Below are 144179 nucleotides of genomic sequence, written 5' to 3' on the forward strand. Positions count from 1 at the left end.
AAATTAGATTTTGCTAAAAAATTTTCTGAGACTATTTCATGACCCCCTGAGTACGAAAATACCATTTTCTAACCGAGGACGTCCTCGGTTGGCACGAGGTCCTCGTTCGACGGTGAAATTGCCTATGTGTGTCCTCGTTTGCCGGCCCTTGCCAACACACACACACACACACACACACACACACACACACACACACACACACACACACACACACACACACACACACACACACACACACACACACACACACACACACACACACACACACACACACACACACACACACACACACACACACACACACACACACACACACACACACACACACACACACACACACACACACACACACACACACACACACACACACACACACACACACACACACACACACACACACACACACACACACACACACACACACACACACACACACACACACACACACACACACACACACACACACACACACACACACACACACACACACACACACACACACACACACACACACACACACACACACACACACACACACACACACACACACACACACACACACACACACACACACACACACACACACACACACACACACACACACACACACACACACACACACACACACACACACACACACACACACACACACACACACACACACACACACACACACACACACACACACACACACACACACACACACACACACACACACACACACACACACACACACACACACACACACACACACACACACACACACACACACACACACACACACACACACACACACACACACACACACACACACACACACACACACACACACACACACACACACACACACACACACACACACACACACACACACACACACACACACACACACACACACACACACACACACACACACACACACACACACACACACACACACACACACACACACACACACACACACACACACACACACACACACACACACACACACACACACACACACACACACACACACACACACACACACACACACACACACACACACACACACACACACACACACACACACACACACACACACACACACACACACACACACACACGTCACAGCCCGTTTTATAGGGCGGATCCATTCACACATCCATTCATTCATTCACAGATCGTAATTTTGACCTGATTGAACGAACGATCTCCAATCCAGTACCTCCAGAGATATTGATTTGATAACTGGCTATAGGATATATAACCTTTAGGATATAAAATGAAAGGCTATAGGATATAAAAGGGACATAAATAGGGCATAATTTAAAAAAAGTTTAAAAAAATTTCTGAACTTGGCAAAAAAGTGAAGAGAGAAAAAAAATTGTACCTTAACTATATTAACAAGTTTTGAAATTTCGGCCGCCTTAATTTTTAGCTGCCCTGGGTGGTCACTCAGTTCGCCTACCCCTGAGTACGGCCTTGGTCTCCATGGTTATTTTTTATGACTTATGTCACTTGGTAATCACAAATATACGTTACTGCGGAACTAAAGTCTCTGAGAAACTTTGTTACAACTTTGATAGTTTGAAAGTCACATGTCACGATGTTATAGGGGTATTTTTTGCAACTAGTCTCACTAAAGTTAGACCAGTTACTTGAAAGTTTTGCACGCAGTTTTTAGCTGTCTCTTAAAATTAAATATACGAATCACAACAGAACCATGAATAGTCACAGCAATTACATTCATGTGCGATCTTTTTATAAATTGTTCGAAGAACCTCACAATATGAATTTGAAGGGGGGGGGGGGAAACGTGTTTGTTAATTTTTTTCCCCCGTACATGCTCAATTCTTTAACGCTTACAGTGTCAGGAAAAGATTTCTAATGTAAATATATCGCTTGCCCAAACTACAGAACAATATTTAAATAAATCTATTTTAATATCATCTTTTCTTTCTGTTTTTAAAATCGATGAATGTACTTACATTTTCTTTAAGTTTCAAGTTGTCATAGCCCCAAGCTTTGATAACATTTATTTAAGTGAAAAATATCATTCCACAGGGAAAAAAATAAAGTTTCTGAGCGAACAAACACATGAACTTTATTCTATTTTATTCTATTTCTATTTTGCGTACATTTGGGTTAATATTGATAATGTTTGTACTTCAGGAAAAATGAAGATGAATAGAATATAAAGCGCTTCTCATCGAAGTATATATTGCGTTCAGACACATTTAGGTTTCTTAAATAATCCGTAATTAAAAAGGTTAATAATAACTTGTGTAAAATTTTAAATTTAATTTTACAAGTTACAAACATTTTAATGAAGAGATTGGCAATAGGTGAAAATCATTCAAAAGAATGAACATTTCACTGATATTTGTTCCAAAAAGCAAACGATTTTAAATCATGTGGGAATTACAGCTGCCGTCATTTTTTAATCGTCTGTATGTTTCTCCTTAATTTTTTTCCAATGAGTGGCTCAAATTAAGAATATCGATGATTGATGTTATCTCTTAAAATTGAACCTATAATCGTCCGTAAGGGATGTTTTACAAGACTAAAGTTCATTGATTTGAGTTGAATCCGTTTAAAAAGTTTATTAGTGCTTTTGCTTTATAAAAGCTTGTTTAGTTACTCAGTTGTAATGTATTAGTTGGTGAAGAAGAGCGAACAACTGGATGCTCTATGCCAAATTCTTAAAAATGGTAGCCCATTTTGTTTGTTTGAATATATAAACGAAGAACTCATGTTGTAATTGTTGCAATGATGATGTTGTTGTAATTGTTGCAATGATGATGTCACCAAAATTTGAATATTTCAAAAATGTGATCACCTTAGTTGAATGTTGTATTTAAACTCAGAGAAGTATTGGTTCTTTTATGATTTGGTTATTAGCCATTGTATTCCAAGCCTGTTATTTTTAGAAGTTTTGAGCTTTCGCAGTGGTTATTTCAAAAATAGAAAGTGCTTTCTCAACTTCGTCTGTTCCGTTTTGTTTGACCACTCAACAAAAAGAGAAAAATCATATGAAAGAGGTGAGTCCAACTTATTTTGAAAATTGTTTACAATTATTACAGAAAAATTATAACAATTATGATCAAGCAGACTGATAACTAGTTATGTCTGTGATAGAACTTCTATAAATCCAAGTTGTTACAGCAGAATTTAAGTTCATTTGACAGTATTCAGTATAACAATGTTGGATATTAATAAAATATTCACTTGTAACAAAGAAAAATAAATAACTCTAATTTAATATAAGCCGCCATCTTTGCCGATGAATGGTAGTTAAGTTCATTGGGTAAAATAATTCAAACAGCAAAGTAAATTAAATAAATTAATTAAATGTACGTAGCAAAGGTTGCGTTTATCCATTTCAGCAAAGTTGGAGTATGTAACTTAGAAAACACTAAATTTTTTTTATTCCATTTTTAAAAAAAAAAATTCTTTTTGCAACACGTATATTGAACAAACATCTGACATTTGGAAATCAGTTAAAAATTTTTGGCTATTTTTGGTTTTTTACTAGTATAATATAGGCCTTTTCTAAATAATTCGCGAATATACTGCTGCGAATTAGTTTAAACTTAAATTGAAAGCGTTGCTCAAATTTTTTTCGTGCATTTTTATGGCGGTGAAACTTAAATCTAGAAAACAAGCCATTATTTTACAAGCACCAACCAGGTTACAACCAGAGCCCTGAGCTACAATAGTTACAATGGGAGTGATAATTTAGCACAGAAGATTATTAAAATTTTAAAACTTTTTAAGCGTTAAACATTTGGGGAGCAAAAAATGTACTGTAGTAGTTGTACTTTATGTATGACACATTAGAGTTGCACAGTGAGCTATTGGCGACTGTCTGGGGAATATCTTTAAAGATGATACGGAGACACGCCAAGACAGTTTTGTTTCTCTGCAGAGCGGATGACGATCCCGCTTTTGTAGCTTGGAGACTTGTGCGAGAAGTCGAGCACTTTCCGGTGGAACAGTTTAACAAAGACAGATGCCGCACACCCTCGCTACCTCCGGTGATTGATCAAAGTGGCTATTCTCTTGCTCACTGACCGCTACCAGTACTACACTTCGGTGATCTTCAAAATCGTTCTCAAATCTCCCTTCTAAGCACTGTTTTGAAATGAAATAGCTTGGGGAAAACTGGTTTTTCGACGCTATCAAAAAAACATACGTCAGTTTTTTTTGTTGCAATAATTAAATAAATAAATAAAAATATACAAATATACGCGTATTCTTGATGAGAAGGTGATTGAAGAAAAATATTCATAAAATTTATTTGGTAAGTGACTTTAAAGTGACCATTGTGAGTACAAATTAGTTCGGTCTGTTTTCAAAAGATAGCCCTGCTGTTATGAATGTTTCATAGTGACAGCTGGTTTCGGTGGTTTCAGTTAGGTTATACATCTGTCAATAATATGCAGTTCATATCGCTTTGAGTTTCATATAAAAACCCTGTTTTTTACTTTGTTGAATATTTCAAATTTTGTGGTAACTAAGCACCATTTGCGGGAGGTTTTAATGTTTCTGCTTTAATTGCAAGAAAAGTGCAGCTGAAGCGCATCGGATGATTGTAGTAGTTAATGGTGACAATGCTCCAACTGATAAATCCTGTTGAGAATGGTTTCGACGTTTCGTGAATGGTGAAAGAAGAATGGCGAATGGTGTTGTATACTATAAGCTGCTACAATCTGGTGATTCCATTGAAGACGATAGGTATAGGCTACAATTGATTCGTTTGAGTCGCTCATTAAGAGAATAACGACCGGAAAACGAGCAAAGACATGACGAAGTTATTCTTCTGTATGATAACGGTCGATCTCGTGTCGCAAAAGTCGTAAAAAATTACTCGGAAACGCTCAAGTGGGATATTTTACCACACCCGCTGTATTCGCTGGAGATTGCTCCTTCTGATTACTGGTTGTTCCGACGGATGCGGCACGATTTGGCAGGTCACCAGTTCACTTCCTTCGCAGAAATCGAAAACTGGCTTCTAACTTGGATCGCCTCAAAAGACGAGAAATTTTTTCGAGATGGAATTCGAAAATTGCCGAAGAGGTGGGAAAAAGTAGTAGCCGGCGATAGACAATGCTTTGATTAATCTGTTAATTCATTTTGTTCAAAAATAAATGCATTTTTGACCACAAAAAAACGGACCGAACTAATTAGAACACCCAAAAGAATATGACTACATTTGGGGGATTCAAGTGTAGTAAATTATCACGAAATCCCCTTTTTACAATGTATTTGTTGATAGTATTGACTAAAATGTGATATAGCCTAATATACTGAGCTTTATAGCCACTTAACGGTGATTTCGATATCTGTTTCGAGTTTATCTATAAAAGAATCATTATTGTTTTGAACGGATTATCTTCTATAAATACTGTGTACATAAACAAAAAGGCAGTTATGAAAAACTTAATAACTAATATTTTTTTAAGACAATTTGTTTCAGAAATATTTGGTTTTAGTCGATTAAAAACAGCTTAATTTTATCTATAGATATTGCATGCTCTAAAAGCTAAAAAGATGAAATTTATTGTGGCTTGGAAGTATTTCCCGGTTACGGTCATTAATTGAATCTCCTGTTTGATGGATACAAAACTCTAGAATAATGAAAGTCATTATTTTCATATTTGAGACGAAAATTAGTTTTCAAATGCATTTCTGTTACACCTTAATGTGTGCTATTATTTACAAAGAACAAAGATAACGATTTCTTTTATTCAAGTATATCGCTGTAAAATGAGTACCTGTTTGGTTATAGTATTGAACAGGGTAAAGTGAGACAAAGTTCACTGAGAATCGAAATCTAGGCGATAAGTGATAAATTTGATTTTTCCTATTCGATAAATGCAAACCTAATTTCATACAAAATATCCGTAAAGAGTAGATAAATATTTTCGGTATTTTATAAAGGGTAATAAATATCTAAAACTCATGTTTGTGAAAATTGCAATTCCATGAAGGACTTATGCGAGTGAGCTGAAATTTTCAGGAAATGCAAAGTAGAGCATAATATGCAAATGATTAGAATTTCAGACGCGTAGCGCATGCGTATGCTGAGCAGCGCCCTCTGAACGGCGGATGGATCTGAATAAATAGACGGCTGTAGCGAGGCGTGTATGGTTATCGGTGGTTATCTGCTAGTGGTAAACGTTAGCTCAGACGTTACTTATGCCTCTTCGACGAAAGAGAGCGAGATTTCAACAACTTACGGAGTTTGAAAGGGGGAGAATCATCAGCCTTCGTGAAGCTGGATTGTCAGCGTAACAGCAGCACAGTGATGCGTGTTTGAAAGCAGTTGACGGACGAGTGTCAGGCAACTCGGAAATCCGGGAGTGGACCCCGAAATGTCACGTCAGCTCGCGATGATAGACACCTGGTCCGCATGGCGCTGACAGGCCGTACGGCTCCCTCTAGACAACTGGCAGCACAGTGGTCAATAGCTACAGGCGTTTCATTGTGTGCTTCACTAATTCGTAGACGTCAACTGTAGCGTGGACTGCGCGCAAGGACTCCTTTATGACAGGATCACCATCACGCTAAACCATAGCCGCCTGCGGCTACAATGGGCCAATCAGCATAAGGACTGGCGTGCTGATTGACAGCATGTGGTGTTTTCTGACGAATCCCAGTTTAATTTGTGGTACCATGATGGCCGCATTCGTGTCAGACGCTATGCCGGTGAACGCCACCTTCCGGAGTGCGTCATCGAACGCCACAGTGGACGAACACCCGAAGTTATGGTCTGGGGTGCCATAGCATATCATGGACGATCTCAATTGCTACGAGTTGTGGGTAATCTGAACAACAACCGGTACATCAGTGAAGTTTTACAGCCCCAAGCTGTTCCCTTCCTTCAAGCCTTGCCAGGCGCTGTATTTCAACAAGACAATGCCCGCCCTCATATTGCTAGGACTGTTTAATCCTTCCTTGAATTGCGGCAGGTACAGTTTCTTCCTTGGCCTGCGTATTCCCCAGATACGTCACCGATTGAACATGTGTGTCATTTCGTTGGTCGGTGCCTCACTCGTGATCCTCGTCCTGTTGCTTCTACAGACGAACTTTGGGTGCGCATACAAACTATATGGAATGCTCTTCCTCAGACAGACATTCAAAATTTGCTTGACTCCATGCCACGTCGTGTAGCAGCGCTTATTGCGGTGCGTGGTGGCTACACAAAATACTGATTTCGATCACTTGTTATTGTTTGTTTGCTTTGAAAGTTTAATCATTTATTTGTACCTCTACAACTCAACTGTGTAGTAAATTTCATTCAATTATGACGATTCCTTCATGGTGTTGCAATTTTCACAAACAGGAGTTAATAATGATATGAAGGTGGATGTTATTGTGTTGAAGGTATAAATTGGATATTTGTAAGTCACGTCATCGTAGGTAAATCTTGGCATTTGTCAATTCAAAAACCAATCAGGTTCGAGAAAAGCGAGTGACGTCACTGACAGGCACCCAATTAAATCTGATTTAAATCAAATGGTTTGGCAGGTCATAATCATTTCACTTCTTCTCAAGCTGCAAGTACCCAATTATATCAGTTACTTACCAACGTTAGGGATTTTGGTTCTATAAAAAGAAAATCAAACATCAACTGTTATGCTTCCATATTATTCATATTAACACTTAAAAACTTTACTCTGCAAAAATGAAAGATTAGTAAAATAAAATGAGCCACGACGCATTTAAATTTTGATTTATTTATTGGCCGAAATATCGCATAAACATGAAAATAACATTAGCATTATAAATATTTTTTTTTTTTGCGGTTTTACAATACATAGGCGAAGTGCAAAACATTTTCTTGTTATATAACTTTTTAGGGGTGTTTTTCTCATTTTCTTTTTGCTTTTTTTGTTAGAGACAATTGGAGACAGCACGCCGACAATTTTAGATTTTTAAAAATTTTTTTGGTTACTTTTTCAGTTAACTTTTTTGTTTTTTTTGTTAGAGACGAGGGGTGGACACCACGCAGACATTTTTTAAAACTTTAATCTCTTTTTTGGTTGGTTTCTTTTCTTTTATTATTTTTTCAGAAATTTTGTAAGTGCACCGAGCAATGGCTTCTCTTCTAAAGTTTTCGCTTTGAAAAGAAAACCTGAATGATCTAATTCCTTAACTTCCTTGTTTCTAGGTAAAATACTATATTATATTATTTTCACAATCTTCTGATACTGCTTGCTTTTTCAAAATCTGGTGTCTTGTTGAGGCGAGTTAGAGAGCTTAATTTGGTTGAGATGGTCAATACTGAGATAATAGGTAGATGTTATGATTCCTCGTTCTTTGTGAGAAATTCCTCATCTTTGAACACTTCATTGATTTACAGAGTGATAAATGTGTTATATCTAGAACAGCAAAAATCGAAAGATATTTTTTAAAAAAAATTTTTAGCCAAAGAAAAAATCCGAAATAAAAATATTGGAAGTAAATTAATTTACTTTATGATTTTTTTAAACATTTAAACTATTTTAATCAAAAATTTATTAAACGAAATCGGTAAAAAGGTAAGAAAATACCTTTTTGGCATAGGTAAAAAAATACCTACATTTTTTTGAAATACCTAAATTTGTTTTATTACGTCTGTTAAAATACAATTTTTCATTGTAATAGTTTTTAAATGGCTATATGTTTTCGTAAAAACATATATATTAAATTAAATTCCAGAAAATGTTGGATGGTACTGCTCTAAATTTAACACATTTATTCAATCTGCATCCCAAGAAACATTCGCAGATATAGAATAGTGATGGATAATTTTTATTTATTTAACCATATTATACTCAGTTTAAACTATTGTGTGCAGGGATTGATTAATTTGTTGATTGGCTTTGTTTTGATCTTGCTATGAGATTGCTCGTGCACATATACATCAATATCGAAATGAATGTTAAGAAAAAAGGAACACATAAATTACAAAAATTTCTGACATCTTCGTTTTAGATTTGGATCTTTTGAATCTTTGGATCTTTGAAGTTGAAAAATTTTTTTGATGTTTTTCCATTTTCTCTTGAGGTAACTCTTTTTTGCAGGTGTGGGTGGTGGTTCCGAGGAGCTCTTAAAATCTGGGTTCAAACTTAATTCTTCCAAAATAAAGGGATCTTCTGGGTCAATTTCTACGTAGTTTCTTCTATTGTATGCTGCTATACTTTCTGGTGTTCTGGTTATGTCAAACAAATAGCTCTGTACTAATAATTCACTTGAAAACAAAACAGAATAGTCATTTTCTATATCCATATTCCTCACTTCTTGTTGGTAGGATGTTTTACTTTGGTGTTCTTGTGGCAGGTGGAGCTGAGAAATGTCGTCGGTGTTCTGTGCACTTGTTTCTAACTTCCTTTCCTTCACCTCTTCATCATGGATCTTGTTATTCTGAATCATTTGATTTTCACATGTTCTTCCCACGCTCGGATCTTGTTGAAGCGGGGTGAACTGAGGTGCGGAACAGATGAACTCTTCACTTGTTTCAAAATCTCCACCATTATTGGAAGTGTTGCAGATGTCTTCTTTACTTGTTTCAGTATTTCTCTCTTTTAATTCCTCATCAGGGATCTCGTTTTTGTTAATATCTTGATTTTTATAAGGTCGTCCCACGATCGGATTAAGTTGAGGCAGGATAAGCTGAGGCTCATAGTACATGATCTTAATATTTGTTTCATTATTTCTTTCCTTCAATTCTCCATCTTGGGTCCTGTTTTCCGTTTTTTTCTTCTTAAAAGTAAGTGCAACATAAAAAGCCTAAACAAGAATTTTAAATTGATTAAAATAAAAAATAATTAAACAAACAATTAATAAGATTCTGAGATCACTGAAGTTTAAAAGATAATTCGCTCTAGAAAGGATGTCCTTCCCTTAATTATTTTAAAGAACACAATCAAAAAATTTTATATTTTAATAAAATACGACTGAGATTGGATACTTTGTTACAAATTCAGATATTCAGAACGCTGTGAAATTAGGGGGATTCCATTTTTAAAATTAAAATTTTTCAGTTACCTAAATCGGCAATTTTTTTAAAAAAATAGTTAAGATCATGACAAATTTTGTTCAATAATGATAGCCATGACTTTCTAGGTGTGCAGATACCCCATATGTAGCCTAATAAATAAAAATACATATATGTACCCAAAGAATAGTATCAGGAGAGATACCCTATTCTTTGGCACGAGTACATGGGAGAAACATTGAACAAGTTCGTCATCTCTCAAGTCATTCAGACATTTTTTTAGTCCGAGAAGAGCAGACAAATTGTTATAGTGCACAGAACCAATAAAAGTAAACAAACAATAAAAGTAAACAAGATCTTTGGGAATATCAGAATTGATTAATGTGATATAATATAATAGTTAACAAACTTCAGTTTATGTAAGTTAAAACCCCTTCTGAAATTATGAATCACTTGATTAATGAGCTACTCGGTTTGGTAAGTAAGATGTAGATACATAAAATTTTCATGATTCAATTATTTTTTTTGTAATTTAAACATTATATATTAATTAGATACATTAAGCATAATATTAAATAATAATTAAACACACACATATATGTATGTATATATATATATATCTTTACTGCAAACTTGCACGGTTGAAAAGAAAACTTCTTACTAGCAGCAACATTGGATATCTTATTAAATCTTCAGTAGACATATTAAATCAATCTAGTAGACATACTAAATCTTCAATTTAAAATTTCGAAAAAAAAACATTTCAATCTACCATGACAAATTAATAATTAAAAAATATGCAAATATGATCTATTTGTTAGCTCACTTAGCTTTTAAATTTTTAATTAGTTCAAGTATTAAAAAATATTTTTCATCGAACATACAAGTTGGCAGGTGTGAAAAAATATAAACATAAGCATGCCAGAAGGCTTAACACCTCCAAACATGTTATAAAATTTCGCCACTGTTTATAAATATGAGAAGTGAATAACGTGATATAATTAAATAGTTAAGCAGCCTGGACAAGAAAAAGGAGGAAATCAATGTAATTCTTGCAATATATATTAATAAACAGAACATACCTGCCAAGATCAGAGAATTCGCTCACTTCAACAAGGTGCATTAATTCCCCTTCATCTTCAGCTGGTTTGAGTTTTCGTGCTCGCTAAATCGAAATAATTTTTATTCCATTTACATTATGCGCAAAGGTATAAATCTTATGAGACGGAATTAGATTTAAATATAAGTAGAGAAAAGATAAATAGACCGCAGGTGTAGCGGAAAATGATAAACAGCATCTTAACGGGTTATAGTTACGGTTCCGAGTGGAATAGATCGTAGATTTCAGTATTTAGAGAAAACGATCGATGTCGTGACAAAAACACGATTGCAATATTGATATCAAATATTGTCCGGGTGTGGTTCGGATATCTCTAAATTTATATTTTAAACTTATTTTTTGGAATTATAACAATTTGACGTCATTTTTTATCTTTCAAATGATTAATTTTGATTTAAGAAGTTTTAAATGATAAGTTTTACAAACAGATCTTTAATGTGAAATCGACGGGAATCGTACAATATCGTACACACAATTTCGATTTTCGCCAATATTGACAATGTCGGTCGATGTAGACTAAAGCTGTTACAATATCCCTGTGCTACTTGGGACTCGGATCTAGTTGAAGCGGGGTGAGCTTAGGCGAGTAGCGGATGTTCTCATCACTTGTTCTAACATTTATTTCTTCCAATTCTTCGACATGGATCTTAGTTTCCTGAATGATTTGATCTTTACAAGCTCCTCCTACGCTCGGATCTAGTTGAAGCGGGGTGAGCTGATTCGAGTGGCAGATGGTCTCATCACTTACATCACTTATTTCAATATTTTTTTCTTTCAATTCTTCATCATTGGTCTGGTTTTTCTTAATGTTTTGATCACTACAAGCTCTTTCCAAGCTTAGATCTTGTTGAAGCTGGTTAAGCTGAGGAGTGAAGCAGATGTTCGTATCACTTGTTTCAATATTTCCTTGTTTAAATTCATCATAATGGGTCTTGTTCTCCTTATTGATTTGATCTTTAAAACCTCCTCCCACGCTCGGATCTTGTTGAAACGGGGTGAGTTGAGAAGTACAGTAGATGTCAGCAGCACTTCCTTCCACATGGGTTTCTTTGAATTCTTCATCATAGGTCTTGTTCTCCTTGTTGATTTGATCTTTAAAACCTCCTCCCACGCTCGGATCTTGTTGAAACGGGGTGAGTTGAGAAGTACAGTAGATGTCAGCAGCACTTCCTTCCACTTGGGTTTCTTTGAATTCTTCATCATAGGTCTTGTTCTCCTTATTGATTTGATCTTTAAAACCTCCTCCCACGCTCGGATCTTGTTGAAACGGGGTGAGTTGAGAAGTACAGTAGATGTCAGCAGCACTTCCTTCCACTTGGGTTTCTTTGAATTCTTCATCATAGGTCTTGTTCTCCTCAATGATTTGATCTTTAAAACCTCCTCCCACGCTCGGATCTTGTTGAAACGGGGTGAGTTGAGAAGTACAGTAGATGTCAGCAGCACTTCCTTCCACTTGGGTTTCTTTGAATTCTTCATCATAGGTCTTGTTCTCCTTGTTGATTTGATCTTTAAAACCTCCTCCCACGCTCGGATCTTGTTGAAACGGGGTGAGTTGAGAAGTACAGTAGATGTCAGCAGCACTTCCTTCCACTTGGGTTTCTTTGAATTCTTCATCATAGGTCTTGTTCTCCTTATTGATTTGATCTTTAAAACCTCCTCCCACGCTCGGATCTTGTTGAAACGGGGTGAGTTGAGAAGTACAGTAGATGTCAGCAGCACTTCCTTCCACATGGGTTTCTTTGAATTCTTCATCATAGGTCTTGTTCTCCTTGTTGATTTGATCTTTAAAACCTCCTCCCACGCTCGGATCTTGTTGAAACGAGGTGAGTTGAGAAGTACAGTAGATGTTAGCAGCACTTCCTTCCACATGGGTTTCTTTGAATTCTTCATCATAGGTCTTGTTCTCCTCAATGATTTGATCTTCACAAGCTCGTCCCACGCTTGGATCTTCTTGAAGCGGAGTAAGCTTAGACGTGTACCAGATGTTTTGGGCATTTTTACAGGATTTTTTTTCCTTTGAATTATCAATATCATTTGGGGAGTTAGTCTTTTTTGGTTTCTTTCTTTTTGTGCTGAAAAGATAATTTTAAGTACTTAATGCAGAGAGCGCCTATTTAAAATATTTTTAACAGAACCTTTTTTCTAAGTATAATATTTTAACACTCTTTCATCGAATTCAATTTCGCATTTTCTTACAATTTTTGCTTGATTAGGCGTAAAACTCATTTTAATGTATAAGCTTATTTTGGTGAAGATATGATATTTCAAAATTTTCACCATCGATTAGATTTGAATGTACTTTTAAACCAGACAAATTAGATATTATCTAGTCTTTTCAAACCAATCAAATGCTGAAATAATCTTCAAATTCATCAATAAATTTTAGTCCCTATGAATAATTTTTAATTTAACAAAATTGCTAAAAACGTTATAAATATCTTTATTTTGTTATTTAATAAACATAATTTATTAGAAATGCAAAAACCTTTTTTTTTGACAAACTAATATCTTTTATTTGAAATATATCATTTTTTAATTGTTCAATTTTAGATAATTCTGCAACTATTGTGATAAATAATATTATTATTTTTACTCGTTCATAATTTTATCGATATGATATATAACAGGAAGCAGTTATACTTTTTTTTGAAAGAAAAAAACAACCTAAACCTGAAACAGTATTAACTGTTGTTTAGATTATTGCAATCCTGTAAATTAGAAAAGTAGATTGTTATTACGATTTTATAATCATAGATATACTTAATACTTGAATTTTCTGGAAAAAAAGCAGTACTTTTTCTTTATTTAGGTGACGGCAAGTTTTTATCAAAAATAAAAAAAATGAATAAATAAAATATCTTTATTTACTTATTCTGGCAAAATGGAGAAGTGGATTTAATTTTTAAAAAAAAATTATTGCTAATAAAGATTTAAACAGTATCGATTATTTATTTTAGCTTTTTTTTACCCCCCACAACTAGTGCAGAATATTGAGTCTCATCAGCTTGTCTCAGTAATTCTATATTGTGGAGAACTTAAGCCTTGGCATTGAAAAAAATGCCCTTTAAAATCAAAAAATTGCGCAAAAAATGCCTTAAATAAAGTAAAAATATTGAATTAAAAAAATGTTTTGCTCTTTAAAATTATTATGAGTCATTTAAAAAATATAAAGCAATGCAATACTTGTTCTACGTTCATTAAAGTTTGAAAAATTTGTTTTATATCCTAAAATAACAAAAAAAGGAAAATATATTGACACCAAAATATTTTTATTTTGTATAGAAGCTTTAATGGATATAACAACTTCCATCTCATAATATTACTAAATATCAGAATTACATTGGATTATTAAATGTTTTTTGATAATTTGAAATGTAAACGAGCGTCTCTTGTCTAAAGGAAATTTTCATTCCTGCAGAAGCTTCTTTCAACGTCTACTGATGTTATAGGTGCGTACTTGAAAAAAACGGTCTCACTGACAATTCTTCTTCAATTTGAAAAGATTTTGCTTCACCTGTTAATATTCTGTGGATTTTCTTCATTGTTTGAGAGCCAGTGTAATAATGAAAATTGATAAAAAAAAAAATAAAAATTGGAAAAAATTAACAAAAAACTTTAAAAAATGCATTAAAATGCAAAATACACCCCAAAATTTAAAGAAAAATGCCCTATAAATCTAAAAAAATGCTCTAAAAGACAAAAAAAAAATAATCCAAAAATGCAAAAAATGCAAAAAAAATGCAAATGTCATCAAAATCCGGGCCTTACTTATTATTATTTTGTTTTGTCTTTAACATACGCATTTTAGAAAGCTTTTTTACATTTAAAGATACTGTGTATGTAAATGTAAAGAAGCTTTAAACAAGAGACAAGAGTTTTAAAACAATTTCTTTTCATTTCTTAGTTCCTTGAGATGAAATAATTGTTGTAAGAGTGGCAGAAGTAAGTTCTCTTAAATTGACAGCTGTCTGAAATTTAAAGGTGACCAAAATTGTTTACGGGGGAAAGTCAATTAAAAAACCTTCCACCATCGAAGAACGTCATTTCTAAGCAGGCTTTGTAACGGACAGCAGGCGTATAGTGCAATAGTTGGAACAGTCAACAGTGTTCTCCATATCCAGATAGCTGGGGCTGGATTTTAAAAGTCTGTATGATGGCTTCCCTATTATCTAAATTTAATTTAACGGAACGTCTTAGTTGTAGTAGAATGCTTTAGTTAATTTGGGGGAGGGGAACTGACTAATTTTCACTACATAAAATAACGCTTTCAATTTCGACTGGGAAAAGCAATTTCTCTGTAGTTTGAAGTTGATACTTGCACTGAGAACAAAACTTTTTGCATGCTATATTTCCTTTATAAACTAGCTTTAAAAGACAAACCCTTAAACTACAACGACTGAACGGAACAGGCAAATGTTGTATACGTAGGGGGTTGCAAATTACTTCAGACAGTCAAACTTGTTTTACGGTAGATTCTAGGTTACTAGAAAAGTGTGTGACTGATCTTGCTCAACCTTAGTTTCTTAATCTGGCGATCAGAATCAGGTTCATGAAGACATTTTAAAGAAACTATGAAAGCTGTTCTATAGGTAGGGGAAAATGGAGGGTTAATCTGAAGTTATAACCAACTAACATAAGCATATGTCGCTTTTTCATTGTTTTAATCAGTGAATATTTTGTAAATAGTATAAAACTGTGGATACTGCATCAGAATTGCGATTGTATGAATATGTTATTTTTCAAAACGAATTCATAGATAGTTCCTTATTGATACTTATATTTGTAAATAAATATAGATTTTAATGTTTTTAAAAAGTAAGCAGGTCTTGATCCAGATCCTAAATTATAAACTTTCAGGCACTTGAGGAAATACATGAGTGGAACACATGTTAGGCATATGTGCTAAATTTGATTGCAGGTTGAACCTTGAAAGTGTTTCTCATATTTTTCTTTTAACACTGCTTTGTTTCTTGTTGCAAGGAAAAGTCTCCTTGTGTGTCATACATCTAACTTCTTTAATTGTGATTTCTATTGCGGTCTTGTTTTTTCCCTGATTGAGCGGTCAGTAGTAGGTAACTAAAAAATTAAATTATGATAAAATTGCTAGCTATATGGACCTATTTTAGTCAAAGTTTTGAAATTTACTGCTAGAAAAATTAAGATTAAGTGGAGTTAAAATGCGCACGAAAAGTCAGTTCAAAACGAGGGGGCACTCCAAGCAGCGTATGATTGATTGCATTTCAGAAATGGGTTGCTATACAATTCTTTGTCCTTTTTGATATGGCTGATCTCTCTTCAAAGTTTTTGATCACAGTGCTGAATCATCCAGTATAAGAATTGTTACGTTTATTTCATGAAGTTGCTATTCATACATTGCATTTAACTCATTAGTGGCAACGACCTGAATCTTTCAGCAAAAAATAATTGTTATTACTTTTATTTTAAAAGCTGCTATTCATACATTGCATTTAACTCATTAGTGGCAACGACCTGAATCTTTCAGCAAAAAATAATTGTTATTAGTCTTATTTTAAAAGCTGCTATTCATGCATTATTATTATCTTCTTATAGTGCCAACGGCCTGAATCTCCCTGTATAGGATTTGTTATTACGTATACTTTAAAAAGCTACTATTCATACATTGCATTTAGCTTCTTAGTAGCAGCGGTCTGAACCCCCAGTATAAGACTTGTTATTATTAGGGTTTTTTAAGAAGCTGATATTCATATATTGCTATTAGCTCATTAGTGCCAGTAGTTTTAATTTTTCAGAGTAAAATTCGTTACTACGTATATTTTATGAAGCAGCTGTTCATACAATACATTGTATTTAGTTCATTAATGCCAGTGGCCTGAATCTTCTTGTATATTATCATTTTGTATTTTTTTAAAATGCCGTTATTCATGCATTGCAATTAACTCATGAGTGTGAATGGCCTGAATCTCCTGGTAGAAGAGATGTCTTGTCATTGCGCATTTTTTAAGAAGCCACTATTCATATAATGCATTTAAGTCTTTAAGTGCCAGTGGTTTGAATCTCCCAGTGCAAGAGTTGTTAATAAGTATTTAAGAAGTCGCTATTCACATATTGCATTTAACTCATTAGTCTCAATGACCTGCATTTCTCAGCATAAGAGTTGCCATTACATATATTTTAAGAAACTGGTATTCATACATTGCATTTAACTCATTCGTGTCAACAGCCTGGATTTCCCAGTTTAAGAGTTGTCATCACGTATATTTAAAAAATCCACTTTTCGTACATTGCATTTTTCAACTCCTCAATGCCAAAAGCCTTTTTAGGGACATTCTGTGATGCCCTGTATTAGTTTATTGTAACAAATTTTTAATGATATTTTTTTTAATGTAACGAATTTTTTAATTTTTTTTTTAAATAATATAAAATTTACGAAAAAACTTAGCTTTCGCATTATTTTCATGATATTAGGTATTAAGTATTATTGATAGATTTCAAATTTCTCCCCGTTGATTAATTTACAAAGTAAGCGTACATGACTTTCATAAGTTTTTCAGAAAATGACAAATATATTTATTCTTATTTCTAGCAATACGAATAAATGCTACAATTAGAACATAGTATACAATATAAAAAATATTACTTACATTTTAATCCAGAAATAACGAAATATGTCACACATAATTGCAGATTAATATTTGATGCCGGGAACTGAAAAGAAGGAACTTTTAAAAAGAAGGGATAAGCTGTATTGTTACTTTGATTAAATATTTGTTTCATTGTTAAAAACTATTTGACTATTCCATAACAATACAGTAAATTTTGTCCATAATTAGATATTTTGCATTATTTATATTTCAACAATATCTTTCTTACCTTAACCGAAGGGAGGGGGTAAGGAAATAAGGAATGTCCGTTTACGGAATATAAAGGGGGTGCCAACATCATGCTATTAATAAATCCAGTACTAAATGGTCACCTAGTACAATATTAATCTAGATAAAGATATAGAAATACATGTTCTAAATTAGTTTGATTTTGTAGAGTAATTGGTATTGATAATTTTTTTCGTCATTTTATACTTTTTATTAAATTAGATTTATTTTTGTAAAGGGAGAAATTGAGGGAAAATTAATGCTAACTAATTGAGGGAAACTAATTGAGGGAAAAGTAATAGGTTAATTTTTTTTAATTTAAAATTACGATTATCTTTTCTATTTATTTATTTTTCATCGCAATAGTAAAATATGTCCTTTATAAATCCAAGCAGCACCAAGTCTTTGTTCTCATAAAAGATATGTTTCACAGTTTCGATTTAATTTTGATTTGTCTAGCTGCTTTATAAATTAAAAGCTAAATTCCGTTTAATTAAGTAAGTCGCCTGAAGTCCTTGTTCTTACACTGTTAAAATTTTCTTGAAAAAAAATGATTAAATCGTAATTAATTGTTATTTTTCCAAATTCTAACAAAACAGTCAAATAACCGTAAATAATATGGCATTCAAATTGCTAACTGTTAGAAAAATTATTTATTAACTGCTTTTACAAGAATACGGTAAAACAACAAGAATTATATCACACACACTAGGGCCACTTATTGAAGCCACTTACTTAATTTCAGCTGGGTACATATTATAGCCGAAAGGGCTAATCTATCAATCTCATTACCGACCGAACAAGCGTTCATGTTCCAACGTTGACACCACAATGTTTTCTTCATTCCCTTCAACACATGAAGAATTTCCAGTATCTTGCACTTTCCAGTTAGTGACCCTTGGCTATTAAAATAAGATACCCTCATTTACGTATAGATTGCACCACCAGTAAGTTGCCTAATGCACAAAAAAATCCAGTATTTCCTATTTCTTACGATAGGCGAAACAACCAGATAAACTAATTTAACCACATTCCGCAGTTCATTTGATGAAACACAAGTGAACCACGACCCTATGTCCAATGCCCATTACCAAACGAAAAGCCTGGACTAAAACAATAAATTTTTTTATGGTTTTACAAACCATGCAAGTTGTAAATGGTAAAAAAAATATAGTTTTGTATTTATGTTTTTTTTTTAACCGTACTAGTCGTAAACGGTTTCAAAACAGCAAAGGTAAGAAATGTTCTTTACTTTAAACTTTACGGTACATTCGAGGGACAGACTGCTGTTGGCAATTTTATTGTAATTTTAGAATGAAAATTCTAACAGTGTGTAATAAAAGTGATGTGTCTTCCAATTTACGCTTAATTTTGATTTGTCTAACTACTTTATAAAATAAAATCTAAATTTCACTAAATTAATGCTGTTTTTACAAATTAAAATTTAGAAATAGAAACCTACTGTGTAGGTCGTCTTCCAAACAGTTAGATTACCGTTTAGTTTATAATTGTAGATCAATATTTATGTTGCCGAATATTAAATAAAAACGTTTTCAATAATATTTTTGTAGCACTTTAGTCCCAATGCCAATTTAATTAAATTTGAGAAATCTTCAATATTTCCTATTCACTTCATTCAAGTCTTTTTCAACTCTACAAGTTCGCCTCAGCTTATACGCTGAAGTGTCAAAACAAAACTGGTAATGTGCAAATAATGGAAGAATGCAATCATTTGGATTACCACAATACTGTCGACAGCATCTATATAACACAAAATAGATTTTGCAACCTTGCTAAAGGTATGCTAACACGATAAATTCCTCCTTACACCAAATTCATGTGCTGACTCTTACCGTGGGTACGAAGATTAGTCACTTCGAATAGGAGTGAGGGATTGTTTATGGTTGAGAAAGTCTTGTCGTTTTTCCAACATTCCCTTATAAGAAATGGTTTTACTATAGTTTTCATAACAGACTACCTCAAACTTTTAGTCGTTCGGAGTTATTCAATTGATCAGTTCCTGCTGCTACAGTGCGAGGTTTTTAAGATTAAAATGAGTTTGATCGTATTGATGGCAAGAGGTTGGAGAGCGCGAGAGGTTTTGGAATAGTTTTTCCATAGTAGGGAGGAAATTTGGAATTTTGAAGTTCATTTAACGAGTGTACCGAGAATATCGGTAGTACATCGAATCGCCGGTATCGCAAAGGATCGTGAAAGAAAGAGACTAACGAAGACCACGAAATGTGAGAGATGTACCTTACTCTTAGGAAAATTTGCTTGTACAAACCTATGGTAACCTTTGGAAATAATAGGAATTTTTTTAGTTTTTATATGGCAATACCCCCTGAGCCTATGCTTAGCTTATGTAAAAGTACCATGCACATATGATAAACGTTCACCATGCACTAATTTTGAGCGTATAGAATTATACCATATTCAATTGATCAGTTCAATTGATCGGTTCCTGCTGCTACAGTGAGAGGTTTTTAAGATTTAAATGAGTTTGATCGTATTGATGGCAAGAGGTTGGAGAGCGCGAGAGGTTTTGGAATAGTTTTTCCATAGTAGTGATGGAATTTGGAATTTTGAAGATCATTTAACGAGTGCACCGAGAATATCGGTAGTACATCGAATCGCCGTTATCGTAAAGGATCGTGAAAGAAAGAGACTAACGAAGACCACGAAATGTGAGAGATGTACCTTACTCTTAGGAAAATTTGCTTGTACAAACCTATGGTAACCTTTGGAAATAATAGGAATTTTTTTAGTTTTTATATGGCAATACCCCCTGAGCCTATGCTTAGCTTATGTAAAAGTACCATGCACATATGATAAACGTTCACCATGCACTAATTTTGAGCGTATAGAATTATACCATATTCAATTGATCAGTTCAATTGATCGGTTCCTGCTGCTACAGTGAGAGGTTTTTAAGATTTAAATGAGTTTGATCGTATTGATGGCAAGAGGTTGGAGAGCGCGAGAGGTTTTGGAATAGTTTTTCCATAGTAGTGATGGAATTTGGAATTTTGAAGATCATTTAACGAGTGCACCGAGAATATCGGTAGTACATCGAATCGCCGTTATCGTAAAGGATCGTGAAAGAAAGAGACTAACGAAGACCACGAAATGTGAGAGATGTACCTTACTCTTAGGAAAATTTGCTTGTACAAACCTATGGTAACCTTTGGAAATAATAGGAATTTTTTTAGTTTTTATATGGCAATACCCCCTGAGCCTATGCTTAGCTCATGTAAAAGTACCATGCACATATGATAAACGTTCACCATGCACTAATTTTGAGCGTATAGAATTATACCATATTCAATTGATCAGTTCAATTGATCGGTTCCTGCTGCTACAGTGAGAGGTTTTTAAGATTTAAATGAGTTTGATCGTATTGATGGCAAGAGGTTGGGGAGCGCGAGAGGTTTTGGAATAGTTTTTCCATAGTAGTGATGGAATTTGGAATTTTGAAGATCATTTAACAAGTGCACCGAGAATATCGGTAGTACATCGAATCGCCGTTATCGTAAAGGATCGTGAAAGAAAGAGACTAACGAAGACCACGAAATGTGAGAGATGTACCTTACTCTTAGGAAAATTTGCTTGTACAAACCTATGGTAACCTTTGGAAATAATAGGAATTTTTTTAGTTTTTATATGGCAATACCCCCTGAGCCTATGCTTAGCTTATGTAAAAGTACCATGCACATATGATAAACGTTCACCATGCACTAATTTTGAGCGTATAGAATTATACCATATTCAATTGATCAGTTCAATTGATCGGTTCCTGCTGCTACAGTGAGAGGTTTTTAAGATTTAAATGAGTTTGATCGTATTGATGGCAAGAGGTTGGGGAGCGCGAGAGGTTTTGGAATAGTTTTTCCATAGTAGTGATGGAATTTGGAATTTTGAAGATCATTTAACAAGTGCACCGAGAATATCGGTAGTACATCGAATCGCCGTTATCGTAAAGGATCGTGAAAGAAAGAGACTAACGAAGACCACGAAATGTGAGAGATGTACCTTACTCTTAGGAAAATTTGCTTGTACAAACCTATGGTAACCTTTGGAAATAATAGGAATTTTTTTAGTTTTTATATGGCAATACCCCCTGAGCCTATGCTTAGCTTATGTAAAAGTACCATGCACATATGATAAACGTTCACCATGCACTAATTTTGAGCGTATAGAATTATACCATATTCAATTGATCAGTTCAATTGATCGGTTCCTGCTGCTACAGTGAGAGGTTTTTAAGATTTAAATGAGTTTGATCGTATTGATGGCAAGAGGTTGGAGAGCGCGAGAGGTTTTGGAATAGTTTTTCCATAGTAGGGATGGAATTTGGAATTTTGAAGATCATTTAACAAGTGCACCGAGAATATCGGTAGTACATCGAATCGCCGTTATCGTAAAGGATCGTGAAAGAAAGAGACTAACGAAGACCACGAAATGTGAGAGATGTACCTTACTCTTAGGAAAATTTGCTTGTACAAACCTATGGTAACCTTTGGAAATAATAGGAATTTTTTTAGTTTTTATATGGCAATACCCCCTGAGCCTATGCTTAGCTTATGTAAAAGTACCATGCACATATGATAAACGTTCACCATGCACTAATTTTGAGCGTATAGAATTATACCATATTCAATTGATCAGTTCAATTGATCGGTTCCTGCTGCTACAGTGAGAGGTTTTTAAGATTTAAATGAGTTTGATCGTATTGATGGCAAGAGGTTGGAGAGCGCGAGAGGTTTTGGAATAGTTTTTCCATAGTAGTGATGGAATTTGGAATTTTGAAGATCATTTAACGAGTGCACCGAGAATATCGGTAGTACATCGAATCGCCGTTATCGTAAAGGATCGTGAAAGAAAGAGACTAACGAAGACCACGAAATGTGAGAGATGTACCTTACTCTTAGGAAAATTTGCTTGTACAAACCTATGGTAACCTTTGGAAATAATAGGAATTTTTTTAGTTTTTATATGGCAATACCCCCTGAGCCTATGCTTAGCTTATGTAAAAGTACCATGCACATATGATAAACGTTCACCATGCACTAATTTTGAGCGTATAGAATTATACCATATTCAATTGATCAGTTCAATTGATCGTTTCCTGCTGCTACAGTGAGAGGTTTTTAAGATTTAAATGAGTTTGATCGTATTGATGGCAAGAGGTTGGAGAGCGCGAGAGGTTTTGGAATAGTTTTTCCATAGTAGTGATGGAATTTGGAATTTTGAAGATCATTTAACGAGTGCACCGAGAATATCGGTAGTACATCGAATCGCCGTTATCGTAAAGGATCGTGAAAGAAAGAGACTAACGAAGACCACGAAATGTGAGAGATGTACCTTACTCTTAGGAAAATTTGCTTGTACAAACCTATGGTAACCTTTGGAAATAATAGGAATTTTTTTAGTTTTTATATGGCAATACCCCCTGAGCCTATGCTTAGCTTATGTAAAAGTACCATGCACATATGATAAACGTTCACCATGCACTAATTTTGAGCGTATAGAATTATACCATATTCAATTGATCAGTTCAATTGATCGTTTCCTGCTGCTACAGTGAGAGGTTTTTAAGATTTAAATGAGTTTGATCGTATTGATGGCAAGAGGTTGGAGAGCGCGAGAGGTTTTGGAATAGTTTTTCCATAGTAGTGATGGAATTTGGAATTTTGAAGATCATTTAACGAGTGCACCGAGAATATCGGTAGTACATCGAATCGCCGTTATCGTAAAGGATCGTGAAAGAAAGAGACTAACGAAGACCACGAAATGTGAGAGATGTACCTTACTCTTAGGAAAATTTGCTTGTACAAACCTATGGTAACCTTTGGAAATAATAGGAATTTTTTTAGTTTTTATATGGCAATACCCCCTGAGCCTATGCTTAGCTTATGTAAAAGTACCATGCACATATGATAAACGTTCACCATGCACTAATTTTGAGCGTATAGAATTATACCATATTCAATTGATCAGTTCAATTGATCGTTTCCTGCTGCTACAGTGAGAGGTTTTTAAGATTTAAATGAGTTTGATCGTATTGATGGCAAGAGGTTGGAGAGCGCGAGAGGTTTTGGAATAGTTTTTCCATAGTAGTGATGGAATTTGGAATTTTGAAGATCATTTAACGAGTGCACCGAGAATATCGGTAGTACATCGAATCGCCGTTATCGTAAAGGATCGTGAAAGAAAGAGACTAACGAAGACCACGAAATGTGAGAGATGTACCTTACTCTTAGGAAAATTTGCTTGTACAAACCTATGGTAACCTTTGGAAATAATAGGAATTTTTTTAGTTTTTATATGGCAATACCCCCTGAGCCTATGCTTAGCTTATGTAAAAGTACCATGCACATATGATAAACGTTCACCATGCACTAATTTTGAGCGTATAGAATTATACCATATTCAATTGATCAGTTCAATTGATCGGTTCCTGCTGCTACAGTGAGAGGTTTTTAAGATTTAAATGAGTTTGATCGTATTGATGGCAAGAGGTTGGGGAGCGCGAGAGGTTTTGGAATAGTTTTTCCATAGTAGTGATGGAATTTGGAATTTTGAAGATCATTTAACAAGTGCACCGAGAATATCGGTAGTACATCGAATCGCCGTTATCGTAAAGGATCGTGAAAGAAAGAGACTAACGAAGACCACGAAATGTGAGAGATGTACCTTACTCTTAGGAAAATTTGCTTGTACAAACCTATGGTAACCTTTGGAAATAATAGGAATTTTTTTAGTTTTTATATGGCAATACCCCCTGAGCCTATGCTTAGCTTATGTAAAAGTACCATGCACATATGATAAACGTTCACCATGCACTAATTTTGAGCGTATAGAATTATACCATATTCAATTGATCAGTTCAATTGATCGGTTCCTGCTGCTACAGTGAGAGGTTTTTAAGATTTAAATGAGTTTGATCGTATTGATGGCAAGAGGTTGGAGAGCGCGAGAGGTTTTGGAATAGTTTTTCCATAGTAGTGATGGAATTTGGAATTTTGAAGATCATTTAACAAGTGCACCGAGAATATCGGTAGTACATCGAATCGCCGTTATCGTAAAGGATCGTGAAAGAAAGAGACTAACGAAGACCACGAAATGTGAGAGATGTACCTTACTCTTAGGAAAATTTGCTTGTACAAACCTATGGTAACCTTTGGAAATAATAGGAATTTTTTTAGTTTTTATATGGCAATACCCCCTGAGCCTATGCTTAGCTTATGTAAAAGTACCATGCACATATGATAAACGTTCACCATGCACTAATTTTGAGCGTATAGAATTATACCATATTCAATTGATCAGTTCAATTGATCGGTTCCTGCTGCTACAGTGAGAGGTTTTTAAGATTAAAATGAGTTTGATCGTATTGATGGCAAGAGGTTGGGGAGCGCGAGAGGTTTTGGAATAGTTCTTCCGTAGTAGTGAAGGAATTTGGAATTTTGGAGTTATGGAGAACTTAAGGGAATTACCTTACACACAGGATAAGCTAATAAAAAGACACCATATGTATATTTCATTCATACGGTACTGTTTTATGCATGTAAGGCAATTTCATTGTAATGTATTATGGATGTATGACGACATACCATAAATAGTTGATTTCTTAGCTCAACACATCACGCATGTCTAACACTCGGATATCAATAAACCTTGAATGTATGGGATGGAAACATACCATATATATGCATGGTACTTTCACAACGCGCTATTTGTATATGGTACTGTTTTTTTTTATCTTATGGAATGACCTAAAAGTGCATTTAATCAAATTTAATATAAAAATTTCTGCTTTTTTATCCGATTATGTTCTAAAAATTAAGGTTATTTAGGCAAAACTGTTATCGGTGCTTTTCGGATTGAAGTTTTCAAGTCAAAATTGAACAGCTCTTTTTTAAAGATGATCAAAATACCAGGATGAAAAGCCAGTAAAAATACCAGAGTTATTATATTCCTAATGGAACTATATAACCTGGTATGAAGCCATACCAGAAATTTTAAAACCTGTTACGGCACCATGATTAAAATTTTAAAATTATTACTATACAGTACTGGAAGTTTTGTAACCAGTATAAAATGGCGCAAGAAGTTCTTATACTGGTTTTTAAGCAAGCTGGAAGTTTGGATTCTAGTTTAAATACTTGCTGGAAATTTTAAAACTATTTGGAGAACATAATGAACAGTACTTAAAGCATGCACTTATTAAGTATTTACTGGTTCAAATTCTGTTTCAGCAATGAAATGGGTCTTAATGTCTTCTATCTTGCTATCCACATTTGATTCTTCGGATTAATTTCCCAAGTTTTTTTTTTATAAAATGTTTTTCTTAATTAAATATTAATTTCTAATCCTCTATGCGTACATTTAATTTTCCTCAATTTTTTAAAAATAATCAAAACATACATATTAAAGAATGTGATTACATGCACATATTCATAAAAAAATACATAAGATATATGTTTGATATTATTGCAACTATTTTATAATTTTGAAGCAACTAGCATTAAGTAAGATTTTTTACATATTTTAATTGTTTTAAAATCTGCATAAAATTATAACTTTATATAAAAAAAAGCATGTCATCAATAATTTAAATTTTAAAGAAACAAAGTTTAAATTTCGCTGAATATTTAAAAAAGCGATTTCGCTATAGCCAAGTTGTCCGTCAGGAAGATCAAAGAGGCTAAGGGCCCTTAAGTGCGATAGTGAGAACAATTTTATCGGCATTGCGCACTTACTGCCTTTACACTACTGATAAGCTGGTACTGAAGGTAATGAGCTCTTTTTATCTGACTGGATAATTCTTTTTGTTTAATTATGAAACAATGGGTATATTAAATTGAAAAATCCCTAGAAACTGAAGCTGGGTATGTTTAATAACATAAAAACTACATGTGCTTCAAAAAAAAAAAAAGAAAAAAAAAGGGAGAATGAAATAAGAGGCTCCCATTCTTTAGACTTGCTAGACGTGAAAGAAGTAAACAAAAGGGATTTGAACTAGCAATTGCAAATTTGACAACGGAAAAATTAAAATGAATAAGAAAACAAAACTAGAAAAACCACGATGGCCAAGAGTGATAGAGAAATTAAAAACTAACAAAGGTGTCAACAAAACATGTTAACTAGCAGTAACCGGGAGAGGCAATTCACAGCAAAATGAATTTTTACTTGCAGTAGGTATATTGTTCTAGAAAAAATTAAAAAAGAAAGGAGACAAGATAAAGATATCATAAAAAGGATAGATGTTGGGTGAGGAAAGACAATGACATGGAATTGAAAAAAAAAATATTATCTATAATGCTATTTCAAAACCTTCACAAACTCAAATGGGGTCCAACATAAATCCCAAATCAATTTACATTTCGTCTTTCCTTAACAATCTTTTTTAATTGATTAGCTTACTACTATGTGTTAGTAACCATATTTTTTAAAATTATTTTGTGAAAAACTATTACAGCCCAAAAAATATTTCAAAATTTAGAGCTTTGTTTTTTACGCGGAATTCATAAGGTACTCCTCCTCACTATTCAAATTAAAAAAAAAAGTTTTTGTTTTGTTATCTGTCTTTTGTATAAGTAATGATTTTACTCGAATGATTAAAAATTCAACTACTAACACATATTAGAAAAGTTAACTATTAGAAACCATATTTTGGGTTTTGGGTGGGAATGGGGATATGAATAGAAAATTGTAGTAGGGTCTAAAATGGATTTCAAAGGATTTTGAAAGTTAAAAAGGGACACCGGGGGAAATATCTTTGGAAACCTGATAAACACAAGTCTGCTAACTTTATATTTAAGTTATTTTTCGACTTGAAACTACTAAATAGTAATCTTTGTATAAATTGTAAGTCTAACTTATGTATATCCATTAAATTTATTGGTGATTTCGATGGGTGAATTCACATACATTTATTTTATAGTTCACATACAAGTTATTTTTCAGATTTTCGGCTTTTAATTGCTTATGTAGATAAGTTTTTACACACAAGCATTAGATACAATGATGTGAGTTTAAAAATTATCGTGCAACAATAAATAAACAATTTCAGAATATTTTGAGTTTTCATCATCCGCTTAAAGTCTTTACTCTTGTGATATTGTAGTATTGTATCAAGCAAATTTAAAATATTGAGGAAAATAGCAAGTATTTGTGCTCTATTCATGTTATATGGTGATGCTATCTATGTTTTAAAAAGGATATTCACGATATTTTTGCCCACATTATTCTGTACGGTGCTGCAATGCGTATACTAGAGTCGAATTCAATAGTATAAAAGGTATATAGTTTGTCTAAAGTAAGAACTCCCCTAGACATTCGTCTGGACCCGTGGCGGTGACTATGGCAACGAGGTATAACTATTTCAAATAGGGGTGTAAGTCACTATTTAGGACAGGTTTTGTCTCAAGTGGGAGAGAGAAAGGGAATCTTTTCCTTTGTATTGCCCTAAAGTGAAGAGAAGCTACCCTCCCAGAAATGCACTATTCTTGTTTCCTAAGCAGCAGACGGCCTCAGACTTTGTGGCGGGGGGAGTTCTTATCGTAGACAAACTATAGGTACGTTTGTTTATGAAAAGTCTTTTTTCCCATACATTTCTGAGTTGTATGTAATATGTAATTAACAAAGATAAATATTTTTAAAAAAAAAAATTCTGAGTTCTTAATTTTGCAATACATTTCTTCAGAACGTATAAGATACTTTTTTAAAATTGTTATTATTGCATAATTCTGTAATCAAATCACTATTTTATGAATAAAATGCAATAAAATATGTTATACTGGAAAAAAAATTTCCGAAATGATTTTTATTTCGAAACATATTTGTTACTTAAAATATGCATGTCGGCTCCGTTTTCAAAAAATTGACTACTTGCACTATATGAGGGAGGGTTTTAGGGCTAATTTTGTTTTTTAGGCTCGTATTCAACTGTTACATTCATACTTCCTCAAGGAAAAGCACATTAAATTTATCTTAAATTCTAAATAAAACACTGTTATGAAAAAGTATAGAATCAAAATGTGGCCGAAAAGTTTAGTGAGGTGCTAGAATAGGAAAGAAAATATTTTTGGTATTTTAGAAAGTGTTTCCTTATATCTACACTTAAAAAGATATAAAGGTGGATGCCATTGTTGTGAAGGTATTAATTGGATACATGTAAGTGACGTCATCGTTGGTAAATCACGGCATTTGTCAATTCAAAAGCCAATTAGGTTTGACAGACACACTTGGCAGGTATCTAATTAAATCTGATTTAAATCATAGGGTTAGGCAAAGCATAATCACTTCAGTTCTTCTCGAGCTGCAAGTACCTTATTTGATTAGTCACTTATCAACGTTAGGGATTTTGGTTCCATAAAAAGAAAATCAAACATCAACTGTTATGCGTCCATATTACAACTTCAAAACTTTATTCTGCAAAAATGAAAGATTAGTAAAATGAAATGAGTCACGACGCATTTAAATTTTGATATATTTATTGGCCGAAACATCGCATAAACATGAAAATAACATTTGCATAATAAAGTAATTTTTTTGTTGTTTTACAATACATAGGCGAAATGCAAAACATTTTCTAGTTATATAACTTTTTAGGTTTGTTTTTATCATTTTCTTTTTGCTTTTTTTGTTAGAGACGAAGGGTGGACTGCACGCAGACAATTTTTAAAATTTTATTCATTTTTTTGGTAGGTTTCTTTTCTTTTATTATTTTTGCAGAAATTTTATTAGTGCACAGAGCAATGGCTTCTCTTCTAAATCTTTCGCTTTGAAAAGAAAACCTTCTTTAACTTCCTTGTTTCTCGGTAAAATATTATATTCTATTATATTCTATATACTATCTTCTGATACTGTTTGCTTTTTCAAAATCTCGTGTCCTGTTGAGGCAAGTTACAGAGCTTAATTTGGCTGAGATGGTCAATAATGAGATAATAGGTAGATGTTATGATTCCTCGTTCTTTGTGAGGAATTCCTTGTCTTTGAACATTTCATTGATTTACAGAATGGTAAATGTGTTTTATCTAGAACAGCAAAAATTGAAAGATATTTATTAAAAAAACTTTAGCCAAAGAAAAAATCCGAAATGAAAATATTGGAAGTAGATTAAATTACTTTACGATTTTTTTAAACATTTAAACTATTTTAATCAAAAATTTATTAAACGAAATCGTTAAAAAGGTAAGAAAATAACTTTTTGGCATAGGTAAGAAAATACCTAAATTTTTTTGAAATACCTACATTTATTTTATTACATCTGTTAAAATACAATTTTTCATTGTAATAGTTTTTAAATGGCTATATGTTTTCATTAAAACATATATATTAAATTAAATTCCAGAAAATGTTGGATGGTGCTGCTCTAAATTTAACACATTTATTCAATCTGCATCCCAAGAAACATTCGTAGATATGGAAAAGTGATGGAAATTTTTTATTTATTTAATCATATTATACTCAGTTTGAGGTATTGTGTGCAGGGATTGATTAATTTGTTGATAAGCTTTGTTTTGATCTTGTTATGAGATTGCTCGTGCACATATACATCAATATCGAAATGAATGTTAAGAAAAAAGAAGACATAAATTACAAAAATTTTCGGTTTGGATCTTTTGATCTTTGAAGTTGGAAAAGTTTTTTTATGTTTTTCCATTTTCTCTTGAGGTAACTCTTTTTTGCAGGGATGTTTGGTGGTTCCGAGGAGCTTTTAAAATCAGGGTTTAAGCTTAATTCTTCCAAAATGAAGGGATCTTCTGGGTCTATTTCTACATAGTTTCTTCTATTGTATTCTGCTATACTTTCTGGTGTTCTGTTTTTGTCAAATAAATAACTCTGTAGTATTAAGTCACTCGAAAACAAGGCTGAATAGTCATTTTCTATATCCATATTTCTCACTTTTTGATGGTAAGATGCTCTACTTTTACTTAGGTGCTCTTGTGACAGGTGGAGCTGAGAAATGTCGTAGGTGTTCTTTGCACTTGTTTCTAATTTTATTTCCTTCACCTCTTCATCATTAGTCTTGTTATTCTGAATCATTTGATTTTCATATGTTCTTCCCACGCTCGGATCTTGTTGAAGCGGGGTGAACTGAGGTGCGGAATAGATGAACTCTTCATTTGTTTCAAAATCTCTATCGTTATTGGAAGTGTTGCAGATATTTTCTTTACTTGTTTCATTTCGTCTTTCTTTCAATTCTCCATCATAGGTCTTATTTTCCTTAGTCCGTTGATCTTCACAAGCTCGTCCCTCGCTCGGATCTAGTTGAAGCGGGGTGAGCTGAGGCTCGTAATAGATGATCTCAACACTCTTTTCATTACTTCTTTTCTTCAATTCTTCATCGTGGATGTTGCTTTTCTTACTAATTTGATCTTCACAAGTTCTTCCCACTCTCCGATCTAGTTGTAGCGGGGTCAGCTGATTCGAGTGGCAGATGTTCTCATCACTTGTTTCAATATTTTTTACTTTCAATTCTTCATTCAATTTTTCTTCATGGGTCTGGTTTTTCTGAATTCTTTGATCTTTACAAGCTCGTCCCAAGCTCAGATCTTGTTGAAGCTGGATAAGCTGAGGAGTGGGGGAGAGGTTTGCCTCACTCATTTCAATAATTATTTCTTTCAATTTTTCTTCATGGGTCGGGTTTTTCTGAATTCTTTGATCTTTACAAGCTCGTCCCAAGCTCAGATCTTGTTGAAGCTGGATAAGCTGAGGAGTGGGGGAGATGTTCGCATCACTCATTTCAATAATTATTTCTTTCAATTTTTCTTCATGGGTCGGGTTTTTCTGAATTCTTTGATCTTTACAAGCTCGTCCCAAGCTCAGATCTTGTTGAGGCTGGTTAAGCTGAGGAGTGGGGGAGAGGTTTGCCTCACTCATTTCAATAATTATTTCTTTCAATTTTTCTTCATGGGTCTGGTTTTTCTGAATTCTTTGATCTTTACAAGCTCGTCCCAAGCTCAGATCTTGCTGAAGCTGGATAAGCTGAGGAGTGTGGGAGATGTTCGCATCACTCATTTCAATAATTATTTCTTTCAATTTTTCTTCATGGGTCTGGTTTTTCTGAATTCTTTGATCTTTACAAGCTCGTCCCAAACTCAGATCTTGTTGAGGCTGGTTAAGCTGAGGAGTGTGGGAGATGTTCGCATCACTCATTTCAATAATTATTTCTTTCAATTTTTCTTCATGGGTCTGGTTTTTCTGAATTCTTTGATCTTTACAAGCTTGTCCCAAGCTCAGATCTTGTTGAAGCTGGATAAGCTGAGGAGTGTGGGAGAGGTTCGCATCACTCATTTCAATAATTATTTCTTTCAATTTTTCTTCATGGGTCTGGTTTTTCTGAATTCTTTGATCTTTACAAGCTCGTCCCAAACTCAGATCTTGTTGAGGCTGGTTAAGCTGAGGAGTGTGGGAGATGTTCGCATCACTCATTTCAATAATTATTTGTTTCAATTTTTCTTCATGGGTCTGGTTTTTCTGAATTCTTTGATCTTTACTAGCTCGTCCCAAGCTCAGATCTTGTTGAAGCTGGATAAGCTGAGGAGTGTGGGAGATGTTCGCATCACTCATTTCAATAATTATTTCTTTCAATTTTTCTTCATGGGTCTGGTTTTTCTGAATTCTTTGATCTTTACAAGCTCGTCCCAAGCTCAGATCTTGTTGAGGCTGGTTAAACTGAGGAGTGTGGGAGAGGTTCGCATCACTCATTTCAATATTTCTTTGTTTCAATTCTAAGACATGGGTTTTGTTCTTCTTAATGATTTGATCATCACAAGCTCGTCCCTCGTTCGAATCTTGTTGAAACGGGGTGAGCTGAGGAGTACCGCAGATGTTATCAGCACTTCTTTCCACAAGGGTATGTTTGAATTCGTCATAATGGGTCTTGTTCTCCTTATTTATTTGATATTCAAAAGCTCCTTCCACGTTCAGATCTTGTTGAAACGGGGTAAGCTGAGGAGTATAGCAGATGTTATGAGCAATTCTCTCCACATGGGTTTGTTTGAATTCTTCATGATGGATATTGTTCTCCTTAATGATTTGATCTTCAAGAGCTCCTTCCACGTTCGGATCTTGTTGAAACGGGGTGAGCTGAGGAGTACCGCAGATGTTATCAGCACTTCTTTCCACATGGGTTTGCTTGAATTCTTCATGATTGGTCTTGTTCTCCTTAATGATTTGATCTTCAAGAGCTCCTTCCACGCTCGGATCTAATTGAAGCGGAGTAAGCTTAGACGTGTTCCAGTTGTTTTGGATATCTTTAAAGATTTGGTTTTCTTCCTTTGAATTATCAATCTCATTTGGGGAGTTAGTCTTTTTTGATTTCTTTGTTTTTGTGCTGAAAAGAAAATTTAAGTACTTAATACTGATAACGCCTATTTAAAATGTTTTCTACGGAACTTCTTTTCTAATTATATTACTTCAACACTCTTTTATCAAATTTAGCATTGAATTTTCTAACAATTTCTTATTAATTGACTTAAAACTCATTTCAATGCATACGCTTATTTTGGTGAAAATGTGATATTATAAAATTTTCACTACTGATTATATTTAAATCTAATTTTACACCAGACAAATTTGATATTATCTAGTCTTTTCAAACCAAAAAAATGCTGTAATCATCTTCAAATTCATCAGTAAATTTTAGTCCAAATGAATAATTTTGAATTTACCAATCTTGTGAAAAAAATTATAAATATCTTTTTTCTGTTATTTGATTAACATAATTTCTTAGAAACGCAGAAACGTTTTCTTAATATGTTTATTAATATGTTTAGTTTTAAATGTATAATTTTTGGACTGTTCAATTGGAGAAAATTCTGCAACTATTGTGATAAATAATATTATTATTTTTATTCGTTCATAATTTTATCTATAAAATATTTAACAGGAAGCAATTATGCTCTTTGTCTTAAAAAATCTAAGCCTGCAGCAGTGTTAACTGTGTTTAGGTTATTATAGTCACGTAAATTAAAAAAGAAGTAGATTGTTATTACGATTTTATAATCATAGTTTTACTAATATTTAATTTTCTGGAGAAATAGTAGTTTTCCATTATTTAGGTGACTGCTAGCTTCTTTTTTTTAAAAAAATAATAAATGAATAAATAGAATAGTTGGATTTACTTATGCTGGCGAAATAGAGAAGTGGATTTAATTTGTTTTAAAAATATTTTTAATAAAGATTTCAAACAGTATCGTGTATTTATTTTAGCTTTTTTTTACCTGAACAACAAGCGCAGAATATTGAGTTTATTTGTTTATCAAAGTACATATTGCAGAGTACTTAAGCCTCCATTGTTGTAATTATGTTTCGTTTTCTTTAACACACATTTTAGAAAACATCTTTACATTCAAACATGCTGTGTATGAAGAAAGACCCCCGTTTTAAAACAACTTTTTTCATCTCTAAATTCACTGAGAGGAATTAATTGTTGTAAGAGTGGCAAAACAAAAATTCTCTTAAATTGACTGCTGTCTGAAATTGAAAAGTGACCAAAATTGTCTATGGGGGAAAATCATTTAAAAACCTTCCACCATCGAAGAACATCATTTCTAAGCAGGCTTTGTAACAGACAGCAGGAGTATAGTGCAATAGTTGGAACAGTCAACAGTATTCTCCATATCCAGATAGCTGGGGCTGGACTCCCAGAAATCATGTAACCTTACTGCAACCTTGTGTCATGAATTTTATTTTAATTGTCACGTAAATGTTTGTACTAAAAAACTTTTTTCAATAAAGCAAAAATATTGCCGTTTCAAACCTTTCATCCTAAAAGGACAGAAAATTATTTTTTATAGCTTTTTTAAAAAGTATTGTCACTTAGGATCATAATAACGTTTTAGCTGACGTCACACTAGCGATAGGATCAAATTGAATTGTTCATTAAAATTTCATGACAAGGTGGATTTTAGCTGAAATAAGCACTTTGTGAAACGAATCCTTATAATTACCTAGATTTATGATTATTTTCACCATGAGACTAGCTTTAGGATTTGTTTGTGCCTGAAAACCCTAAGTCAACCTCGATTTAAGGTTTTTATATAGAAGGTTGTTTTCCAAGGTTTTGGATGAGGGTAATGTGCGTAAAATAGAGCAGATTGTCACAGATCTTGTTTTAAGGTTAGAAGGTTTACACGTAAATCGTATTACAACCCTTTTTAGGTTTACATTCAAAGGTTTTTATTGAGTGAAAATAAACCTTATTTTGTCATCTGGGACTTAAAGTCTGTATGATGGCTTCCCTATTCTCTAAATTTAATTTAATGGAACGTCCCATTCGTAGTTGTTGTGGAAGGCTCTAGTTAATTTGGGGCAGGGGAAGCGAATAAATTTCGTTACATAAAATAATACCATCATTTTCGACTCTGAAAAGCAGTCTTTCTGTGGTTTGAAGTTGATATTTGCATTGAGAACAAAACTTTTTACATTCTATATTTCTTTTATAAACTAGCTTTACAGGACAAACTCTCAAACTACAACGACTGAACCGAACATGTAAAAGTTGCTTACGTAGTGGATGCAAATTACTTCAGAAAATCAAGATTGTTTTACGGTAGATTCTAAGTTACCAGAAAACTGTGCAACCATGATCTAGACCGTGTTACTGATCCAGATAAACCTTGGTTTCTTTTCTGGTGAGCAAATAAAGAAAGCAGGTTCACGAAGACATTTTAAAGAAACTATGAAATCCTTATAATAGGTTGGAGAACATTGAAGATCAATCCAAAGAAAGCTCTTTTTACGGTAGATTCTAAGTTACCAGAAAACTGTGTAACCGTGATCTAGACCGTGTTACTGATCTAGATAAACCTTGTTTTTTTTTTCTTCTGATGAGCAAATAAAGAACCCATTTTCACGAAGACATTTTAAAGAAAGTATGAAATCCTTATCATAGGTTGGAGAACATTGAAGGTCAATCCTAAGTTATAACCAACTAGTATAGGCATAGGACGCTTTTTTATTGTTTGAATATTTTCTAAATAGTAAAATATTGTGGAAACTGCATCAGAATTACGATTGTATAAATCTGTTATTTTTCAAAGTATGTTATTTTATATATAGTTTCTTATTGGTACATATATTTAAAAAAAAAGATCTAGTTTCTGATGCGTTTAAAAAGTATGTAGTTCTTGTTCCAAATCCCAAATTATAAACTTTTAGGCACTTGTGGAAATACACATGTAGATCACATGTTAGGCATACGTGGAGAATTTGGTTTCAGGTTGAAACTTGAAAATGTTTCTCATAACACTCCTGTTTTTAACACTCCTTTGCTTCTTGTTGCAAGGCAAAGGGTTTTGGTATATCATGCATCTAACATCTTCAACTGTGATTGGTCAGATTTCTATTGCGTTTTTGCTTTTTTCTTGATTTAGCTGTAAGAAGGCCACTAAAAAATTTAATTACGATATAATTGCTATTTATGGGCCTATTTAAGTGATCACTGTCTTAAGTGATCTCGAACTATAAGAATTGTCTTTAGGCTTATTTTATGAAGCTGCTATTTATATATTGCATTTAATTCAGTTATGCCAATGACCTAAATCTTCCAGTATAAGATTTGTTATTACGCTTATTTTATGAAGCTGCTATTCATACATTACATTCATTACATTTTACTCATTAGTGGCAACAGTCTGAATCTCCCAGTATAAGATTTGTTATTATGTTTATTTTAAAAAGCTGATATTCATACATTGCATTTTGCTCATTAGTGCCATCGGCTTGAATCTCTCAGCATGAGAACTTTTATTAGTATTATTTTAAAATATGCTATTCCTATATTGCTATTAGCTCATTAGTGCCAACGGCCTGAATCTCCCAGTATAACATTTGTTATCAGTATGCTTATTTTAAGAAGCTGATATTCATACATTGCATTTTGCTCATTCGTGCCAACGGTTTGAATCTCTCAGCATGAGAATTTTTATTAGCATTATTTTAAAAGTTGCTATTCATATATTGCCAGTAGCTCATTAGTACCAACGACCTGAATCTCATAGTATACGATTTGTTATTACGTATATTTTATGAAGCAGTTATTCATACAAAACATTGTATTTAGCTCATTAATGCCAGCGTCCTGAATCTCTGTATATTGTAATTCCGTATTTCTGAAGAAGCCGTTATTCATGCATTGCATTTAACTCATTAGTGTTAATTGCCTGAATCACCCAGTAGAAGAGTTATTTTGTCCAACCGCCTGGGTATTGCAATTTAAGGGTTGTCATCGCATACATTTTAATTTTCCTATATTACATTTAACTCCTTAGTGCCAAAGACTTCTTTCAGGGACATACTGTCATCAGGGACATACTGTCAGGGACATTCTGTCATTTCCTGCATTCATTAAGTAAGACAAATTTTTGAATTATATTTTTTTTATGCAACGGATTTTCGTTTGAATTTTTTAAAAGGATACTGTACAATTTACAAAAGAAATTATTTATAAACTTTCGTATTGCTTTCATCATATTAAATATTAAATATTATTGATAGATTTCAAATTTCCCCCTGGGGATTAATTTACACAGCAATCGTACATGACTTTCATAAGTTTTTCAGAAAATGACAAAATTTTTTATTCTTATTTCTAGGAGTACGAATAATTACTACAATTAGGACATAGTATGCAATATAAAAAATATTACTTACATTTTAATCCAGAAATGACGAAATATGTCACACATAATTGCAGATTAATATTTGACGCCGGAAACTGAAAAGAAGTAGATTTAGACGGAAAGGATGAGCTGCTTTGTTGCATTGATTAGCAAACATTTGTTTCATTGTTACTAACTATTTGACTATTCCATAACAATACAGTAAATTTTGTTCATAATCACATATTTTGCATTATTTATATTTCAACAATATTTTTCTTACTTTAACCGGGGGGAGGGGGAAGGAAATAAGGAGTATCCTTCCACGGGCCATTGCATCATAAGGGTGCCAATATCAAGCTATGAATAAATCCTGTACAAAATGGTCATCTGGTACAATACTAATCTAGAGAAAGCTATAGAAATACATGTGAATGTTTATTTATGTAGGGGAGAGGGGGCTAGCATAGACTTAAAACTGTATAGGGGGAGTAATTCTGTAATTTAACAGATGATATTTCTCTAAATGTTTTCTCTACACCCTTGATTGCTAATATAAGGTTAATTCAATGAAAAAGTGAATTTTTTATGTACATTTTAAATGTATTAAAATTACTTTTATTCAGTGTTCTAAATAATTATAAAAGATATATATTATTTTTATGAATAGGGTTATTACATATTTTAACTGAAACTTTTGAATTGCCTTTTTTTAAATTTCTTCCGGTTTAAGCGAACAAATGATTCTCTGGGATTAGTTTCCATACGTTTTTATGCGCTACTGATGCTACTGTGGACATTCCCATTTTGAGTTTTCTGTAAAATTTGGGTTATATCTGACGTATCAAGTTTTATGATATTACTAAATTAGTTTAATTTTGTAGAATAATTGGTTTTCATAAATTTTTACCTTTTTAGACTTTTTATTAAATAGGATTTATTTTTGTCAGGTGAGAAAATTAGTGAAAACTATTGCTTTAATGGGTTAAAACTTTTCTTCAGAACTTAGATAACCTTTTCTATTTATTTATTTTTCATGGCAATAGTAAAATGTGTCCTTTCTAAATCCTAGTCGTAACAAGTCCTTGTTACCATGAAAGATATGATATGTTTCATAGTTTACATTATCTGTTTAATTGTTATTTTGCCCTATTCTAACAAAACAGTCAAATAACTATAAATAATATGGCATTCATACTGCAAACTTTTATAAAAACTGCTTTCACAGAATACTGTAAAACAACAAGAATTTTATCACACCAACTAGACCCACCAAATGAGCTTAGTTTCTTGCAGATACAAATATATACTCATTAGATAAGTTCAAAATGAAGAATAAAACAAAGAAAAATAATAGACATATGACATTTTTTTTCCGGTTTTTTTATTAACAATTCATTTTTTTTTTTTTTTAAATAAAATGTTGTTTGTTATTTTTTTACTTATTATTTCCCACCCCCTTTTTTTTCATATGTCTATTATTTTTCTTTGTTTTATTCTTCATTTTGAACTTATATATATATATATATATATATATATATATATATATATATATATATATATATATATATATATATATATATATATATATATATATATATATATATATATATATATATATATATATATATATATATATATATATATATATATATATATATATATATATATATATATACTAATTTATCAATCTCATTGCCGACCGAACAGGGGTTCAAGTACCAACGTTGACACTACAATGTTTCCTTCATTCCCTTCAACACATGGAGAGTTTCCAGTATCTTGCACTTCCCAGTTAGTGACCCTTGGCTATTAAAATACCATACCTTCATTCACGCATAGATTGCACCACCAATAAGTTGCTGAATGAACAAAAAAATTTATTATTTCCTATCTCTTACGATAGGCGAGAAAACCAGATAAACTAATTAAATCACATTCGGAAGTTCATTTGATGAAACACGAGTCAACCACAACCCTAAGTCCAATGCCTTCTCCCTAACGAAAAGCCCAGCCTTGTACAGTTAATTTTTTTTTTACGGTTTTGAAACTATGCAAGATGTAAATTTTTAAAAAAAACCATATAGTTTTGTATTTATGTTTTTTTTTAAAATTATACTAATTGTAAACGGTTTCAAAGCCGTAAAGGTAAAAAATGTAAATGTAGTTACTCTAAACTCTACGGTATATTGGATGGAAAGACTGCTGTTGGCAATTTTATTGTAATTTTAGAATGAAAATTCTAACAGTGTGTAAAGAAATTAGGTCTCACAGTTTGCATTTAATTTTGATTTGTCTAACTACTTTATAAACTAAAATCTGAATTCCACTTAATTAATGCTTTTTTCTACAAATTAAGCATTAAAAATAGATTCCTAATGTGCAGTTTGTCTTTCAAACTAACTATTTAACAATAGGATTACAGTGTAGTTCACATTTATAGATCAATATTTATGTTGCAGAACATTAAATAAAAACGTTTTTAATAATCTTCTTGTGGCAGTTTAGTCTTCATGATAAGTTAATTAAATATGAAAAATCAGTAATATTTGCTATTCACTTCATTCAGGTATTTTTAAACCATAAGCTCGCTTCTGCTGAAAAGCTGAAGTGCCAAAACAAAACTCATAAGTTCTTGCATGTGGAAATAATGGAAGACTGCAATCAATTGGATTACCACGATACTGTCGGCAGCATCTATATAACACAAAACAGATTTTGCAACCCTGCTAAAGGTTGGCTTACACGATAAACCCCTCCTTACACCATATTCATGTGCTGGCTTTTACGTGGCTACGAAGATTAGTAAATTCGAATCGGAGTGGTTGCATTGGTTTTGGTTGAGAAAGTCTTGTCATTTTCCAACATGCCCCATAAGAAATGGTTTTAGTATAGTTTCCATAACAGACTGCCTCAAACATTTAGCCGGGCGGAGTTATTCAAATAGATCGGTTTCTGCTGCTACAGTGAGAGGTTTTTAAGATTTAAATGAGATTGATCGTATTGATGGCTAAAGGTTGGGGAGCATGAGAGGTTGTGGAACAGTTTTTCCTTAGTAGTGAGCGAATTTGGAATTTTGAAGTTCATTTAACGAGTGTACCGAGAATACCGGTAGTACATCGAATCGCCGGTATCGTAAAGGATCATGAAAAAAAGAGACTAACGAAGACCATGCAATGTGAGAGTTGTACCTTACTCTTAGGAAAATTTGCTTGCATAAATTTATGGTAACCTATGGAAATCATAGGAATTTTTTTTGTATTTATATGGCAATACACCCAAAGCCTATGTTTCCCTCATGCAAAAGTACCATGCACATATGATAAACGCAAAGGAACCCACCATACACTAATTGTGAGCTTCTAGGATCTTGACATGTTGGATTATGTCATATACTGATGGAGAACTTAAGGGGAAGTACCATACACACATGATAAGCTAATAAAAACACGCCATATTTCCTTCATATGGTAATGTTTTATGCATGTAAGGCAATTTCATTGTAATGTATCATAAGTGTATGGCAACATACCATATGTTTGATTTCTAAGTTGAACACATCATGCATGTCTGACACTCAGATATTAATAAACCTTGAATGTATGGGACGGAAACATACTATAGATAGGCATGGTACTTTTATAACGCACCATTCGCATATGGCACTGTTTTTTTTTAAAAATCTTATGGAATGACCTTAAAGTGCATTTAATCAAACTCAATATAAAAATTTCTGCTTTCTTATCCAATAATTTTCTAAAAATTTAGGGCATTTAGGCAAAACTGTTGTTAATGTTATTGGGAGTGAAGCTTTCAAATCAAAATTAAACAGCCCTTATTTAAAAATAATCAAAATACCAAGATGAAAAGCCAGGTAAGAATGATATCAGAGCCAGTATAACCATAATGGAATTTTAAAACCTGGCCAGAATTTTAAGACCTTGGTATGGCACCATACTTGAAATTTTAAAATTTTTACTATGCAGTACTAGAAATTTTGTAATTGTGTTTTTTTTTTGTGTATAAATTGGCACAGGAAGTTTTTATACTAATTTTCAAGTAAGCTGGAAATTTGGATTTCAGTTTAAATACTTACTGGAAATTTTAAAACTGTTTGGAGAACATGATAAGGGGTACTTAAAACCTGCACTTATTAAGTATTTACGGGCATAAATACTTAATAAGTGCATATTGTTCCAACAATAAAATAGGTTTTAATGTCTTCTATCTTATTTTCAACTTTAATAATTCCCCAAGTTTTTTTATAAAGGTTTTTTTTCTTAATTGAATTTTGATTTCTAATCCTGAATGCGTGCATTTATTTTTCCTTAATTTTCTAAAATAATCTAAACGAGTATTAAAGAATGTGATTACATGCACATATTCATAAAAAAATACATAAGATATATGTTTGATATTATAGCAATTATTTTGTAATTCTGAAGCAACTAGCATTTTTAAGTAAGAGTTTTCACGTAATTTAATTATTTTAAAATCTGCTTGAAAACTTTATGCAAAAAAAAACCGCGAACCATAATTTAAATTTTAAAGAAACAAAGTTTAAATTTTAGCAAATATTTAAAAAAAAAAGCAAGTTCGTTATAGCCACTTTGTCGGCCAGGAATATCAAAGAGGCTAAGGGCCCTTAATTTGGAGCTTGATAGTGAGAACAATTTTATCGGCGTTGCGCACCGGCTGCCTATACTTCCCATACAAGCTGATATAGGGATCTAAAGGTATTGTGCTCTTTTATCTGTTTGGATAGTTTTTTTGTTTAATTATGAAACAATAGGTATAACGAATTGAAAAATCCTTAGAAACTAAAGCTGAAAGATCGGCTTAGTAATATAAAAACTTCATATGCTTCAAAGAAAAAAAAAGTAAATAAAGAAGATTGTAATAAAAGGCACCGGATGTGAACTAGGTAAACTTGCCGGATGTGAACGAGGAAAACAAAAGAGACTTGAAATAGCAATTGCTAAGTTGCCAATGAAAAAAGGAAAATAAATGTGAAAAGAAAACTAGAAAAACCGCGATGGCCAAGAGTGATAGAAAAATCAAAAATTAATAAAGGTGTAAACAAAACTTGTTAAAAAGCAGTAACCGAGAGACACATTTCATGGCAAATTGTATTTCTACGTGCAATAGGTAAATTGCTCTTGAAAAAGTAAGAAAAAAGGAGACAAGATAAAGATATAATTAAAAGGATAGGAGTTCACATGCTCAAATGGGGTCCAACATGAATCCCAAATCAATTTACATTTCCCATTTTCTTAACAATCTTTTTTTATTATTTATCTTAGTAGTATGTATTAGTAACCATATTTTTTTTCGTATTTCGCGAAAAACTGTTACAGTCCAAAAAATATTTCAAAATTTAGAGCTTTTTTTTACTTGGAATTCTTAATGTACTGCTCTTCGCTATTCGAATGAAAAAAAAAAGTTTTTATTTTGTTATCTGTCTTTTCCATTAGTAATGATATTACTCGGAATGATTAAAAATGCAACTTGCAACACATTAGAAAGATCAACTATTAAAAAACATATTTTTGTTTCAGCGCGGTAATGGGAATTTGAATAGAAAACTATATGAATAGAAAAAGGGATACCGGGTGAGATATCTTTGGAAACCTGATTCACAAGTATGACAAATTTATAGAAGTTATTTTTCGACTTAAAGCGACTGAATAGTATTCATCGTATAAATTGGAAGTCTAACTTATGCAGATTCATTAAATTTATTGGTGATTTTGATGAGTGAATTTATAGTTCACATAAATTAAGTTCTTTTTCTGATTTCGTCTTTGAATTGCTTAAATAGATAAGTTTTTACACACAAGCATTAGGTACAATGATGTGCATATTAAAATTATCATACAGCGATAAATAAACAATTTCAGAATATTTTGAATGTTCATCATCTTATAGTCTCTACTCTTGTGATATTGTACTATTGTATAAAGAAACTTTAAAATATTTAGGAAAATGGTAAATATTTGTGTTCTACTCATTTTATATGGTGCTGCTATCTATGTTTGAAAAAGGATATTCACGATATTTTTGCCCGCATTATTCTGTACGGTGCTGCTCTCTATGTTTGAAAATAGAATTTGCAATGTTTATACTAGAGTCGATTTCAATAGTATAAAAGGTATGGAACGCTTGTTTATAAAAAAAATTTTTCCTCACATTTCTGAGTTGCATGTAATACGTAAAAAAGAGAGATAGTTATTTATTTTAAAAAAAATTTTGAGTTTTTAATTTTACTATACATTTTTTTAGAGCGCATGAGATACGTTTTTAGAATTATTATTATGGCATAATTCTGAAATTAAATTCTATTTTAGGAATAAAATGGAATTTAATATATTATTCTGAAAAAAAATTTGCGAAATAAATTTTATTTCGAAACATATTTATTACTTAAGATATGCATGGCAGGTCTGTTTTCAAAAATTTTACTATTTGCCCTTTCTAAGGGTGGTTTTTAAGTAATTTCGTACTTTTTAGTCGGATATTGAACTGTTAAATTAATACTTCCTTACCGAAAAGTATGTTACATTTAAATTTTAAATTCTAAATAAAACACTGTTATGAAAAATTATTCATTATTATTTATTATATATTATGAAAAATTAATAATTTATTTATTAATAAATTATTAAAATTTCGAATACAAAAATAATTTAATTTTTTTGTTATTCTATTTTAGTAATATCTATTCTTTTAATTTTGTATCTGTGATTTTCGTTATGTCGAAAAGTGGTCGAAACAGATGCAATGCGTACTATCTTAAATTTAATTTGATGATAATACGGCGGAAAATGTTTTGCGGCAATGCAACAAACCAGAAATGATTGAAACTTATATTTTCATAAAGCTTCGGTTAAAATTAAAAGCTTTTTAGTTTGTTTAACATTTGTCAATAATTTAGTTAACTCCGGTTCATTTGATTGGTCAAAATTTTTATTACATGGATTATCTGATGATATAATGGCAGTATAAATTTTACGTGCAATCGACAGAAAACGAATGGAAATTTATATTGTTATACAAGTCAGAAATCTAGTCTTGTTATAAACAATAATTAGTCATCAAGTTTCCGAAATTTTTAATGATATCAGCATACTTTAGAGGATAACTTCTGAAATTCTATATTTCCTGATACGGTAGCTACTGAAGTTTAAATTGGTATTCAGTGCGGATGTTAGCAATGCAATTTAAAAATTCAATCAGGATCTTTCATAAAGTCAGAATGCGAACGAAATTTCTATTGACTCCAATTTTTATTTGGTGTTATAATAACATCATAAATTCTGCTCGTAACAGCAGGAAACGACTAAAAACTTATGTAATTATTTGGCACATAGCTCCTATTTGAATATTCCAATTAATCAGAAAAAGTCGCAATTTGAATCGATGATAAATTGCTTATGGTGATAAATATTAAAATTTCGATTACCATACTCATATTATCAAATACTTATATTATCATTTGGAACAAAGCTCCTAATTGAACACTCCAATTAATCAGAATAAAGTTGCAATTTGAATGGATGATAAATTATCTATGGTGATAAATTTTAAAATTTCGATTGTTGTGATCAGGAATGATTGAAACTGAAAATATCTCTTGATTCAGAATTCTAGTTCATAATTTAAGCATTCAAAGTCAGAAAGTCACTAAAATTTCGATTAACCATAAATTACTTTCGCTTATAATATGGCAACACATTTTCTAAAAACGCGAGAGAACTTAGGAAATTTATATTGCCATTCAATACAGAGATGCAGTTTTCATTTAAGTTCTCTAGCTTGTTGGAGACTGAAGTTTTGACTGAAAGACAAACACGAAATCGGGCTAACACAAAAGTAGTAATAACAAAATCTAAATATAACTAATTCTAATGGAAATAGTAAAGTTATAGGTTTTTATTTGTGCATGTTTGGTGTGCTTGATGTTGGTTTAGCTTTGGAATTCAAACTAGTGAAATTATTTTCAACAATTTCCATTGTGAAATTATAATTCAATAAATTTTCCTTCCAAAAAGAAAAATTTATACAATAAACTTCAGACCGAGTTATAGCTTCAAGCCCATGGCTACCTTTTAAGGAATGAATTTCGCGAAAAGTATTGATGTTCAAAATTTAATGTTTTTTTCTATGCAAACATGTAAATTAATTTTTTAATTTTACTTTATAACGGTAAAATTCAGTCAGATTTTTATTGGAAACTGAGATTTATCCTCAAAGTTTCAGTTCAATTCTCAAATCTATAACACGTTTTAAAAATGATGCTATTGATATACATAAATGCGTCGGTAATATATAATTAACACTTGTATGTGGTTTGTTGGATTAAATTTTGAAGACTTTGAAGAATTTTGAGAATTTGAAATTCGGAATAAAAAAAAACATTAAAAAAGTAACGTTTAAAATTTGACATTTTGTTCAAAGATTTAGAGACAGTTTTAATAAAATTATTTTTAATTATATTTATAAGTTACTATACTATTCTCGCCTTATACGAAAGGATACAAAATATTATTTATTCTGAGAAAATCAAGATTTTATAAATACGCAATATTGCGCGAGGAAAATTATATTTAATTGTTAATTAACCAAGTTTCCCTTTCGATTAATGCAGATTATAAAGATCATAATTACTTCTATGGGTGCGTTAATATGCTTGTGAGTAATGCTCATTAAATTTGAATGAAATTTAATAATTAGGTCAAAACTGAATTTTTTGCACACATTTTTTATTTTGCTATCTATACAATTTACATACATGTATGATTCAACAATTCGATATTGTTGTTTTTAAAACATATATAACAATTATTACATTTTTGGTACTGTTTTTATTCACAAATGTAATTATTCATATTTGAAATGACAACTTAGATTTAAACAAGTAGATCAAAAATGTTTTTTCCGAAATTCTTAAATTCATGTTTCACAAATAAGTCAAGGCTTGATTGATTGATAATTTTATTTTCTTCCCCATTTAAGAAATTTTAGATTTAACTCCTTGAAGTGCTAATAGAGTGCAATAAAATTTGATACAAATTAACCAAAGAAAAATACATTTTGATTGAAGTAACAACGTTTTGTAAAGTTATATGAATTTAGCTTGTATTTATGAAAATTCTTACTTAATTTTATTACAAGTTGATATTTATCCTTTTATAAACTCAGAACATTGCACAATAAATATAATTAATACTTCTTATAAATTAAGTTTCTAAATCGTAAATTTTTCCCATAACAGTCATATGAGACAATAATGAAATTTAGTCTAGTTCTTTGGCACTTTTAATAACGGACACGAATATCGTGCATTTCATCATGAAATTGTAAACAATTTGACTTAGATGATAGATATCTGATACAACTTATAAGAAATTTGACGTAAATGAGACATGACTAATTTATTATGACTAATTAATTTATTATATTTACAGTTTGTATTTCGTCTTAAATCACGTAATTTCGTGACAATATGACTCTCAAAATTTACAGAATACATCTCAAGTATTGATGAATCGTCAAAAGAGAGAGTTTTATTTTTGAGAGTTTGAAAAATTAAATAGGATAAATTTTTTTCAAGAGGTGAGCAAGTTGATTTGTATTGCAAGTTGATTGACTTAATATGAATAGTTTATAATATAAATATTATCAGGTGAAAATCAGAATACAGGAAATTCGGGACTACAGGAAAAAAAATTACATGAGACCAAATTTGCAAGATCAACATAACTACGAATTTGCTCCAAAAGAGACTGTAGTTAGGACTTTTCAAAAATTTGCTACTGCTGAACGATATATCTTTGAGATTGTAAGTATCAGTGTTAGACCATTAAGATCATTTTACTGATTTTAGTCTCCTTCCGGGAAACGTCCAATAGGATCGATTCTTTCAATTGGCAAGCAAGTTGATTTGTTGCCGTACAGTTGTGCTGTTTCAGTGTTTGTCGTGGATGGGCCATAATATGCATATGGCCAGTTACCAGATATATGAGGATACAAGAAAGATGGAACCATCGGTAGAAAGCGACTTTGAGGATCACTTGTGGTCGGAGATAAGTATGTTGGCAGTTTTCCTGTCCAGGAATTTAAAGAATATTGTTATTTAGTATGTTCCAGAGATTGAGGATTGTCCAGAGATAAATCTTCAACGTAATCAATATCTGTTCTCTTTGGTGTAGATGAAAAGTCTATAGAAAAATAAACAAAATTATTTATTAACTGAATATTTCCCGAAATGGATAGTAATATAGATGTTAAATTATCACTTTTTAAATTATTAGTAGAGTAATTTTTCAAATATTTTTTGCAAAAATATTTATGTTTTGTTTTGTTTTTCAATTTTTTAAAAATCTTCCTTAGATTTTTTTATTGCATAAAAATAAAGATTTAATTCTTTAAAAAAGAAAAAAAAAACGTGAATTTCCAAAAAGGAGAAAATAATTTTGCTTCAGTCACAAGTAAAATATAAAAGAAAACGTATCTGTTTTGAAAATCATTGAAAGAATTTTAGATGATGGCAAGAAGCCTATTGTGAAAAAATTCCTAAAACACTTTTTTTCTGTTTTATTATTATTTTTTCTTTTAGTTTTACATCGAATAGTTTTTTAAATGTCGGAATGGGGTAAAAATATCAACGGGCGAAAATTTTATTTGACGATAGATTTCATTTATGTGTGTTAGAGAGTTTTTGAAATTTATGTTGTCCTCCGACAAAGAGCTCAATTTATCTATCTAGTCAAAATTTCAATTGAGATAACATGGCAATCACTGCTGCCAGTAGCGGTCTGAAAATTATTGGAACTTCTATTTTCATCAGGCAAAGGGCTACAATTTTTGACATAGAGGGAATTTTCGGTGATGGCAAAAGTTTATTGTGAAAAAAACATTTTCAAAACTCATTTTTTGTTTATTATTTTCTTTTTCTTTTTTTTGGAGTCCATTACGTCCCTAAATGTAGAAAAATAGTCGAAATATCCGGAGGTGAAAATTCTATATGCTTATAAATTCCATTTGTAGCAGTTAGAGAACTTTTGGAACATGCATTTTAATTAGGCAAAGAGCTTAATTTAAAGTTTGCGAAGTCTAGTTAGTCGAAAATAATCAAAAGTTTAAATACAATGAAATAGAAAATGTATTCTGCCAAAAGTGATCAGAAAACAATTGCTACTTGCATTTTCATCAGGCATAGAGCTACAATTTTATCCTGAACACTCCAGCTAGCTGGAAATTATGATAGCATGATTTTACACTGTAAAAAGGGCGATATAAAACCTCTCCAAATTCGATGTTAAGAGAAAACTCAAAAAATTGTGAGAATAAATGCGTTATTTCAATCTACATACCAAAAATAGAGAATGCTTACACCAAGCTCACATGCATTTACATCATTCATTCATTATTTTTGTCTTCGAAAAAACTAACGTTTCGAATCATTAGATGGCAACGGTAGATTGTTTACACATGGGATCACCACATTGTTTACTTTTCCTACTGGGCTGTCACCAACACGAGCGCCCTCTTCGTTGCCTTTGCAGGATCTCTGGGGCTCGACTCCTAGCTGGTCTTTAGAGATTCTCGTAACCGCTAGGGAGGGGACGCTATCTTTTGGAGATAGACCAGTAATCCCCGTGGATCTCAGGTGAGCTGTTGCTTTTTTTAGAGCGGCGTTTTTTTGATGTTATCCCCCTGTGTGCTCTATAGTTAATCTTTTGAATTTTACCTTTTATAAGTTTCTGCAATCTTATCTTCTAATTATTTGATGCATCATAAAATTCTACAAAAAAATAACTATTTTAATATGTTAAAGTAAATTTCTATCTACTCCCTGGAGCACACAAGGAGGGCCCAGCATCCACGTGGTGGATTTTCACCTTTTGTAAAATTGGTGAGTCATGTACTAGAAATGCATATGATCTAAGAACTAAAATAAATAAAGGATGGTTAAACTTTTTCTACGAAATCCTGTGGTTTTTTTGTTCACAAAGATTTACCAGTCTTCGGCGTTTTTAGAAAGAGGATTTGTCAAATATACCATACGCAGCTTATCGAATGATAATCTCCAAGAATCCAGTTAAATTCATCACCTCACCTCCTGCCCGGATAATTCACACATTATGTCTCCTCTTCGAACGAACCTACACACCCCCGTGGCAACATAGTTGATAGCCTTCTAAATAAAAGTTTTTGTTTTAGTCGATAGAAATTTTTTAACAGAATTAAGCGCATATGAAAAAAATTTTTCAAAAAAAAATTAGTCGAAACTAGTAAGATACCTTAAGTGATGCACACTATTATCAAACGTATGTAGCATTTTTATAGTGAGAATCTATAGTCAGTTTTGAGGGAGGCAATAAATTAAAATTCGTTTCTTTAGAGAATTGGGGAAAATAAGAATTGGAACTAGGTATTTCACTTCAACAAGAATGTTCCTTTACACACTTTATGTAAAGTTAATGTTCTTTTACACACTGATGTAAAGCAGCCTCCACCAATTTTGTTATTTAGTAACACTAAAATTTATAATTAGAAACTTGCACTTCAAGAAAAAGAAAATCACCAATATCCACACCCGTGACGTCAGCGCCAGCTGACGTCATGGGTCACGGGTGTGGTGCAAAATGGCGTGTTTAGGTTGAGTTGAGTTTATCCACATAAGTTAGAATGTTAATTAACGTGAAGTACAGAGAAGTACATAAAATACAAAGACGTATCCCACATCAAATTTCTTGAAACATAATTCCCTCTTGTCTACTTCTTTTACTTAACTTGAATTTATTGTTTGTTTATATCTTTTATTATAACCGTGATATGTTATATTTTTCTTTGGGTACCTGGTAATTTCATTGTTTATGTTCTACATGGCTTCGTGTCTGTCTTTGTGTTAAGTAAGAAATATATAGTGGTGAAAGAATTGAAATCTTTGTGAAAGAATATAGAATGAGTCATTTAAAAGAATTGACACTTGACGGATTTGGCTTACTCGAAATAGAATGGGAAGAACAGTTGTAAGTACCACGTTTCAACAACCAATCAGGATCGAGATACCCACACTACGTCACTTGCAGGTATCCCATCACAGTAAAATGATACACATAAAACTCAGTAAAGTTATTTTTACGATACAATATAAAGCCAGAATCTTTTATTAAGGATGAAAGCATTCAATGCTTTTTAAAACAAAATTAGTTTAAATCTAACATATACAGTGCACAAAAAGAATATTAACATGCATTCGAACAAGGCGTAACAAAACCGAAGCTAATCGAAATTATATATTAAAAATTAAATATAATTTACAGATTTATGTACATATTCTTATTAAAATTACTTTTATTATACGACTAAAAACACAGATACCTTTTTGTGACAATTTATTTCTGTGGAATTTTCAACATCGTGTGTGATAAAATCAATTTCACCTTCTCGATTATAAAAAAATTTGATTATCTGATTTCTTCAGAAATTGATGCCGAGATTTGTGGAAATAATTCATGAATAATGTAAAAGCATTTGAGTTCGGTGTAAGTTTTATCATTTATTAGAGTTTAGATTTAACTACACTAATTAAAAAGTAAGAATGCTTGATTCCGAATTAACATTTAGTTAATCGGCAAATTTATGCAGAAATAATGTTATGTCGCAACTGTTATTTTGCCATTGAATATGTATGCAAAGCAAAATATTATAAATAAACACCAATAAATCTTATTTGTACTGAATGAAATTTATGAAATTCTATATCACCCTGGGTTTCATAAATTGAAATAGACAATGTAAGTGTAATGATGTGTTAACTCGTCACCGGTAAATAATGTGTTAACTTAAAAATGCATTTTTACCCACCAAATTTGCTTAGGATTGATAGTTTTTTCAGTTTAAAGAAAGAAATTGGAACTTGATAACGGATATGTTTCACGACCCGGAGCTTTTGAAACACGTTCTAAATTTCTTCAACTATTCGCGATCGCAACGAACTATAGGGGGCGTTGTTGTATGAGACGCTTACCTGCGATTTCTACATGAACCGTCATTCAGTTACTCTAGAGACGTCGTTAATGTAGCATGTAGCATTGCAACGTTCCTTCTTTATTGTGACTAATTAAATTTAAAAAAGAAAAATGCTTGATATTCTTTCTTATGCAAACGAAAACAAAATGGTATCTCTTTTTATTAGAGAAGGAATATCCAAAACACATCGGAAAAATATTTGTACATTAACAGAAAAAAATATGCATATTCTTATAAGAGTTAAAACCTAATGCCCGAGAAATAGTTTTACTAAATTTCATGATATAACATGAAAGGCCCATTTAAACTTTACATTCTATAGTTTTAAGAATCATATTACTTCAAAAATTAAAATGAACAAAAAGTATACATAAGCCTCATAATTTTATGAAATTTAATTTTGTAAACAAAGTTTTTTGACAACAATTTTTATCAAAAAATTTCAAGTTTCAATAAAAATCATTATTTAGAAACTAAGAAACGTAAAATAAAGAATGCTGACGAAAAAAACAAACAAAAAAACAATTCTTTTTTGTCGCCATTTTTAGTGCTGCGAAAATTCGTCTTTGGGATTTGCCAAAAACAAAACAAGATGCAATTGTATTTTTTTAGGAGGGAAATATTTTACCGAAAAAACGAAAATGTACCAATTCCCACAACATAAAACTTTATCTTGGTAAACGTTCGTTTTGGAAATGTTATTTCATTTGGAATCTTATTTATCAGAGTTCATATGGCGATATGATTGTTTTGAATCTTTGCTAAACTCTATATCGGCTCATTTTCCACCGAAATCCGATTGACTATTTTGATTTTAAATAAAGTGTTTTATTTTATGAATTGTCGCAAAAATTTTAAGTGTAGATTAGCGGCACTTAAAAACCGCCAAATCTGTAGCGGCGGTGGCGTTAATAAGTAAGTACCGAATTTTTATTCCATACTTTTCTGAATCATATTACTTCAAACATTGGAATATACAAGAAGTATACATAAACACATAATGTTATACCATTTAATTTTTCAAAAAAAGTATTTTGAGAACAATTTTTATCAAAAAATTATAAACTAAAAAACGGAAAATAAAGAATTCTTAGGATAAAAAAACGATTTCAAGAATTCTTTACATTGAAATAAAAACTTTCATATTGTTTCTTTTTTTATTATTCTTATAGTTCTTAATCAGACGTAAAAAACCATTCTGTAGAGAACCATCATCAAATGAAAAAAAAAATATTTACAGTCAAATTTTTTATTGTAAAAATCATTGCTGTGCCGAATTAATTTGCACAAGGCGCTTTGGCGCACATTCCAATGTTAAAGGAGCGAAGTAAGCAGCTACCGGCTGCCTCCCCTAAGTTTGTTGTAACACAGTAGTTGTAGTCGTGATTGTCATGTAAAAGGATTGCCTGCGCAGCTTGTGTGAACTTACCTCTGTTATGTAAATAAATGTTATTATTATTATAGTTCATCGTAGTTCAATTCGTCGTAATCGTGCATAATTTGGTGCACATGGCCGGGAAATGGCCTAAGAAACCACCTGTCCACGCCCTCATTGGCGAAATTGTAATGCGCCAAGCGTAGCTTTCTAGCGTTCTTTTCTCATTCAATAAAAAATTACCAAACGTTACAGTCCATTTGACTCTATTAGCTCCGACATCTTTGGTCCTAGCGACCTGGAGCGGAACCAGCTCAATATGAGCACAATTAACTCAATAACAAGTCTTAATCGCCAACGTGGGGCAATTAAAACAAAAATAAACAAAATCCAAAAATTTTTGGAAGAACATTCAACGCAGCAGGATGCAAACGCCGCTGCCATCATTCTCAAAAAGAAATTGAAAGTAGCAATGGAACTGCAAGCATCGATATCAGAACTGATTAAAGGATATACGCTACTTCCGGAAGAAATTGATCTAAAAGACAATCTAGATGTTGCTCAAGATATAGAAGATGAAATCGAAGAGATAGAGGTAAAAATCAACATTTTACTCTCTAATATTGATATTAATAAACCTAATGAAACGGAATCAAATGCTTTATGTACCAACATATATAAAATTCCTGATTTACCATTACCTTTCTTTTACGGAAAATATGAAGAATTTCAAAATTTTAAAATTCAATTTAATTCTATTATTGGAAATAATAAAGAGTTGAGCGACACGCAACGATTGTGCTATCTTAAAAGCTGCCTCAAAGGCGAAGCAAAACGTCTTGAGTCAGCCCAAGATACATTTGAATCTTTATGGTCTTCACTTGAAGATAGATACGAGAACAAACGAGCAGTTATCGATTGCCATGTTAATAAATTATTAAATTTTTCAAGAATCCCTGACTCTCCTAATCAGCTCATGCAATTAATCGATAACACTAAATGTAATTTACGAGCGTTAAACTTGCTTGAATTTAAATCAAATGAACTATCAGATACATTGATTATGCACATTTTATTCCAAAAACTCGATCCAGAAGTTAGAAAAAGTTTTGAAATGAAATTGTCGAAAAACGAAATACCCAAACTAGACAATTTTCTAAGTTTTTTGGAAGAACGTTCTAGAATTATGCAAGGTCTTAATATTAAAGAGGAAAGAAAGAAGCCCCATTTTAGTTCAAGACCAAATACAGAGAAAATGTATTTAATTAAATCGAAATTGAATAACCCATGCTTATTAGGTTGTAGGGAAAGTCATAAACTTTATAAATGCGATAAATTCAAACGAATGAGTGTAAATCAGCGAATTGAAATAGTAAAAACTCATAATTTGTGTTTTTCATGCTTAAATAAGCACTTTCCTAATCCTTGCATGTCTAAATACACTTGCTTTTGTAAAAGCAAAGATCATCATTCTTTACTTCATGAAAATATGAGAAATGAGTCATTTACATTTGATACAGCAGTAGAAGAGAAAAGGGAGACAGACATCTTGTCACCCCTCTCCCCTCCTTTTACTCCTTCGAACACTTTGTTTACGAATAGAAACGAAAATGCTAATTGCGTGATTTTAAACACTGCGGTTGTTTATATTAAAGATGGGCAGGGAATATTTAGACCATTAATTGCCACTTTAGATAGCTGTTCAAGTTCAAATTTAATAAGCAGTAGAGCTGCTAATTTATTGGGTTTAAAGAAACAAAAAACAAATGTTCCGATTTCTGGTGTTAATGACTCGTGCATTACAGCTAAATCATTTGTTCGTACCGAGTTAACAAATGAAGAAAATAATAAATCTTATTATTTAGACTTGTTAATAGTTCCAAAAATTGCGGTTCTTCCACCCACATTTGTAAACATTTCGAATTTAAGTTTATCTGAAAAAATAAAACTTGCCGATAATAATTGGAATAAACCAAAACGAATTGATGCTCTTTTAGGAGCAGAATTATTCTTCGAACTATTGGGTACGAATAAAATTAAAATTAAAGATTCCCAATTAATATTAATTGAAACGTTTTTTGGTCATGTTGTATCGGGAGCTGCGAACAACTTAAATTCTAATTTAGAGAAAATTAACGATTCGTGTTTTTTACTTGTTGAAAACGAAAATCTTGATAAGGCGTTAACTTCCTTTTGGGAAAATGAAGATGTAAACGAAACAAAAACTCCCGTCAGTTCAGAATTAAATTATTGCAACGAACTTTTTGAAAACTCGTTTTATCGAAAAACTAATGGGAAATATGTAGTTCAGATGCCATTTAGGAAGGATATTAGTGAAAACAACATACCGTTGGGAGATTCAAAACAAATTGCTGAAAAAAGACTTAATCAATTATGGAAACGTTTGTCAAGTAATCCTGCAATGAAAGAATTGTATGTTTCGTTTTTAAAGGAATATGAACTTTTGAACCATATGGAAAGGATAGCAGACAATTCTGATTTTGATGACAGTTATGGATATTTCCTTCCTCATCATGGTGTCTTAAAACCAGATAGCAAAACTACTAAGCTTAGAGTAGTGTTTGATGCAAGCGCCAAAACTACAAATGGCTGTTCCTTGAATGATTTGTTATGCAAGGGTGGAGTGATACAAGATGAACTGTTCTCTATTATGCTTCGATTTAGAAAACACATCTATGCCTTCACCGCAGATATTGAGAAAATGTTTAGACAAATCGAAATACTGCCTTCACAAACCAAATTTCTAAAAATACTCTGGAAAAATCACGAAAGTGAGCCTACTGAATCCTACAGACTTAAAACCGTTACGTATGGCACAGCATGTGCTCCTTACTTGGCACAGAAGACTCTTCAACAATTAGCAAAGGATGAAGAGAAGGATTTTCCTTTGGCATCGAAAGTTGTTATGGAAGAATTTTACATGGATGATTGCCTTACCGGTACTTCTAATTTAAATGAATGTATTAAGCTTCAGCAAGATTTAACAGAACTACTTAGAAGGGGAGGAATGAAATTACACAAATGGTGTACTAGCTTTGATTCGCAAGACACAGAATTGGGAGACTTTTCGTTTGATCGTGACAGTAATGCAACAGTGAAGACTTTAGGGATGCGATGGAATAATAAAAGGGATACATTTCTCTACAAAGTTGCAGTTACGGAAAAATCAGATGTTACTAAGAAAGATGTTTTATCTCAAATTGCCCGTTTGTATGATCCTCTTGGTCTACTTGGTCCAGTCATCAGCAAAGCGAAGATTTTTATGCAACGGCTTTGGTTGCACAAGCTAGACTGGAACGAAAGGTTACCATCCCCTATTGCCCAAGAATGGACTTTGTTCATTAAAACACTTCATAGTATAGAAACTATTCAAGTACCTCGTTGTGTTTTGAAGGAGACATTTTCCACACTTATTCTGCATGGTTTTGCAGATGCCTCAGAAAAAGCATTTGGAGCGGTAATTTACTTACAGACAGTTGCAGATCCTGATGAATCTTTCAGCCAGCTTCTTTGCAGCAAATCGCGTGTAGCACCAATCAAGACTATGACTATTCCTAGATTGGAACTGTCCGCGTGTCTACTCCTTTCAAAACTTGTGAAAAAGGTTGTAGAGGCTATGAAACTTAAATTTGATCATATCAAACTCTGGTCAGATTCAACTATTGCGTTAGCGTGGATTAGTACTTCGCCTCACCTTTTAAAAACATTTGTGAGTAATAGAGTCTCACAAATCCAACAACTTACGTCTAATTGTGATTGGGGACACGTTCCTTCAGAAATGAACCCAGCAGATATCATTTCCAGAGGCTCAGACGCTACAACCCTTGGATCCAATAAACTGTGGTGGACAGGTCCCGATTTCCTAAATAAAGAAAATTTTCAAGTTGAAACTCATTTCAGTGATGAACTCTTTTCTACCGAGCTGAAACCTATAGCGACTTCACTAATGACTATAAAAAATGACTCTTTTATTGATAAATGCCTAAGTGTTACAAATAATTTTCTGAAACTAATAAGAATTTTAGCCTTTATTTTTAGGTTTCTTTCAAATTGTAGAAATGTTAATAAATTTAGGGGTCCTCTCAAAGTAGAAGAATTAGATAAAGCCAGAAATGTTATTATAAAACAGGTGCAAGGTGAGTACTTTGTTGCAGACATCTCAGCCTTAAAAAAAGGTAAGCCTGTTCCTGTAAATAGTAAATTGAAATTTTTGAATCCATTTTTAGATCAGGATGGTTTGCTCAGAGTTGGTGGTCGGTTGACCAATTCTAATTTGAATTATAATTCTGTTCATCAAATAATATTACCACCTGGTCATAAACTTTCTAAGATTATTTTTTCTTACTTTCATTTGAGAGATTTGCATGTTGGTCCTCAAGGACTATTAAATACGGTAAGACAAATTTTTTGGCCAATTAGTGGCAGAAAATTAGCTCGTCAAGTTGTGCATGATTGTGTACAGTGTTTTAAAATAAGGCCAACAGTCTCTTCTCAAATAATGGGTGATCTCCCTCCTGAGAGGGTGGTTCCTAGCCCACCCTTTTCGAACGCAGGACTTGACCTGTGTGGTCCATTTTGGATTAAATATCGTAACCAGAGAAAGGGGTTATATAACAAAGTATATGTAGCTATTTTCATATGCATGGTCACTAAAGCTGTACATTTTGAATTATTGTCTGATTTAACAACTAGTGCTTTAATAGCTACACTTAAACGGTTTTTTGCCCGCCGAGGTAAAAGTTGTACTATATCTTGTGACAATGCGTCCAATTTTGTTGGCGCTTCGGCTGAGATAAGCAAATTCTTAAAGTCTTTAAATGCTAAAAAAGATAATTTATCTGGTTTCCTTTCATCGGAGCAAGTACTGTGGAAATTTCTACCCCCTCGTTCACCAAATTTTGGTGGATTATGGGAGAGAGGAGTCGGACAATTCAAGTATCACCTTAAAAGAACCATTGGTTCTACGAAATTAACAATGGAAGAATTTCTTACTATAACTATTCAAATAGAAGGTATACTTAATTCTCGTCCTCTCTCTCCTATGTCATCTGATCCAGAAAATTATGAAATTTTAACTCCTGGACATTTTTTAATTGGAAGAGCAATTAATGCACTTCCTGAGCAAAATTTGATTGATTTTAAAGAAAATTTGCTTAACCGATGGCAGAAAACTCAAAAAATTGTTCAAACAATATGGAAAAATTGGTGTAACTCTTATCTCAGTCATTTACAACAAAGATCAAAATGGTTGTTTCAAAAACAAAATGTAGAACCAGGTATGATGGTTCTGGTAAAAGAAAGCAATTTACCTATTTGTAAATGGGTTATAGGACGAATTTCCGAAATTATCACCGGTAAGGATGATAATGTCCGTGTGGTTTTCGTACGCACACCTCATGGAATTTTCAAAAGAAGCATTTCAAATATTGCTGTATTACCAATTGTTAACAATACTTAAATTTATATGTTGAATTCAAAATGTGAAAAAATAATTGTATTAATATTGCTTAAATTTGTATTTTGATTGTTGTTATTTTTATGATTATTGAAACATTCAAATGTCAGAATATTTCAATGGGGGCCGGGATGTCCACGCCCTCATTGGCGAAATTGTAATGCGCCAAGCGTAGCTTTCTAGCGTTCTTTTCTCATTCAATAAAAAATTACCAAACGTTACAGTCCATTTGACTCTATTAGCTCCGACACCACCGATTTATCATATTAGTTTTCGTCGTCGTTTTCGTTCGTCGTTTCGCTGCATGATTGGGGTAAGTTCGTTACGTTTTCTTTTGGAATAGTTAGAAATGTTAAATTTCTTCATTGAATAATTTAGTCGTATATTTGAAGGTATTGGTTGAGTAAGGTAATTTTGAATTAAGGTGTAGTTTGAGAAATTTGAAATGCAATTCGTATAGTTAGTATGTGTTTAAATTTTCTTTAAGAATAGGAATTTGTTATATTATTGGAGATATTTGAATTATTGTATATCTTGCTTTCGATTTGTTTAGATAAATAATTTAGTTGGATATTTTGAATGAATAGTGTTTGAATAAGGTTACTTCGAAATAAGGCGTGGTTAGAGTATTTTAGAATGTAATTCGTATTGGTTTTGATTTTCGATTTCATTTAAGAAAAGAAATTTGTTAGAATGTAATATATATAGAAGTGTTATTTGAATGGTTGTTGGTTACACTTTCGATTTAGGATTATGAATTTCAGTGTTTATTATTTGTAATTTTGTTTTGAATGCGTTTTATTGCATTTATTGTTGTTCTTAGAGTGAATTGAGGTTGTGACTGTTATTTGAGTATTTGTTTTGTAATTGAAATAATAAGTTTAAAATGGATGCGGCAAAAAAGGCTTTGTTAGAAAGAACAATTAAAGCTAGGGCTGTTTCAAGATCGTTAGTAACGAAGCAAATTAAAAAACTTGAAGCAGAAATAGATAATAGTTCCGATAAAATAATTGTTAACGAAACATTTTTACAATTAGTTGCTAAATTTGAAGAGATGTGTAAACTTGATAAGGAAGTTCAGGATTTAATTGATATTGATAAGTTAGAAGAAGAAATTGAGAGTCGCGAAGATTATCGTGATAAATTTGTGTTGTGGAAATCTCGCGCTGAGCGTTATTTAGCTGCAAACCCGAATACAGCTCCTCAAAATCTGGCGGAAACTCAACCATTAACTACTACTACAATTCCTCAAACTAGCCCGGTTTTAATAAACCAACCCCGTTTGCCCAAGCTTACTTTGGAATCATTTTCGGGTAAGAATATTAGTAGTTTTCCTAGTTTTTGGGCTAGATTTAAATCTGCAGTGCATGAGAATTCGAATTTAAATGATATAGATAAATTTTCATATTTAAAATCGGTTGTTACAGATGATGCGGAATTAGCAATACAAGGTTTAACATTAACTTCAGAAAATTATCTAAAAGCGGTTGAAATTTTGGAAAAAAGATTCGGACGAAAAGAACTTATAATTGATTATCACATGAATTGTTTATTAAATCTGACCCCTGTCCGGAACTCGTTTGATGTTATTTCATTGCGTAAATTGTATGATCAGTTAGAAGTCAACATTCGAGGATTAGAATCCCTTGGAATCTCACCCGATTCTTATAGTTGTCTCTTGTTTCCAATAATTATGAAGGTTATCCCTTCTAGTTTAGCTTTAGAGTATAATCGAAAATTTGAAAAGGGGGATTCTAAGATCACTAATTTAACTCAATATCTCAGACAGGAAATAGAAAGTAGAGAAAGAACTACTGCATTGTTAAAGAATCGAAATGAGTCACAAATAAAAAGTTCGCCTTCATTTTCTAATAAATATTTCGATACGGCGCCACGCAGATACGCGAATATGAGACCTAAGAATCATTCGGAATTTCATCCCCCCTCTAATCATAACAGGCAGGCTGGGAGAGTATCGGCGACTGAATTAATGACATCTGCGGTTTTTAATTGTTTATTTTGTTCGGAAAAGAACCACTCTTCTGATTGTTGCGAGAATTTAAATGTTCAACAAAAAAGAGACAAATTAATTAAGGAAAGGAGATGTTTTTTATGCTGTAATATTTCTTGCAATGTAAAAATGTGTAAGAAAAATAATTGTTCGTTTTGTCAAGGGCGTCATGCACGTGCAATTTGTTTTAAATTAGAGAATTCTAAAAAACAAAATTTATGTTTAGATTCGAAAGAAACAGGAGTTGATGTTAAAACTACCTGTTCAAATTCTGTGGTAAATAATAATAAAGGTGGGGTTTTGCTGCAATGCGTGAAGGCAGAGATTATTGGTAGCTCTTCGTCAGATAAAATATTTTGTTTATTTGATAATGGAAGTGAAAAAACATTTATTAAGAAAAACTTGTCTCGTAGATTGGGATTAAGGGTGTTAGGCTCAGAAAGGTTAAAAATATATTCATTCGGATCTAAAGTGCCTAAAAAACAAACTTGTCGTAAGGTAGAAATTAGGTTGAGGAATTTATTGAATGGAAATGAGGCGATGATTGAGGCAGTGGAAATCGAAGAAATTTCTAGAGCTAATATTACCCTTCCAAATCCGGATACATGGAAGGAAATGGAGTCAATGGGAATTAGATTGACATTTAGTAATGATGAATTGTTTGAAAATTGTGAAGTTTCATTGTTAATTGGTCAGGATTTTTATTGGTCTTTAACAAAACAAATTAAAAGATTGGATTCCTCACTGGTTGCTATTGATACCAGTCTTGGTTGGTCTCTTCAGGGTAAATGTGATGAGCAGAGTGTTTGTACGTCTGTAAATTTGGTTATTAATGAAAATGAATTAATTTCGGCTGAATTAAGGAAATTTTGGGAGTTAGAAAATTTAGGAATATTTGACAAGGATTCGGTGAATTTAGGTAATAGAGATGAAGAGGTGCTTAGTGAGTTTGATAATTCAGTTAGTTTTGTAGATGGTAGATACCGTATAAGCTTGCCTTGGAGACCAGGAATGAGAGAAGTGTTGAAAAATAATGAAAATATTGCTCGTAAGCGTTTTGAAAGGTTATGTTGTAGGTTTGGGATGGATCCAGAGTTGCATTGTGAATATAGGGATGTAATCGATGGTTACATTAAGGAAGGTATAGTTGAGCATACTTCATGTGATTCTTTGAGGGATAGTACGGGATTTTTTCTGCCCCATCATGCAGTGATACGCAATGACAAATCTACCAGTAGACTGCGTATTGTATTCGATGGATCTAGCCATGAAGATGAGTATGCCTCGTTAAATCAAAGCTTATTTACTGGTCCAAACTTACATCCTGATATTCTGGAACTTCTTCTACGTTTTCGGAAAAATCCTATAGCGTTTACAGCAGATGTAAAATCTGCATTTCTTCAAATTGAACTTGATATTCCTGATAGAAACTTTACTCGTTTTTACTGGGCAGATAGCTTGAATGGTAATCCCTACATCTTGAATTTTACCAGAGTTCTATTTGGCCTTAGGCCTAGTCCATACCTTCTTGCAGCGACTTTGAAACATCATTTTAGAAAATACAAGGAACAGTTTCCAGAGACATTTGAGTTATTAAATAGCTCGATTTACGTCGATGATCTAATTTTGGGACAAAATAATATTGAAGACGCTTTAAGTACTTCCAAGGAGTGCTTGCAAATATTTAGTGATGCGGGTATGTTGTTACACAAATGGACCACTAATTCGGAAAATCTTGCTTTGTTATGGAAACAAGAAAGTATTGAAACACAGCACTCTAAAAACACGATGGCTGATTCCAAACCTTCAATTAAAGTTTTGGGACTATCGTGGGATGCCGAAAGTGATCTAATATATTTTGATCCGAAGGACCTTTTAAAATTTCTGTCTCGTAAAATAGAATCAAAAAGATCAATTTTGCGTGTGGTCGGACGAATCTTCGATCCTCTCGGTATACTAGGTCCATTCGTCATTAGATTGAAATGCCTTCTGCAGGAACTTTGGTCTGCAGGACTTGATTGGGACTCTGATCTTCCCCCTGAGCTACACCGCAAGTGGCAGAAGTGGAGTAGTGAGGCGGAGGATTTGACTTATATTAAGATACCACGTTATTATTTGGGTGAACCGAATAAAAAATTAATGAATTTGGAAATGCATTGCTTTTCCGATGCAAGCAAAATAGCTTATGGAACAGTTCTTTATTTGCGCTTTGTTACTTCAGGTAACAGCATAGAAACTAGTTTTATTTGTTCGAAAAGTCGTGTAGCACCATTGAAATCGCTAACACTGCCACGATTAGAGTTGACAGCAGCCCTATTATCAGCCAGGTTAGCCAAACAAGTATCGTCTTGTCTTAAATTTGAAAGCAATGTATATTTTTGGACTGACTCACTTATTTCGTATTATTGGATACGTGGTGATTCTTCAACCTTTAAACCATATGTCAAAAATCGCGTTGAAGAAATTCAGACACTTTCTAATCCAAATCAATGGGGACATTGTCCAGGAAGGGACAACCCCGCTGACATTATTTCACGTGGTACATCCGCTACCAAACTATTGCATAGTGAATTGTGGTGGAATGGGCCAGCATGGCTCAAACAACCACCAGATCAATGGCCCAACCTCCAACCCAATTTTGATTTGGACTTAAGTTCAAAAGAACTGGAACATCACTCCAATGTCCATGTGGCTATTACCAAGCAGAGAGAACCATTTGTCGACATAAATCGATTCAGCAGTTTAAAAAGACTTTTAAGGGTAACTGCTTGGGTGTTACGATTTGTGAACAATGCTCGAAATATTAATAAATCTACAAACTCGTGTCTCACGGCGGATGAGATACAAAATGCAGAACAATTTTGGATAAAAAGTATTCAAAACGAATTTTATCCAGAGGAGATATTGACTTTAAAAGACAATAAGCAACTTCGAAATAATTCTGAAATAAAAACTTTAGTGCCATACTTAGATGAGGACAATATATTGCGAATTACCAGTCGATTAAATGAAGCAGATTTGTACTTGGGTGAAAAGCATCCAATAATTCTTCCTCGGCGTAGTAAATTTGCCGAGTTGCTTGTGATTAGGGAACATGAACGTATTGCTCATTGTGGTGTATCGGCAACTTTGACTCAAATTCGAAAAAATTATTGGATACCTAAATGTCGTCAGTTAGCAAAATCAATCATTCGGCTTTGTCTCATTTGTAAAAAATATAATGCCAAACCAGCTGACCAATTAAGTGGACAGCTGCCTCAGGACAGAATTTCTCAATCTTCCCCTTTCCAAATTGTGGGAATTGGGGATCATTCAGGAAATATTTTTAGGTAGAGACAATTATGTCAGATCTTGCTTGGTTAAAACTTCTAAAGGCAGCTTTAAAAAACCTATACAGCTTCTTTATCCTTTAGAAATTAATTGATAAAATTTACTAATCTTGTTTCTATTTTGCAGATAAGAGTAACTTAAATAATTCACTTCTTTTTTAACCAGTTTGAAAGCCTTAAGTATGTATACACGTTTAAAAATATTTTGCTCTTTGTAATTTAGTAGAATTTTCTTATATATTCATTTTGCATCGTAATGTATGTTTATTGTATCTGTAATAATTTTTTGTAATTGTTTGTGAATAGTCTCATTATGATAACAGTTTTAGTTATATCTTTGTTTTAATAAGTATTATTGTAAATGCTTAAATGGTATTAATTAGGTGAACATTCTGTTCACCGGTGGGGTGTGTGCCGAATTAATTTGCACAAGGCGCTTTGGCACACATTCCAATGTTAAAGGAGCGAAGTAAGCAGCTACCGGCTGCCTCCCCTAAGTTTGTTGTAACACAGTAGTTGTAGTCGTGATTGTCATGTAAAAGGATTGCCTGCGCAGCTTGTGTGAACTTACCTCTGTTATGTAAATAAATGTTATTATTATTATAGTTCATCGTAGTTCAATTCGTCGTAATCGTGCACAATTGCACTTACCTGATTTATAATTCCCGGAGAATTCCAAAATGATAAGTTCCTTGTTTGAAAACTTTATTCTCAAATAATAGATGCATAGTTTATCCCTTCATTACTTTTAGATAACATACTATACAGCAAAATTTTATAATAGATATGAAATTGAATATGTAGCTAAAAACAGAATAGCTGAATTCTAGTTGAACTTATTCTTTCAACACTAAAAAATACTTACCAAGAAAGCGATTAAAATTAATTAAGAATCAGCACAAATGGCACTATTTCAAGTAACTTGGATAATTTTTTATTGTTGTTTTCCGAATTATATGGATACAGAAATATATACTATTCTATAACGAAGAAGAATATGTTATAACTATTACAATTCTGTATGTTCTGAATTCATATTTATTCACTGGAATGACGAAAGCAATGTTGACTTCACTTTAATTCGTAATGAATTGAAGACAGAAGAAATGCATTTTACCTTAATACACACATCTGTAACAGTATCCGAAATCGGAAGTCATCAGTTGCAAGTTTGTTGATAATAGAAATAAAAAATTATTGCGGAATTTTTCTTCAAATGTTTGGCGTGTTCTGTTCCTGAAAGATTTACTAATATTCTGGAGATTTTTTTCAAGTTCTTCGGCCTTTTCCTTAGGGAAATTTTGTTTCTTATTTGCTGCTAAAAAATGGCGTCTGATTCAGTCAATGATTTCGATGGAACTAAATGAAAACGTGATAAATTAATGTCCGATATTTACAGGCTCCCGCTAGACGGCGTACTCGAGCGTTGCGATCGCGAATTGAGAAGTTTATCGATTATTAATGAGTTAACGTTGTGACGTCATTACTGTTCATTTAATAATAATTATTTATAAATATTTCAAATATTTCTTTCAAAAAATTAAATAATAATGAAAAAGTTAAAATCATAAAGAACAATAAAATATAATTCACGAATTTTACACGCTTAAGGAACATTCCCACTGAATGTGGCTTGATCGTTTTACTTTAAATGCGCTAATTAAATTCTCAATTTCTAAATATATATTTTATATGAAATCTTTTATTTTGAAGAAAGTGGGACAAAAATTATTGTCGGTGCAGCGCTGGAAAATATTTTGTATTAAAATGAAATGTTTGTTTTCAAAACAATTTAAATCAATAAAAAAACGTTGATATCTAAAAAAAAGCAGGAAATAATATCTCCACTCTTCTCTTAAGATGGAAACCGATTAAACTTTTCAGTTTTCAAAAGACATCGTTATAACAGTTCGGAGCGGACTCTAAAAGCACCGTGTCTGAGAACTGACACAATATTAACGAGGAAATATGTTTTCCAGCTCCTACCTTGTCTCTACACTCTAAAACAGTTTAGAGCATCTTATGACAAGGAAGAAAAAAAAATGCAATTTTACACTAAAAGTGCCGTTGTAAAACACCATCTTGGCGTAATCAAACATCAAGAATAGTTCTTACTGTCATAAAAACATCTTGAAATGCTCCTTTACAAAGCTTTTGATGTAGTTGCCACAACTTCAGTAACAATGCGATATAGTATACATAGGGTAAAGTTGTGTTCACGGTAAAATTGCATTTAAGAACAGTTAGTTTGGGATGTATACACACGCTAACTCTTAAAATGAAATTAACTGAAAACGAATTCGAAACACAAGAGGGTAGAATTTAACATTATAAGATTATTTAATACAATTGCCAGCTATTTAAAAATTAAAATCGACTTATTCTAATGACACAATTAAAAAATGAATAAATTTTGTGGTGGCAAACGTTTGTTTTTTCGATGCATAAGAGTGCAAGACAACAACAAATTAACACCATTTTGCACTTGATGGTAAACATTCTAACGATGATCTCCAAAGTACGCCAAATTGGCATGTGTGAAAAAAATAATTCAAGAATAGTGTGGATGTTCTTGAACTTGATGTTAAAATTTCCCCTTATTGGTGTTTAGATTAAACTACACCTTTTAAAGTACATGTGACTGCTCGATTTGGTGGTAATTTAAAACAGAGTATTTCTTCACTCAATGTTTTGTGCTATGCAACACCAACTGCGGAAAGATTACACTACAGCTTTTATAATGAGTGTAGCTAAACGATAATGACAATTTCCAGTACACCTGTTGATTTTAGACACGTTTCCCCTACAAATGGTTGTCATAGTAAAGAAAAACATTTAATGAATCAAGCTATATTTAAATGTTTGAAAAATTCTATGGATTAAAGATAGAGTTTTTGATGGATGTTTAGAAAATCTACCTGTGAAATATTTTTGTGAATCTAGGGAAAAAAAGTGGTGGCAATTATTTTGCACCAAAGTGATATTTCACTAAGTGTGCCACTGCATCAGAATCAAGAATAGTTACTGTTGAAGTGAAACGCCTAGAATGTTCTTTGATACTACTTGGTACAATTTATTTGGTACACATCTGTTATTAATTAACACTAAAATTTGTAATTGCTTTAAGATATGATGATCTAAATCAAAAGTCATAAATTTAGGTAGCATACATATAATATTTATTAAAATAAAATTAGTTTATTAATTAGTTTATTGCTCAAACATACGCACAGCATTAACAGGATATTAATATAAATTCAAACAAAACCAAAGTGAATATAAATTAAATATAAAATTATTTCATACAATTGACAAATTAATGTAAATATTATGAGAGTAAAACTAAAAAATTAATTTATCAGAAATCAGATAAGAAGATAAAAATAACTTTTCAAATAATCTATCTTAATTAATATTATTCATCAATCAGTAAAGAGGATTGAAACTTACTTGTTATTAAACAGGTTATGAGATCCCACAAGAGGGCCAGGGTAGCCTGGTTGGTAAGACGTTGGGATCGTGTTTGTAAGAACAGGAGTTCGAATCCCGCAGGCTGAATATATCCTATGTTTTAAATTGTGACAGGTGCACGTTAAATATGTTGAGGTCACAAAATCCTTCAAGTTCCAATAATAAATCAATTCCTCTAGGGTACTGAATTAAAGATTGGTTGCTCTTTGGTTCAGGTCAAAATTACGATCTGTGAATGAACGAAAAAATTTATGTATGTATGAATAAATTTATGAATGGGTCCACCCTGTGAAACGGGCTGTGACGTGTGTAGGGCTGAAATTGTATTCTTGGTCATAAATGACGCCACTGAAAACAAGAAGCGCACCCGTTGCTTTAAAATTAGCTTGGTTTCCCAAGCAGGCATGGAGGTATTTGGCAAGTGACGATAGAAACAACAACAACAAATCCCACAAGAAGTACACTTCATGTAAACAAATCACCATATTGTCTGCAAAAATTTCACAATTATTCTCCTTTAAACTTCTGATAATGGTCCAAAAGCATTTGCTAAACATGCCCTACCATGATTTCACTCAAGATTTTATAAAATAGTTTAAATCTATACTAATTATTTGCCAAATTTACGGAGCTCGTAAAAACAATATCTTCTTCACTAACCAGCTGCAGATTGGTGTAAGCTTCATTAATTATTGATGTTAAAATTTAACTACACCCTTTGATGTGTGTAAAAACTCTCGATTCGGTTTTAATTTGAAATAAAGTAATCATTCACATAAATTTTTTAGTTTTTCGACTCCAAATTCGGAGAGGTATTACTCAACAATTTTTACAGTGCAGAAAATAACCCTCAATAAAAATAATTATGTTTATTACATTAATTATAGCATTAATTTTTTCTTAAATTTATCAAAAATAATGTTTTTTTTCTTAACCTATTCAGATGAATTTGCATTTCATTCAACAAATGCTGAAAGAAGATCTTACATAGTTTCAAAAAATCCTAGCAGTGAAGAACATTATTCATCGCCAGAGCAGAGAACGACCGATTTATCTAATAAAGGAATACAGAAAAGCCAAAGTAAGTGTCACATAACATATTACTGATTATCCGGCACTTTATTACATAACTCACTCGGTTATATAACTTAATTTTCAACTTACCCGTAAATATTTTTATCGAAGATTATATCAAAAACATATTTGGAATTTCTAAATATAAATATTTTAATCCATGTTAGTAGAGAACGAAATGCTTTTCACATAGATTTATTATAATTCATGCTACGCCTTTTTACTTTGTGCTGTTGAATTAAGCTAAAACTAAAAGAATAACTAGTAAAAAATGAACAGATATTTGTCTAATTTTAATCAAGCCTGCACTGTGAAATAAAATTTTGTATATAGTAATACTAAAATGGTGACAACTATTTCAAATCAAAAATGGAAAACACCAAATGACTATTCTTAGTGTAATCAAACACGAAGGATAATCTTTGGTGTAGCGAAACACCAGAAATATACCATAATGCTTCTTTTGGTTTAAAGTAGTTGTCAACCTTTTTAGTGATTGGTGAAACCAAAATTTCTTAATGACAGTAAGATGGAACCACTTTAGAATCAGTAAAGTTATTTTTGCAATATCACTTACAATACGAACAATAAAACCTCTATAAACGAATTTTTTAAAAAAATTATCAAAAATGTATGAAACTTTTTTTCTTTTTGAGTAATTGTTATTCTACACTTTGAAAAATACTTTTTTAATGTTCAATGTTATTTTCTAATTTTTTAACAAATTTTTTAGACTTTAAAGTTCTATTAGGACTTTAATGTCTGTCGGGATTTTATGCATGACTGATGATATTTTAAGAGCAAAAATTATACCCTTAAAACGCAGAGAATAACGAAATGCTTGTGAAAATGTATTGTAATTTCTAAACATCAATCAGAAATATTAAAATGGAAACCACATTTACAATGTAATTAATTAGAAATTTTGATTATTATTCGCAATTGCAATATTTTTTTTAGCGATTGTATATTTTGTATTCAGAAGTGTTAGGATCAGATAGAATTTCAGCCTACACAATTTTAATTTCCTCAACTGTTATGTTCAGCAATCAAGCTTTATCTTCTCCAATACACATATGTATAAGAAAAGAAAATAATGAACTCATATAAAAAGAAATATCACAACTTAGTAGAGAAAGTGAATCACGCATAAATTTTCTTATAAATGTTGCAAAACCACATCAAACAACTCAACAGTATTCTCAGTGCAATTTATAAAATATTGATTGCGTCAATATAAAACCCGTCGGGACTATGAAATCCGTCCCAGGAAAAGATCAGCACAACGTAAAGTTCTAATTAAATTAAGTATTTAATACAGTGTTTGATAACTTGTTGAAAATGTTAATGAATCGATGAAAAAAAATAATAAGAGACTCACTAACAAATGAGTTCAAAATAAAAAGTAGAGAGTTGAGGAACAAAGATTAATCAAAAAAGGAGGTTTTAGGAACCAAATATCATCAACTAAGCAATGTTCAGTTTCAAATAATTGTACGCTGCCTATTGGTTATGATAATTGGAAAATTGAATTTTTGGGGAAATCCCGATGTGATATTTTGTCCCGTTTCAATGCCATACGGAATTATTATAAGTGGGACTTATAAGGCAAGGGTTAATTTAGAATGCGTTCTCTCAACAATTCCAAAAATAAAATTAGTTTGTGATACAGCCATACACACAGCATAAAGAGAACTTTAGAACAAATTCAAATTAAGCTTAATAGAACAGACACACATGAGAATTGCATATCATAAAGTCATTTAATGTAATTATTAATACATGAAATTATCTTATGAGAATTGTCTTTATTGCAACTCTAAAACATAAATGGTTTTTGTAACAGTTAAATTTCTGTTGATATTTTGCCATGTGCGAGACGATAAGGAACATACCTCGTGCTTGATAGTAAACAATCTGCCGTTGCCATCGAATGATTCGGAACGTTAGTTTTTTCGAAGACAAAAATATTTAATGAATGATGTAAATGCATGTGAGCTTGGTGTAAGCATTCTCTATTTTTGGTATGTAGATTGAAATAACGCATTTATTCTCACAATTTTTTGAGTTTTCTTTTAACATCGAATTTGAAGAGGTTTTATATCGCCCTTTTTACAGAGTGGAATCATGCTATCAAAATTTCCAGCTAGCTGGAGTGTTCAGATTAAAATTGTAGCTCTATGCCTGATGAAAATGCAAGTAGCAATTGTTTTCTGATCACTTTTGGCAGAATTCATTTGTTATTTTATTGTATTTAAACTTTTGACTACTTTCGACTAACTAGACTTCGCAAACTTTAAATTGAGCTCTTTGCCTAATTAAAATGCAAGTTCCAAAAGTTCTCTAACCGCTACAAATGGAATTTATAAGCATATAGAATTTTCACCTACTGATATTTCGACTATTTTTCTACATTTAGGAACGTAATGGACTCCAAAAAAAAAGAAGAAAATAATAAACCAAAAATGAGTTTTGAAAATGGTTTTTTCACAATAAACTTTTGCCATCACCGAAAATTCCCTCTATGTCAAAAATTGTAGCCCTTTGCCTGATGAAAATAGAAGTTCCAATAATTTTCAGACCGCTACTGGCAGCAGTGATCGCCATGTTATCTCAATTGAAATTTTGACTAACTAGTTAAATTGAGCTCTTTGTCGGAGGACAATATAAATTTCGAAAACTCTCTAACACACATAAATGAAATCTATCGTCAAATAAAATTTTCGCCCGTTGATATTTTTACCCCATTCCGACATTTAAAAAACTATTCGATGTAAAACTAAAAGAAAAAATAATAATAAAACAGAAAAAAAATGTTTTAGGAATTTTTTCGCAATAGGCTTCTTGCCATCATCTAAAATTCTTTCAATGATTTTCAAAACAGATACGTTTTCTTTTATATTTTACTTGTGACTGAAGCAAAATTATTTTCTCCTTCTTGGAAATTCACGTTTTTTTTTCTTTTTTAAAGAATGAAATAAAAAAGTCTAAGGAAAATCTATGCAATAAAAAAATCTAAGGAAGATTTTTAAAAAATTGAAAAACAAAACAAAACATAAATATTTTTGCAAAAAATATTTGAAAAATTACTCTACTAATAATTTAAAAAGTGATAATTTAACATCTATATTACTATCCATTTCAGGAAATATTCAGTTAATAAATAATTTTGTTTATTTTTCTATAGACTTTTCATCTACACCAAAGAGAACAGATATTGATTACGTTGAAGATTTATCTCTGGACAATCCTCAATCTCCGGAACATACTAAATCACAATATCCTTTAAATTTCTGGACAGGAAAACTGCCAACATATTTATCTCCGACCACAAGTGATCCTCAATGTCGCTTTCTACCGATGGTTCCATCTTTCTTGTATCCTCATATATCTGGTAACTGGCCATATGCATATTATGGCCCATCCACGACAAACACCGAAACAGCACAACTGTACGGCAACAAATCAACTTGCTTGCCAATTGAAAGAATCGATCCTATTGGACGTTTCCCGGAAGGAGACTAAAAACAGTAAAATGATCTTAATGGTCTAACACTGATACTTACAATCTCAAAGATATATCGTTCAGCAGTAGCAAATTTTTGAAAAGTCCTAACTACAGTCTCTTTTGGAGCAAATTCGTAGTTATGTTGATCTTGCAAATTTGGTCTCATGTAATTTTTTTCCCTGTAGTCCCGAATTTCCTGTATTCTGATTTTCACCTGATAATATTTATATTATAAACTATTCATATTAAGTCAATCAACTTGCAATACAAATCAACTTGCTCACCTCTTGAAAAAAATCTGTCCTATTTAATTTTTCAGACTCTCAAAAATAAAACTCTCTCTTTTCACGATTCATCAATACTTGAGCTGTATTCTGTAAATTTTGAGAATCATATTGTCACGAAATTGTGTGATTTGTGACGAAATACAAACTGTAAATATAAGACTAAAATGTTTCCTCAACTCTGAACCCTATCGCTGTACATTATGGGATAATGCTAATTAATATGAAGACTAGACGATTGAAATTAAAATGACGAAATAGGCCGACCGGATGTATGGTGGACAAGGAGTTGACCTCACCAGGAAGATACTGGGTTCCAGTCTCGCTCCGGGCATGGATGTAATTCATCGCTCTATCCTGTCTGTTTTTCTTGCGTTGTTGGAGAGATGTTCATCTAACTATGTGGTGGCCTCGAAAAAGTGATCAATAACAATACCACCCGTTAGATTCCATAAGACATTAAAGTGCCTCATGGATTTGTTTTTGGAAAAATTGGAATAGCGAAATATTTCCTTAATTTTTAAGAAATTCATTTTCTCAAGGAAGTGATGATAGCTATTTTCTCACATTGGCGAAGATTTTGCTCAGATCATATACCAGGAAACGGTTTCGTCAAAAATGAAGAAAGTTTTGCAATATTTGAATATATATTTCGTTCAATTCGCGGGAAGGGAACAAAAGCAGTATAATAATCCTGATGCTCTTTAACTGATGTAGGCTATTTCGCAGATGTATCATTCATCAGTTTCAAATTGTTTGAAAATTCAAAACTACAGTCTCTTTTGGAATAAAGTATTCATCTTGCGAATGGTTCTCTCATATATTTTTCCGTAGTCCCATATTTCCAGTATTTCGATTGTAACTCGCATCGATTATGAATCATTTAAATTTAAGTACAGAAGTATCAAAATTAAACAGCAGTGCCCCGATTTCATGATAATTGTAAAAGGATTATCGCATTCGGGCAGTTCCTTCGAAGAATGTATCATAATATACTATATTTCACACTATCAATGGATTACGATGATATTTAACAATTACAAAAAATAAACGCCATTACACTGAAGATTAATTTATGCCTAATTCTAGTTTCTGTGAATCACAGCCGACCTTAACTTTCTCGAAGCAAAAACTTAATATCGAAGAAAAATAAAATCGTTTAACTTCATATCTGTGGATAAACTTTTAGAAATTTTCAGTATCTTTGCACGCAAACCAACCATAGGCTAATTCAATGCAAAACATCTCACAGCAACCAAAAAATAAATTTTCTACTGGCAAAATCCAACAATAATGCATCGAAAATATGAAGTAAATTTTGGAAAACTGAAAAAAATTTCATTAAAACATGAAAAATGTACAGTAATGTATGAAACATTAAAAAAGATACCAAATAACTGGGCTAAAGGTCATCGGTTTTGGTTCATATACCATGCCATAGAAAAATAAATTATGGTTAAGATTTAACAACTTTATATTTCAACTAATAAATGTAGTTGTATGCATAATATACTTTCTATGCGTAATTACATATGAAGTCTTGAGTGAATCAAAGCGTCATGCGTATAAAAACGTCATTACAATAAATTAGTCACGTCTCATTTGCGTCAAATTTTTTATAAGTTGTATCAGATATCTCATCTCAGTCAAATTGTTTACAATTTCATGATGAAATACACGATCTTCGTGTCCGTTATTAAAAGTGCCAAAGAACAAGACTAAATATCATTATTGTTTCATATGACTGTTATGGGAAAAATTGATTATTAAGATTTAGAAACTTAATTGATAAGAAGTATTAAATACGTTTATTGTGCAATGTTCTGAATTTATAAAAGGATAACTATCAACTTGTAATAAAATTAAGTAAGAATTTTCATAAATACAAGCTACATTCATATGTATTTACAAAAAGTTGTTACTTCAATTAAGATGTAATTTTCTTTGGTTCATTTGTATCAAATTTTATTGCACTCTATTAGCACTACAAGCAGTTAAATCTAAAATTCCTTAAATAGTGAAGAAAATAAAAGTATCAATCTCTCAAGCATTGGTTTATTTGTGAAACAAGAATTTAAGAATTTCGGAAAAAAAAAAAGCATTTTTGCTCTACTTCTTTAAATCTAAGTTGTCATTTCAAATATGAATTATTACATTTATGAATAAAAAAGATACCAAAAATGTAATAATTGTTTTTTATGTTTTAAAAACAATAATATCAAATTGTTGAATTATGCATGTATGTAAATTGTATAGATAGCAAAATAAAAAAAGTGTGTAAAAAATCAGTCTTGACCTGATTATTAACTTTCATTCAAATTTAATGAGCATTACTCACATTTATATTAACGCAGACATAGAAGTAATTATGATCCACATAATCTGCATTAATCGAAGGGGCCATGTGGTTAATTAATAACTAAATATAAATTTCCTTGAGCAATAATACAAATTTATAAAAAATTTATTTTCTTAGAATAAGTAATACTTTGTATCCTATAGTATAAGGAGATAATAGTATAGTGACTAATAAAGATAATTTTAAGATAGTTTTATGAAAACTGTCTCTAAATCTTTGAATAAAATTTCAAATTTTAAACTTTATTTCTTGTTTTGTTTTTAATGTTTTTTTTTAGTTCCAAATTTTTAATTCTTCAAAATTTAATCCCACAAACCACACACAAGTGTTAATTACATATTACCGACAAATTTATGTATATCAATAACACCAATTTTAAAACCTGTTATAGACTTGAGAATTGAACTAAAACTTTGACGGCAAATCTCAGTTTTTGGTAAAAATCTGACTGAATTTTAACATCAAAAAGTAAAATTTAGAAATTAATTTTACATGTTTGTATCACAAAGCCCATAAATTTTGAATATCAATATTTTTCACAAAAGTCATTCTTTGAAAGGTAGCCATGGGCTTAAAGCTATAACTCTGTATGAAATTTATTGCGTAAATTTTTAATTTTATAAGGAAATTTAATTGAATTGTAATTTCATAATGGAGAATGTTGAAAATACTTTCCCTAGTTCGAATTCCAAAGCTAAACCAACATCAAGCACACCAAGCATGCCAAATAAAAAGCTATAACTTTACTATTTCCATTAGAATTAGTTATATTTAGATTTTATTATTGCTTCTTTTTTGTTAGCCCGGTCACGTGTTTTTCTTCAGATCAAAATTTCAACCTCCAACAAGCTAGAGAACCGAAATGAAAACTGCATCTCTGTATTGAATGGCAATATAAATTTCCTAAGTTCCCTGACGTTTTAAGAAAATGTGTTACAATTTATGAATAATTGAAACTACAGCTACCGTCGGACTTTGAATGTTTAAACTATAAAATAGAATTCTGAATCAAGAGATAATTTCAGTTTCAATCATTTCCTGATCAAAACAATCGAAATTTTAATATTTATCACCATATGCAATTTATCATCGATTCAAATTGCGACTTTTTCTGATTAATTAAAATATTCAAATAGGAGCTATGTGCCAAATAATTATATAAGTTTTTAGTCGTTTCCTGCTGTTATGAGCAGAATTTATGATGTTATTATAACACCAAATAAAAATTGGAGTCAATAGAAATTTCGCCCGCATTCTGACTTTGTAGGAGTTTTTGATTGAATGTTTAAATTGTATTGTTAACATCCGCACTGAATACCAATTTAAGTTTCAGTAGCTACAGTATCACGAAATACATAATTTCAGAAGTTATCCCCGAAAGTATGTTGACGTCATTAAAAATTTCGGAAACTTTAAGACTAATTATTGTTTATAACAAGACTATAGATTTCTGAAACTTTCTAAAATATATACTGCCATTATATCACCGGATAATTCAAGTCAATCAAAATTTTGACCAATCAAATGAACCGGAGTTAATTAAAATGTTGACCAGTGTTTAACGAACTCTAAAACTTTAATTTTAACTGAACAACGGTGCAAAAACGATTTACCGCCATATTATCATCAAATAGATTTACGACAGTACGCATCGCATCGATTTCGACCACTTTTCGACGTAACGAAAATCACTGGTACAAAATTAAAAAATAGAAACTACTACTAAAATAAAACTTTAAATTTTAAGCAAAATTTAAATTAAAAAGAACATTTAAGACAATCTTTTGTAAGATTAACAACATTAAACTTTTTTTTTTTTTTTTTTTTTTTTTTTTGGTTCACCAATTTCATATTCTAACACCTCACTAAACTTTTCAATATAACAAATATGTTTCGAAATAAAAATCATTTCGGAATATTTTTTTTCAGAATAATATATTAAATTCCATTTTATTCCTAAAATAGAATTTAATTTCAGAATTATGCCATAATAATAATTCTAAAAACGTATCTCATGCGCTCTAAAAAATTGTATAGTAAAATTAAAAACTCAAAATTCTTTTTAAAAGAAATAACTATCTCTCTTTTTTACGTATTACATGCAACTCAGAAATGTGAGGAAAATTTTTTTTTATAAACAAGCGTTCCATACCTTTTATACTATTGAAATCGACTCTAGTATAAACATTGCAAATTCTATTTTCAAACATAGAGAGCAGCACCGTACAGAATAATGCGAGCAAAAATATCGTGAATATCCTTTTTAAAACATAGATAGCAGCACCATATAAAATGAGTAGAACACAAATATTTACCATTTTCCTCAATATTTTAAAGTTGCTTTATACAACAGTACAATATCACAAGAGTAAAGACTTTAAGAGGATGATGAGCATTAAAAATATTCTGAAATTGTTTATTTATCGCTGTATGATAATTTTTATATGCACATCATTATACCTAATGCTTGTGTGTAAGAACTTATCTATTTAAGCAATTCAAAGACGAAATCAGAAAAAGAACTTAATTTATGTGAACTATAAATTCACTCATCAAAATCACCAATAAATTTAATGAATCTGCATAAGTTAGACTTCCAATTTATACGATGAATACTATTCAGTCGCTTTAAGTCGAAAAATAACTTCTATAAATTTGTCATACTTGTGAATCAGGTTTCCAAAGATATCTCACCCGGTATCCCTTTTTCTATTCATATAGTTTTCTATTCAAATTCCCATTACCGCGCTGAAACAAAAATATGTTTTTTAATAGTTGATCTTTCTAATGTGTTAGCAGTTGCATTTTTAATCATTCCGAGTAATATCATTACTAATGGAAAAGACAGATAACAAAATAAAAACTTTTTTTTTTCATTCGAATAGCGAAGAGCAGTACATTAAGAATTCCAAGTAAAAAAAAGCTCTAAATTTTGAAATATTTTTTGGACTGTAACAGTTTTTCGCGAAATACGAAAAAAAATATGGTTACTAATACATACTACTAAGATAAATAATAAAAAAAGATTGTTAAGAAAATGGGAAATGTAAATTGATTTGGGATTCATGTTGGACCCCATTTGAGCATGTGAACTCCTATCCTTTTAATTATATCTTTATCTTGTCTCCTTTTTTCTTACTTTTTCAAGAGCAATTTACCTATTGCACGTAGAAATACAATTTGCCATGAAATGTGTCACTCGGATACTGCTTTTTAACAAGTTTTGTTTACACCTTTATTAATTTTTGATTTTTCTATCACTCTTGGCCATCGCGGTTTTTCTAGTTTTCTTTTCACATTTATTTTCCTTTTTTCATTGGCAACTTAGCAATTGCTATTTCAAGTCCCTTTTGTTTTCCTCGTTCACATCCGGCAAGTTTACCTAGTTCACATCCGGTGCCTTTTATTACAATCTTCTTTATTTACTTTTTTTTTTCTTTGAAGCATATGAAGTTTTTATATTACTAAGCCGATCTTTCAGCTTTAGTTTCTAAGGATTTTTCAATTCGTTATACCTATTGTTTCATAATTAAACAAAAAAACTATCCAAAGAGAAAAAAGAGCACAATACCTTTAGATCCCTATATCAGCGTGTATGGGAAGTATAGGCAGCCGGTGCGCAACGCCGATAAAATTGTTCTCACTATCAAGCTCCAAATTAAGGGCCCTTAGCCTCTTTGTTCTTCCTGGCCGACAAATTGGCTACAACGAACTTGCTTTTTTTTTTTTAAATATTTACTAAAATTTAAACTTTGTTTCTTTAAAATTTAAATTATGGTGGCACGGTTTTTTTTGCATAAAGTTATAATTTTAAGCAGATTTTAAAATAATTAAAATACCTGAAAACTCTTACTTAAAAATGCTAGTTGCTTCAGAATTACAAAATAATTGCTATAATATCAAACATATATCTTATGTATTTTTTTATGAATATGTGCATGTAATCACATTCTTTAATACTCGTTCAGATTATTTTAGAAAATTAAGGAAAAATAAATGCGCGCATTCAGGATTAGAAATCAAAATTCAATTAAGAAAAAAAACCTTTATAAAAAAACTTGGGGAATTATTAAAGTTGAAAATATGATAGAAGACATTAAAACCTATTTTATTGTTGGAGCAATATGCACTTATTGAGTATTTAAGCCAGTAAATACTTGATAAGTGCAGGTTTTAAGTACCCCTTATCATGTTCTCCAAACAGTTTTAAAATTTTCAGCAAGTATTTAAACTGAAACTCTAGTACTGTGTAATAAAAATTTTAAAATTTGAAGCATGGTACCATACCAGGGTTTTAAATTTCTGGCATGATTTCATGCCAAGTTTTAAAATTCCTTTATGGTTATACTGGCTCTGGTATCATTCTTACTGGCTTTTCATCCAGGTATTTTTTATAATTTTTAAATAAGAGCTGATTAATTTTGATTTGAAAACTTCACTTCCACAGTTTTGCCTAAATAACATTAATTATTAAAAAAAGTTATTGGATAAGAAAGCAGAAATTCTTATATTAAAGTTAATTAAATACACTTTAAGGCCATTCCATAAGATTTAAAAAAGAAACAGTACCATATGCGAATGGTGCGTTGTAAAAGTACCATGTCTATCTATAGTATGTTTCCGTCCCATACATTCAAGGTTTATTTATATCTGAGTGTCAGACATGCATGATGTGCTCAACTTAGAAATAAAACCTATGGCATGTTGTCATACACTTATGATACATTACAATGAAATTGCCTTACATGTATAAAACATTACCATATGAAGGAAATATGGTGTGTTTTTATTAGCTTATCATGTGTGTATGGTACTTCCCCTTAAGTTCTCCATTAGTATATGACATAATCCTATATGCTCACAATTAGTATATGGTGTGCTCCCTTGCGTTTATCATATGTGTATTGTACTTTTACAAGAGAGAAATATAAGCTTTGAGTGTATTGCCATATAAAAACTAAAAATTTCCCATGATTTCCATAGGTTACGATAGATTTATACAAGCAAATTTTCCTTAGAGTAAGGTACATCTCTCACATTTCACGGTTTTCGTTAGTTTCTTTCTTTCATGATCTTTTACGATATCGGAGATTCGATGTGCAACCAGTATTCTCAGTACAATCGTTAAATTATCTTCAAAAATCCAAATTCCATCCCTACTATGGAAACACTATTCCCCAACCTCACATGCGCAAACTTCATCAATACATTCAAACTCATTTAAATCTTCAAAACCTCTCACTGTAGCAACAGGAACTGATCAATTGAATAACTCCGAACGACTAAAAGTTTGAGGTAGTCTGTTATGAAAGCTATAGTAAAACAATTTCTTATGGGGAATGTTTGAAAAATAGTATGACTTTCTCAACCAAAACCAATTCAACCACTCCGATTCGAATTTCCTAATCTTCGTACTCACGGTAAGAGCCAGCACATGAATATGGTGTAAGGAGCTCTTTATCGTGTAAGCCAACCTTTAGCAGGGTTGCAAAATCTGTTTTGTGTTATATAGATGCTGCCGACAGTATCGTGGTAATCCAATTGATTGCTGTCTTCCATTATTTGCACATGCACGAACTAACCAGTTTTGTTTTGGCACTTCAGCATGTAAGCAGAAGCGAGCTAAGAGTTTAAAAATACCTGAATGAAGTAAATAGCAAATATTGCAGATTTTTCATATTTAATATACTGGGCATTAAGGCCACAAAAACATTAATAAAAACGTATTTATTTATTATTCTGCGACATAAATATTGATCCATAATTGTGAACTACTCTGTAATCTAACTGTTAAATAGTTAGTTTGAAAGACAAACTATACATTAGAAATCTATTTCCAATGTTTACTTTGAAGAAAAAAGCATTAATTAAGTGGAATTTAGATTTCATTTTATAAAGTAGTTAGACAAATCAAAAGTAATTGTAAACTGAGAGACATTATTTCTTTACACACTGTTAGAATTTTGATTCTAAAATTACGGTAAAATAGCCGACAGGAGTCTTTCCATCCAATATACCGTACAGTTTAAAGTAACTTCATTAACATTTTTTACCTTTACGGTTTTGAAACCGTTTACAATTAGTATAATTTTAAAGAAAACATAAATGCAAAACTATATGGTTTTTTTGAAAAATTTACAACTAGCATAGTTTCAAGACAGTAAAAAAAAATTAACTGTGCTAGGCTGGACTTTTCGTTAGGTAATGGGCATTGAACTTAGGGTAGTGGTTGACTTTTGTTTCATCAAATGAACTTCTGAATGTGGTTTAATTAGTTTATCTGGTTTTTTCGCCTATTGTAAGAGTTAGGAAAAACTAATTTTTTTTGTGCATTCAGAAACTTATTGGTGGTGATATCTATGCGTGAATGAAGGCATGGTATTTTAATAGCCAAGGGTCTCTAGCTGGGAAGAGCAAGATACTGGAAACTCTCCATGTGTTGAAGGGAATGAAGGAAACATTGTAGCGTCAACGTTGGTACTTGAACCCCTGTTCGGTCGGCAATGAGATTGATAAATTAGTATATATATATATATATATATATATATATATATATATATATATATATATATATATATATATATATATATATATATATCAGCTTTTTAAGATAAAAGTTTATAAGACCTCCTATGCTGGGAGATTCAAGCAATAAGCACTAATGAGTTAAATACAATGTATGAAAAAAGGCTTCTTAAAAAAATCTATAACGACAACTGTTATACTGAGAGATTCAGGTCGTTGGCACTAAAGAGTTAAATGCAATGTATGAATAGCGGCTTCTTAAAATCTACGTATTAGCAACTCTTATGCTAAGTGATTCAGGTTATTGAGACTAATGAGTTAAACGCAATATATGAATAGCGACTCCTTAAAAAGTAAGTAATGACAAAATAACTCTTCTACTGGGTGATTCAGGTAATTAACACTAATGAGTTAAATGCAATGCATGAATAACGGCTTCTTCAGAAGTACGGAATTACAATATACAGAGACTCAGGACGCTGGCATTAATAAGCTAAATACAGTGTTTTGTATGAATAACTGCTTCATAAAATATACGTAATAACAAATCTTGGCACTAATGAGCTACTGGCAATATATGAATGGCAACTTTTAAAATAATACTAATAAAAATTCTCATGCTGAGAGAATCAAGCCGTTAGCATGAATGAGCAAAATGCAATGCATGAATATCAGCTGCTTAAAATAAACAAAATAACAAATCTTATACTGGGAGATTCAGACTGTTGCCACTAATGAGTAAAATGTAATGAATGTAATGTATGAATAGCAGCTTCATAAAATAAACCTAAGGACAATTCTTATACTTCGAGATACAGTACAGGGGTCACATAAATAGGCCCATAAATAGCAATTTTATCGTAATTAAATTTTTTAGTGACCTACTTACAGCTAAATCAAGAAAAAAACAAAAAAAATAGAAATCTGACAAATCACAGTTGAAGATGTTAGATGTATGACATACCAAAACCTTCTGCCTTGCAACAAGAAGCAAAGCAGTGTTAAAAACAGGAGTGTTATGAGAAACATTTTCAAGTTTCAACCTGAAACCAAAATTTCCACGTATGCCTAACATTTGTTCCACATGTGTATTTCCGAAAGTGCCTAAAAGTTTATAATTTGGGATTTTGGAACAAGAACTGTCTAATTTTTAAAAGCATCAGACCATAAATCTTTTCACAAATATATGTACCAATAAGAAACTATATATAAAACTAGGAGGCTTCGCCCCCTGCTCGCTGGTGCTCGCCAACCCCCGGAACAGCTTTCGCAGTTCATTTAGGATTGCTTCGCAATCCGATGCTCGCTTTGCTCGCTCATTGGATACGTTCTTAACATCTAGCTTTCGTATACTTTTTTGAACACTGAAGTACCGAAAACTTTTCACTGTAGAAAATTCTAAACCTGTGCATTTCAATGTTAATTTGAAATTGAAAACAGTTCGCATATTTTTCTTAATCACACTATTCTAAATTTCAGTTGTTGAGAAAAGTAACTTTTGTAAGTTTTGTTTTAAAGTCTTTCCCACCAGAGGGCTAAAACCATGTGTTGTAAAACAATCTATTATGTATAATTCTCTTACGTGGCTCCCAAATTTTGGCTGTATTTCTTTTCCGCCGGTGGCAACGTTTACTTTGTTTTGAAAACACCAAAGCATTCTGCCTTTTAATGATGTGTTTCTGATCTAATATTATATACATAATTCTCTTACGTGGCTTCCAAATTTTGGCTGAAGTACTTTGTACAACTAAATAAGATTCTTTTCACAACAGTTAAATATTTACTTTATTTTCTTTATTCATAGAGAAAACAGTCGGCAAAGAATTCTATTAGGTTAAAAAACATTTCGCTAAAAAAATAACGAATAAAAATAAACAACTTAAAAAATAAAAATGCTGTTGCCAGCCATAGAATTTTTTGAAAGTTAACTTAGCAACATAAATCAAAATGACATAGAAGCGCAACTAGATCAAGATTATGATACCTGAGCGCTTGACGTAACAAATCCTTCAATTCTAAAAGTGTTGTATCGCCAAATGCCCAAATTAACAATTGTGTTCTTAAAGAAATTCTATAAAAAGTTTTAAATAAACAACCTACTTCTACAACTGCTTCTAGAATAACTTGGCTCATTGATTAAAATATTGTTTTAATTTTACAGGACTAACTTTACTTCTACTTTTATTATTGCTATGACCCTCTTTCATTACATTTTACAACTTCATGCTAAATTTGAGGACTTTAAGCTGTTGAATACTGACATTTAGAAATGTGTACATAAAAAAAATAATATTTAGAGGTTAAGAGTTACCTCAGAAAAATTTGAATTGCTGACATTGAACTTAAGAATGGAAACAATCGTTTTTGTGAAAAATTGAATTGTATTGTTGACATCAAAACTAAAAATATTGTGTTTCAACTTAACAATACTACCTTAATTTATACTTTAGAATTGCCTCGGAGAAATTTGAATTGTTAGCAATGACTTAAACAAAAAGTTTTATTTTAACTGACAAATACTATATTATAATTTTAACTTTTTCTATGACTATACTCATTTTCTTACTCTTTTCTTTGTTTTTTATACATTTTATATTTTTGTGATAAAATAAAAAACTTATAGTTGTTCTGCTTCTGAACACTGATGAAAACACAAAATGATGGGCTTCATCAACAATCAAAAATATATACATTTATTTTACAAATTCCATATTATTAAGGTGGCGCCTTTCAGAGAATTAAAAATACAAAATTATCTTCATCAAAGCCGATGCCTTACATCCGGCGTTCAGTGGCAGACTACTATTTCATATTGTTTTGCAACACATGGCTTTAGCCCTCTGGAGGGAAAGATTTTAAAACAAAACTTACAACAATTACTTTTCTCAACAACTGAAATTTAGAATAGTGTGATTAAGAAAAACATGTGAACTGTTTGCAATTTCAAATTAATATTGAAATGTACAGGTTTAGAATTTTCTACAGTGAAAAGTTTTCGGAACTTCAGTATTCAAAAAAGTATACAAAAACTAGACATAAAGAACGTATCCCAAGAGCGAGCAAAGCGAGCATTGGATTGCGAAGCAATCCGAAATGAACTGCGAAAGCAGTTCCGAGGGTTGGTGAGCGCCAGCGAGCAGGGGGCGAAGCCTCCTAGTATGAAATATTACTGAACGCCGGATGTAAAGCATCGTCTTCGATGAAGATAATTTTTTGAGAATGTTTTTGATAATTCGGTGAGAATTCACCCGATTAGACATATGATACTCAGTACGTGCTCTTGTGCGCCGAAGCCTATCAATTAAAACGTATTAGCGTTTTATATAATATAGATTAGCCATATGATGCTCACTACGTGCTCTTGCGCGCCGAATCCTATCAATTAAAAATGAAAACTGTTGCCAACGCGAGAAAAGAAATATCATCGGTTTTATTGATACATACGTATTAACGTTTTATATAATATAGATAACATACTTTGAGAAAAAAAAACAGATTTATACAATCGTAATTCTGATGCAGTTTCCACAATATTTTACTACTTACAAAATATTCAAACAATAAAAAAACGACCTATGCTTATGTTAGTTGGTTAGAACTTTGGATTGACCTTCAATGTTCTCCAACCTATGATAAGGATTTCATAGTTTCTTTAAAATGTCTTCGTGAACCTGCTTTTTTTATTTGCTCACCAGAAAAAGAAACCAAGGTTCATCAAGATCAGTAACACGGTCTAGATCACGGTTACACAGTTTTCTGGTAACTTAGAATCTACCGTAAAACAAGCTTGATTTTCTGAAGTAATTTGCATCCCCAAGCAACTTTTACGTGTTCGGTTCAGTCGTTCTAGTTTGAGTTGCTAGAGTTGAATCTAGTTGAGTTAAATAGTTGTCACCATTTTAGTACTACTATATACAAAATTTTATTTCACAGTGCAGGCTTGATTAAAATTAGACAAATATCTGTTCATTTTTTACTAGTTATTCTTTTAGTTTTAGCTTAATTCAACAGCACAAAGTAAAAAGGCGTAGCAGGAATTATAATAAATCTATGTGAAAAGCATTTCGTTCTCTACTAACAAGGATTAAAATATTTATATTTAGAAACTCCAAATATGTTTTTGATATAATCTTCGCTAAAAATATTTACGGGTAAGTTGAAAATTAAGTTATATAACCGAGTGAGTTATGTAATAAAGTGCCGGATAATCAGTAATATGTTACGTGACACTTACTTTGGCTTTTCTGTATTCCTTTATTAGATAAATCGGTCGTTCTCTGCTCTGGCGATGAATAATGTTCTTCACTGCTAGGATTTTTTGAAACTATGTAAGATCTTCTTTCAGCATTTGTTGAATGTAATGCAAATTCATCTGAATAGGTTAAGAAAAAAAAGCATTATTTTTGATAAATTTAAGAAACAATTAATGCTATAATTAATGTAAAAAACAAAATTATTTTTATTGAGGTTCATTTTCCACACTGTAAAAACTGTTGAGTAATACCTCTCCGAATTTGGAGTCGAAAAACTAAAATATTTGTGTGAATGATTACTTTATGTCAAATTAAAATCGAATCGAGAGTATTTACACGCATCAAAGGGTGTAGTTAAATTTTAACATCAATAATTAATGAAGCTTACACCAATCTGCAGCTGGTTAGTGAAGAAGGTATTGTTTTTACGAGCTCCGTAAATTTGGCAAATAATTAGTATAGATTTAAACTATTTTATAAAATCTTGAGTGAAATCATGGTAGGGCATGTTTAGCAAATGCTTTTGGATAATTATCAGAAGTTTAACGGAGAATAATTGTGAAATTTTTGTTGACAATATGGTGATTTGTTTACATGAAGTGTACTTCTTGTGGGATTTGTTGTTGTTGTTTCTATCGTCACTTGCCAAATACCTCCAAGCCTGCTTGGGAAACCAAGCTAATTTTAAAGCAACGGGTGCGCTTCTTGTTTTCAGTGGCGTTATTTATGACCAAGAATACAATTTCAGCCCTACACACGTCACAGCCCGTTTTACAGGGTGGACCCATTCATAAATTCATTCATACATTCATAAATTTTTTCATTCATTCCCAGATCGTAATTTTGACCTGAACCAAAGAGCAACCAATCTTCAATTCAAGGAAATATTTTGCTATTCCAATTTTTCCAAAAACAAACCCATGAGGCACTTTAATGTCTTATGGAATCTAACGGGTGGTATTGTTATTGATCACTTTTTCGAGGCCGCCACATAGTTAGATGAACATCTCTCCAACAACGCAAGAAAAACAGGTAGGATAGAGCGATGAATTACATCCATGCCCGGAGCGAGACTGGAACCCAGTATCTTCCAGGTGAGGTCAACTCCTTGTCCACCATACATCCGGTCGGCCTATTTCATCATTCTATTTTCAGTCGTCTAGTCTTCATTTAAGTTAGCAATATCCCATAATGTACAGCGATGGGGTTCAGAGTTGAGGAAACATTTTAGTCTTATATTTACAGTTTGTATTTCGTCACAAATCACGTAATTTCGTGACAATATGATTCTCAAAATTTACAGAATACAGCTCAAGTATTGATGAATCGTCAAAAGAGAGAGTTTTATTTTTGAGAGTTTGAAAAATTTAATAGGATAGATTTTTTTCGAGTGGTGAGCAAGTTGATTTGTATTGCAAGTTGATTGACTTAATATGAATAGTTTATAATATAAATATTATCAGGTAAAAATCAGAATACAGGAAATTCGGGACAACAGAAAAAAAAAATTACATGAGACCAAATTTGCAAGATCAACATAACTACGAATTTGCTCCAAAGGAGACTGTAGTCAGGACTTTTCAAAAATTTGCTACTGCTGAACGATATATCTTTGAGATTGTAAGTGTCAGTGTTAGACCATTAAGATCATTTAACTGTTTTTAGTCTCCTTCCGGGAAACGTCCAATAGGATCGATTCTTTCAATTGGCAAGCAAGTTGATTTGTTGCCGTACAGTTGTGCTGTTTCGGTGCTTGTCGTGGATGGGCCATAATATGCATATGGCCAGTTACCAGATATATGAGGATACAAGAAAGATGGAACCATCGGTAGAAAGCGACATTGAGGATCACTTGTGGTCGGAGATAAATATGTTGGCAGTTTTCCTGTCCAGAAATTTAAAGGATATTGTGATTTAGTATGTTCCGGAGATTGAGGATTGTCCAGAGATAAATCTTCAACGTAATCAATATCTGTTCTCTTTGGTGTAGATGAAAAGTCTATAGAAAAATAAACAAAATTATTTATTAACTGAATATTTTCTGAAATGAATAGTAATATAGATGTTAAATTATCACTTTTTAAATTATTAGTAGAGTAATTTTTCAAATATTTTTTGCAAAAATATTTATGTTTTGTTTTGTTTTTCAATTTTTTAAAAATCTTCTTTAGATTTTCTTATTGCATAAAAATAAAGATTTAATTCTTTAAAAAAGAAAAAAAACGTGAATTTCCAAGAAGGAGAAGTAATTTTACTTCAGTAACAAGTAAAATATAAAAGAAAACGTATCTGTTTTGAAGATCATTGAAAGAATTTTAGATGATGGCAAGAAGCCTATTGCGAAAAAATTCCTAAAACATTTTTTTTTTGTTTTATTATTATTTTTTCTTTTAGTTTTACATCGAATAGTTTTTTAAATGTCGGAATGGGGTAAAAATATCAACGGGCGAAAATTTTATTTGACGATAGATTTCATTTATGTGTGTTAGAGAGTTTTCGAAATTTATATTGTCCTCCGACAAAGAGCTCAATTTAACTAGTTAGTCAAAATTTCAATTGAGATAACATGGCGATCACTGCTGCCAGTAGAGGTCTGAAAATTATTGGAACTTCTATTTTCATCAGGCAAAGGGCTACAATTTTTGACATAGAGGGAATTTTCGGTGATGGCAAAAGTTTATTGTGAAAAAAACATTTTCAAAACTCATTTTTGGTTTATTATTTTCTTCTTCTTTTTATTGGAGTCCATAACGTTCCTAAATGTAGAAAAATAGTCGAAATATCAGTAGGTGAAAATTCTATATGCTTATAAATTCCATTTGTAGCGGTTAGAGAAGTTTTAGAACTTGCATTTTAATTAGGCAAAGAGCTCAATTTAAAGTTTGCGAAGTCTAGTTAGTCGAAAATAGTCAAAAGTTTAAATACAATGAAATAGAAAATGTATTCTGCCAAAAGTGATCAGAAAACAATTGCTACTTGCATTTTCATCAGGCATAGAGCTACAATTTTAATCTGAACACTCCAGCTATCTGGAAATTATGATAGCATGATTCCACACTGTAAAAAGGGCGATATAAAACCTCTTCAAATTCGATGTTAAAAGAAAACTCAAAAAATTGTGAGAATAAATGCGTTATTTCAATCTACATACCAAAAACAGAGAATGCTTACACCAAGCTCACATGCATTTGCATCATTCATTAATTATTTTTGTCTTCGAAAAAACTAACGTTCCGAATCATTAGATGGCAACGGTAGATTGTTTACTATCAAGCACGAGGTATGTTCCTTATCGTCTCGCACATGGCAAAATATCAACAGAAATTTAACTGTTACAAAAACCATTTATGTTTTAGAGTTGCAATGAAGATAATTCTCATAAGATAATTTCATGTATTAATAATTACATTAAATGACTTTATAATATACAATTCTCATGTGTGTCTGTTCTATTAAGCTTAATTTGAATTTGTTCTAAAGTTCTCTTTATGCTGTGTGTATGGCTGTATCACAAACTAATTTTATTTTTGGAATTGTTGAGCGAACGCATTCTAAATTAACCCTTGCCTTATAAGTCCCACTTATAATAATTCCGTATGGCATTGAAACGGGACAAAATATCACATCGGGATTTCCCCAAAAATACAATTTTCCAATTATCATAACCAATAGACAGCGCACAATTATTTGAAACTGAACATTGCTTAGTTGATGATATTTGGTTCCTAAAACCTCCTTTTTTGATTAATCTTTGTTCTTCAACTCTCTACTTTTTATTTTGAACTCATTTGTTAGTGAGTCTCTTATTATTTTTTTTCATCGATTCATTAAAATTTTCAACAAGTTATCAAACACTGTATTAAATACTTAATTTAATTAGAACTTTACGTTGTGCTGATCTTTTCCTGGGACGGATTTCATAGTCCCGACGGGTTTTATATTGACGCAATCAATATTTTATAAATTGCACTGAGAATACTGTTGAGTTGTTTGATGTGGTTTTGCAACATTTATAAGACAGTTGTGATATTTCTTTTTATATGAGTTCATTATTTTCTTTTCTTATACATACGTGTATTGGAGAAGATAAAGCTTGATAGCTGAACTTAACAGTTGAGGAAATTATAATTGTGTAGGCTGAAATTCTATCTGATCCTAACACTTCTGAATACAAAATATACAATCACAAAAAAAAAAAAAAAAAAAAAAAAAATGCAATTGTGAATAATAACCAAAATTTCAAATTAATTACATTATAAATGTGGTTTCCATTTTAATATTTCTGATTGATGTTTAGAAATTACAATACATTTTCACAAGTATTTCGTTATTCTCTGCGTTTTAAGGGTATAATTTTTGCTCTTAAAATATCATCAGTCATGCATAAAATCCCGACAGACATTAAAGTCCTAATAGAACTTTAAAGTCTAAAAAATTTGTTAAAAAATTAGAAAATAACATTGAACATTAAAAAAGTATTTTTCAAAGTGTAGAATAACAATTACTCAAAAGGAAAAAAAAGTTTCATACATTTTTGATAATTTTTTTAAAAAACTTCGTTTATGGAGAGTTTATTGTTCGTATAGTAAGTGATATTGCAAAAATAACTTTACTGTTTCTAAAGTGGTTCCATCTTATTGTCATTACAAAATTTTGGTTTCACTAATCACTAAAAAGGGTGACAACTACTTTAAACCAAAAGAAGTATAATGAAATATTTCTGGTGTTTCGCTACACCAAAGATTATCCTTCGTGTTTGATTACACTAAGAATAGTCGTTTGGTGTTTTCCATTTTTGATTTGAAATAGTTGTCACCATTTTAGTATTACTATATACAAAATTTTATTTCACAGTGCAGGCTTGATTAAAATTAGACAAATATCTGTTCATTTTTTACTAGTTATTCTTTTAGTTTTAGCTTAATTCAACAGCACAAATTAAAAAGGCGTAGCATGAATTATAATAAATCTATGTGAAAAGCATTTCGTTCTCTACTAACAAGGATTAAAATATTTATATTTAGAAACTCCAAATATGTTTTTGATATAATCTTCGCTAAAAATATTTACGGGTAAGTTGAAAATTAAGTTATATAACCGAGTGAGTTATGTAATAAAGTGCTGGATAATCAGTAATATGTTACGTGACACTTACTTTGGCTTTTCTGTATTCCTTTATTAGATAAATCGGTCGTTCTCTGCTCTGGCGATGAATAATGTTCTTCACTGCTAGGATTTTTTGAAACTATGTAAGATCTTCTTTCAGCATTTGTTGAATGAAATGCAAATTCATCTGAATAGGTTAAGAAAAAAAAACATTATTTTTGATAAATTTAAGAAAAAAATTAATGCTATAATTAATGTAATAACATAATTATTTTTATTGAGGTTTATTTTCTACACTGTGAAAACTGTTGAGTAATACCTCTCCGAATTTGGAGTCGAAAAACTAAAAAATTTATGTGAATGATTACTTTATTTCAAATTAAAACCGAATCGAGAGTTTTTACACACATCAAAGGGTGTAGTTAAATTTTAACATCAATAATTAATGAAGCTTACACCAATCTGCAGCTGGTTAGTGAAGAAGATATTGTTTTTACGAGCTCCGTAAATTTGGCAAATAATTAGTATAGATTTAAACTATTTTATAAAATCTTGAGTGAAATCATGGCAGGCCATGTTTAGCAAATGCTTTTGGACCATTATCAGAAGTTTGAAGGAGAATAATTGTGAAATTTTTGTTGACAATATGGTGATTTGTTTACATGAAGTGTACTTCTTGTGGGATTTGTTGTTGTTGTTTCTATCGTCACTTGCCAAATACCTCCATGCCTGCTTGGGAAACCAAGGTAATTTTAAAGCAACGGGTGCGCTTCTTGTTTTCAGTGGCGTCATTTATGACCAAGAATACAATTTCAGCACTACACACGTCACAGCCCGTTTTACAGGGTGGACCCATTCATAAATTTATTCATACATACATAATTTTTTTCATTCATTCACAGATCGTAATTTTGACCTGAACCAAATAGCAACCAATCTTCAATTTAGTACCCCAGAGGAACTGATTTGTTATTGGTAGATTACTGATTTGTTATAGGTAGATTATTTGAAAAGTAATTTTTATTTTGTTATCTGATTTCTGATAAACTAATTTTTTAGTTTTACTCTCATAATATTTACATTAATTTGTCAATTGTATGAAATAATTTTATATTTAATTTATATTCACTTTGGTTTTGTTTGAATTTATATTAATATCCTGTTAATGCTGTGCTTATGTTTGAGCAATAAACTAATTAATAAACTAATTTTATTTTAATAAATATTATATATATGCTACCTAAATTTATGACTTTTGATTTAGATCATCATATCTTAATGCAATTACAAATTTTAGTGTTAATTAATAACAGATATGTACCAAATAAATTGTACCAAGAAGTATCAAAGAATATTCCAGGCGTTTCACTTCAACAGGAACTATTCTTGATTCTGATGCAGTGGCACACTTAGTGAAATATCACTTTGGTGCAAAATAATTGCCTCCACTTTTTTTTCCCTAGATTCACAAAAATATTTTACAGGTAGATTTTCTAAACATCAACCCAAAACTCTATCTTTAATCCATAGAATTTTTCAAGCATTTAAATATAGCTTGAGTCATTAAATGTTCTTCTTTACTATGACTTTTCTATTTGTAAAGGAAACGTGTCTAAAATCAGCAGGAGTACTGGAAATTGTCATTATTGTTTAGCTGCACTCATTATAAAAGCTGTAGTGTAAAGCTGTAAAAATAGTGTAATTTTTTTTTCTTCCTTGTAATAAGATGCTCTAAACTGTTTTAGAGTGTAGAGACTAGGTAGGAGCTGGAAAACATATTTCCTCGTTAATATTGTGTCAATTCTCAGACACGGTGCTTTTAGAGTCCTCTCCGAACTGTTATAACGATGTCTTTTGAAAACTGAAAAGTTTAATCGGTTTCCATCTTGAGAGAAGAGTGGATATATTATTTCCTGCTTTTTTTTTTAGATAAAAACGTCTTTTTATTGATTTAAATTGTTTTGAAAACAAACATTTCATTTTAATACAAAATATTTTCCAGAGCTGCACCGACAATAATGTTTGTCCCACTTTCTTCAAAATAAAAGATTTCATATAAAATATATATTTAGAAATTGAGAATTTAATTAGCGCATTTAAAGTAAAACGATCAAACCACATTCAGTGGGAATGTTCCTTAAGCGTTTAAAATTCGTGAATTATATTTTATTGTTCTTTATGATTTCAACTTTTTTATTATAATTTAATGTTTTGAAAGAAATATTTGAAATATTTATAAATAATTATTATTAAATGCAGAGTAATGACGTCACAACGTTAATTCATTAATAATCGATAAACTTCTCAATAGTTGAAGAAATTTAGAACGTGTTCCAAAAGCTCCGGGTCGTGAATCAGATCCGTTATCAAGTTCCAATTTCTTTCTTTAAACTGAAAAAACTATCAAAACTATCAAATCCTAAGCAAATTTGGTGGGTAAAAATGCATTTTTAAGTTAACACATTGTTTACCGGTGACGAGTTAACCCATCATTACACTTGCATTGTCTATTTCAATTTATGAAACCCAGGGTGATATAGAATTTCATAAATTTCATTCAGTACAAATAAAATTTATTGGAGTTTATTTATAATATTTTGCTTTGCATCCATATTCAATGGCAAAATAACAGTTGTGACATAACATTATTTCTGCATAAATTTGCCGATTAACTAAATGTTAATTCGGAATCAAGCATTCTTACTTTTTAATTAGTGTAGTTAAATCTAAACTCTAATAAATGATAAAGCTTACACCGAACTCAAATGCTTTTATAATAGTGTGCATAATAGTGTGCATCACTTAAGGTGTCTTGCTAGTTTCGACTAATTTTTTTTTGAAACAGTATTAGAAAATTTAAAAAAAAAGCTAGTTTTTTTGTTTTATTATGTGTAACAGCTAGCAAAAAATATTTATATTATTATTATTTTTTTAAACTGCCATTTTTAGAAAAGAGCAAGGCATTTTTTTCATATGCGCTAAATTCTGTAAAACAATTTCTATCGACTGAAACAAAAACTTTTATTTAGAAGGCTATCAACTATGTTTTGAACTATTATCGTAAAAGCAAGTGCATATAATACTAAGTTAAGGATTAAATTTTTAAAAATTTTCGCGCTTGTTTTTGCGAAAAGACACGCATAAAGAAATTCTACTTTTTCTCTTAATCTGTACTCAAAAATATGTGTATGTACTATAACCATAAACACTCATGAAAAATTGTAGGCAATTATTTTAAATACAACGTGAGAAGGTAGTGTAAAATGTGAAGAAAAATCTTTTTTTGAGATAAAGGCATTTAACTTTTGAGATAAAATCATTAGTCTATCCACTTGTATAATTTTGCCCAAAAACTGCTATAACTTAGTAAATTATTGGAATCTAAACAAAATTAAAATATTTTAGAAAGCTAAGAGTACGGGGATTCTAAATTTACTATGAACTCATTTTCTGAAAATTTTCCTGTTTTTGCACATACCAGATACCTTAATAATTCACGTTAATATGATCACCGTTTTTGAAAGGAACTCATAATCAGCTGCTTTATTTCAATGAAAGTAATCGGAATGCACCTTTTTAAATTAAAATACCGATTTTAAATGTCATTTTATTTTTTATTGTTGGGACATATGGATGAAATTATTGATACTACTTACCTTTTACATCTGAACTAATTTTATATTCCAAGGATCTAGAATTGGATGAATTTAGTTTCTTTTCTGACTCTGAATTACTTAGAATGGCGGACTGTTTTCGTTCAATTTCTTTTTCATTAGAAGATTGTTGAGGAGAAGTAGTTGTAGAGCTAATAGCTTCCTTGTTTTTCTCTGGATTATAGTTTTTGTCTCCCCCTTTTTGAAGCTTTCTCTGCTTAGCTCTGCGATTTTTAAACCACACCTATCAACGTAGAAATGAAAAGAACATATTATTCATGCATTTTAAGATACTCTTTATAATTAATAATATTCTTAAAAATGATTCTAATATAATAATATTAGTAACTAGTGGGCTGCGCCCCCTGCTCTCTAACGCTCGCCAACCCCCGAAAATTGTTCACAATCTTATATGGTTTGCTTCGCAAACCAAGCTCGCTTCGCTCACTATTAACTTAGTTACATTGCAAATGCACAAAATTCTAAGAATTCAAAACAATCATTTAACTTTAAAAAAAAAATACATCCTTTTAGTAGATACTACGTCATTAAAATAAATTTGAATTCAAATAAATGACATGTAATTCGTTAAACCTATTAGAAATTTGCTATAGTATAAAATCTTAAGATAAAATTTCTAAAACTGATATCTCTTTAAAAAGGTTAAAATTTTGGCTATAATTAAGTCTATAAAAATGACAGCATGTCGTCTGCTCATTCTTTCACCACTACGTGTTTCATAGCTGTCATCAATGCTCTCTTCCAATCTTCGAGCACGCTTCTTTTGGTTATAACTTCAAAAGCTTAACAGCACGACTGAGACTCCTTTTTCAATTAATAACTAATAACAATAATAAAACAAATAAATTCGTGATATAAATTAAAAATCGTCAAATAAATTCGTAATTTATAAATTCGTGAAAAAAAGCGCTTTCGACAGCTATACTAAAATAGAGATCTATCGACAAAGACTACTCACTTCTGTCTAGCTTAATAGTATTTTGTGAGAGTGCTCTCTCTGGATATTTCAATTTCCGTTTTTAAAAGCGCAATATGTTAGCTAGATTTGGCATGTGACATTTTTAGCGGCAATCATTGGTCGATTTTCTAGCGTTGCCATTCGGGGAGTTGTAATGAGTCTTTTTTTGTCGCCGTGTAAGAGAAATATATATATATATAGATAATAATCATAATATATATATATATATATATATATATATATATATATATACAGTATACTCTCGATTATCCGTGTGGGGATTATCCGGTTTGCGGATTTTCCGTGCTCATTCCGGAGTCGTACAAAAAATTTAAAGAGAAAAAGATTCAAAATTTAAAAAATTCGATTCATGAAGTTATAACACTACCAAATCTTTGGAAAGCAATATTCGTTATTGGATTGCAATATATGGAATATCAGCAGCACAATCAAAGGTAAAATCGTCTATGTTATCACGATCATGGAAAAAGATCTTACCGCTTGATGAATAACCTTCTTCAGATATTCAAGAAGAATATAATAACAGTATTCTCGAACAAGCAAAAGAAATCTAAGGTTTCGAAATTCTTGATGAAGAAAAATTAAAAGATAGGTTTCAAAGTGATGCATGTGAGCCTGGCTTCCAGTATTTGACAGATGAAGACATCGTTATGTTGTTAAATCAAATAGTGATGATAGTAACAGATGCAGAAGATGTAATAAATGAGGGAAATACAATTTCTGCTGCTCTACAATCTGTTGAAACTTTATTAGATTATATAGGAGTATTTGATTACGGTTACTTAACTACGGTTCGTAAAATATGTGACAATATGCGGCGTATTTCACATTTTTTTTTAAAAGGAAAATTCCAAGTTTGATGTTATACGGGATGCAAATGAAAGTAATTTTTATATTTTTTGTTCTGATATGGATTTTTTCCTTAATAAAAAGAAGTTTTCGGATTATCCGTGTTTTTCGATTGCCCGTGTGACCTGTCCCGGTGATTAACACGGATAATCGAGAGTGCACTATATATATATAAGGACCAAATAATAATAAAGCCAAGTAAGCAGGTAAGGACTAAAATTTTTTGGTTGTTTTTTCTTTTATAAAATCAGTTATTTTACTATGGAGTTATGACTTTTTATTATTCTTTGGTACTTTTATTTTGAATCTAAGTTATCACAGTTCAAGTCAGTTTGTTTCAGGCTTATATTATTTGGACCCAATTCTAATTGGTTATGAGGGGCATCTACAGAAAATTAATGTAATTAAATAAAAAAATACTGATTTGTTGATAAAAATTCATTTTGACGTAGTTCTGAGGATCAAGTTAAATGTGTATTTTTTATTCCAGTAGAAAAAGTCATTCGCCAAATTTACGATTTTATCACATTTGACGAGGTGGCGAATGCTTAACGCTGGTATTGCTTTCTGATACAATAAATACTACCGTATATGCATTAGTCGACCTCCGAGTTACGATTATGAAATGGCAAATTTTTGGTATGTCGGATGTATTTAGTCGACAGTAAAAAGAAACGAAATATGAAAAATTATAAAATTAAACAAATTAAGACAAGAAATTTTTCTGAAATTTAAAATATTTCACATTGTTTTTTCTGGATATGATACACGCTGAAAACAATTCTGTTTAAGTTACTGTAATGTATGGTAATGACATTTCCGTTAAAAAAAATATAGTTCTGGTTAATAAAACCAAAATATACCGTATTTAAGCCATTCATTTGATAATTTTTCCGTCGTTATAGTAACGGTTTAACAGAAATTCTGATTTTCACAATTATAGTTCTTATTACTAATACATAAGTGAAAAGTAAATTTAGCGGAATAAATGGTTTTTATGTCAAGCTCTAAAGTATCATGATAAAATTACCAAATTTCACCACACTTTCCAAATTTCATCGCATATTATAAAACCTAATTTTAATGATAATTTTGCCAAAATCATTACCGAAGCTCTTCGGTTAAAATGCTTTTGGGGTATATACTGTAACGGTACGGTAAATTTTATTATTCTAATAGTTTTGACCTTAGAGCACGATAACATACAAATTGCAATAAAGTAAGTAAGCATTAATTTAAAAAAAAAATTATGCTTGTGAAGTGTAAAAGGTCCTCTTTTTATGAATTTTTCTCCACCTCCAAAAACACGACAGTATACGATATTTTTTTTTTTTTTTTTTTTTTTTAAATAAAATTTTATAGTCTGAAACACAGTTCCATAGTAAAAAGCTTTAGATGAAGTTCATAGAAGGAAAAGCTGTCCTTGTATCACGTGACAACGCAAAGGGGGGACTAGCTCTCTCCGCAGAAATTACTCCTCTGAAGATTTGATCGACCATATTTTTTTCATCAGTGTACGCTTACCTTTAAATAACTACAATATCGAAGACATTGCTAACGCTACCAGAATATGATAAAAGTTTTACCTTGCTTCTGGTTGCATGGGAACACAAAAAAGCTCGTTAATTTTTACCGAAACGCTTCGATAATAACTTTAGTAAAATTAACAATAAACTATGGTTTTATAATATGCAATAAACTTTTTTAAATATGATGAAAATTTGGTAATTTATTATGATATCTTAGAGCATGTCATAAAAACCATTTATTCGGCTAATTTTACTTTTATTTTTTGTGAGTTTTTTTTACTAAAGTTTTGTATTTGTATTTTGTATTTTTTTACTAAATTTGTAATAAAAATAGTAATTTTGAAAACCAGAATTTCTTGGAACCCTTACCGTATAAACTGAAAAATTTCCAAATGAATTTAAATAACATACATTTTATTTTATTAACAAGAATTGCTTTTTTTTTAAAATCAAATATTCCAGTATAGTACAGTACAGTAATTTTATTAAAATTGTTTCCTCTGCGTATCATTATGGTAATTTAACATTTCCATGTAATACAAAACTAGCTAATGCGAATTTTGTTTTTCAAAAAGTTATTGGTATTTTCACTTTGTTATAATTACAAAATCCCATAGTTATGCGATTCTAGATCATATCTTAATTCTTTTGTATATTTGTGTCCTGTTGGTAAGTTATTGTTTATGCATGTTAGATACAATATCAGTTTATATGTCACATAGTAAAATAATCTGAATATATAGTCACAAAGCGGTTACCATCCTTTGTCTTATTTGCTTCCCAGAATTAATCACTATTGGAGTTGATGAATAAAACAATAAAAACTGGAAAAAAAAATGCTACAAAATACCTTACTTGTATTTTTGGTTCCGGTAGTCCAGTTTTGCGAGCCAAATTTTCTCGGTTTTCCAAATCTGGATATTGCGTTTTAGCAAATGTTTGCTCTAAAGCAGCTAACTGTTGCTGAGAAAATGCTGTTCGGTTTCTTCTGTGTTTCCCAAGAGGAGTAGCGGCTACATTTCGAAAATCTGAAAGAGAATTTGATATGAAATTCCAAACAATTTTACCAAATAGCTGAATAATATCTACTATTTGGCAACAAGAATACTTCCTGCATTATTGCTATTTTTTTTATAAACTAATAGCTTAAGTCCTAGTTAAAAAAAAAGAGATTTCAGTGCATAAAAATAAAATTCTTTTATTATATTCTGTTTCAAGTTAAGAAAAAGTCATTATCCCTATGAAGAGAACCTGTTTGCATCTAAGTATACGCCAAGCTGCCAGTGCGAACGTATTATACATTTCTTGAATTGCACAGCCTTATTTTTGACTGCTTTCTTTAACTAGTGGGCTGAGCCCCCTGCTCGCTAACGCTTGCCAATCCCTGAAAATTGCTACGCAATCTTATATGGTTTGCTGAACAAACCAAGCTCGCTTCGCTCGCTACTAACTTAGGTACATTGCAAATGCACTAAGTTCTAAGAATTCAGAACAATCATTCATATCCATATAAAAACTCTTTTTTTTTTTTTTAAAAAAATTGCATCTTTTTAGTAAATACTAAGTCATTAAAATAAATTTGAATTCAAATAAATGACATGTAATTCGTTAAACCTATTAGAAATGTGCTATAGTATAATTCGTGATATAAATCAGAAATCGTCAAATAAATTCGTAATCCGTTTTTAAAAGAGCTACATGTTGAGCCACCTCAACTAGATTTGGCATGGGACATTTTTAGCTGCAATCATTGGTCGATTCGCCGTGTAAGAGAAATAGTAACTTAAACAAAACAAAGCAAACGTTGCCACCGGCGGAAAATAAATACAGCCAAAATTTGGGAGCCACGTAAGAGAATTATATATATTAGATGTGAAATGAGGAAAACAAAACTTATTAAATAATCAATTAACAAGTAATTAATAAAAATTATATATTAACATCGCAACAAGTATATGTCTTTTTATTCGCATTTAAATAAACTGATAAAAGAATAATTAGTATTGGTTCCTGTAGGCGATTTTATTCCACAATTGAAGAAAATTAATTTCGCATTTGATTTGTTAAGGGCATGTCAAGATAAGACACGCCATTTTGAGTGGCCCAATCTCATCCTATGCTCTTGCAACGTCACATAGCTGTTCCTTCTTCAAGAACTCCTTATGTATCGAAATATGTCGCTAAATCTAGGATTCCAGTTAGGCTATGAAGCTATTACCTTTTTGAAATAATTCTGTGATAGTCTGTGATAATATGAATTGAATTTCCGCCTGATGTGTTTAGCTTTCATATAGTTTTAAAAGCATATTTGTATAATTTGATAACGAAAAATATGGAACTATATGCAATCGCGTATGATTACTTAAATCCTATACCGCAATGGTCTTTTCTTAACTTGCAACGGAGTATAAAAAAAGTTGCCATTGGGGTGGACCTGAGTAGAACTAAGTATTCTGCTTAGTTTATATGTTATAGTTTTCGAATGCTAGGAAGTAAATAATGAAGCTCTCATGAAGGAAGTTTCCTATGTTACATAAAAGTTATATCCACATTGTAAAAAGTTTTCTTGAATCTGGAAACCAAAAATGGGGACAATTACTTTGCAACAAAGTGGTGTTCCACTGCTATGAAAATGTTCTATTACACTACTTGGTGTAAAGCAGCTGCCACCACTTTTTGCATTCAGTAGCACTATTATAGTGATCGTAAAATAAGATTCACATAAGAGTCAGTAAATGTCTTATAACGATTTAATATAATGTAATAATCATTAGTTTAGAAGGCCCCCATCACCCCCAAGCTCTTGGGCGCATTCATCCCCCCAAAAAACATTTTTTCTAACTTCCCCTTCCATGTTAGCTTGTTCGAAATAGTGCTACTTTGCATTCTACTCATAATATGACAATGCTTCTTTTATTTATGTACTAAAAAAAAATTCTCTCGTCTAAATTCCCCCCCCCCCAAACTATTCGTTTTATTTAGTGTAAAAATCCCCCCCAAGCTTTAAGTAGGCGCATCGTGCGCCCACCTTCCCCCCTGATTGACAAAATCAAATTAGTTTTAATTAGCACAGAGATAACATAAACACAAACTCGGACGAGGTTCAACAATAGAGAAAGTGATGAAAATTAGACATGTAAAAATCTCTTAATACAGTTCACAGAGGTTTAAAAAAATAAAATCTAATTATCCTTATTGCAACAATTCAAAAAATACATTCTTATTTTAACGACGAACTGCAAATAATTCAATAAAATCACAACAAATCATCCAATCATATCGCAACAAATCATTCAATCAAATCACAACAAATTATTCAATCAAATCACAACCAACAACAAGTAAGTCTAACCGACATATTCTATGTTACAAACGCAAACTTCTGGTAATAAAAAAAGAGCGCCAAGGCATCCGTGTTTTCGGAAGATAGACTAATTCTTGTTTTGTTCAAATGAGTAATAATTCGGTGTAATCTAATTCGATTACAAGTGTTTAGATTTGAATTCCACTCATTAAATCGCATATAAACGCTCGATTTGGTGTTAACCTGTAATAAGGAGTTTCGTCACCCAATTTTTTGGTTTGTTCAATATTTTATTCCAAAAGATATTACACCACAGTTTTTACAGTGCAAGGCTACATTAAGGAGAGTTTTCCGTAAAAACAATCTTCAGTGCATTAAAAAAATTAAAAATTTTTTTTTCTTTAAAAGGCATCAAAAAAGAATTTCGCCTTATTAGGGAAACACTTTTAGTATTGAACTAAGAATTATTTATGAGTAAGTGTATGTCGTCGCTCACGAAGAACTGTTATGTTTTAACTGTTATGCAAATTGTTGGTAAATTAAATCTTATCATTATGCATATTTTATCTCCAACTCTTAAAATTGTGTATATTTTATTTGCTAAGAATTTTTCGGAAATGTCAATTTAGAAATCAAGCTCAAAATACTGTCGCATCATTCAGACATGTTTTCCTGGAATAAGAGTGAATGACTCATAATATTAGATTTGGAGTAGTTAAATTCGCTTTATGTGTCTATCAGGAAAGCGAATTAAGGAAATGAGATTAAGGAACAATGTATTTATTTTCTTTTAGTATGCCTATCAAGAAGAAATTGACCTTGATTTTTTTTTTTACGAAATCACACTAATTCTTGAATTTCATTTGTTTGAAACATAAATAGATAATTTTATGTTTCGGTCTTTTTTTGGAATCGTTTTTTGTAAGAAAGGGTTTCGCAGAACTGAGAAAACATTTGTCATATAGCTCCGAAACAAATAATAATCGAATTTGAAAACCTCATGTATTCAAAATTGAATCAGCATATATTCTTTTTTTTAACGAAATGCATACTATCAAAAGTAATATGGAGGAGAAAATTGTGTAAGCGAGATGATTAACTATCTCCTGACTTCGCTGTAGGCACCATATTTTCCAAATTGCAATCCTTTGTATCATAGAAATCGAAAATGGCCACCATATAAAGCTTCCTAAGTCTCCCTTGACTGGGGTGTACAACTATGGGGGATAGACCACTCTACTACGAAACCGGAGGTCCTTGGTTTGAATCCTGTGGATGCCAACGGGCATCTCTTTCACGTATTTTTTCTTTCATATCACTTTTGTGACAATGAATTTTGCTCATAATTGAGTATATGTTGCTTCAATTATGATGCATGGGGTTTTCAGACTCGAATATTATTTGTTTCTGATACTTTTTTTCCTCAATTTTGAAATCATTTGCAAGCATTTAAAACTAGACTTCAAATAGTGGATAAAACTAAATAAAAAGTCAAAAAGGCAGACAATTGACACTGTAACGTTAGATTTGAATGATTTAAATTTATAAAATCATTTTCAGAAAGTTAAAAAGCATCATGCAAGCTTTTTAGAGATAAAAACACAATAATATTAACAATTTTTTAATATACATGGTGCCCCTGAAGGAGAGGCCAACAAAACTGCCCTGTAAATGCTTGAATTGACGGAAAAATGTTAACACAGGTGGGCATTAGAAATAAAATGTTTTTTTTTTAATATACTTTTCACCAACATATAAAACTTTACTCCTAATTATTAGATAATAATAAGAAATTTGGAAAGGTAGTCACTAGAGATTATTTTGGTTAGAGTTATTAATGGAATAATTTTCAAGTTTAAAAAAAAATCTTGAAAACCATTTCATGAAGAAAAAACCTAAACTAGTTTTTACATTTCTTTCGGAATATAAAATGGAACTCCGAGTATTTGGATAATAATAACTTCTGAATCATAAAGGAAGTCAATCGAGTATAATTTTGCTATTCAAATATTAAAATACCGAAATCAAATTATGTGCATGCTGCAAAAGAATGCAAGTAAATATTTTTTTGACTAAATGTGTGGATAAAGAACTATAATTTTGAAAACCAAAATTTCGAATAAACCATTACCATGTGAACGGAAAAAAGTACCAAATAAATGGTTTAAATATTATGTTTTTTTTTCTTCTTTTTTTGCACCGGAATTATGTATTTTTTTTTTCCTAAGAAAGTTATTACCACACAGTACGGTAATTTTACCAGAATTTTTTCTTCACGTGAATGTGAGGATTTTTTACCAAATGTGTGGTAATAAGAACTATAATAAGAACTGTAATCAGAATTTCCAGTAAACCGTTAATATTACCTTATCATTCTGACAGAAACATTGTCAAATAAATGGTTTAAATGCAGTACAGTTTTTTAAACAAAAATTATGTTTTTTTTCCCATAGGAATGTTATTAACGTATGGTAATTTTACCAGGATTCTTTTTTCCATACCAATGTTATAATCTTTTCACGATTTCTTTATACAATACTAATTTTTTGTCTGATATGTTAATTTTTAACAGGTATTTTTTTATCACATTATAAAAAGTTTAAAGCAAAAGTATAGCTTTAAGTTTAAGTTTTTTTCCTTACCTTCGAAAGTATATGGTCTAGTTATCCATGGAACATAAGGTTGGTAAAATGGTGTTGTTGTGGGTCGGAATACAGAATCTAGAGAAGCAGACGGAGCCAAGGAAATGTATCTGGAGCCGCTTAAAGCTGCATATGCTGTAGGATACCCCTGAAGCCCGTCCTGCACATAAAGAATGTCTTAAAGAATTTATGAAGTTAATGTTTAGTTTTCAGAAGAATTTATGATCTCATAATACATAAAATTCTTATGAAGTACTTTAATTTTCAGACGACTTTATAAATAACTATTTCACAATATATAAAATCGTTTTGATGCATTATGATCGTTTTGAGCATTCTTAATGGGCAGAAAAATCACATGATATCATTTTCAATATAAATGGAACAGCATAAAATTAACAAAAGTTATGGTGGTATTTGCATGCATATTGTTTATGTATTCCTTATTTAGAGAAATTTATAAGTGTTTGTTCGTTCAGAAAGTAATTTCGGAAAGTAGATGCGTATAAAGAGTGTCAACATGTTAATGTTTAATTTTCAGACGACTTTATAAATAATTATTTCCCAATATATACAATTATTTCGATGTATTATAATCGTTTTGAGCATTCTTAACGGACCGAAAAATCACATGATATTATTTTTAATATAAATGGAACAGCATAAAATTAACAAAAAGTTATTGTTGCATTTACAGGCATTTGTTTATGTATTCCTTATTTAAAGAAATTTATAAGTGTTGGTTCGTTCAGAAAGTAATTTCGGAAAGTGGATGCGTATAAAGAGAGTCATCATGTTAATTTCTAACTTTCAGACGACTTTATAAATAATTATTTCACAATATAATTTAATTATTTTGATGTAAAATGATCGTTTTGAGCATTTTTCATGGACAGAAAAATCACACAATATTATCTTTTAATATGTAAGGAACAGCTTAAAATTAACAAAAGTTATGTTGGTATTTACTTTGCATATTGTTTATGTATACCTTAATAAAAAAGTTAATCAGTAATGTTCGGACGGTAATGTTTTATCCCAACAGGGGCGAGATCAACACACGCTTTTCACAGCGAATTTTACACTTAAGCCGCATTATTGTATATTTCGACATCTAATATAACAACGCCTGCTAGTGAAAATGTTTGATTGATTCTGTACAGTAGTTTTTGGTTGGTTCCCTTTCAAATAAAGTGAAAAAGCAGTACTTAAGAAATGATTAAGTGAAGTCTGTGATTTTGCTTCTCAAACATAAAGAAAATCATTCATTTTTGAATTGAATCATCTCTAGAGACAGAAAATGGAATGTTTACAATAATGATCCGGTCTCTGCAAAAAGTTTTTCGACGGTAATACCGTTACTTCAAATGAGGTCAAAAATCACTTGGATTAGTTTTTTTCGTCAGTTAAAATAAAGATTTTATGAACTAGGAATTATGCTACTTCTAGAAAGGTGGCAAAAGGTAATGGACCAGAATGGACAATATATTTTTTAATAAAATATATATTCACTATAAGAAAATCGACTTTAATTTTCTTGAAAAAAATAAATTACTTTCCAAACAACCCTATAACATTTATTTATCATCCTTTCTAAAAATCACATTCCCTTAATATTGCGTTCTACATTTTGATCATTATTCATAATTAACAGTTTATAAGTAAAGTGACTATCCAATTATTACATTATAATCCCATAATTTTACCATATTATGCAAAATTTTATGACAAAGATATTTAGTAAGCGTTTTACAATTATTTAGTGGTAAATAAAATATGTTTCCGTTTTTGTAAGTTATATTTACTACAGTAATAAATTATATATAAACTGTGCTTAATGTACGAATGCAGTTAAATATTCTAAAAAAAATAATATTTGAAACTAAGCAATACTAATATGCAGCTTTCCCCAAAATATTTCCAAATAATCTCTTTCGCAAAAACTGTTTAACGAGCTTTTATAGTAATCAAAAATTAAGTTCGAGGACGAATATGCAAGGATTATTGATCGATTTTTTTGTTCGTTTGTTTGTTGTTCATTTACGTCGCACTAGAGCTACACAATGGGCTATTGGCGACGGTCTGGGAAACATCCCTAAGGATGATCCGAAGACATACCATCACAATTTTGATCCTCAGCAGAGGGGATGGCACCCCCGCTTCGGTAGCCCAACGACCTATAGCCAACGATTATTGATCGAAATGATGAAGTTTAAAATTTTTTCTAGTGAAATCGGAAACTTAACATTACTAAATCAATACTGTATAAATACAGTAACAAATTTTGAGATATTTTAATCCAATTATTTTTAATTTGGATGTAACGATCTATTTAAACACCCGGAAATGATTGAGAAGCAATCATGAAGGGTTGATGAGCATCGTACACTTTGTACATCGTACTTTGTACAGCAAGTCTCTTTGTACATCGTAGCCCATTGATAATACCTAATCTATATTATTCAGCAATATTTTTTAATGTTAAATATCATAAAAGTAACAGGAAATATTCTTTTTTGAATACTTTTTGTCAAGTCGAAAACTTTGTAAAATTTTAGGACTATGAAAAATAAAGTTATCTGTGCCAGAGGTTTCCAAATGGTGTTTCGCGGAACTGTAGTGATCCGTGGAAGAATTAAACGGCTTCCGTGAGTTGCAACTTTTTAAAAAAAATATTTTTGAAACCTATAATTGTATTTATATTCAATCAATAATTCATTATTCAATTAATATTTAGGTTGCCTTTACTGTATTATTTAAGATAAAATGCAAATGAAAGAAAAATACCGAATTTTTTTTTGTTGAAAAAATTGCATACATAATTTTAAGTAATTGTATGGAATAAATTATGAAAGCGACATGCATTTATAAGATATTGGATTAGTACTTCTAAACACGTTTTTCGAACTGAAATAAAATAACTAAACTCATGTTTGTGAAAATTGCAATACCATGAAGGACTTGCGCGAGTGAGCTGAAATTTTCAGGAAATGCAAAGTAGAGCATAATATGCAAATGATTAGAATTTCAGACCCGTAGCGCATGCGTATGCTGAGCAGAGCTCTCCGAACGGTCGATGGATCCGAATAAATAGACGGCTGTAGCGAGGCGTTTACGGTTATCGGTGGTTATTTGCTAGTGATAAACGTTAGCTCAGACGTTACTTATGCCTCTTCGACGAAAGAGAGCGAGATTTCAACAACTTACGGAGTTTGAAAGGGGGAGAATCATCGGCCTTCGTGAAGCTGGATTGTCTCATTATGCAGTAGCCGCTCGTGTGCAGCGTAACAGAAGCACAGTGATGCGTGTTTGGAAGCAGTGGACGGACGAGTGTCAGACAACTCGGAAATCCAGGAGTGGACCCCGAAATGTCACGTCAGCTCACGATGATAGACACCTGGTCCGCATGGTGCTGACAGACCGTACGGCTCCCTCTAGACAACTGGCAGCACAGTGGTCAATAGCTAAAGGTGTTTGCTTCATCAATTCGTAGACGTCAACTGCAGCGTGGACTGCGCGCAAGGACTCCTTTATACAGGATCAACATCACGCTAAACCACAGCCGCCTGCGGCTACAATGGGCCAATCAGCATAGGGACTGGCGTGCTGATTGGCAGCGTGTAGTGTTTTCTGACGAATCCCGCTTTAATTTGTAGTACCATGATGGCCGCATTCGTGTCAGACGCTATGCCGGTGAACGCCACCTTCCGGAGTGCATTATCGAAAGCCACAGAGTGGACGAACACCCGGAGTTATGGTCTGGGGTGCCATAGCATATCATTGACGATCTCAATTGCTACGAATTGTGGGTAATCTGAACAACAACTGGTACGTCAGTGAAGTTTTACAGCCCCAAGCTGTTCCCTTTCTTCAAGCCTTGCCAGACGCTGTATTTCAACAAGACAATGCCCACCCTCATGTTGCTAGGACTGTTTAATCCTTCCTTGCATTGCGACAGGTACAACTTCTTCCTTAGCCTGCGTATTCCCCAGATATGTCACCGATTGAACATGTGTGTCATTTCGTTGGTCGGTGCCCTGCTCGTGATCCTCGTCCTGTTGCTTCTACAGACGAACTTTGGGTACGCATACAAACTATATGGAATGCTCTTCCTCAGACAGACATTCAAATTTTGCTTAACTCCATGCCATGTCGTGTAGCAGCGCTTATTGCGGTGCGTGGTACACAAAATACTGATTTCGATCTCTTGTTATTGCTTGTTTGCTTTGAAAGTTTAATCATTTATTTGTACTACTACCACTCAACTGTGTAGTAAATTTCATTCAATTATGACGATTCCTTCATGATGTTGCAATTTTCACAAACAGGAGTTTAGATCTCTAATAAAAAAACATGCTTCTCTATTAGCCATTTTCAACGTTTATAGCAGTTTTGTTTGGTTTACCCTAATTCGACTTATTTTATTGCTTTTCAGCTTTTGTTTACAAACCAAGCACACTGTATAGATTTAACTGCATTATTGTGAATTCAACTGTCTGATATAAAACCTAATTTAAAATTATTAATGATAAAACGATGGAAAAATACGATTCTTCTTATTGACTATTTTCAAAATAAAGCAGTCTTTTATAGGTTAATACGTTCACAATAATTGTTCATCACATACTTTAGTTATAGAGTCCGGTCTTCGTTGAAAGAATGTTGATAATTTAGGGTTCCATAGCCAAAAAAAATTGGGAACTGCTGACCTATGCAGATGTATAATAACAGAGAAAAGTACTAACTCAAATACAAATACTAACTTTTATACAAATATTAACCTTTTATTACTTAATTTTATAGCTATCGATTAAAATAAATTAAATAATAAATAAAATTAAAAATACATCTTATGAACAGACTTCATTGTAGAAAATATGTATTAAAACAGGAAATTTCTTTACTAATTTATAAGTTACAGAGTTATAAACATGTTAACGTATTTGCCATCGATGTAATTACACCGATCATTAGCCTTTGAGCAATTTTGTATTCATGTTTTCCTCATCCATAATCTCGGTTGTAGAATTTGCGGAGAATATCTGCTGCTCTTTCTTCATAAATCCAATTTTGTCTGTGATCTCAACGCAGTTAAATAGAGATTATAATTATTATTAAAAATTCAATTTAATCAAGTTTACTTATAGCGAAATTTCCGAATGCACGCAAAATATTCCGGATCAAATTACGGTTGAAAGAACTGGTACCTTGAGTGTAGCATCCGGAAAATAGATTTTACCGTATAATCCGTTTTTACTGTAGAATATTATACCGTAATATTTATTTAATTAAAGTGATTCTGTGATACTGCAAAAATTACGGCAAATCAGATTTTTTGGTTCATAACATACTCCGGTGAAAATGGGTTTTACGGTAAAAAGTAGGGTACCGATATTTTTACCACAAAATACGGTGCTTTTTACCGTAAATTGATCTGAAATTTTTACAGTGTAAGTATCAAATCAGTTACAGCATACTTTAGGGAGCAGCATCCGTAAAATCCTTTTTTACCATAAAATATTATAACGTAATTTTTACAATTATATTTATTTAATAGGAGTGGTTCAGTAATTTTACTGTAACTACACAGCAAAAATTACGGTGTATCAGATATTTTGTTCCGTAAGATTTTACGGAAAAAAGTACTGGCATCTTGAGTGCAGGTAATTTGATCCTGAATTTTTTATTAAGTCCTTAAAAATAAGTGTAAAACCTTTAAGATGTTTAAATATAAGTTGAATTTAATTCAATATGAAACAAATGAAATACGTCCTCACACTGTCAAGTCTGTAATCATGTAACAGGAAAAAAATATTTACTCTCTGTTCTTTGTTTTGTTCTCTCAATTTAGCTTTTGACATTAAATTTAATTATTATACATTAATTATTAAAATTTAAAATTTATAATTTAAAAACAAGATTAGATCTAGGATTCTCAGCAATTTTTCGTCATTTGTTTAGAAATAAAATTCGTCAATTTTTAGAAATAAAAGAAATCTTAGGTGAAAAATGAACTTTTCCTCAATAAATAAGTAGTTATAGATAATTAAGTAGTTTGTTGTGCAAGAAATTAGATAGTTAAACAGTTCTGGATCACATGCATAGAAAATTTCGAAACTTTCAATACGTACAAAGTACGGTTATTGCACAAATTAAGTAAATTTGGGGTGGAGTTCATCCTTAACTTGTTTTTGTTAGTTAAAATGGTAAAAGGGGCTGAAAAAGGAGAAAATGGCTTATAACATATTAGCAAAAATGTGTTAATATGTAGTTACAAGACAATAAACTGAATTATTCTGCAGAAAATTAAACAACAGCGTTTTAATGATGGAAAAGTTCATTGGTAATTTGCTTTTTAGCTGATATTTCAGACTATTTTTATTCATTAATTTTAATAGTGTATTGTGCTATTAACCATTTGGTGAACCGTCGTCCCTTTTATATTTTTTTCTAATGCTTTAATCAAAAGTAAAAATATATTTTGGTATTTTTTAATTATGAAAAACAGTTTAATAGTTATTAAAAAAATCTGTTAGATAATTTGAATTATATTTGTACTAAAATATAAAATCCAAAAGAAGTAACATTTCATTCCAACTCAAATATTTATCAATAATTGGTTTTGTAAATTAAATGAATTTTAATGGCGAATAACTGCTTCTTTTTTATTTAATTAATGGCAAATAAGTGCAAATTTGAAAAGTTATTATTTGGCAGTTAGCCGTGTTTGGAAGATTTTACCTTTAAAGCAGACAGTGGCACCGGTGTTCTATGCTGCATTTCATAACTATAAATTATTAAACGGTTATACACTTATTTTGACCTAAAGTAATACAAAAAAATATGAAAAATATGCTTAATGAAAATTCTGCTTCAAAGGGTTAAATAATATTCTTATTATATCTTTATTAAATTTTTTAATTTTTAAACAACCGGTAAGAAGCATAAAGGAACATTATCTCCAAAAAGATAGTGTCAACTTATAGTTGCGTGATCAGCGTGAGATATGTTAAAATTAAGCTTTTTGAGATAACAATGTGGGTCACTTTAACAGTGTATCTATTCATCTTTGTTTAATAGTGTATTTAATCATCAAATTAAATTAATTTTGTCAAAAGGTTAATCTATTTATAATTTTTTTCTTATTATAAGCAATTTTAGAAAGTATGGAAAGTTTAGAAAAATTAATGCTTTAAAATATTCTGAATTTTTTTATATACAAAATCTTTATTATTTATGTTACTAGAAATAGATTAATTAACGAATTTTAACAGTTGATTAAGTAACAGTAGATGGAGTACTCAATATTTAAACTTGTTATTCTTATGTTCTAAATATCTATATTATGCTAAGTCATAGTAATAGAGTTTTGTCTTAAAGATTATTAAAATAGCATACATTAAAATTAGTTTATACATCCTTCTACAAGAAGACAAACGTTTACATTTGATTTTTTATTGCACCGTTGGAAAATATTTTGTATTAAAATGAAGAGTTTGTTTTCAAAGGAATGAATATCTCTACTCTTTTCTTAAGATGAAAACCGATTAAATGTTTTAAATTCGAATGGTATTATCAGAACAAGTTTGGAGTGGGCTCCAAGAACTCCGTGTCAGGAAACTGATTCAGTCTTTCATATACATTTTGATTACCTATTTAATAGTTCACAATATATACAATATATATAAGTCCCGAGATTTTATATGGTATTATGTACTTATTAGATGTGATAACTTCGATAATAAATGAATATCCACAAATGAATTGGTTAGTGCTGCCTCAAGAGGCTGTAGAAAATAATTAGATTTTCATGATAAAAAGCAGAAAATAATTATGCAGAAAATATTGGAATTAGAATTTTGGTATTATTATCAGTGATCGTAGCATTGTATTAAATATAAAATGGTCATAATAGAATTAGAAATTTATCGTCTGTGTTTCAATGAAACAAGATATTTTGACCCTTTGTACTCAGTGGTCACAGGTATCTATAAATTACCAACCTTCTTAAGGTTTAGTGACCACTTTATTAGGAAAATAACATGAATTGTATGGCAAGGGTAGAAATACAGATTTATGTCTTGTAATTTGCAAGTGGTTAGTTCCATATTTTAATAGTCGTTTAAGGAATGTCGAGTGTAAAGAGTTAACCATCAAGGCTTATTTGCAATTTAAATAGTAATATTTAATTCGACGATGGATTCCGGTGTCATTTTTAAATAATAGTAAAATATTTTGTATTTAATCTTTAAATATATCGTTAGCTTTAAATTAAATTAATACTTCTGTTTTTAAGTTTAATTTATTGTATAACTGGAGTTGAACAGCACGCAATTTGGATTTAAGGCTATCAGGGCTCTACTCCATAGCCTTTAGGATATAGCTTTTAGGACTCAGAGATCATGCTCCTGAATTAGGCATTGGAGCTCCTGGATCAAGCATGGGGATAGCTTAGACTTCGAGGAGAAGTTTTTTGTTGACTTATATGCATTTGCGTTACATGAAGAGGGAAACCAGGAAAAAACTTCTATCGTTACCTGACGTTCTAGGTTATGATCCTTCTACCAAGGAGGATATTTTACTCCAGCACTGTGTTCGGTACGTTCAATAGGATTCAAATCTCTTGAGCCCCCGTGCTTCTTGCTTGTTATTTTGAAGAAAAGTGGCTACCTCTTTTCAATTTTCATAGTACATTTTTTTCCTTCGGAATTTTTGGACAAGTTTCGTTTGTGAATTATATCAATGAAATTCTTTTCTTTTTGTTCATTCGCCAAATCATAAATGTGAAAAAATAAGTTTATTGTCTAAATATCTATATTTACATTTGATAAAGCATAAAACAACTATCTGACTTAAAGAAAGACGTTTCTAAAAAAATATTTCATTGTTTTTAAGAAGAGGAATTAACAATTAAGAGAGAGAATTTAAGAAATATTTTAACAGAGTGTGTAGTTTAGTGTTAAATAATGTAGCTTCCGAATTCATATTTAGCAATAGCAAATTAAAGATAATTATTTGTGAAAAAATGATAATTAAATAATCGATTAAAATATCATAATTTGATGAGTTATAATTCATATTGTGGAAAAAAGGTTAATTTGATGATTAATGTTATACAAGCTATGGATTGGAATTTATATGTACTTACGCAACAAATTAATATAAAAATTATTATTGCATTTTTTTGTAACCACAATTAACATAACTGTAAATAAATGAAATTATTTGCAGATTTGAATATGAATTGAATAATCGTTGAATATGTTTGTTTAATCCTTGAATATGAATCGTTTGAATATGAATCGTTTGAATATGAATTGAATAATGCATTAAAAAATCTGAATTATCACCTTTATGAACTAGAATTTTTATTAAATGTAAGAAAACAGTAAATAGCCTAATAAAGCTGTATTAACTTAACATTAGCATTCTCTAATTTAATATTGAAATTACTTTTGCAATTTATTTAATAATTAAGTAACAACTACAGTTAAAATGAATGGTTGATGAAATAAAATAATAAATCATTGAAGGATCAAATATTTAAAATGATTAATTTTATGAATTCTAATTCATATTAAATATAAGGAATTAATCAGTAGTCTAAGCAAGGTAATTTAATTAAAAACGTATCAGAATTAAACATTCGAAAGTAATAAAGTAATACAATTTTGAAGTACTTAATCGTAATTAAGTAATAACTACAGATGAAATTATAATTATTTATGAATAAAAATAGCAAATGAATAGCACATTAAAAATTCGTAATTATTAATTTTATGAATTAGAGTTTTTATCAAATGTAAGTAAACTATTTGTCTATTCAAGCTATATTAATTTAATATGAATCTGTATTATACATTCTATACTGTATATCACTTAATTACACAGAAAAGAAAGTATTGCAAAGCTATCAGATTATGGTTAAATTTACTGTGCTTCTGGTTCTGTGGGAACATCGAAAAACTCGGTAATTTTAACCGAAGAACTTTGGTAATAATTTTGGCAAAATTAATAATAAAATAATATGCGATTATAATATAAAATAATTATTAATATAAAATAATAAAATGTGATAAGCTTTTCTAAATGTGGTAACATTTGGTAATTTTATCATGATTCCTTAGAGCATGGCATAAAAATCATTTATTCGGTTAAATTTACTTTTCATTTTTGTATTTTTTACAAAATGTGTGTTAATAAGAAATATAATTTTTAAAACCGTTGCCATATCATCGAATAATCATACACATCTATACTAATCGAATTTTTTCCCCTTAAATATCATTACCACACAGTACGGTAATTTTACCACATTTTATTTTATCCTGTTATCATTAAAATTATTTTGCAACATTTAAAACAACTAAAAAAACTCTCTTTCAATGATAAATTTAACTGATTAATGAGTTTAAGAACCTTCAATTATTTGTTTTATCTATTTAAAATTCATATCAATAAAATTCAATGAATTAAAATACGTTATTTATTAAAATTGTTAATAATTATAATTAAATAATTATAATTATTAACATTAATAATTATTATTAATAATTATATAATATTATTAATATTGGTAAGGAAATAATTAGTAGCATAATCAAGCTATATTTATTCGATACGAATTTCAGATATGCTATTCTCATGGACATTACTAATTTTAGCTATGCAAATTTAATATGAACTGTAGAATTAAATAAATATTTAATATTTAATAGAATTAAAACTATTTCGCAACACTTAAGACACCTAATGAAAATTCTTCATAAGTAATACTGTTAATTGAAAATGAATTAAAAAACTTCGATTATTAATTTTTATGAGTTAAAATTAATATAAAATGTAAGGAAATAGTTGGTGGCCTATTCAACCTATATTAATTCCATACGAATACATGCACTAGTGTAACATTAAAATTACTTTGAAATACTTAACCCTCTGGAGCAGATGGAACACCGGCATTCCTTACATATTTCTTTTCTCTAATTACGAGCAAAAATATATTTTGGTACTTTTAAATTCCAGAAAATAGTCTAATAGTAATTAAAAAAATTGTTAGATTATCGGTATTATTTTTGTACTAATATATTAATTCCGAAAGAAGTGGTTCGTAAAATTTCTTTTTTTCATTCATATTCAGAAATTTATCAATAATTGATTTTGTAAATTAAAGAAATCTCAATGATGAATAACTGTTCCTCCTCGATCTAAATAACGGCAAATAAGTGGAAATTGTCAAAATTATTGGCTGGAAAGTGAATCATGTTTGGAAGATTTAACCTTTAACGCAGAAAAAGATACCGGTGTTTCACGCTGTATATCATAACAGTAAATTATTCTAATGTTAAATATAATTTTTTTTCACATCTTCCGACCTTAATTAGTACATAATAATGAAAAAAGTATGAAAAATATGTTTTTTTAAAAAATTCTGTATCAAAGGGTTAAATTACAATAATTAAAATAAAAATAAATTGTTTCTAAATTTTTGCTTTCTTTTAGAACTAAATAACTGCAAATGGTTGCAAGATTGAAAAGTTATCGTTTTGAAGTGAATTAGCCGTGTTTGAAAGTTTTTACCTTTAACGCAGAAAACACGCACCGGTGTTTCACGCTGTATTTCATAACCGTGAATTATTATAATGTTAAATATAATATTTTTTCATATATTTTGGCCTTAATTAGTACATAATAGTGAAAAAAGTATGAAAAATATGCTTTTTTAAAATTCTGAATGAAAGGGTTAAATCACAATAATTAAGATCAAAATAAATTGTTTCTGATTTTCTGTTTCTTTCAGATCTAAATACCTGTAAATGGGTGCAAATTTGAAAAGTTATCGTTTTGAAGTGAGTTAGCCGTGTTTGAAAGTTTTTACCTTTAACACAGAAAAAGACACTGGTGTTTCACGCTGTATTTCATAACCGAAAATTATTTTAATGGTAAATATAATATTTTTTCACATCTTTTGACCTTAATTAGTACATATTAATGAAAAAAGCATGAAAAATGTGTTTTTTTAAAATTCTGAATGAAAGGGTAAATCACAATAATTAAAGCCAAAATAGATTGTTTCTGAATTATTATTATTATTTAGATCTAAATAACTGCGGATAGGTGCAAATTTGAAAAGTCATCGTTTTGATGTGAGCCAGCTGTGATGTTTCTTTTAGATCTAAATACCTGTAAATGGGTGCAAATTTGAAAAGTTATCGTTTTGAAGTGAGTTAGCCGTGTTTGAAAGTTTTTACCTTTAACACAGAAAAAGACACTGGTGTTTCACGCTGTATTTCATAACCGAGAATTATTTTAATGGTAAATATAATATTTTTTCACATCTTTTGACCTTAATTAGTACATATTAATGAAAAAAGCATGAAAAATGTGTTTTTTTAAAATTCTGCATCAAAGGGTAAATCACAATAATTAAAGCCAAAATAGATTGTTTCTGAATTATTATTATTATTTAGATCTAAATAACTGCGGATAGGTGCAAATTTGAAAAGTCATCGTTTTGATGTGAGCCAGCTGTGATGTTTCTTTTAGATCTAAATACCTGTAAATGGGTGCAAATTTAAAAAGTTACCGTTTTGAAGTGAGTTAGCCGTGTTTGAAAGTTTTTACCTTTAACACAGAAAAAGACACTGGTGTTTCACGCTGTATTTCATAACCGAAAATTATTTTAATGGTAAATATAATATTTTTTCACATCTTTTGACCTTAATTAGTACATATTAATGAAAAAAGCATGAAAAATGTGTTTTTTTAAAATTCTGCATCAAAGGGTAAATCACAATAATTAAAGCCAAAATAGATTGTTTCTGAATTATTATTATTATTTAGATCTAAATAACTGCGGATAGGTGCAAATTTGAAAAGTCATCGTTTTGATGTGAGCCAGCTGTGATGTTTCTTTTAGATCTAAATACCTGTAAATGGGTGCAAATTTAAAAAGTTACCGTTTTGAAGTGAGTTAGCCGTGTTTGAAAGTTTTTACCTTTAACGCAGAAAACACGCACCGGTGTTTCACGCTGTATTTCATAACCGTGAATTATTATAATGTTAAATATAATATTTTTTCATATATTTTGGCCTTAATTAGTACATAATAGTGAAAAAAGTATGAAAAATATGCTTTTTTAAAATTCTGAATGAAAGGGTTAAATCACAATAATTAAGATCAAAATAAATTGTTTCTGATTTTCTGTTTCTTTCAGATCTAAATACCTGTAAATGGGTGCAAATTAGAAAAGTTATCGTTTTGAAGTGAGTTAGCCGTGTTTGAAAGTTTTTACCTTTAACACAGAAAAAGAAACTGGTGTTTCACGCTGTATTTCATAACCGAAAATTATTTTAATGGTAAATATAATATTTTTTCACATCTTTTGACCTTAATTAGTACATATTAATGAAAAAAGCATAAAAAATGTGTTTTTTTAAAATTCTGCATCAAAGGGTAAATCACAATAATTAAAGCCAAAATAGATTGTTTCTGAATTATTATTATTATTTAGATCTAAATAACTGCGGATAGGTGCAAATTTGAAAAGTCATCGTTTTGATGTGAGCCAGCTGTGATGTTTCTTTTAGATCTAAATACCTGTAAATGGGTGCAAATTTAAAAAGTTACCGTTTTGAAGTGAGTTAGCCGTGTTTGAAAGTTTTTACCTTTAACACAGAAAAAGACACTGGTGTTTCACGCTGTATTTCATAACCGAAAATTATTTTAATGGTAAATATAATATTTTTTCACATCTTTTGACCTTAATTAGTACATATTAATGAAAAAAGCATGAAAAATGTGTTTTTTTAAAATTCTGCATCAAAGGGTAAATCACAATAATTAAAGCCAAAATAGATTGTTTCTGAATTATTATTATTATTTAGATCTAAATAACTGCGGATAGGTGCAAATTTGAAAAGTCATCGTTTTGATGTGAGCCAGCTGTGATGTTTCTTTTAGATCTAAATACCTGTAAATGGGTGCAAATTTAAAAAGTTACCGTTTTGAAGTGAGTTAGCCGTGTTTGACAGTTTTTACCTTTAACACAGAAAAAGACACTGGTGTTTCACGCTGTATTTCATAACCGAAAATTATTTTAATGGTAAATATAATATTTTTTCACATCTTTTGACCTTAATTAGTACATATTAATGAAAAAAGCATGAAAAATGTGTTTTTTTAAAATTCTGCATCAAAGGGTAAATCACAATAATTAAAGCCAAAATAGATTGTTTCTGAATTATTATTATTATTTAGATCTAAATAACTGCGGATAGGTGCAAATTTGAAAAGTCATCGTTTTGATGTGAGCCAGCTGTGATGTTTCTTTTAGATCTAAATACCTGTAAATGGGTGCAAATTTAAAAAGTTACCGTTTTGAAGTGAGTTAGCCGTGTTTGAAAGTTTTTACCTTTAACACAGAAAAAGACACTGGTGTTTCACGCTGTATTTCATAACCGAAAATTATTTTAATGGTAAATATAATATTTTTTCACATCTTTTGACCTTAATTAGTACATATTAATGAAAAAAGCATGAAAAATGTGTTTTTTTAAAATTCTGCATCAAAGGGTAAATCACAATAATTAAAGCCAAAATAGATTGTTTCTGAATTATTATTATTATTTAGATCTAAATAACTGCGGATAGGTGCAAATTTGAAAAGTCATCGTTTTGATGTGAGCCAGCTGTGATGTTTCTTTTAGATCTAAATACCTGTAAATGGGTGCAAATTTAAAAAGTTACCGTTTTGAAGTGAGTTAGCCGTGTTTGAAAGTTTTTACCTTTAACACAGAAAAAGACACTGGTGTTTCACGCTGTATTTCATAACCGAAAATTATTTTAATGGTAAATATAATATTTTTTCACATCTTTTGACCTTAATTAGTACATATTAATGAAAAAAGCATGAAAAATGTGTTTTTTTAAAATTCTGCATCAAAGGGTAAATCACAATAATTAAAGCCAAAATAGATTGTTTCTGAATTATTATTATTATTTAGATCTAAATAACTGCGGATAGGTGCAAATTTGAAAAGTCATCGTTTTGATGTGAGCCAGCTGTGATGTTTCTTTTAGATCTAAATACCTGTAAATGGGTGCAAATTTAAAAAGTTACCGTTTTGAAGTGAGTTAGCCGTGTTTGAAAGTTTTTACCTTTAACACAGAAAAAGACACTGGTGTTTCACGCTGTATTTCATAACCGAAAATTATTTTAATGGTAAATATAATATTTTTTCACATCTTTTGACCTTAATTAGTACATATTAATGAAAAAAGCATGAAAAATGTGTTTTTTTAAAATTCTGCATCAAAGGGTAAATCACAATAATTAAAGCCAAAATAGATTGTTTCTGAATTATTATTATTATTTAGATCTAAATAACTGCGGATAGGTGCAAATTTGAAAAGTCATCGTTTTGATGTGAGCCAGCTGTGATGTTTCTTTTAGATCTAAATACCTGTAAATGGGTGCAAATTTAAAAAGTTACCGTTTTGAAGTGAGTTAGCCGTGTTTGAAAGTTTTTACCTTTAACACAGAAAAAGACACTGGTGTTTCACGCTGTATTTCATAACCGAAAATTATTTTAATGGTAAATATAATATTTTTTCACATCTTTTGACCTTAATTAGTACATATTAATGAAAAAAGCATGAAAAATGTGTTTTTTTAAAATTCTGCATCAAAGGGTAAATCACAATAATTAAAGCCAAAATAGATTGTTTCTGAATTATTATTATTATTTAGATCTAAATAACTGCGGATAGGTGCAAATTTGAAAAGTCATCGTTTTGATGTGAGCCAGCTGTGATGTTTCTTTTAGATCTAAATACCTGTAAATGGGTGCAAATTTAAAAAGTTACCGTTTTGAAGTGAGTTAGCCGTGTTTGAAAGTTTTTACCTTTAACGCAGAAAACACGCACCGGTGTTTCACGCTGTATTTCATAACCGTGAATTATTATAATGTTAAATATAATATTTTTTCATATATTTTGGCCTTAATTAGTACATAATAGTGAAAAAAGTATGAAAAATATGCTTTTTTAAAATTCTGAATGAAAGGGTTAAATCACAATAATTAAGATCAAAATAAATTGTTTCTGATTTTCTGTTTCTTTCAGATCTAAATACCTGTAAATGGGTGCAAATTTGAAAAGTTATCGTTTTGAAGTGAGTTAGCCGTGTTTGAAAGTTTTTACCTTTAACACAGAAAAAGACACTGGTGTTTCACGCTGTATTTCATAACCGAAAATTATTTTAATGGTAAATATAATATTTTTTCACATCTTTTGACCTTAATTAGTACATATTAATGAAAAAAGCATGAAAAATGTGTTTTTTTAAAATTCTGCATCAAAGGGTAAATCGCAATAATTAAAGCCAAAATAGATTGTTTCTGAATTATTATTATTATTTAGATCTAAATAACTGCGGATAGGTGCAAATTTGAAAAGTCATCGTTTTGATGTGAGCCAGCTGTGATGTTTCTTTTAGATCTAAATACCTGTAAATGGGTGCAAATTTAAAAAGTTACCGTTTTGAAGTGAGTTAGCCGTGTTTGAAAGTTTTTACCTTTAACGCAGAAAACACGCACCGGTGTTTCACGCTGTATTTCATAACCGTGAATTATTAAAATGTTAAATATAATATTTTTTCATATATTTTGGCCTTAATTAGTACATAATAGTGAAAAAAGTATGAAAAATATGCTTTTTTAAAATTCTGAATGAAAGGGTTAAATCACAATAATTAAGATCAAAATAAATTGTTTCTGATTTTCTGTTTCTTTCAGATCTAAATACCTGTAAATGGGTGCAAATTTGAAAAGTTATCGTTTTGAAGTGAGTTAGCCGTGTTTGAAAGTTTTTACCTTTAACACAGAAAAAGACACTGGTGTTTCACGCTGTATTTCATAACCGAAAATTATTTTAATGGTAAATATAATATTTTTTCACATCTTTTGACCTTAATTAGTACATATTAATGAAAAAAGCATGAAAAATGTGTTTTTTTAAAATTCTGCATCAAAGGGTAAATCACAATAATTAAAGCCAAAATAGATTGTTTCTGAATTATTATTATTATTTAGATCTAAATAACTGCGGATAGGTGCAAATTTGAAAAGTCATCGTTTTGATGTGAGCCAGCTGTGATGTTTCTTTTAGATCTAAATACCTGTAAATGGGTGCAAATTTAAAAAGTTACCGTTTTGAAGTGAGTTAGCCGTGTTTGAAAGTTTTTACCTTTAACACAGAAAAAGACACTGGTGTTTCACGCTGTATTTCATAACCGAAAATTATTTTAATGGTAAATATAATATTTTTTCACATCTTTTGACCTTAATTAGTACATATTAATGAAAAAAGCATGAAAAATGTGTTTTTTTAAAATTCTGCATCAAAGGGTAAATCACAATAATTAAAGCCAAAATAGATTGTTTCTGAATTATTATTATTATTTAGATCTAAATAACTGCGGATAGGTGCAAATTTGAAAAGTCATCGTTTTGATGTGAGCCAGCTGTGATGTTTCTTTTAGATCTAAATACCTGTAAATGGGTGCAAATTTAAAAAGTTACCGTTTTGAAGTGAGTTAGCCGTGTTTGAAAGTTTTTACCTTTAACACAGAAAAAGACACTGGTGTTTCACGCTGTATTTCATAACCGAAAATTATTTTAATGGTAAATATAATATTTTTTCACATCTTTTGACCTTAATTAGTACATATTAATGAAAAAAGCATGAAAAATGTGTTTTTTTTAAAATTCTGCATCAAAGGGTAAATCACAATAATTAAAGCCAAAATAGATTGTTTCTGAATTATTATTATTATTTAGATCTAAATAACTGCGGATAGGTGCAAATTTGAAAAGTCATCGTTTTGATGTGAGCCAGCTGTGATGTTTCTTTTAGATCTAAATACCTGTAAATGGGTGCAAATTTAAAAAGTTACCGTTTTGAAGTGAGTTAGCCGTGTTTGAAAGTTTTTACCTTTAACACAGAAAAAGACACTGGTGTTTCACGCTGTATTTCATAACCGAAAATTATTTTAATGGTAAATATAATATTTTTTCACATCTTTTGACCTTAATTAGTACATATTAATGAAAAAAGCATGAAAAATGTGTTTTTTTAAAATTCTGCATCAAAGGGTAAATCACAATAATTAAAGCCAAAATAGATTGTTTCTGAATTATTATTATTATTTAGATCTAAATAACTGCGGATAGGTGCAAATTTGAAAAGTCATCGTTTTGATGTGAGCCAGCTGTGATGTTTCTTTTAGATCTAAATACCTGTAAATGGGTGCAAATTTAAAAAGTTACCGTTTTGAAGTGAGTTAGCCGTGTTTGAAAGTTTTTACCTTTAACACAGAAAAAGACACTGGTGTTTCACGCTGTATTTCATAACCGAAAATTATTTTAATGGTAAATATGATATTTTTTCGCATCTTTTGACCTTAATTAGTACATATTAATGAAAAAAGCATGAAAAATGTGTTTTTTTAAAATTCTGCATCAAAGGGTAAATCACAATAATTAAAGCCAAAATAGATTGTTTCTGAATTATTATTATTATTTAGATCTAAATAACTGCGGATAGGTGCAAATTTGAAAAGTCATCGTTTTGATGTGAGCCAGCTGTGATGTTTCTTTTAGATCTAAATACCTGTAAATGGGTGCAAATTTAAAAAGTTACCGTTTTGAAGTGAGTTAGCCGTGTTTGAAAGTTTTTACCTTTAACGCAGAAAACACGCACCGGTGTTTCACGCTGTATTTCATAACCGTGAATTATTATAATGTTAAATATAATATTTTTTCATATATTTTGACCTTAATTAGTACATAATAGTGAAAAAAGTATGAAAAATATGCTTTTTTAAAATTCTGAATGAAAGGGTTAAATCCCAATAATTAAGATCAAAATAAATTGTTTCTGATTTTCTGTTTCTTTCAGATCTAAATACCTGTAAATGGGTGCAAATTTGAAAAGTTATCGTTTTGAAGTGAGTTAGCCGTGTTTGAAAGTTTTTACCTTTAACACAGAAAAAGACACTGGTGTTTCACGCTGTATTTCATAACCGAGAATTATTTTAATGGTAAATATAATATTTTTTCACATCTTTTGACCTTAATTAGTACATATTAATGAAAAAAGCATGAAAAATGTGTTTTTTTAAAATTCTGCATCAAAGGGTAAATCACAATAATTAAAGCCAAAATAGATTGTTTCTGAATTATTATTATTATTTAGATCTAAATAACTGCGGATAGGTGCAAATTTGAAAAGTCATCGTTTTGATGTGAGCCAGCTGTGATGTTTCTTTTAGATCTAAATACCTGTAAATGGGTGCAAATTTAAAAAGTTACCGTTTTGAAGTGAGTTAGCCGTGTTTGAAAGTTTTTACCTTTAACACAGAAAAAGACACTGGTGTTTCACGCTGTATTTCATAACCGAAAATTATTTTAATGGTAAATATAATATTTTTTCACATCTTTTGACCTTAATTAGTACATATTAATGAAAAAAGCATGAAAAATGTGTTTTTTTAAAATTCTGCATCAAAGGGTAAATCACAATAATTAAAGCCAAAATAGATTGTTTCTGAATTATTATTATTATTTAGATCTAAATAACTGCGGATAGGTGCAAATTTGAAAAGTCATCGTTTTGATGTGAGCCAGCTGTGATGTTTCTTTTAGATCTAAATACCTGTAAATGGGTGCAAATTTAAAAAGTTACCGTTTTGAAGTGAGTTAGCCGTGTTTGAAAGTTTTTACCTTTAACGCAGAAAACACGCACCGGTGTTTCACGCTGTATTTCATAACCGTGAATTATTATAATGTTAAATATAATATTTTTTCATATATTTTGGCCTTAATTAGTACATAATAGTGAAAAAAGTATGAAAAATATGCTTTTTTAAAATTCTGAATGAAAGGGTTAAATCACAATAATTAAGATCAAAATAAATTGTTTCTGATTTTCTGTTTCTTTCAGATCTAAATACCTGTAAATGGGTGCAAATTAGAAAAGTTATCGTTTTGAAGTGAGTTAGCCGTGTTTGAAAGTTTTTACCTTTAACACAGAAAAAGAAACTGGTGTTTCACGCTGTATTTCATAACCGAAAATTATTTTAATGGTAAATATAATATTTTTTCACATCTTTTGACCTTAATTAGTACATATTAATGAAAAAAGCATATAAAATGTGTTTTTTTAAAATTCTGCATCAAAGGGTAAATCACAATAATTAAAGCCAAAATAGATTGTTTCTGAATTATTATTATTATTTAGATCTAAATAACTGCGGATAGGTGCAAATTTGAAAAGTCATCGTTTTGATGTGAGCCAGCTGTGATGTTTCTTTTAGATCTAAATACCTGTAAATGGGTGCAAATTTAAAAAGTTACCGTTTTGAAGTGAGTTAGCCGTGTTTGAAAGTTTTTACCTTTAACACAGAAAAAGACACTGGTGTTTCACGCTGTATTTCATAACCGAAAATTATTTTAATGGTAAATATAATATTTTTTCACATCTTTTGACCTTAATTAGTACATATTAATGAAAAAAGCATGAAAAATGTGTTTTTTTAAAATTCTGCATCAAAGGGTAAATCACAATAATTAAAGCCAAAATAGATTGTTTCTGAATTATTATTATTATTTAGATCTAAATAACTGCGGATAGGTGCAAATTTGAAAAGTCATCGTTTTGATGTGAGCCAGCTGTGATGTTTCTTTTAGATCTAAATACCTGTAAATGGGTGCAAATTTAAAAAGTTACCGTTTTGAAGTGAGTTAGCCGTGTTTGACAGTTTTTACCTTTAACACAGAAAAAGACACTGGTGTTTCACGCTGTATTTCATAACCGAAAATTATTTTAATGGTAAATATAATATTTTTTCACATCTTTTGACCTTAATTAGTACATATTAATGAAAAAAGCATGAAAAATGTGTTTTTTTAAAATTCTGCATCAAAGGGTAAATCACAATAATTAAAGCCAAAATAGATTGTTTCTGAATTATTATTATTATTTAGATCTAAATAACTGCGGATAGGTGCAAATTTGAAAAGTCATCGTTTTGATGTGAGCCAGCTGTGATGTTTCTTTTAGATCTAAATACCTGTAAATGGGTGCAAATTTAAAAAGTTACCGTTTTGAAGTGAGTTAGCCGTGTTTGAAAGTTTTTACCTTTAACACAGAAAAAGACACTGGTGTTTCACGCTGTATTTCATAACCGAAAATTATTTTAATGGTAAATATAATATTTTTTCACATCTTTTGACCTTAATTAGTACATATTAATGAAAAAAGCATGAAAAATGTGTTTTTTTAAAATTCTGCATCAAAGGGTAAATCACAATAATTAAAGCCAAAATAGATTGTTTCTGAATTATTATTATTATTTAGATCTAAATAACTGCGGATAGGTGCAAATTTGAAAAGTCATCGTTTTGATGTGAGCCAGCTGTGATGTTTCTTTTAGATCTAAATACCTGTAAATGGGTGCAAATTTAAAAAGTTACCGTTTTGAAGTGAGTTAGCCGTGTTTGAAAGTTTTTACCTTTAACACAGAAAAAGACACTGGTGTTTCACGCTGTATTTCATAACCGAAAATTATTTTAATGGTAAATATAATATTTTTTCACATCTTTTGACCTTAATTAGTACATATTAATGAAAAAAGCATGAAAAATGTGTTTTTTTAAAATTCTGCATCAAAGGGTAAATCACAATAATTAAAGCCAAAATAGATTGTTTCTGAATTATTATTATTATTTAGATCTAAATAACTGCGGATAGGTGCAAATTTGAAAAGTCATCGTTTTGATGTGAGCCAGCTGTGATGTTTCTTTTAGATCTAAATACCTGTAAATGGGTGCAAATTTAAAAAGTTACCGTTTTGAAGTGAGTTAGCCGTGTTTGAAAGTTTTTACCTTTAACACAGAAAAAGACACTGGTGTTTCACGCTGTATTTCATAACCGAAAATTATTTTAATGGTAAATATAATATTTTTTCACATCTTTTGACCTTAATTAGTACATATTAATGAAAAAAGCATGAAAAATGTGTTTTTTTAAAATTCTGCATCAAAGGGTAAATCACAATAATTAAAGCCAAAATAGATTGTTTCTGAATTATTATTATTATTTAGATCTAAATAACTGCGGATAGGTGCAAATTTGAAAAGTCATCGTTTTGATGTGAGCCAGCTGTGATGTTTCTTTTAGATCTAAATACCTGTAAATGGGTGCAAATTTAAAAAGTTACCGTTTTGAAGTGAGTTAGCCGTGTTTGAAAGTTTTTACCTTTAACGCAGAAAACACGCACCGGTGTTTCACGCTGTATTTCATAACCGTGAATTATTATAATGTTAAATATAATATTTTTTCATATATTTTGGCCTTAATTAGTACATAATAGTGAAAAAAGTATGAAAAATATGCTTTTTTAAAATTCTGAATGAAAGGGTTAAATCACAATAATTAAGATCAAAATAAATTGTTTCTGATTTTCTGTTTCTTTCAGATCTAAATACCTGTAAATGGGTGCAAATTTGAAAAGTTATCGTTTTGAAGTGAGTTAGCCGTGTTTGAAAGTTTTTACCTTTAACACAGAAAAAGACACTGGTGTTTCACGCTGTATTTCATAACCGAAAATTATTTTAATGGTAAATATAATATTTTTTCACATCTTTTGACCTTAATTAGTACATATTAATGAAAAAAGCATGAAAAATGTGTTTTTTTAAAATTCTGCATCAAAGGGTAAATCGCAATAATTAAAGCCAAAATAGATTGTTTCTGAATTATTATTATTATTTAGATCTAAATAACTGCGGATAGGTGCAAATTTGAAAAGTCATCGTTTTGATGTGAGCCAGCTGTGATGTTTCTTTTAGATCTAAATACCTGTAAATGGGTGCAAATTTAAAAAGTTACCGTTTTGAAGTGAGTTAGCCGTGTTTGAAAGTTTTTACCTTTAACGCAGAAAACACGCACCGGTGTTTCACGCTGTATTTCATAACCGTGAATTATTAAAATGTTAAATATAATATTTTTTCATATATTTTGGCCTTAATTAGTACATAATAGTGAAAAAAGTATGAAAAATATGCTTTTTTAAAATTCTGAATGAAAGGGTTAAATCACAATAATTAAGATCAAAATAAATTGTTTCTGATTTTCTGTTTCTTTCAGATCTAAATACCTGTAAATGGGTGCAAATTTGAAAAGTTATCGTTTTGAAGTGAGTTAGCCGTGTTTGAAAGTTTTTACCTTTAACACAGAAAAAGACACTGGTGTTTCACGCTGTATTTCATAACCGAAAATTATTTTAATGGTAAATATAATATTTTTTCACATCTTTTGACCTTAATTAGTACATATTAATGAAAAAAGCATGAAAAATGTGTTTTTTTAAAATTCTGCATCAAAGGGTAAATCACAATAATTAAAGCCAAAATAGATTGTTTCTGAATTATTATTATTATTTAGATCTAAATAACTGCGGATAGGTGCAAATTTGAAAAGTCATCGTTTTGATGTGAGCCAGCTGTGATGTTTCTTTTAGATCTAAATACCTGTAAATGGGTGCAAATTTAAAAAGTTACCGTTTTGAAGTGAGTTAGCCGTGTTTGAAAGTTTTTACCTTTAACACAGAAAAAGACACTGGTGTTTCACGCTGTATTTCATAACCGAAAATTATTTTAATGGTAAATATAATATTTTTTCACATCTTTTGACCTTAATTAGTACATATTAATGAAAAAAGCATGAAAAATGTGTTTTTTTAAAATTCTGCATCAAAGGGTAAATCACAATAATTAAAGCCAAAATAGATTGTTTCTGAATTATTATTATTATTTAGATCTAAATAACTGCGGATAGGTGCAAATTTGAAAAGTCATCGTTTTGATGTGAGCCAGCTGTGATGTTTCTTTTAGATCTAAATACCTGTAAATGGGTGCAAATTTAAAAAGTTACCGTTTTGAAGTGAGTTAGCCGTGTTTGAAAGTTTTTACCTTTAACACAGAAAAAGACACTGGTGTTTCACGCTGTATTTCATAACCGAAAATTATTTTAATGGTAAATATAATATTTTTTCACATCTTTTGACCTTAATTAGTACATATTAATGAAAAAAGCATGAAAAATGTGTTTTTTTTAAAATTCTGCATCAAAGGGTAAATCACAATAATTAAAGCCAAAATAGATTGTTTCTGAATTATTATTATTATTTAGATCTAAATAACTGCGGATAGGTGCAAATTTGAAAAGTCATCGTTTTGATGTGAGCCAGCTGTGATGTTTCTTTTAGATCTAAATACCTGTAAATGGGTGCAAATTTAAAAAGTTACCGTTTTGAAGTGAGTTAGCCGTGTTTGAAAGTTTTTACCTTTAACACAGAAAAAGACACTGGTGTTTCACGCTGTATTTCATAACCGAAAATTATTTTAATGGTAAATATGATATTTTTTCACATCTTTTGACCTTAATTAGTACATATTAATGAAAAAAGCATGAAAAATGTGTTTTTTTAAAATTCTGCATCAAAGGGTAAATCACAATAATTAAAGCCAAAATAGATTGTTTCTGAATTATTATTATTATTTAGATCTAAATAACTGCGGATAGGTGCAAATTTGAAAAGTCATCGTTTTGATGTGAGCCAGCTGTGATGTTTCTTTTAGATCTAAATACCTGTAAATGGGTGCAAATTTAAAAAGTTACCGTTTTGAAGTGAGTTAGCCGTGTTTGAAAGTTTTTACCTTTAACGCAGAAAACACGCACCGGTGTTTCACGCTGTATTTCATAACCGTGAATTATTATAATGTTAAATATAATATTTTTTCATATATTTTGGCCTTAATTAGTACATAATAGTGAAAAAAGTATGAAAAATATGCTTTTTTAAAATTCTGAATGAAAGGGTTAAATCCCAATAATTAAGATCAAAATAAATTGTTTCTGATTTTCTGTTTCTTTCAGATCTAAATACCTGTAAATGGGTGCAAATTTGAAAAGTTATCGTTTTGAAGTGAGTTAGCCGTGTTTGAAAGTTTTTACCTTTAACACAGAAAAAGACACTGGTGTTTCACGCTGTATTTCATAACCGAAAATTATTTTAATGGTAAATATAATATTTTTTCACATCTTTTGACCTTAATTAGTACATATTAATGAAAAAAGCATGAAAAATGTGTTTTTTTAAAATTCTGCATCAAAGGGTAAATCACAATAATTAAAGCCAAAATAGATTGTTTCTGAATTATTATTATTATTTAGATCTAAATAACTGCGGATAGGTGCAAATTTGAAAAGTCATCGTTTTGATGTGAGCCAGCTGTGATGTTTCTTTTAGATCTAAATACCTGTAAATGGGTGCAAATTTAAAAAGTTACCGTTTTGAAGTGAGTTAGCCGTGTTTGAAAGTTTTTACCTTTAACACAGAAAAAGACACTGGTGTTTCACGCTGTATTTCATAACCGAAAATTATTTTAATGGTAAATATAATATTTTTTCACATCTTTTGACCTTAATTAGTACATATTAATGAAAAAAGCATGAAAAATGTGTTTTTTTAAAATTCTGCATCAAAGGGTAAATCACAATAATTAAAGCCAAAATAGATTGTTTCTGAATTATTATTATTATTTAGATCTAAATAACTGCGGATAGGTGCAAATTTGAAAAGTCATCGTTTTGATGTGAGCCAGCTGTGATGTTTCTTTTAGATCTAAATACCTGTAAATGGGTGCAAATTTAAAAAGTTACCGTTTTGAAGTGAGTTAGCCGTGTTTGAAAGTTTTTACCTTTAACACAGAAAAAGACACTGGTGTTTCACGCTGTATTTCATAACCGAAAATTATTTTAATGGTAAATATAATATTTTTTCACATCTTTTGACCTTAATTAGTACATATTAATGAAAAAAGCATGAAAAATGTGTTTTTTTAAAATTCTGCATCAAAGGGTAAATCACAATAATTAAAGCCAAAATAGATTGTTTCTGAATTATTATTATTATTTAGATCTAAATAACTGCGGATAGGTGCAAATTTGAAAAGTCATCGTTTTGATGTGAGCCAGCTGTGATGTTTCTTTTAGATCTAAATACCTGTAAATGGGTGCAAATTTAAAAAGTTACCGTTTTGAAGTGAGTTAGCCGTGTTTGAAAGTTTTTACCTTTAACGCAGAAAACACGCACCGGTGTTTCACGCTGTATTTCATAACCGTGAATTATTATAATGTTAAATATAATATTTTTTCATATATTTTGGCCTTAATTAGTACATAATAGTGAAAAAAGTATGAAAAATATGCTTTTTTAAAATTCTGAATGAAAGGGTTAAATCACAATAATTAAGATCAAAATAAATTGTTTCTGATTTTCTGTTTCTTTCAGATCTAAATACCTGTAAATGGGTGCAAATTTGAAAAGTTATCGTTTTGAAGTGAGTTAGCCGTGTTTGAAAGTTTTTACCTTTAACACAGAAAAAGACACTGGTGTTTCACGCTGTATTTCATAACCGAAAATTATTTTAATGGTAAATATAATATTTTTTCACATCTTTTGACCTTAATTAGTACATATTAATGAAAAAAGCATGAAAAATGTGTTTTTTTAAAATTCTGCATCAAAGGGTAAATCACAATAATTAAAGCCAAAATAGATTGTTTCTGAATTATTATTATTATTTAGATCTAAATAACTGCAGATAGGTGCAAATTTGAAAAGTCATCGTTTTGATGTGAGCCAGCTGTGATGTTTCTTTTAGATCTAAATACCTGTAAATGGGTGCAAATTTAAAAAGTTACCGTTTTGAAGTGAGTTAGCCGTGTTTGAAAGTTTTTACCTTTAACACAGAAAAAGACACTGGTGTTTCACGCTGTATTTCATAACCGAAAATTATTTTAATGGTAAATATAATATTTTTTCACATCTTTTGACCTTAATTAGTACATATTAATGAAAAAAGCATGAAAAATGTGTTTTTTTAAAATTCTGCATCAAAGGGTAAATCACAATAATTAAAGCCAAAATAGATTGTTTCTGAATTATTATTATTATTTAGATCTAAATAACTGCGGATAGGTGCAAATTTGAAAAGTCATCGTTTTGATGTGAGCCAGCTGTGATGTTTCTTTTAGATCTAAATACCTGTAAATGGGTGCAAATTTGAAAAGTTATCGTTTTGAAGTGAGTTAGCCGTGTTTGAAAGTTTTTACCTTTAACACAGAAAAAGACACTGGTGTTTCACGCTGTATTTCATAACCGAAAATTATTTTAATGGTAAATATAATATTTTTTCGCATCTTTTGACCTTAATTAGTACATATTAATGAAAAAAGCATGAAAAATGTGTTTTTTTAAAATTCTGCATCAAAGGGTAAATCACAATAATTAAAGCCAAAATAGATTGTTTCTGAATTATTATTATTATTTAGATCTAAATAACTGCGGATAGGTGCAAATTTGAAAAGTCATCGTTTTGATGTGAGCCAGCTGTGATGTTTCTTTTAGATCTAAATACCTGTAAATGGGTGCAAATTTGAAAAGTTATCGTTTTGAAGTGAGTTAGCCGTGTTTGAAAGTTTTTACCTTTAACACAGAAAAAGACACTGGTGTTTCACGCTGTATTTCATAACCGAAAATTATTTTAATGGTAAATATAATATTTTTTCACATCTTTTGACCTTAATTAGTACATATTAATGAAAAAAGCATGAAAAATGTGTTTTTTTAAAATTCTGCATCAAAGGGTAAATCACAATAATTAAAGCCAAAATAGATTGTTTCTGAATTATTATTATTATTTAGATCTAAATAACTGCGGATAGGTGCAAATTTGAAAAGTCATCGTTTTGATGTGAGCCAGCTGTGATGTTTCTTTTAGATCTAAATACCTGTAAATGGGTGCAAATTTGAAAAGTTACCGTTTTGAAGTGAGTTAGCCGTGTTTGAAAGTTTTTACCTTTAACACAGAAAAAGACACTGGTGTTTCACGCTGTATTTCATAACCGAAAATTATTTTAATGGTAAATATAATATTTTTTCACATCTTTTGACCTTAATTAGTACATATTAATGAAAAAAGCATGAAAAATGTGTTTTTTTAAAATTCTGCATCAAAGGGTTAAATCACAATAATTAAAGCCAAAATAGATTGTTTCTGAATTATTATTATTATTTAGATCTAAATAACTGCGGATAGGTGCAAATTTGAAAAGTCATCGTTTTGATGTGAGCCAGCTGTGATGTTTCTTTTAGATCTAAATACCTGTAAATGGGTGCAAATTTGAAAAGTTACCGTTTTGAAGTGAGTTAGCCGTGTTTGAAAGTTTTTACCTTTAACACAGAAAAAGACACTGGTGTTTCACGCTGTATTTCATAACCGAAAATTATTTTAATGGCAAATATAATATTTTTTCACATCTTTTGACCTTAATTAGTACATATTAATGAAAAAAGCATGAAAAATGTGTTTTTTTAAAATTCTGCATCAAAGGGTTAAATCACAATAATTAAAGCCAAAATAGATTGTTTCTGAATTATTATTATTATTTAGATCTAAATAACTGCGGATAGGTGCAAATTTGAAAAGTCATCGTTTTGATGTGAGCCAGCTGTGATGTTTCTTTTAGATCTAAATACCTGTAAATGGGTGCAAATTTAAAAAGTTACCGTTTTGAAGTGAGTTAGCCGTGTTTGAAAGTTTTTACCTTTAACACAGAAAAAGACACTGGTGTTTCACGCTGTATTTCATAACCGAAAATTATTTTAATGGTAAATATAATATTTTTTCACATCTTTTGACCTTAATTAGTACATATTAATGAAAAAAGCATGAAAAATGTGTTTTTTTAAAATTCTGCATCAAAGGGTTAAATCACAATAATTAAAGCCAAAATAGATTGTTTCTGAATTATTATTATTATTTAGATCTAAATAACTGCGGATAGGTGCAAATTTGAAAAGTCATCGTTTTGATGTGAGCCAGCTGTGATGTTTCTTTTAGATCTAAATACCTGTAAATGGGTGCAAATTTAAAAAGTTACCGTTTTGAAGTGAGTTAGCCGTGTTTGAAAGTTTTTACCTTTAACACAGAAAAAGACACTGGTGTTTCACGCTGTATTTCATAACCGAAAATTATTTTAATGGTAAATATAATATTTTTTCACATCTTTTGACCTTAATTAGTACATATTAATGAAAAAAGCATGAAAAATGTGTTTTTTTTAAATTCTGCATCAAAGGGTTAAATCACAATAATTAAAGCCAAAATAGATTGTTTCTGAATTATTATTATTATTTAGATCTAAATAACTGCGGATAGGTGCAAATTTGAAAAGTCATCGTTTTGATGTGAGCCAGCTGTGATGTTTCTTTTAGATCTAAATACCTGTAAATGGGTGCAAATTTAAAAAGTTACCGTTTTGAAGTGAGTTAGCCGTGTTTGAAAGTTTTTACCTTTAACGCAGAAAAAGACACTGGTGTTTCACGCTGTATTTCATAACCGTGAATTATTATAATGTTAAATATAATATTTTTTCACATCTTTTGACCTTAATTAGTACATATTAATGAAAAAAGCATGAAAAATGTGTTTTTTTAAAATTCTGCATCAAAGGGTTAAATCACAATAATTAAAGCCAAAATAGATTGTTTCTGAATTATTATTATTATTTAGATCTAAATAACTGCGGATAGGTGCAAATTTGAAAAGTCATCGTTTTGATGCGAGCCAGCTGTGATGTTTCTTTTAGATCTAAATACCTGTAAATGGGTGCAAATTTAAAAAGTTACCGTTTTGAAGTGAGTTAGCCGTGTTTGAAAGTTTTTACCTTTAACACAGAAAAAGACACTGGTGTTTCACGCTGTATTTCATAACCGAAAATTATTTTAATGGTAAATATAATATTTTTTCACATCTTTTGACCTTAATTAGTACATATTAATGAAAAAAGCATGAAAAATGTGTTTTTTTAAAATTCTGTATCAAAGGGTTAAATCACAATAATTAAAGCCAAAATAGATTGTTTCTGAATTATTATTATTATTTAGATCTAAATAACTGCGGATAGGTGCAAATTTGAAAAGTCATCGTTTTGATGTGAGCCAGCTGTGATGTTTCTTTTAGATCTAAATACCTGTAAATGGGTGCAAATTTAAAAAGTTACCGTTTTGAAGTGAGTTAGCCGTGTTTGAAAGTTTTTACCTTTAACACAGAAAAAGACACTGGTGTTTCACGCTGTATTTCATAACCGAAAATTATTTTAATGGTAAATATAATATTTTTTCACATCTTTTGACCTTAATTAGTACATATTAATGAAAAAAGCATGAAAAATGTGTTTTTTTAAAATTCTGCATCAAAGGGTTAAATCACGATAATTAAAGCCAAAATAGATTGTTTCTGAATTATTATTATTATTTAGATCTAAATAACTGCGGATAGGTGCAAATTTGAAAAGTCATCGTTTTGATGTGAGCCAGCTGTGATGTTTCTTTTAGATCTAAATACCTGTAAATGGGTGCAAATTTAAAAAGTTACCGTTTTGAAGTGAGTTAGCCGTGTTTGAAAGTTTTTACCTTTAACACAGAAAAAGACACTGGTGTTTCACGCTGTATTTCATAACCGAAAATTATTTTAATGGTAAATATAATATTTTTTCACATCTTTTGACCTTAATTAGTACATATTAATGAAAAAAGCATGAAAAATGTGTTTTTTTAAAATTCTGCATCAAAGGTTTAAATCACAATAATTAAAGCCAAAATAGATTGTTTCTGAATTATTATTATTATTTAGATCTAAATAACTGCGGATAGGTGCAAATTTGAAAAGTCATCGTTTTGATGTGAGCCAGCTGTGATGTTTCTTTTAGATCTAAATACCTGTAAATGGGTGCAAATTTTAAAAGTTACCGTTTTGAAGTGAGTTAGCCGTGTTTGAAAGTTTTTACCTTTAACACAGAAAAAGACACTGGTGTTTCACGCTGTATTTCATAACCGAAAATTATTTTAATGGTAAATATAATATTTTTTCACATCTTTTGACCTTAATTAGTACATATTAATGAAAAAAGCATGAAAAATGTGTTTTTTTAAAATTCTGCATCAAAGGGTAAATCACAATAATTAAAGCCAAAATAGATTGTTTCTGAATTATTATTATTATTTAGATCTAAATAACTGCGGATAGGTGCAAATTTGAAAAGTCATCGTTTTGATGTGAGCCAGCTGTGATGTTTCTTTTAGATCTAAATACCTGTAAATGGGTGCAAATTTAAAAAGTTACCGTTTTGAAGTGAGTTAGCCGTGTTTGAAAGTTTTTACCTTTAACACAGAAAAAGACACTGGTGTTTCACGCTGTATTTCATAACCGAAAATTATTTTAATGGTAAATATAATATTTTTTCACATCTTTTGACCTTAATTAGTACATATTAATGAAAAAAGCATGAAAAATGTGTTTTTTTAAAATTCTGCATCAAAGGGTTAAATCACAATAATTAAAGCCAAAATAGATTGTTTCTGAATTATTATTATTATTTAGATCTAAATAACTGCGGATAGGTGCAAATTTGAAAAGTCATCGTTTTGATGTGAGCCAGCTGTGATGTTTCTTTTAGATCTAAATACCTGTAAATGGGTGCAAATTTAAAAAGTTACCGTTTTGAAGTGAGTTAGCCGTGTTTGAAAGTTTTTACCTTTAACACAGAAAAAGACACTGGTGTTTCACGCTGTATTTCATAACCGAAAATTATTTTAATGGTAAATATAATATTTTTTCACATCTTTTGACCTTAATTAGTACATATTAATGAAAAAAGCATGAAAAATGTGTTTTTTTAAAATTCTGCATCAAAGGGTTAAATCACAATAATTAAAGCCAAAATAGATTGTTTCTGAATTATTATTATTATTTAGATCTAAATAACTGCGGATAGGTGCAAATTTGAAAAGTCATCGTTTTGATGTGAGCCAGCTGTGATGTTTCTTTTAGATCTAAATACCTGTAAATGGGTGCAAATTTAAAAAGTTACCGTTTTGAAGTGAGTTAGCCGTGTTTGAAAGTTTTTACCTTTAACACAGAAAAAGACACTGGTGTTTCACGCTGTATTTCATAACCGAAAATTATTTTAATGGTAAATATAATATTTTTTCACATCTTTTGACCTTAATTAGTACATATTAATGAAAAAAGCATGAAAAATGTGTTTTTTTAAAATTCTGCATCAAAGGGTTAAATCACAATAATTAAAGCCAAAATAGATTGTTTCTGAATTATTATTATTATTTAGATCTAAATAACTGCGGATAGGTGCAAATTTGAAAAGTCATCGTTTTGATGTGAGCCAGCTGTGATGTTTCTTTTAGATCTAAATACCTGTAAATGGGTGCAAATTTAAAAAGTTACCGTTTTGAAGTGAGTTAGCCGTGTTTGAAAGTTTTTACCTTTAACACAGAAAAAGACACTGGTGTTTCACGCTGTATTTCATAACCGAAAATTATTTTAATGGTAAATATAATATTTTTTCACATCTTTTGACCTTAATTAGTACATATTAATGAAAAAAGCATGAAAAATGTGTTTTTTTAAAATTCTGCATCAAAGGGTTAAATCACAATAATTAAAGCCAAAATAGATTGTTTCTGAATTATTATTATTATTTAGATCTAAATAACTGCGGATAGGTGCAAATTTGAAAAGTCATCGTTTTGATGTGAGCCAGCTGTGATGTTTCTTTTAGATCTAAATACCTGTAAATGGGTGCAAATTTAAAAAGTTACCGTTTTGAAGTGAGTTAGCCGTGTTTGAAAGTTTTTACCTTTAACACAGAAAAAGACACTGGTGTTTCACGCTGTATTTCATAACCGAAAATTATTTTAATGGTAAATATAATATTTTTTCACATCTTTTGACCTTAATTAGTACATATTAATGAAAAAAGCATGAAAAATGTGTTTTTTTAAAATTCTGCATCAAAGGTTTAAATCACAATAATTAAAGCCAAAATAGATTGTTTCTGAATTATTATTATTATTTAGATCTAAATAACTGCGGATAGGTGCAAATTTGAAAAGTCATCGTTTTGATGTGAGCCAGCTGTGATGTTTCTTTTAGATCTAAATACCTGTAAATGGGTGCAAATTTAAAAAGTTACCGTTTTGAAGTGAGTTAGCCGTGTTTGAAAGTTTTTACCTTTAACACAGAAAAAGACACTGGTGTTTCACGCTGTATTTCATAACCGAAAATTATTTTAATGGTAAATATAATATTTTTTCACATCTTTTGACCTTAATTAGTACATATTAATGAAAAAAGCATGAAAAATGTGTTTTTTTTAAATTCTGCATCAAAGGTTTAAATCACAATAATTAAAGCCAAAATAGATTGTTTCTGAATTATTATTATTATTTAGATCTAAATAACTGCGGATAGGTGCAAATTTGAAAAGTCATCGTTTTGATGTGAGCCAGCTGTGATGTTTCTTTTAGATCTAAATACCTGTAAATGGGTGCAAATTTAAAAAGTTACCGTTTTGAAGTGAGTTAGCCGTGTTTGAAAGTTTTTACCTTTAACACAGAAAAAGACACTGGTGTTTCACGCTGTATTTCATAACCGAAAATTATTTTAATGGTAAATATAATATTTTTTCACATCTTTTGACCTTAATTAGTACATATTAATGAAAAAAGCATGAAAAATGTGTTTTTTTAAAATTCTGCATCAAAGGGTTAAATCACAATAATTAAAGCCAAAATAGATTGTTTCTGAATTATTATTATTATTTAGATCTAAATAACTGCGGATAGGTGCAAATTTGAAAAGTCATCGTTTTGATGTGAGCCAGCTGTGATGTTTCTTTTAGATCTAAATACCTGTAAATGGGTGCAAATTTAAAAAGTTACCGTTTTGAAGTGAGTTAGCCGTGTTTGAAAGTTTTTACCTTTAACACAGAAAAAGACACTGGTGTTTCACGCTGTATTTCATAACCGAAAATTATTTTAATGGTAAATATAATATTTTTTCACATCTTTTGACCTTAATTAGTACATATTAATGAAAAAAGCATGAAAAATGTGTTTTTTTTAAAATTCTGCATCAAAGGGTTAAATCACAATAATTAAAGCCAAAATAGATTGTTTCTGAATTATTATTATTATTTAGATCTAAATAACTGCGGATAGGTGCAAATTTGAAAAGTCATCGTTTTAATGTGAGCCAGCTGTGATGTTTCTTTTAGATCTAAATACCTGTAAATGGGTGCAAATTTAAAAAGTTACCGTTTTGAAGTGAGTTAGCCGTGTTTGAAAGTTTTTACCTTTAACACAGAAAAAGACACTGGTGTTTCACGCTGTATTTCATAACCGAAAATTATTTTAATGGTAAATATAATATTTTTTCACATCTTTTGACCTTAATTAGTACATATTAATGAAAAAAGCATGAAAAATGTGTTTTTTTTAAATTCTGCATCAAAGGGTTAAATCACAATAATTAAAGCCAAAATAGATTGTTTCTGAATTATTATTATTATTTAGATCTAAATAACTGCGGATAGGTGCAAATTTGAAAAGTCATCGTTTTGATGTGAGCCAGCTGTGATGTTTCTTTTAGATCTAAATACCTGTAAATGGGTGCAAATTTAAAAAGTTACCGTTTTGAAGTGAGTTAGCCGTGTTTGAAAGTTTTTACCTTTAACACAGAAAAAGACACTGGTGTTTCACGCTGTATTTCATAACCGAAAATTATTTTAATGGTAAATATAATATTTTTTCACATCTTTTGACCTTAATTAGTACATATTAATGAAAAAAGCATGAAAAATGTGTTTTTTTAAAATTCTGCATCAAAGGGTTAAATCACAATAATTAAAGCCAAAATAGATTGTTTCTGAATTATTATTATTATTTAGATCTAAATAACTGCGGATAGGTGCAAATTTGAAAAGTCATCGTTTTGATGTGAGCCAGCTGTGATGTTTCTTTTAGATCTAAATACCTGTAAATGGGTGCAAATTTAAAAAGTTACCGTTTTGAAGTGAGTTTGCCGTGCTCGAAAGTTTTTACCTTTAACACAGAAAAAGACACTGGTTTTTCAAACTGTATTTCAAAACCGAAAATTATTTTAATGGTAAATGTAATATTTTTTCACATTTTTTGACCTTAATTAGTTCAGAATATTGAAAAAAGCATGAAAAATATGTTTTTAAAAAAAAGTCTGCATCAAAGGGTTAAATCACAATAATTAAAGTCGAAATAAATTGTTTCTGAATTTTTGCTTTCTTTTAGATCTAAATAACTGTAAATGGGTGCAAATTTGAAAAGTTATCGTTTTGAAGTGAGCCAACCGTGTTTTGAATACTTTACCTTTTACGCAGAAAAAAGACATCGGTGTTTTATGCCGTATATCATAACCATAAACTGTTAAAATGCTACATATATTTTTCGCTCATTTCGATGTAAATTAACTCATAATAATGAAAATAGTATGAAAAATATGATTAATAAGAATTTTGCGTCAAAAGGTTAAAGCGCAATAATTAAAATCAAAATAAAAAGTTTATAAATTGTTATTTTAATTGATTAAAGGATAAAAAAAAACTGCTATAATTAATTTTATGAAAGATTAATCAGTAAAGTAAGAAATGGGTTTGCTAATTAAACTCTACTCACTTGAGATGTTGCGGAGTTATACATATTCCCACTCACTAAATTAAGTTTGAGTCAACAATAGAACTTTTAAATTAATGTGTCAGAGTTTTTCTCACAATATTCTTAAAATGTGACAATCAAGGAAATGGAATAAAATCTTGTCTGTCTAAAAATCGACACCCGCCCAAATCTCATCCTCCAATAAAACCAAGAAGAAAAAAAAAAAAAAAAAAAAGTGAGAAAAGAAAGCAAAAAAGGGAAAATGGGGGTAAGGGGGAGAGAAGTACGTGAATGAACTAGATCAATAGGGATTAGTATGAATTCTCCCTATTATATGGCACTTTGTTTAAGCATTTTCAGTTCTAGGTGTCAATAAAGCGAGATTTGATTTTCGGCGGATAAACTGATGACGTATAAATGGTAGGGTTTTCTATTGGTGGATATATCGAGCATGCGTGGTTTCTCTGAATTCAGCGGGTAAGGTGCGATTGGTTAATATTAAGTTTTGAATAAATATTTTGATAATAGTATATTATATATGCAATGCTGAATTTAAAATATGACGTGTTCATTAATTTTTAAGGTTTCAAAATTGAAATTTTGAAAATTTTAAGGTATTCTGAATTTATAGTTAATCAGTATGAGGCATTATAAGATTTTAATAATAAAATCAAAGAATATATTTTTTTGTAAAAATATTCTGTCTTACTTTTTAAATATATTTTATTGCATAATTTTATCCAGCAAAAGTAGGCGTTGTTTAATGTTTAAAAGATGAGTAAATTTTTCTTTTCTACTATTTTGATTGAAATATTGTGATCATTAAAATATCCAAATAATTAATTTTAGACATTTATTAGAAAGTACTGCTGAACATTCTAGTAAAATTTATAAAATTAAAAATATGACCTAGTTATCAGATTTTAAGAATATTTTTTCGATAAATTTGCAATTTTATAAATTTTTGGAATTAATGTTGAGTAAATATAAAGCTGTTTAAAATGTCTTCTTATAAAAGTGTTCAAATTTTTTAATGTAAAAAATATTTAAATATTTAATAATTGTGTAATGAAAAAATATGAAATTTTTTTTATTTATTACATAATATTTTTTATCGAATTAAAATAAATAAGACACGATAAACGTATAAATAAATTATTCCGAATATTTCATTTTAAAATTTTCGATCAAAAAAATATGTAGATTTAAATTAAGAATTATGAATTAAATTGTTTTTTTAAAAATCATTTTGTTCTTACTGTTTTCAGGTTGTTTGTTGTTACTAATATGAAAGTACTTTTAAGGGGAATTTTTTCTCAAGTAATGTCATGTTTTACAATGCCAATTATTACTTGGAATTTTTCCTTATTTTTCAGTATCGTATTTTCGTCAGACTTAGTTTAAAATATTATTTTTATTCTTCACTTCATGTTCGTAACAGCCTAATTCCGGCTAGTTTGTTACTAAACCATGAATTCATTCTATTAGCTAATCAAAAGTAAACTTTAAGGGAAACACTATATTCATATTTTTTGTAAGAATGAGTTGAAATTTGCTTTTAAAATTTAATTTATTACTGATTGCTGTAGTTTTCACTCGTAGCAAATTTTTTTTCTTGCACAACTTGCATTATTCTGCTGTGTTTATACATTGTTAGAAATTTCTCTGAAAAAATTGTTAAGTAACAATTTATTATTGTTATTTTATCATATTCAAACAAAACAGTAAAAATAACCATAAATAAGATGGTATTCAAGTTGTAAACTGTGAGAAATGCGTGTTTTCTTTCTATGAACTTGCTTTCACCTAATGCGAATAATCAACCTAATGAAGCCACCTAATCAGCCTAATGGCCCACCTAATAAAGCCACTCATGCAGTTGGGTATACATTATAGCCGAGAGGGCTCTTTTGTCACTCTTATGACAGACAGAAGTCCCAGCGTTGACACAACAATATTTCCTTCATTCCTTTTAACACATGAAGAGTTTCCAGTGCCGTGCACTCCCCAATTTGTGACCCTAGACTATTAAAATACGATGCCTTCATTCACTCATAGATTTCAGCACTACAAGGCAGCTAAAAAAAAGGAAAGGCTAGTATTTCCCACCGCTTACGATAAGTGAAACAACCAGATGAACTAGTTAAACCACATGTCACGGTTGATTTGACGTAACACAACTCAACCACAGCCTGACTTCAATGTCCATTGCCTAACGAAAAGCCTAGTTCAGATGTCCAGTTAAATTTCTTTTCCACTGTTTTGAAACCATGCTAGTTGTAAATGTTTAAAAAACCGTATAGTTCTGTATTCATGTTTTTTTTTTTACCATACTAGTTGAAAACGGTTTTAAAATCATGAAGGTAAAAAAATGTTCTTTTCCATAAACTGTTTACATGACACGTTTACATGACAGCTTAATTGACAGACTTAATTGACAGACATTACGCTTAATTGACAGACTGCTGCCGGTTACATTATTCCTCCAAGGAATTTTCGAAAATTAGTCATAAAAAATCCGCATTAGTCATAAAAATTATTCCATTTCATTCAGAAAAATAATTCCTATGGAAACCTGCGAAGCGTCATATGAACGAAATTTCCTTTGTTAAGTAACTAAAGTACAATTTGGAATATTTTTCTTAATTTATTCATTCATTCATTCATTCGAGAGCTATTTGGCCTAGTAACTATATTTTAAAATTTTGTTATTGTTAGTATTTTCTTAAAAACTTTTTATAAAACTCTTACCATAACTTTAAAAAAGGTTTTAAAAATGTTTAAAACATTTAAATTTATAACAACAACAGAGTATATTAGAGTTCAACAGACTATATTTTAATTGCTACAATGAACCAAAAAATTGCAAAATATTGATTAGTTGCTTTAAAAATAAAGAGATTGAGTTCATATAACTCTCGATAGGTAAATATGGAGGTGGTAGAATTTATTTTTTGTTTGAAAAAGACTCTTTTATTCTCACTTTCACTTTTGTTTTAACTTTTTAAGAATTTAGATTTTGTCAGTATTTTATAAAGAAAACGCACAGCGAGAAAAGATTTAAATTCGCTTTCATTTATATTTATTTTTCAAGAATTTTTATTTATTTGTTTATTCTATATTTTGAAACAGCATCCTGAAATTGGTATTTGTAAATATGTAAGTTTTTTGTAAATATATAATTTTCTTTTTGTTCTTTGTCGATTAGAAAGTTTTCGTACATAATAATTAATTTATATTTCTTAACGTCTGATAGTGATGTTAAAAAATAATTTGGTATTTTTTTAATAAGCCATTCTCATTTATAGAGATGCACATAATGCACATTTATAGAGATGGATGGATCTTAATTTTCAGACAAATTTTCGTGTAATTTAGGTACCGACTCAGAAGATGAGGAAGTAAACTACTTGGAGAATACATCTATGTTGAAAATATTTCGATAATTTATTTTATATGCAATACTTCTTAAAAAAAAAGAAAAGAAAATTTTTATAAGAATGTTTTATTACACCAACAAAAAAATTCTGGTAAAAGTAGCGTTTTGTATGGTCATGACTTTTCTTGTAAAATAAACCATAATTTTGGTTAACTAAACCGAAATATATGGTATTTAAACCATTCATTTGGTAATTTTTCCGTTCATAAGGTGAAGGTTAACCGGAAGCTCTAATTTTCAAAATTATAATTCTTTATATCATACATTTAGTAAAAAAATACGGAACTGAAAAGTTAATTTTACAGAATAAATGGTTTTCATGCCATGCTCCAAGATACCATGACCAAATTTTACTTTATCACATAAACAAAACCATATTTCTCTTTTTTTTTTTTTTTTTTTTTTACAAAATCATTACTAATGGGTTTCGGTAAAAAATAACGAGCTCTTTAGTACTCTCATAGAGTCAAAAACATTGTAAATTTTACCATATTCTCGTAGTTTTGACTTTTTTTTCTCTTAGCTGTAACTTTTTTTCTCAGTGTACTTCGATGGAAGGATGAAACAAGACAACTTTTGAACAAGCATTTTTGAAATCTAAATCGGCAATGCTATTATTCTCCGCACAGTAAGAAATTTTAGTGTATCTGCCAACGAAAAAAATTGTGGCAACTACTTTATACCAATGTTTTGTAGTTAAGCGCCAATGTAGTCAATCCAACCTTTGGATCTAGTGTTTCATTACAATAATGTTCTTTAACATTACCTAGTGCAAAGTGGCACTGACCCTTTTTGTTATTCAGTCACACTAAAATTTAATTACAGTAAGATAATATACACATTAAATTCTGTGAAGTTATTTTTATAATAAATTATAAAGAGTCGCGGTGGCTCAGGGGATAGAGCGCTGCCTTCCAATGAGGTGAACCGGTTTCGAATCTCATCAATGGCTGGTCGATATGAATTCCTCACCCGGCTCGCACCGACCACAGTGTTGACGTAAAATATATTCAGTGGTAGAAGGATCATGGGTAAGAGTCCCCTTGCCGTTAGGCTAACCGTTGGAGGTTTTCGTGCTTTTCTTCTGCATGTAACTCAAACGTGGGTTAGTCCTCCACGAAGTCCACCAAAAAGGTCCAAAATGTTTTTCCTCTCCATGTAACGCGAATACAGGGTTAGTTCCATGAATAAATCCTCCATGAAGGCAAATTCCTCCCAATACTTGATCCAGGAGTTCTGTTGTCTTCTGGATTAAGTTCAAATCTACAAGGCTACGAGGTAAACCGAATCCTATCAATGACTGGTCGATACGAATACCACACCCGGCTCGCACAGACCGCAGTGCTGACGTAAAATGTAATGAGTGTATATGGATCATGGGTTAGAGTCCCCTTGCTATCAGGCTGACTGGGGGAGGCTTTCGTGCTTTTCCTCTCCATGTAACTCAAATGTGGGTTAATCCTACACGAAGTCCACCAAAAAAGCCCTACACGAAAGCAAAATTCTCCCAAAACTTGATCCAGGAGTTCCTTTGTCTTCTGGATTGGGTTCAAAATTACAAGGCTACGGAGTTGAACATTAGTAGTCGTAAACCTGAAATTGAGTTGACTGTTCAACGATGGTTATAAAATAATGAAAAAAAAGATAGAATATAAAGTAAGAAATATTAATTTAGAAAATGTATAAATACACTAATTCTTAAAATTAAATTAGT

At 30.6% G+C, this 144179-nt stretch overlaps 2 protein-coding genes across 2 annotated transcripts; one reads left to right on the plus strand and one right to left on the minus strand.

Annotated features, from left to right (window-relative positions):
• Window positions 1-2767: 2767 nt before the first annotated feature.
• LOC107439508 (uncharacterized) lies at window positions 2768-74629 on the plus strand. The gene is made up of 3 exons (XM_087161183.1): window positions 2768-3023; window positions 68203-68340; window positions 71521-74629. The coding sequence occupies exons 1-3, from the start codon at window positions 2831-2833 to the stop codon at window positions 71856-71858; spliced, it is 669 nt and encodes a 222-aa protein (XP_087017309.1). The 5' UTR covers window positions 2768-2830; the 3' UTR covers window positions 71859-74629.
• An 8948-nt stretch (window positions 74630-83577) lies between these two features.
• Window positions 83578-139201, minus strand: LOC147810985 (uncharacterized). The gene is made up of 6 exons (XM_087161184.1): window positions 139048-139201; window positions 103346-103505; window positions 98255-98427; window positions 94025-94265; window positions 90418-90555; window positions 83578-87261 (listed from the first exon to the last, which is right to left on the minus strand). The coding sequence occupies exons 1-6, from the start codon at window positions 139069-139071 to the stop codon at window positions 86924-86926; spliced, it is 1074 nt and encodes a 357-aa protein (XP_087017310.1). The 5' UTR covers window positions 139072-139201; the 3' UTR covers window positions 83578-86923.
• Between the last annotated feature and the right edge of the window lie 4978 nt (window positions 139202-144179).

The sequence above is a fragment of the Parasteatoda tepidariorum genome, chromosome 4 (genome assembly GCF_982258835.1).
Source record: "Parasteatoda tepidariorum strain Cologne lab strain chromosome 4, Ptep-v5.0, whole genome shotgun sequence".
Taxonomy (NCBI): domain Eukaryota; kingdom Metazoa; phylum Arthropoda; class Arachnida; order Araneae; family Theridiidae; genus Parasteatoda; species Parasteatoda tepidariorum.

What these genes read in the sequence shown, in the direction of transcription:
- LOC107439508 (XM_087161183.1), top strand. Translation starts at nt 2,831, where the DNA reads ATGTTGTATTTAAACTCAGAGAAGTATTGGTTCTTTTATGATTTGGTT. An exon ending in AGAAAAATCATATGAAAGAG is followed by an intron (nt 3,024 to 68,202) that starts GTGAGTCCAACT and finishes TAACCTATTCAG; the next exon opens with ATGAATTTGCATTTCATTCA. An exon ending in AGGAATACAGAAAAGCCAAA is followed by an intron (nt 68,341 to 71,520) that starts GTAAGTGTCACA and finishes ATTTTTCTATAG; the next exon opens with ACTTTTCATCTACACCAAAG.
- LOC147810985 (XM_087161184.1), bottom strand. Translation starts at nt 139,071, where the DNA reads ATGTATAACTCCGCAACATCTCAA. An exon ending in TAGACCATATACTTTCGAAG is followed by an intron (nt 98,428 to 103,345) that starts GTAAGGAAAAAA and finishes ATTCTCTTTCAG; the next exon opens with ATTTTCGAAATGTAGCCGCT. An exon ending in AGGAATACAGAAAAGCCAAA is followed by an intron (nt 87,262 to 90,417) that starts GTAAGTGTCACG and finishes ATTTTTCTATAG; the next exon opens with ACTTTTCATCTACACCAAAG.